Raw genomic sequence first — 144179 nt, forward strand, 5'->3', positions numbered from 1 at the left:
GCCTCCATCCTGGTGGTCTGATAGATGATCAGCTCAGTCTATAGTTCTTACACGGGCCTTGAGGAAATTTGCTCTGGCCTGCAAATACAAGATGCAGCCTTGCTGGGTGCCAAAATGAGATGTCAAGTAGTGCTGCCCTTCCCAGCAAGATGAGAAATATGCCTGGGACATGAACACATTCATCTCAGCCTGCCTGCAGCCCCCTCAGGGTTTTGTACAAGGGAGTGAGCCTGGCATGTGTGCACTGAGGGGGCTCAGCCAGGCCTGAGTGCCCAGCTCCTCTGCACCTGCACTGGGCTTTTATGCACACAGCAGGGAGTTATACAGGGATGATGGCAGCTGCCTCTGCAGGGGTGACATCCTGTCCCTGCCAGGAGCCTGCAGAGCCCACGGCAGCATCTGTGGCACAAGCACATCTTGTCCTCCACCAGGCTCTGCTGCATCCTGTGGCACCCCACAGCATCCTGTAGCATCCTGCTGAATCCCATCACCTCTGTGTACAGCCTGCTGCCCTGTCACTGCAGCAGAATTAATTTCCTTTTTCTGGCTGTGCTGGTGCAGGGAAAGGTGCTGCCTTCCCAACCAGCCCTCCCTGGCTCATGCAGAGATAGCAGCTAAATGTGAGTGGAGTGGTTTATTGTTTATTCAGTTGTGGCCTTTGACTGAAGGTGTGTACTGGGGTAATTTAGTGCAGGGAGATGGCTCACTCCTTGGGCAGTGTATGAATGTGTCTCCTGTTTGGTTACAAAGGACTGCAGAGAGGAATGCTGAGTGCCAAGATTTATGGAGCCACACCTTTATCAAGGAGATGAAAAGAAAGAAAACACCTTACTAAAACTCAGCAGCATTGTGGCATCTTTCTTCTTTTTTAATTATAGGAAAAAAAATCTCCCCACTATTACTCTTTTTCTCCTGGCTTTCGTGTCATTTCTTTATTGGGTCTAAAGCTTGTCTGCTTGCCCTGCACTGCCAAGGATAAGCTCTAGAACAGACCCACCCTGCCTAGGAAACTCTGAGTGCCTGGTGTGGGGCACAGACAAGCTGCTTTTGTGTGCTGGTTTGTTTTGGAGGTTTGTCACAGGCTGACACAGACAGGCCCTGGCTGTGCCCAGGCACCACCCAGTCCCTGGCTGTGCCCCTGCAGAGCCCAGGGACCCTCGGGCCCCTCGGGCTGGGGACAGCTCTCCCAGAAAGCCACACCCTTAAAAACGGGGCGAGGAGAGGGTGGTACCAAAGTAGTAATTAGATGTAGGGTGAGTTAGCAGTGTGTGTGCTATTTTGGGAAGCTCAATTTTCAATGTAGTATGGTCTTTTTCCAGATTAACAGTGGTGTAAAAATATCCCGACCGTTTAAATAGTCTTCACAAACCTGTCTCAAACAAGTTCCTTAAGGATAAGTCTCCCTTAAATCTGAAGCAAATATAATTGATAATATTCCAGATTTTATTTAACACTTTCTTTTTTGACTTTTTAAGGAGCAAAATGTGGTTTTCCTGCTTGGAGACCCTTGAAGCTGAGCTTTTGTCTCAAGACACCTAGTTACAGGTTTAAAATCTCCACATTGCTTTCAAATAAATATACAGGGATTTTTTTGTGAACTTTTTTTCCTCCCTCTATGCAGAAGCACTTTCTCTTTGAAGATAACAAGTGGCTGGAAATGAAAGGCAGGAGTGGGAATAGAAGGATGCAAGGGCTTTTTGGACTTCAAGCAGGTGTTTAAAAAGAAAAGGCCACAGTGTGGTAATACAGCCACTTATAGTTCTTGGGTTTTTTCCCCGCTCCAAACAAACACCAAACAAAGAAAATGTAAATTGCTTCTCTCTTCAGACAAGACTGAATTACATCTAAGTAGTGTTCAAAAGTCTATTATTTCAACATGATGAAGCCTGCATGTTTCCTTCTGCTTTATTTGAAAAATGAAAGTGTTCTCCTCTTCAAAACACAGCAGTGGGCAGTGACAGCTCCTGAGCACAGAGTTACCCCTGGCCTGGCCCAGCCAGAGACCTCCAGACTGTGCTGGAGGTGCTGGCTGAGGACCCATCCTTGAGAATGGACAAGGATGATGAGCAGAAGAGCTGTCCCTGGCACAGGGCTGCCAGGCAGGAGAAATTCCACACTCAGAGCAGCCTTGGAGAAGAGAACGAGATGGAATGAATTCTATTAATTTTTTTAAGTAGGTTTTCTCTGCACATTCCACAGAATGGAAAATACTGGTGGAGCACCTGTACCTGTAAAATTGTTCACTGGTAAAGCACCTCCTGGTGCACACAGATTTAAGCTTTGTGTCCCAGAGCTGTCCCTTGTCAGTCGCCCTTCCCGAAAATAGGATATTTTTTATTTTATTTTTCTAAAGGGCCCTCAGGACAAAGAGCAAACCCTGGCAGGGTTACATGGGATGAAATGGTGGTAATGCTGTGTGGAGAAGTAGAATTGGCTGAAGCATGATCCCAGTGAATGTTTATATCAGATTAGGATGAGAGCAGGGAGCTGTGGGGAGGAGAATGGTCCATGGGTGTTAATTTGGAAATGTGTTTGGACATGACTTTCCTCTGCTTGTGCTGCTGCCTCTGGAGGGGAATGTGTGGGGTGCTCCTTGTAGTGGAGAAGGTGCAGATTTGCCAGGGGCTGGGACAGTCCCCCACTCCCACTGTGACCTCTTCCTGAGGACAGATAGGGGCAGAGGTATCCACTGAGACCTCTCAGCATTTGCTGTGTCCCCAAATCCTCATGACAGGAGTCACCACTCCACTTCAGTCCGGATGAGCAGGAGCCATCTGGCAAGAGGGCGGTGGCTGGTGGGCTACAACAGCAGCCAACTGAAGGCACTGAAACCACATGGGGTATTTTTGGAAAAGCTGACATCTTTCTTTCTCTCTTTAGCACTGAATAATCCAAGAGCCTGGCTTCCTTGCACTGTGGGCCTTGCTGAAAGCAGCACTCAATGGACAGGAAATGCTGCCACCTGTTTTTGATGGTTGCAGCGACCACCAGTGCATTTGGATCTAATGAATTGATTCACTCTTAATCTTCAACACTCAGAAAACTTCAGATGAACTGCAGGTCTTGGTGCCTAATACTGACAGGTAATTTCCACGGGAGAAGAATCTTTGCCTGTAATGTCTCCCATGATGTCATCATTTGCCCTCAGTTTCCAGATGATGCCAGCTCAAACTTTCTATTTCCCTCATCTTACCAAGAGCTTTGAGCTATAATGGTTTTTATTGAGTTCTTGAGTGTTAAGCAAAACAATCCAGTTATGAAGTTAATTGTGTCTGCAAAATGACAGGGATCTTACAAACTGCAAACACCCAGCCCACTCAGGATAAAAATGGTTCATGCAGCTCTAACAGTACACACGGTTGATTGAGAGTTTGTTGGTAATTTGGGTTTTTTGTAAATATAACCCCCACATTTTCATCAGCAATTTGATTTAAAAAAAAAAAAAGGAAGAGCTTTGCATTTTCAGGTTTTTAAAGTGAAAAGCTCAATATCTCTCTTCTTGCTCTCTCGTTTTCCATCATTTGCACATAAAGAATGGGATAAGAAGCAGCATCAGGTCCTTCAGTGGGCAGTTGTAGGTGTGTGAAGGACATGTCAGCCAAAATACTACTTAAACAAGAGGCATCTCTGCTGTTTTCATTAGCACATTTCTGCTTTGTTTCTAGGCATGCTAATGGTGAGCAATCTCTCTGTTGTGGTTTGGGTTTCTGAAAGTCCAACTAGATTTTTGTGGGCATTGTGTTTTGGGAAGGAAAGTGAGGAAGGGTGAAAAAGTAGGAATTGTATTCAAGCAAGTCTGGCTGCAGGGACAATTCAGTGCCTTCATGCATGTAAAATGGGTGGTCCAGGAATAAACTGGAGACTTAAAAATGTGCAGCTTTTGGGAAATGTGATGAACAAGCACCAGCAATATACCGCGGGGAATTTTGGGCCAGGAAATGCTAACTTTAGCTACAGTAGTGCTGTGTTTAGGAGTCGTGGGGCCAAAGTGAGAGGCCCCTTGGTCCAGCAATGAATCAACACTGCCTCTGGAATCCTGCACCCTGTCCTGGCTAGGGGAACTGCCCAGATAATGAAGAGGAATTTAAGTTCCAGCATGTCCCCCTAGGGAGGGAATGGGCACTCCACCGGGTTTGAGCAGCTTTTATTCACCTTGGCCAGCTCTTCACTGACACTTTTCCAAGTCTCTCAGAAGGCTCTTTCAAGAATTTTGTGTTCACTAGCAGACTATTTCCATGTGTTGTGTGTTTCCATGCTGCAAAAGCCATGAGCAAGCTAAATGCTGATGCCTTTAACGTGCTTTTCAGAAGGTTCTTGTTTAGTTGTACCTTGCACAGGGCCACATCACAGACAGTGCTATGCAAGATGAGCTGATGAAGCAGGACTCTGAGAGCTGACCCAACTAAAGTCCTTTGAGCAGCAGAGCTGGCTGCAGGACCTGGCTGTCTTTGCCCACCCTGGCGAGGATATGCTAAATCTCATCTTGGAAGGATTTATGTAGCACTGCACTTCATGTATCAAGGGAGACATTACTGCAAAGAGCAAATATCTGTACTTAAAGCCACATGGAAGCTGCTGCTCAAAATAGAGATAATTCCTTATGCAGCTATATAGAAAAACCTTCCTTAAAAGTTAGTATTTTCTTTCAACTGCTCTTCTTCCATGTAAATAAAGCATAGTCCTCATGGCACTGTTGCCATTTTCAACAGCGGCTTCTAATTCTAGATTTTGAGATTTAGGGGTGGCCAGGCTCCCAGGAAACCACAGGAGATTTTAAAGCACACAAAGCACCATGATTCCCTTGAGTGTGTGATACACTGCAGGGTTTCACAGCCCAGGACAGCTGGAAAACCCTTGTCTGGATATGGGTGTCCAGACCCAGAGACATTTGTAAATCTTTACCTGTTGAATACCTCTTAAACCAGGGCAAAACATTTTGCTGTTGCATCTGTCAGCTGAAGATACCACACAGAGTCTCCTTCCACAGAAAGGAGCCTCAGTGAGAGGCACGTGGGGTGAGCAGTGGAGGCAAAGGTGCCTCTCACCCCTGGGGCAGTGGCCTCAGTGCAGGTGCTTCAGGGGCCCCTTCAGGAGGAGACTCCCCATAGCATCTTCCATTGCAGGAAGTGCAACCATCCCAGGGGCTTTGCCATGGGCAGGATTCCTACTGGAGAGCGTGGGAGAGAAACATGGAGCCTTTTATGCAATGGGACATGGTCCTTTTATGCAAGGACAAGATTCCTTGTGGAGCAGGAAGTTTCTCTGCCATGTTATCTGTTGATTCCCTTCCTGGTGACTACAGGAAGGGAATCAGATAAATCTGTGGTCTCAGTCTAGTGAGAAATGGAGGGCTGCTTGCCCTGGGATGGCACCGGGGTCCCTTTGCTGTGGCTCCTGCCCTGGTTTTCAACACAGGGAGGAAATGTGGGATCAGCAGGGGGACCTGGCCTGGTCCCTGGCTTGGGAGAGCTCCTGACCAGGGCACAGCCAGCACATTCCTGTTTGCAAAGCAAGTGCTGACCTACCTGCATCTGAGTCAGCATTAGTTCAGTTCCAACCCCTTATCCATTCTTAGCTGCAAGTAACAAACCAAATTCGCTTGTGGTACAGCTCCAGTAAAATTTAAGCTAAATGGAGTCAAGTCCACCAGCAGGCAGAACCTTTGCAAAGGCAAAGAAAGGCTGTTGGGATGCTCTGAAGATCTCCTTATCTCTCCACCAGCCATGGGACTTCTGAATAGCATCCAGCAGTGCCTTTCCTTCCCCACTTTGCTACACCTGTATGCTCCTGCTTCTCATGGTTTCTGCAGTGCCTTTGACACATACCTGTTACTGTGCCATCACACTACATTGCTTTATCAGCATAATTTACAGAACCTCGATGTGTGCTCCCTTACAAAAGTATATGGCTGCATTTAATGCTGGGCTGAAAAATGCCCATGGCATAGATCAGTCTGGATCAAGAACCAGCTGCTGCAAAAACATGAGACTACAAAAAATATATTTATTTAGTTCAAGTTTTGATGCAGATTTATGTTTATGTTTCATAAATTGTCACTCCCAGATGATTCAAGCACACACAGTTCTGACAGTTTATTTTAAGCTGAACATCTCCATTTACTGAAACCAGTATTCATGCAGAACCCTTTTATGTGGCAACTTGAACGAGTAAACCTTCTCAAATCCTCCATATCTTGTGTGTGTGTGCCATCAGGCAGTCAGTGATGTTTAGGATGTATAAGCCTGGAGTGGAGCAAAAAGTGAGCATGACACTACAAAGGTGGCTCAAGGCACAGCAAAGCAGTGCTTGTTGATTAAGTGGGTAGAGCCTTCAGGAGATGTGCTGGGAGCAAGCACAGACTGCTGCCCTGAGCAGTGAATTGGGTGTGAATTAAATGATAAGACAAAGTTCAATGCAAGGTCATTGAGGAATCATGTAATAGAAGCAAGAGCAGTCTCTGAGTAATCTGAAAAGGTCTGAGGAAATTTTATTCAGGGTGTATGGTGTGTGGTTTCACAGCCAGAACAGGAAGGTGGCAAGCAGATTCATGACTGAGCACACAGAACAGTGATGTATAGCTGGAAAAGCCTGGAAAAAACACTGGAAGGTTGTTTTGTTCCTGTTTTGACAGTTATATGCCCAGTTCCAGTGCCCTGGCATATGTGTGAGGTATAATTTCTGAGATTAGAGAGCCATGCTGATAGAGCACTCCTGTCTGTTTCTAAAAGATCTTTATACATCCAGAAGGAATTTTGGAAATGGATAAACCACTGAGAAGTTGGTTCACATAAATAAGACTAAGAAGTATGGAACTCTGTGATGCTTAATTCACAACTCTCTTCCTCTCAGTCATTAATTTCATCTGGACTACTTCAGCCAGCAACATCAAGCAGACACAGAAGTGCTTGCAGAATTCAGTGCAAATATTTCAAACAGTGTACTGGGGGCTGTTGTTGGTAAAAGACCAAACATGGGTACTGTTTTAATTGCCTTGTGGAATCTTTTCATAAATAGTTGCATGCTTTTTGTGGATTAGCCTCACACATTTAAAGCTTTGTTTTGCCTGATACAACAAGTGCTCAACTGCACCAACAGGAATAACTTTACAAGTTTTTTCTATTTTATTAAAATCCATGTATGCAGCTTCAAAAAGCAATTAGTGTTTATTTAGCTAAAATGTTTCAAATATTAATAGCAGCTTCAAAATGTTGACAAGTCCTAAAACCCAGCAAGTAACATGCTTTGATGTGTTTGTCTTCTGGCTGCTGAAGGGAGAACTGATTTAAAATGTAAATAATTAGTTTGCTTAATATTTTCTTTCCAAATGTGGAATGTTTGGGCTTTTTCCCCCCCTCCAAACTGTGGTTTAAATTACATTTTATTGATATTATTTTACAATGTATCTCAAAAAAAAATGGAGACAACTTGCTTGCTAACATCCAACTGACCTTGTTCTTGCCTTCAGGTAACTCTCTGTGCAGGTTTGGCCTCAGTGTGGCACATCTTCCTACCCATCTCTAGGCACACCAGCAACCCTGCTGAGGCCACTGCTCCATTCAGGTCAGCAGGATCATTTGGTTTATTTCAGATTAAAGTAATACATTTTTGAAGTATTGCTGCCACAATTTTTATCTTTTAGTACGAAGGGATTAATTTACACCTTAGGTATTTCAAAATAAATCTCTAAAGATTTTTTAAAAATTTTTATTTTGCAACAAAATAGAGCAGTTCAGAGGCCTGATTCCCAGCTGGGGTAAGTCAGCTTGCAGATACTGGAGATGCTATGATGTTACAGCAGCTGAGGATTGAGATCTACAGTTTCCCTAAATATATGATGCAGATGTACAACTCACACCCACAGTGGCAACTTAACACATCTATCTGGCAGTGCATGAGCACCTCTCAGTCCCAAAGGAATCCTTCCATGCCTTACCTACAAAAATAATCTTTGAAACACTGAAAGCACAACAACTAAACCAAATCCTGTACTGCAAAGGCATGGCCAGGGAGGAATTTAGGTTCTTTCTGAAAAGAGTATAATGAAATATAGCCTTGAGCCAAACCCCAGTGATGCTCCAGCCCTTTCTGCTGCCAGCAAATCCCACGAAGGCCCATGGGACACCAATCCTGCTGTGAAAAGGAGGTGACTGCTGATGCAGAGGAGTCAAGAAGCTCAGGAGATACTTACCTGGCTGTTAGGGCTGCTACTGAGAGTAACTGAGAGAGGGCACACACCTGCAACATCTCTAGCAAGCTCCTGCTATGACCCTGTGACACTCTTAGACTGCATTTAACATCCTGCAAACCTATGAACTCTGCCCACCCGGTATCTGACACTGTGTCCTTCTGTGAGATCCTGTTTTACAAGCAGATGAAGGTTTCTAACCAGATGGCAACATTTACACATTTCAAAGTGTCATTTGACTTCTCCTCTGACATTAAAAGACACTGCATCTCCACACAGATGAGTTATTTACAATGGCAATCTCTGCACAGGACGTGTTCAATAGAGCCAGCTAACCTTGCAAAAAGATTACCTGCAAAGTCATCCCAGCAGTTACTGTCCAGACTGAGCAGGCTGGGAGAGCAAGCAGAGACACCTGAACAGTATCTCCCTCAGCTAGAGACCTTAGCAAAGGAGCTTTCTGCAGCTGAGCCAAGTCCTGCAGGCTCCTCACCAGTGAGTGGAGAGTGCTGTGACAGCACAGCACCTGCCCTGCTTCAGAGGGGTGTGCCAAGACCCACACTCCTGGCTCCTGGTGGCACTGACAGGGCAGATGCCCACCTGCCTTTGTGGAAACTGAGTGGCCACTTGAACTGCCCCATTTCTGTCACAATTTGTGTAGCACAGGAGTGCCAGCACCTTTTCAGCCAGTAATAAATGAGTCAATAGGTGTGCTTTCCTCCTAAACCCAAACATATAAACCAATGTTCCTCTTCATCTCAAGGGTAAAAGGAAGAAGTTCAGCTTCATTTTTTTCAAATCAATCATGCTAAAAGCTGTTCACAGGAGGCTGAAATAGTGAGTCCCTTAGTGCCTTTCCCCTGTCCCTAGTCAATTCTAATCCCAAAATGCAGTTTAGTTACATGTGGATGTGTCATGTTTCATGAGGGTAACATATTTACAGGCTGACTGCTCTTATTTACATTGCTTTCATCTCTTCCTTTCATTGGCACTTTACAGTATCATATTATCAATTCAGCCTTTGGGAAAGAGGCCAGTGTATATAAATCTTTGAGAAAAAAAAAAAGATCCTGAGTGAATTAGCAAGTGACAGATGGTAGGTACTGAGTCTTACCACGCTGAGGCAATCCACGTGGCAGGCAGGTTGCCAGGCACAGAGCATGGCACGAACAAGTTGTGGCCTTAGAAAAACTGATGGCAAGCAATAAAAAGGCCATGAAAGCCTGCAATGAGGAAAAGAAGTGCAGCAGATAGTTCACATGCAGCAGATAGTTCACCTGGTCATGGTGACCAGGTGTGAAAGAACCAAGCAGCATTCCAGGCTAAAGCCCCTGGGATCCATCAGGCTGGCAGAGGGCAGCTGCACACCCCTGTACCCCTGGCAGTCTGGGGTTTACAACCACATGAACTGGGCTCAGAGGTAGCCTCAGAAAGCAGTGCAGCTTCCTGCTTTTGGGACTGGACATCGCCTGCTTTGCACCAGGCTCAAATAGCTCTGCTTAGCACGTACCCTCACAGCTGGTCATTCGGCTTCACCACCCACAAGGACTCCATTTAAGCTGACTGAAACCACAGCAAAGGTGTCTCACAAAATTCCACTCTGCCAGTCCTTCACCCCACCAACAAGCAGAACAGACCTCTTCAGTAGCAGTGGCTGTGGTAGTGCTCCAACACCCAAGATCACAGGCTTCCCAGCTCAAACTCTAAAGCAGACATGAGGCACCAGCTCTCTGCACCAAATCCTTCCTTACAAACAAGCAGCAAGCTTTTTGTACAGCATGATGTAAGGCCATGCCCAGCCAACCACCAGCTACTCCAAGGGAAGGGCTGAGTTACAATTAATGCCAGACTGGGAAGTCACTTTGCAATATGGATGTTCATTTATTTATTGTTTTATCATGGCACATCAAATGCTATGGCTGCAATATCAGAACATGGTGTCATTTATAAAATATCAGTATTATTAATGCGGTGGTAAGATATTGTTAACATTTACAGAGAGGTGTATAATAATTCCATAGCTTTGCCTCAGTGACAAAATACACTGGCAAGCAGATGATGGATGGAATACAGTGACTCTTTATTATCATGGTTTTTCCTCCTTGATTACTGAATGGCCTATAATGATATCAATAATTGTTGCTGAATCTAATCCTTTCAAATATGGAAGATAGATCCTTTGCTTTTACAGTATGTGTCAGAATAAAAGAGAAGCATCTGAAAAATAAAGAAAAGGCATTTCTTTACAAAATGAGATGAAAAAATAAAACAATATAAATGGAACTTTCAAGTGTTTCTTTTTATATTTAAAGCTCTTAATAAACTGTATTTAAACATTCTTAAATAATCATTCTGTACCTTTGATTTTCTGTTTCACCTTTGGAAACAAATAGAGTAATCTCACTATAAATGTGTGCAAATAGAAAATATATAAATATATTTAAGGCCCACGTCATAAAAAGGTGGTCTCAGAATTGTCATTTTTACAATGATCAGTTGGGGTTCCTTTCATTTTGTTCTGCAAGTTATTTGAGCTCTCTTCTTTTAAGCCTTTGAAGTCCACATGCAAAGAAGAGCCAAGCACACACATACTGTCCTGTGCTTCATTTTGTAAACTGCTTGATGACACCTGTAAAACAGTCCCAATGTGACTGAACAGTGGGGTTGATGTGATCCACTTCAACAAACTGAAGTCTTGGTCTACTGCTGAGCTCCATGGGAATGTTGTTCCCACAGGCAACGACTCCACCTCTGAAGGGCCACACTGAACTTCATGAAACCCCATGGACCTTTCCAAAGCACTTGCTGATGAGGGGAGCTTGTTTTCCTCATACAACACAGCACCCTGGGGAGAGGCAGCTGCAGTCGGATCTGTTTTATGGTCTGCCTTTGTGTCCTCTCGGAGAAGTGACTCCCTTGTTTGAGGAGAGGCTGGCAGAGGAGTGCTTTGGTTATCAGCCTTGTAACAATCACTAGCATTTGAGGCAAGGCTCGGGGAGAAGCTGTCTGCAAAGAGTCGTGTCTGACACATTGTCTCCTTTACATTCAACTCGGTGAGAAGCTGGGCACGAGTCTCTGGGGACAGTTTACTCAACTGGCGTCCAAGCTGAAGCTGGGTTGGGAATAGTGTTCCCTGAAGGGTTCTGTACAGGAACCTGCAAGATGACAACAGGTATGTGAGAAGAAATGAAAGAGGGAAATACCCAATACATTATTAAGGGAAACCATCCAAGACAAAAGTACAACACAGAAAAATAAGACAGTTCTATGTGCTGTCCCTATGCTCCACACAAGAAAGCTTGCAGATGGACAGCTCTGGATGCTGTGCTAATATTTTGATGAATAACTTAATAGGCAGTGTAATAAATCTGTATCTTTAGCCATTGATCCACCTTGTGATTACACACAGTCTGTCATCTTCCCTGATGAGGAAAGGCAATAAGGGTAAGTCTGCAGAGCAAGCTTCCTAGATCTACAAATAAGCAAGTATCTTCACAACATACTATCAGAATTTGGGTACTGTGCATTTTATGTGAGGATGGACTGAATCCAGAAGTATCACAGAAAACCTCACAGGGTAGCAAACCTCTGCATGGCAGGAGGTTTGACCAACAGTCTACAATTATCCCATTCCTGTGGTCTTTGGCCAGGAGCTGTGGTCTGTTCCTGTGGTCAGGAGCACAGAACAGGTTAGACAACCTGACTTCAAATAATCAGCTGCTGAAAGAAACTCAGTTGGCTGTTAGACAAAACAAAAGATGGGGAGTGGAAAATGTTCTTGCTCTCCCAATCATATGCATGGAGTGCCTTTCCATACAAAAAAAGACACGAGAGAAGATACAATACCTGGGCAGCAATGCAACAACTGGTGATATAATGCAAGTGAAATAGAACATAGGGTCTCCCATCAGCCTTTCCATGGTCCAGTAGGGATTGGATGGAGGATGGCAGACTGGGCAAGAAGCATTGTAAACCAGAGCCACAAAGAAAAATAAAATTATACTGAAGATGCAAGATGACCAGTGGAGAAAAGTCTAGAACAAAAACCAAAAAAATCAACAACGTAAGTATAATGATTCTTTATTTATTCTGAGAAGTTTGCTGTGACTTATATTAAAACTCCTTAATTTCTGGAGTCAAATCTATGCACAGCAAAGAGTTTAGAGCCTTGTATATTTAAAAATTCTTATAAATACAACACTACAAAGCTGTTTGCAGATCATATTTTAAAACCCCTTCCATGCTTTTTTAAAATGCCTGCTAAAAACAAAATGTGCTGAGGGAAAGGAGCAACCATCTTATGTTTTTGAAAGGTGGCACTAAGAGAAGAATTATGTCTATGCCAGTGGCTGGTATACATCTATGTAGGCTGTGGGTACCTTACCCAAGTTTTGGTTTCAATAGCCAAATGCAGGATGATGGTGAAAAGAGCTATTGTGGTGATGGGAGTTCCCCAGGAGAAGATATCCACCTCTGAATCATAGAAAGTCTGTAAGAAAGAAGACAGAATTTAGCCCAAGCTGTGTTGCCAGTTCTCCTCCAAATGCTCGAAATAGAATGGCTTAAACCAAACACTTACAAAATAGGGGATGAAGAAGCAAACCAGGCTTTGATACATAGCATCAATCATGTTCATCCAAAACATGTGTGGTTGGTACTCCTGTGTTGTTAAAAAAACATTAAGAAGATCAGATCATAATGAACATCCTCTCTGCCAGGATAGGTATTTTGAGGGGGATATTTTAAGGGCAGTTTTAAGGGCTTGGGAAAATAGCTTCATAACTTTGCCAATCATTTAGCTACCCAGGGGGATGAAGCATGAGCAGCCTACCTACAAGTCACTCTGTTCTGGGATGAAAGTATTTTGCCTCTTTTTTCTTTTTTTTTTCTTTTTTTTTTCCCCTGGCAGAGGATGTAATTTTAATCTGATTCTCAGGACAGGTAACATTTATGAAGGTGCCCTTTTTCATGCACTACAGTCAGACCACTAATGAACATGAATAAATGGGTTCTACATCACATAAGCACAAGCACAAGCACAGGGTATTGGTATTTATTGGCAGAAGAGAAAACAGAAAATGCACATGTACTTAGAGAACATCCACAATAAAGGTCTTTAGTGGCAATTCATGCAGCAATGTATGCTACAAATATTTATATAAAACATATATATATATACACATATCTCTAATTATGTGCATAAAATTGCTTGCTAAAAAACAATATTAAACTAACATTTTGGTTTACAGAAATATACAATTGCAGGGATATGGATGGTCATATAACGGACCTAGATATAAAGAAAAATAGTTTATAAATGGAAAAATGGTTGTATAATTTTGATATATATTCTACATCTCCAACAACTGGGTTGATCAGGTCTTCTTCCTTTTATGGAAAATATCATTGCAGACTAAAAATGGGAATGGAAAGATGCTTAGAAAGAAGGATGGTGTTACTTGGCCTCGTGAACTAACATGGTTAATTACTGCATCAGGTTGCTCAGAGGGATTGTGCAATCTCCAGTGCTGGAGACATTCAGAACTGGACTAGTTAAAGACCTGAGAAACCTCATCGTGGTTGGAAGCTGTTTTGACCAGGGGTCCGGATCAGATGGCCTCCAGAGCCATCCAAACTATTCTATAATACTATAGGCCCTTTTGAAAGAGATCCCACCCCAAACATGATTTTTAAGTTTTTAAAATCCCTTTTTAGGTAATATAAAGGGAATACGATCTATAGATTAAAAAAAAACCAAAAAAGAAACAAACAAACAAATAAAAAAAAACCAAAGAAAGAAAAAACCAAACAAACTTAGAATGATTTCTGGGCTTCTCTATGAGAAATATCTGTAATGTGAACCTGGGAGACTTCTCAGTTTGCCAGCTGAAGACAGGCAGGCATAACTTCCCAACAAGCCTTAAGGCATTACAAGATTTCTATCATCCTAAAAATGTGCAAGAGAGGAAGGTATTAATAGTACAGATCTTTCAAGTGTGATGCACTGAAACAGAAGAAATGTAGAAAACAGAAAACAATAGATGAAAAGGACAGAGTTTGGACTAATGGGCTAAAATACGTTATACTCAAATTCTCCTTTCATCTTTCCAGGAGAGTATCTAGCAACGCCACATGTGTGGGGTACCAAATACACGTGTACACTTGGAGGCAAAAACCACTTACTGTGTCCTCCAAGAGGACAGCTTTGTAAGACATTTTTAAGAAGGCTTTTGCCTTCAAAACAAGGTCCCCATATAGATAGTTTTGCCAAACAGCAAGGTTTTCCCACGGTACACTGTACCTGTAATTACCAGGAATGGTTTGGCTCAAATTCCTCCTGCAATTCCTTTTGTTTTCATTGTGCAATTCAAGCAGATGGGGACAAGGTGTTTTCAATAGATATTTCAGCTGAATCTGTCATCTGTGACTACCTCCCTCAGAGGCTAAGTTTAAGTGCTTACTACCAAGGCCATCTTTCTCTTCTTTTTGTAAAGGGCTGGAAGCTGAAGTTTTGAGTAACAACTGTGAGTTTATTCTGTAAAAGCCTGCACTAGCTACAAAGTGCAATCTGTTTTATTTTTTTGGTTATTTGTGAGCCTGGACCATGAAGGAGGTTTTCAGTTTAGGTTGAATTAAATCATCCAGCCTTCTCTCCTGACACATATTAAAAATATGGCTGGTTGGGGCTTTTTTGTTAGCGTGGCTTTTGTTTAGGTGTACTTTTGGCATTTTGACTCAGATAAGAAGTATCACAGAGTAATAACACTGACTTCTCAGACTGTATTTACCACTCCTCTACTCTTTGGGAGCAGGGCTGGTTTTCAGTCAAAACTAAAGATGTTCAGGAAAGAAATTGCAGCAATCAAGAAGTTATTACCTCCATATTCTGTCCACTTTTATAAAGCTGAGGTACAGCAATTAACACTTCAGCTGGCACATCCTTATCCAGCACACCAGTAACCAGTTGTGGAAGAGAAGAGAAGAATAAATTAAAGAAGATCAGATACCACTGATCAATCATTGATGAGCCAGAGAATCCGCAGTAGAACTGGTACCAGAAGAGAAGGGCCACAAACATCTGAAACAGAACAAGCAATGCTGTAAATATATCAAGATAAGGATGATTATCATCTCACTGTGTTCTGAAACCATTCTGATTCCAGCTCTGCAAGAACTCATCTATGAATGCCGAACACGTGAGCAATCCTTGTGAGGATACCTGCTCTTTAACTCACTTCCTGATGGACCACTTGGATAAGCTGCAAACATCTGGCACACCTACAACTCTTGGCGCTGCTGCAACCTTAGATCTTGGGCATCACACAAAATTAACTTTCAGTTCAAGTGAAACATTGAGGTGCAATGTAACTAACTGTAAAAAGCTCTCCCAACCACCACTGACCTCTAGGTAAATGAGTACTGATGTCACAGCACTTACACAGCTACTGTAAGAACAAGAATTGACACAATAATGTCCTCTGCTGGCTGCAGATATTTTGGGAGACTTCTGCAGTCTACAACAGACAAATGCAGAGCTTTTTCTCAAGATCAACATGAGACCAGTAGCAGTAAGGAAGGTGAAACGGTAAGGTCTAGAAAAGTCATCTTAACTATTCAATCTTTGTGCTTTGACACTCAGCAAATTAGCAGTGCTGGAAAGATTCCTCAACCTCCCTTCTTCTTCAGCTCGAGGAAGAAATCAGCTGCATACACAGATGCAGAGGGGTTGTTCATCTACTTGGGTTGGAATCACCCAAAAAGAAACAAACCACACAACTCGTTTTTTCTACAATGTCTTCAGCATGGAGAATCCAGAGGGTTCAATAAAGGTGCTGATTTCAGATGCTGATAAAGGATTTGAGGCCTAGAAAAAGATAGCCAGCTTCCTAGAGAAGGAAATAAATTCCTGGGCTTGGTTCTCCTAAAACTAAAATTTTTATTATTCTTTGTAATGTGATTAAAACCAGAAAACTGTTGGAATGTTGAGGGTTTTTCCTGCTTTTAATGATGAAGATGGGAAATGACATGACCTCTCACTTCCTCTTCTTTTTGTATTCTGTTCTCAAAAAGCTTTCAGTCAGATGGAGAATGTTAATCCTTCATGAATTTTAGATATACAGAGGAAAACACAGATCTGTTGTATCTGTGTGCCCAAATGTGATTGAAAATTAAACATAGAAGGAAAAAAGAGGCTATGGTGTGCTTAGTCAGTGAAAGCTGCTTTAAGGAGAGTAAACCTGTCTTGTAATGGGGAATTGCCACAGAATAAGAGGAAAGTCCTGCAGCACTCAAATGTACATATGTGTATGTGTGTGTGTGTGTGTGTGTGTGTGTATATGTGTGTGTGTGTGTGTGTGTATATATACACACACATATATACATAAAGTAGATAAATGCTCAGGGAAAGTTCACATACTACATTGAAGTGGCTTGTATATGAGCAGCAAATACACATCACTCTTAGTGAACCCATTCTATAAATTACCCTAAGGAAAGTAAAATGGTAGTATTTTTCTAAACACAACCTCTAGAAATGTTTCTGTAAGTGTATTTCAAGAAAAATATCTTCCTATGGCCCAAACAAGACTGAGTTACCAAAGCTTACCCTCTTCAGTACAGTTGTCTGGGACATGGCAGTTTCATTCCAAAATTGAACATATTTTGAAAATTATTTCTTCTCCACACCAAAACAAAAAAAAAATTTCTTGAGTAATTTCTCAAAAAGAAATTACAATAAATATGTGAATTTATGTACTTTTTTCTTGTTGTTTTAAAACAAAATGCAGCTAATCCTGGACATGGTGAATTTTCTCTCTTGAGCCTTACTAACCTGCCTTGGAAAAAATTTGGTTCTGGCAAAAATAGGTAGTTTGATGAAAATACATTCAGCTGAAAATCGTTCTACCACCTCTACTATGGGTCTTAATTGTGCTACTGAAGAAAGCTTTACAAATAAATGAAGCTTAAATCAGATCTTTTTCTCCTGAAATTTTATTTTGTATTAAACAAGTTTTTTATTTTATTTCAAAAGTTCTGTCTTGCCTCTGTGTATTACCTCTCTGAAAAGACAAAACAAATTTACATAAAGATTTTAAGTAAAAAAGGTTTCCCTTCTTCCCCTGCCAGATGAGACTGTTTAATGAATGTGGTCCCAGAGAGAATTTCTCAGTGAATGAAGTACATGTTAAAAAATTTTCAGTGCTGCCTTGCAGAGACAATGTATAAACAGGAAGATGTGCAGGTAAAATTTTGTTTATGTGAAATCTCTTTTCATCAAGCTCAGATATTGCCAGTCATGCTATGTTTTAGTTTATATTTTACTTGTATTTTTATCATCTCCATGAAGCTAAACATCTTCTTGGATAAGTCATCTAAGTTTTGAAATGACTTTTGCAGCAATGTGAAGATTAAATTGTAAATTAGCTAGGTTCTAGTGGAGAATGGAAAATTTCATAGTATGAACAAATGGGGGAAAGAAACCACTTAAGCAAACAGAAAACTTGCAGAACATCTGCAGTGTAGCTATCTTGACTTTCTGTGGAGAACCATCCAGAATAGTCTCCTTGCAGAAGGTTCAGGTGCTCCTATCTTTCCATTTCTGACAATCTTTCCTTAAGGGCAGGCACTGTGTCAGACAAATTCATGTCTATATGCTGGATATCCAGCTACAGTTTTGAGTCAGAAGCAACAAGTATTTCTCAGGAAGCTTCGAAGGCTGCCAAAACACAGCCAACACAAAGAGATCTCTTCAGTTATTTTCTAGCCTTGAGGCAGTAGCTTCTGAAAATGTCTTATTAAAAATGGCATGAGAAATAATACTTGTAATCAAGGGCAGTTGTACCACAGAAAATGGAAGATTTTACCCAAGCTGAACAAAAGCATTGATGTATAAGCAGCATCTCTGGCTGCTGATTGCTGGAGTGTCTTATGTGCATTACTTCTGGGTTTATTTTTTTAATTTTTAGTATAAGATAGTTATGCATACAGCTCTTGGAAGTTCAGATTTGAGAGTGTCAATGGGTACCTTGGAAACATCCAGCACTAAGGGTGGGACTACAGATGTTCAGCATCACTCAGGATTAAGTCTTAAAACTGATGCATCTGGACACCACCACGTTTCACTGCTGTACTTCAACAGGTGGCTCTCCACTCAGTGCAGCATTACTTAAATCTGCTTGCTATCTCTGACTCAAGCAGCAGCTCAGATTACAAAGTCCCTTCATTCTTCTGTGTCTGAAAGGGCACTTGCATGCAGTCCCTGCTCTGACCACAGAATGTATTTAAACATGCTTGTTTTAACAAAAAGACACTTCATTAATCCTTTAGCACCCTTTGGTATTCTGGTGATGTTCAAAATTTTGAGCAAATAATTGTTTTCCTCTGATAAAAATTGAGGATTAGATTAAAATTGGAAAGCAACTTTTACAAAACTGAAAGCCACTTTTCTTCTGATACTGAGGACAAAATCCAGTCTCCTGCACACAATTCATGCATTGCCCTTTGGAGCAAACAGAGATATGAGAGCTCTATCTCTCCTCTTTTTCTCGCTTCTTCAAATGCCTTGCTCCCAAAGTGATTTGTAGCTGTTACAAGTGAACAAATATATGTGCCTGCCAGTGACTCCCACCCAGCTGGTGGTATTCTTGGTTTCCTTGTTAGGCTGTTTTCAATCAATCATCTTTGTATTCCAAGATCAATGCAAAGGGCCTTTGTTGAGGCCAAGGAGTTGAGCTGCTTCTGGCTCACTGCCCAGTACTGGATTGAGTCCTGTTTCATACACCAGGGAGAAACACAGTCCCGTCATCTGTTCTTTACCACCGTGTGCTTCCTTTCTAATGAACTCTTTTGATTAGTTGGAAATAAGATAAATCAAGGAAAAAAACCTTCCCAGTTTCTGCATCTGAGACACAGAGAGGACTCAAATTATCTCAAGGCACTAGGAAATATGTACAGTGATTCATAAACAATGATGAGATACAGTCAGGAAGAGAAAACACACTCAACTGCTACTTGGGACCAATGTTGGATGACTTTGGCATTGAAGACTCCCATATCCAGCCAGCTAAATTCTGCAAAACTGCTCAGTAAAGAAACTTTTCTTCAGCAGTGCTTGTTATTTGTGTTACCTAATTTGCACATTCAGCAGCACACTGTAGCTGTTATGGAGTGGGTCCCGTATTTCTGCAAATGGCAGCCAGCTGTCTTTCAGCTCTGCAAATTTCTTTGCAGCTTATTTATAAACCATTTGAAGGCTGACCTAATGCTCACTTAGCACAAAATAAACCCTGGAAACATGTGGTGCCATAAAGCTGCCAAGTCAAACACTTACTGCATTTTTGTAGAAGAAATACAGCACCATGTTGGCGAGTCGGGAATAACACCAGTGGCCATGAACAAGCAAAAGCTTCTCCAAATGCCTGAACCTCGGGATTGCAAAGTCGCTCGCCATCACCGCCTTTAATGAAACAAAGGTTGGAATCATTATTGTGAAGCACCACCTTCAACACTAACAATGAATCTAGTCATCTTCTCAACTTCTGCAGGCAGTGGAAGTTGTACTCATGAAGAATGAAACTCATGACTCTGCTTATGAAGTGCAGCTATTGCTGCATGGATCTGAAATACCCATGAGCTAATGTGGCAGGACACACAAGGCAACTCAGTCCTCACCCAGAGGAGATTACAACCTACATTGCAGATGGTGATAAGCAACAACAAAAAGCAGGAGGTGGGAGAATGGCTGGCAATTGCAGTTGCACGAGCATGAAGGCCCAGGGTTCATGTGTGAAGACCTTGGCGGCTGTATCTTTGTAAAAACTACAGTGTACTTACAGGCCAAAATGAATTTCCAGAGAATAAGATAAGAACAGCACAATTAAGTGGTTGCATCATAATGATTTGACTTTAAAAGAAGAAAAACAATAAAAATATTAGTTTTAATTTAATTTGCAGACCTGGTTTATACAGTTTACTTGGCTGTCCTGAGATATCAGTATTTTGAGGGATTTTTAAAATCACACATTTTCTGTAACTGTGTATGAGAAAAAATCACACTAGATGAGAGTCCTCTGGGACTGTGCAGATTGTCAGATGACATTGACAAAATGAATCACAGTTTCTCTCTAATTCTGACTAAATTTCAGGGTACTGTATATCTAGATGAGACCTACTTGTGCTATCAGGTGTGTTTCATGATTTTCCTTATCCCTAAGATCACACTAAGATTTAATTTAGTATTATTTTACATTTCTTTTTCTGTTTTGGTATCACCTTTCTTCTCACAATTCAGTTCAGCAAAAACAGGAGGAAAGGTGAAAACCTCCAAAGGAGCAGTGTCTTCCTTACACTCTGCTGGATATATTTTGGCTGTATTTTTAAATGAGAAACATATTTCCTTTTAAGTTTTCGTAATTCTCTTTCTTGGTAAAACATCAAAAGGGCTTAGTTTTCCCAAGTAGGTGCTTGTAGAAGCTAATAAAATAAACTCTAAAACAGTATGCAAGAGAAGGTGTAAAAATGCATTGCAATTTAAGCAGTGGATATATATGAGGACTGAGAAACTTTTTAATATGTTGACACATCCTAGGATTTCTCAGGTACTGAGACACACTTGTTATAACCTCCCTGCACTGAAGTCTGATTTGTCTTGCAGACACACAGCTATCTTGCAGTTTGAGGAGAAAACAGCTATGCTATGTCTGCTTCCTTGTCCTCCACCCCATCTCAGCCTATTCCAATGTCAAAACAAACCCGTTAGCTTCATTTGTGCTTCTAACATAGTACTTCTCAGCAGGCTCTGAGAAGTGTCACGATTTTTTTCTTTTTTTATTCCATTTTTATTATGGTGAGGAACATAGAGAGAAAGATATGTTATCCAGTTACATTTGCATGTTTACTTAAGCTCAAAATACCCACTTGATTTTCACATTTATTTTTTTTTCTTCCAACTCCACATGCTTCCACAGAATGTGGAAAGAAAATAAATCAGACAGTATTGCTGTCTTAGGCATCTAAATGCTCAACACCTTCTGAGTACCTACATGTGTGCAATTCTGACAGTTGTTCCTAGTAAAGAGGTCTGTGTGGGTCCTTAGGACTTGCAGTAAGGGAAGAATCTATAAACATTTTCCACTCTGCTGAACTCTCATTTAGAAATAAAACCAGGTACTTTAATGAGTTAATGAGAAAACAGCTTTCAGACCTGGATACACAGCAAAAGCCAGAGGATTTGAGAACCAGTTATGTTATAAGTGTATGAGCTGAACTGAAAGTGGCATAAAGGGGCAAGGAGTCAAAAAATGCTATGAACAGTTTATGTCTGCATTAGGAAAAAAAGCATCTGAATTAATACATATATGATGGAGCTTATTGGTAAGTTCATAAGAGGTGGTAAGACCCAAGAAAAATGTTTGCAGCATATTTTTTTGAATTTATAGGTTTGGAGGGGAGCCCACAAAACCAACCTTCTCTGAGCTCTCTGGAGCTTGGACTGCCTGCAGGATTTGAAGATGCATACGCATTGAAAAGTGCATGATAAATAAGAAAAATATCCACTGACTTTTCTCCAGTGACCTGTCCTAGCTTCTGCTGATCAGGAGTCAGAAAATGCATAAAGTTGATACCCAAGTTCATAGCTCAATTACATTTTTGTTTTATAAGCTTTTTTGTGTCGACCCAAATAAATTACAGCGTTCATGAAATCCCATTAAATAAAACTCTACAGCCAACTTGTGCACTGTGTGAGGGAGGCCTCTCTTCCCTTTTGAGCAAAACATCCAGCCAATGTTGCAAAAAATGCAATTTGGGTCAGAGAACCACCCACTGGTAACTAAGTTAAGGAGCATGCTCATCTGCTCAGGTCCTCAGGATGGAAACACTTCCCACTTTCCTGGTAGAGCTATTTGACATACACTCAGCTACTCTGTTTTCTCTTGCAATCAGCCTGCCCAAATACAAGGCAGGTTGTGGAAATAAGGTATCCTTCTCATTCTCTGTGTCTTACTGCCACGTCTGGTCCTAACACTGCAACTGATCTGCACTAGCAGTAGAGGAGGCTGATATAATACATACATCCTATACAAATACATCCTCTCTTCTGGGGCTGAGAGAAGTACCTCTTACACAGGGGTAAATGCAGTAATCACAGGTGGAACACATCCACGAGACTACAAGGCAAGCACCTGCTATTCCCTGTGACTGGAAATGTGGCCAAACCAAGACTTGCTATGAGGTGTAAGGAGCAGTGGTTCTGCAAAGGGCCACAATTTCTACTTTATTTACTGTTTTGCTGTCTGAATAAGCTGAGTGAGTGAGATGTGTGGGTGGCTGGGCACCACACAACTAGCTACAGCAGTTGTACTGGTTTGTGCAGCCACTCCATAGAAGAAGTATACCCAAGCAATACAGGAGAGAGGGGAATAACATGAACCTTTATTTCTTAAATAATGCATGGTTGAGTTTTTTCTTTCTCCTTTAAACAATTATTTAGCAAATTATTTCTTTAATCATATTGCTTAGAGAGATCTGGTAAGTTCAATCTTCTGAGAAGGCAGAGTGCTTCTAAACTTATCATAGATCTCAGAACAAGTGTGAGCTCAAACTCAAGCTGCGAGAGCCCTTATAAGACAAAACTGGCACTCCTCAGCACAAATGCTGCTTTTCCTTTACTTGTGCTGACTACCAGAGGCAGTCTGAACAATCTGACCTATAGGAAGTGGCTGTTTCATGCCCTCATGGGAGTGCTTTCCACTGGATGAGCAACATTACCTGCATGCCTTCTTGACCAGAAATCCCCACACCAACATCTGCCACTTGGATCATGCTGACATCATTAGCACCATCACCTAAAGATGACAAAATGCAGTTTTGCTGTCACTAGCAGACTAACAACAGCTGGCAGCAACAAAACAAAGGAAAAACAGTTGTTATTGAGTGTTGGTTGAGTATAGTGAGAGAGACATTTACTAAGTGTTGGTTGTTTATAGTAAGGGAGATGTGCAGTAGGAGAGGATACACCTTTAGAATATAAGGTTCAAAGCTTGCAAAGTTTCCAAGACATTCTGATCTTTTTAGACATTTTTATCACAGGAAAATAACAATAAAACAAATCCATCTCTTTTTAATAATACCTAAAATTTAGGTATCAGGCCTGAACTACCCCAATAGTAAACAGTAGAATGATGAGAATAAGCATCCCCAATACTTCTTCTTCCTGATTAAGAGTCAGCCTGCAATCAGGTATGACTAAGAATTAAATGTGCAAGAAGGCCTAAAGCCAATGAAAATGTCTACACTGTAAAAAATACTAAAAAAGTTAAAATGATGAATGAAAGAAAAAGTCAAGAGAGTAGGGTTGACCAGTCCAAGATCTTCAGTACATGCAAGACTGGTAGATTTAATTGGAATGGTTGCAAAGCCACCACCCCCTACTCTGCTCCTAATTATGATCTCACAAGTGATAGGTGCTGTAGACAGGATACCAGAATGAGATATGTATCTAGTTCTTAACATCTTACATTTACAGCCAGGGTACTAATGGAAAATGATGTGTTAGGTTATGACAAGACACTTGGTTTTAAACTTCAGTGGCTGAGGTTCTCACCACATGTTACCAGTCTCCTTGCTGTTGGCACGTGTAAGAGTGGGATCCACTCACCAAAGCTGATGTTTTTGTGACTGTGTGATACAGAATCAGAGAATCACAAGGTTGGAAGAGACCTTCAAGATAATCAAGTCCAACCCATGCCCTTAACACCTCAACTAAACCATGGCACTGAGTGCCATACCCAGTCTTTTTTTAAACACATCCAGGGATGGGGACTCCACCACCTCCCTGGGCAGACTATTCCAGTACTGTATCACTCTTTGTGTAAAAACTTTTTCCTAACATCCAACCTATATTTCCTTTTGTGCAGCTTAAGACTGTGTCCTCTCATTCTGTCAGCCGCTGCCCGGAGAGAGAGACCAACCTCCACCTGACTACAAGGAAGTAGTCCTTCCTTTCAGGGAGTTGTAGAGAGTGATAAGGTCACCCCTGAGTCTCCTTTTCTCCAGGCTACAACCTGTTAGCTCATGTTGGTTAAAAGGGAGGATGCATACAGCTAGGCTTTAAGCCAGAGCAGGAGCTTAAGCTCAACTTGCAGGCTCAAGATGCTCAGAAAGAATGAACATACAAGCTGCCCAGTCTCCACTACTGTTTTTAAGCATTCTGGATAATTCAAGTTAATGAGCCAGATGTTTTTTTTACAACATATGCAAATTATTATGTCCACAGTCAGTTAGCCAAAGATATAAATTCAGTGGGAGGGAGGCATATTTGAGCAAGATATAATACATTCAGCATGAAGATTGTAATAATCAGCACATATTTGGTGATGTTGATGTCACACAAGTCTGGCAATTTTTTATGTACTTAGGGTTTCTCACGGGCAGGTCCCACCCATGTGTGTTCCAGACATAATTAACCAACACAGATAGATGAAAACAAGGGTATTTCTGACAGTATATGCTGAAATCATATCTTCAAATGAAACATGAACCTAAACTTGAGATAGGGTAAGAAGAGCTGATTGACTTGTGTAAAAATCATAGAAACATGGAAGATCCTGTCAAACTTAAGAGAGATAGACTGCCAAAATCTCCCCTTTGCCAGTTGAGTGATTAGGTGGGAAGTATAAGTGTTGTTATGACACCAGTTGTAAATCCACTCTCTATAATGACAAGGCCAAGTCATAGCCTGTGCTGTATGGGTGACTCGTGATGATAAACACAAAACCTTGAGTTTAGGCATGATTGGATGAAACAGCACTGAGCACAGTATTTTTGGGTGTAATACAGTGATTGCAAAATGGTGTTTTGCACAGCATAAGATAACCCAGTTCTTCACAGCTGTGTTTAGACATGTCAAAACCTCTTAGCATAACTAGGTCCTGATTATCTAACTTCTGAAGGAAGAAATCCCAAATACTACTCCAGAGCTTTATCCTGGTTTTGAGTAAGTATGTTAGAATAAATATATTAGAATTGTTCAACATGTTTTCTGACAAAACTGGAAGGCTGCTTCACTTGTGAGGCAGCTGGGAGGGTCCTGTTGCATGTCAAAAAAAATCAAAATTTTCAAGACACAGTATACATCAAGGCAGACTAGTATGAACTGAGGTATTTACCTATTGCCAAGGTCATTGCTTTGAGTTTGTCTCTGACTAGTTTCACTACCATGCTCTTTTGGAGTGGGGTTGAGCGACAGCACAGGACTGAACGGCATTGCTTGGCTAGTGCAAGAAATTTATCTTCTAGTGTGGGTTCCAGGGCATAAGCTAGAGTCCTTCCATCAATGACTAGGCCCAAGCTGGAAAGCACAGGGGAAGAAGGTGGATAGAGAGGGGTGAACCCAACAGTCATGTTTCCAGTAGCTCCGTCTATTGTGTTGTTTGAAAACTTAGACTCTACGCATTGCAGACACTGTTCCAGCAAGACAGCACATGTCTCCTGAAAAGAAATTCAAAATAAAAATGCTTGAGAAAAAAGAACATGTATTCAAAGGCTTCTGTTTGCTGTATGTTTAGGCATAACTAATATGGGGAATGTATTATTTGCTATGCTGTTAAAGTTTTAATTTCTAATCATCTTCTACTTGTTCTGAACACACTTAACTCTTGCAGAAGGTATGACAACAGTAAAGAGTAGAAAGGCTTAAAATCTAATTCTTCTTTAACATGTACTTTTGTATGCTAAATTTCTTTTAGCTCCTTCTCAGAATAACAGTGCTGAGAAATGATATATAATTGGTACCAAGTTAAGTATGGTGATGAACACCATTATGGTGATGAACACCATGTATACGCCCACAACTCAGATCAAAGAGTTATGCATTGTTAAAGGCCAATTAAAGGTTATTTAAGCTGAAATCTCTCTCCTAGCCATACTCAACTAGAAGATGTTATTGAGAATATAAGAACATTTAAAAGAAATGCTATTGGTCTTACAGAAAAGTATGACTAAAAAGAAAAACCATGGAAAATTAATTTACCAGTTCAGTTGATACACCCAAGAATGGAAATTGCTGTTATCTTTTCTTCCTTTTTGAAAGAAATTGGAGCTGAATACTGATGGCCTACCTCTCCTCTGCTGATCTGAAGTCCAATTTTATCACCCCATAAAAAGACTACAGCACTATCAGTCTGGTTCCTTGTATGTTAGACCATATCAGTAAACTCTTTGCGACTGCTTGCAACAAACTGAGCACAGGAAAGATCAGTAATTCAGAAGGATTAGAAAAGGTCTGTTAGGAAGCAAGGCTTTATTGTAGATGTGGTTTTCTGCCTCTCAGTGTTAGTGTCAAAATTTAAATATTGCTTCTATCTCCAGAGAAAAAGCCACCTGAGAAAACATGAATGACTGAGTTATCTAAATACTACATTTCAGTGCATAAAGCAAAGCACAATTTCTCAACAGGTTATTAATTGCCTTCTTTCTCAACATGTACTTAATAACAGGTTGCTTTTAGACCCATTAGTGCCAATACACAGAAATAGGGATGTTTTGAGAATGCATACCAAAGAAAGTGATTTATGCTGCTATGGCATATTTTCATTCATGGTGGAGTTCACTGCACACAGTTATATATTTTCAGTAAGGTAATGATACATGAGGCTATGGTTTAGAAGCATGATTCACTGAAAAGTATTCAAAGCCATGTCCTACCTGAAAATTATAGCTGAAGCAGAAAAAGAAGCAAAAAAAAAAAAAAAAGGAAAAGGAAAAAAGCCATCAAACTTTTAATTGTACAAGTTGAAAATAAAGCAAAACTAGTTAATTAGTCAACTTGTATATTGGATCTGCTTACTGGTGATTCAGCATTCAAAGTGATAATTTCTTCATCATGATCTAGTAGCTTGCAGGCATATGCAATATTAACAGCTGTTTCTTGCTTGTCTCCAGTAAGAACCCAGATCTGCAACCCAGCTTTGCGCAAACTCGCGATGGTTTCTGGAACACCATCCTGCAAACGGTCCTCTATGCCAGTTGCACCTAAGCACATAAAAAAAGCAAAATATTCCATATTAAATGAACATGTAAATTCCATATTAAATGAAAATGTACTTGAATTTTAAGCTTAGATTACAAAAAAACCCAAAAAACCACCCACAAAACCAGACCAGCAGCCACTTTTACTAGGAGACAGCTGAACTACCAATAGTTGCAAGATTTGGGCAGCTTTTGGGGGTATTGAGGAGGAAGAAAGGAAAGTAGCTGTGGTAAACAGTTGTAAATAACAAATCCAGAATTCAAAATGTCAAAAGCCACCAGATGCCACTCCTAGTTCCAGAGGTTCACAAGGCTTATTGTCTCTATGCTCTATATCTATATTATTTCTGCTGAATGTTGCTAGAGAAGTATTGGTTCTTGGAGATAATTTCAGTTCCTAAAGGTCTTAACTGCCTTTTCTCAGCAAGAAGAGAGTGGGTCACTAGAAATTTCTCTTTTGAAGGGGACTAATAGCAGGACTGCAGATTGGCAACAGATTAGACTGCAAACATAAACCTTTTAGTGCCTTGTTGCTGCTCTTGGCTCTTGCAGAAAGATGCTGGTGCCCAAATGAGATATAGCAGAGAATAAATCATAAATCTGTTGACCATGATGTGACAGTAAAATGTGCATTTTCATGCTTTCAATGCATCTTTCTACCTGTTACAAGACACTGGGTATCTGTTTTAAGCTTACATAAATCAATTGACTGAGACAAGATTTTCATATATATGAGAAGTGGCAAAAAGGCACTCAGGACCAAGCTCAATGTCACCACTGGTACATCAGTATTCCACTGAGTGTCAGAGAGACTTCAATGTGAGGAAATGCAAACCCTGCCACTAGCAAATGAGGAAGTGACAGACATACAAGTTACCTGGAACAACAGGAAAAATAAAATAAACTTTTCTCAGCTAATTATTTCTTCTATGGTTCTTCCTTGAAAAAAAAGAATTAACAATAGAAGTTCCCTTAACTCTGAGCACCAGTCATGAATACACATTCTTAGGGAAATGTTGGGAAAGCTATTGCTATCCAAATAAAGAAAAATATATTCCATACTGAATTTTTACTCCCACAACCTAATGATGACTGATCATTGCAGGTTACAAACCACAGTACGAGGTTCGTGCAGCCAGAGCCAACAGGTAAACCCATGGTGGGATCTTGATTACTCTGGTCTGAATTAGGCAACTCATGCCCCCCTTTAAGTCAGGGAAGAGAACCAGACACTTTGAGGGCATGATTCATCTAATCCTAAAGCAGATATCTAAGTCAGACCAAATGAACAACACTTTTTTGTCTTCTCATTTTGTCTTCTCATCTATATGTCGAGCCTTAGAGATCTGTAGTAGACACATTAGAAGTTGGGTGAGGTGGATCTGTCTCCCAGATCCATGCTGGCAATTAGTGAACATCTATCAACATATCAGCTTAAAAGAGTATGATTTACCTCTTGCAATACTTTTTTACATACACTGGTTTTAACTGCACCCCCCTGCCATAGCATACACAGGCCCTGAGTGCATGTGCTGAACCTGATGTATATGAAAGTTGATGCCTCTCACAGATGCAGTTTGTGAGCTATGCTTTGTGTGTCTCTGGTGCCCCTGGAGTCAGGGAAGCCTCTGACACCTTGAAGCAGTACTGAACTAATGAAATTCTGTAGACAGCTTGGGCCAAGTCTTCCTCTTCTTTAAAGCAGCAGTTCCCATTTAGGATATTATGTCAAATTCATCCCTGCTATTACTCCACTTACTTCACTAGTGATAAAATGAGGAGGAGCAGGAAAACAGGGTATGTCTTTTATGTTAATTATATCCTATTCCTTTGTGGTGCTGCACATGACAGCCATGATAAAGTCCCACAAAAGCCAATTTCTATACTGTCAGAAACAATTTAAGGGAAAGAACGGATTTCATAGCCAAGCTTTCAGAATTTTTATCACATTTTAATTTCATGTCCAGCTCTCATTTCATTACCTAGCAGATGCAGATTCTTCTCTAACCGCAGTGCTGACTGAAACAGAAGTTCTTCACGATTTTCAATAGAGGATTCTGCTTCTAAATGAGTTTTTAACCAACAGCCATATTCTTCCTTGCTGAGAACCTGTTACAAAGAGTATGTGAGGGCACAGTCAATATGATGCAAAGGCATCCATACTTTACTGAATAAAATGAAAAAGAAGTTAGGAATCAAGAACAATAAAATAATAAATATCTTCAGTAATCTTTGTAAAGACTCTCCTTAAAAGCTAAGTAAAAGCCTGCATTTACTTACTCTTTTTGCAATACAGAGAGTCCGCAGCCCATCTACAGCATAAAGATTAAGGTAATTCTGGGTTTTGCTTCGTATTTTTTTTTGATGTTTGCCCCGAGGGTCATCTAGATAAGAATAAAACCATAAATTACTTGTTGAAAAATAACAGCAGCTGAATTGCCTCAGAGAATAAAAACTTGTATACAGTGCTTACTGTACCAGCACTTTATAACTGATACTTTTAAAGATGTGTTGATATTTCCTGGGAAACTCAAGTTGTTTTTTTGTAAAAAAAATATCTTTTTGTTTCTTTTCTGTTTTTCTTCTTCAAAAAAGTCACTGTGAAATTGAGAAAGACCTATTGTTTTTACTCAAGTATTTCTTTCACCTGAGTATTTTAAGAAATCACTATAAACTTCACAGCAAACAATACTGCCAGAAATAGAAGTATGATTTCAAGTACGCTACTAGCAAATGTTTTTTCTGCTTCTCCACAGCTCATCATGTGCAGAAAAACAACACTTAAAAATAGCACTCAGTCTTCCACCAAGGCTAATATCTGGAAAGAAGTGGAAACAGTGCTCTGTATTGAATATCAAAGTGCATGAAGGTCCTTTTGTCTGTTACTGCTGTATTGATACTTCCTATCAGACCGAATCAACACAAGAAATTCTGGGTGTGACTGTGATTTCATTTAGAGCAGAATTTGCACTTGCAGACCTCACAGCTAACTTCTACCTTGGATGTATCAGCAAGACTTCCACTTAGTTTTACCCTTCACTTAAAGCCATGTGTAACTACTCAAAATGAGGACTGAGCATCTGTTTCTTTTCTCTCTTTAGCTGGGACTAGTGCACTGTGCTCACTCTGTGATCAACATAGAGTACTAAATATGATGGCAGCACATTTTGTTCCATCTTATTACATGAAATAATGTCTCCAAAAATTAAAAACAAGAGGTAATGCATCTTTTTTATCATCTAGGATTGAGACAAGTTCATGAAAAATGTACTGTAGTAGTAATCTTTAATAATATGAATTTTAGGTGAAGGTTAGGACTTAAGTAAACGTACAAGGGGGGAAATTTTTACATTGGAGCCATTGAGTAAGAATGACTGGTACCTCCTGGTAGGTATTCTACTCCCTGATGTGATACATTTTTTTTAACTAAAGTCTGAATATTTTGGGGCAATGTAGAATCATTTCAGGATATAATTCTGCAACTAGAGCTGTTCCTAAGTGCAATATTTGAATTACTGGTACCTGAACAATAACCAGTCACTGAGTCAGGTGACCACTCCTCACCCAAAGTCTGGGCACCTCAAGAGACCTACTACACACAGCACTGAATGTGCTCATCTCTCATACTGAGAGCCTGTGGGCACTATGCCATTATACTAAGCACTTAATACAGGTATACAAATTTGATGGCATAAGTATCTTACTGTTTATACTTTTCAGTGCCCATTAACCAGTGTGCACTCATACTGAATTTGATCTTGCTATGTGTTGACTGCATACCTATATCTGTCTATAAAGTTACATAGCATTCAGCACTTTCATATTTATACAGCAGCAGAATGCGTAATTGGGCCTCCAGATGCTCCAGGATAAACTCATACAAGTATTGATTTTGTAGAAATAAGGGAACTGTGAGTTTGGAATCCAAATATTTGGTTTTTGTTCCATTTATCTCAACCATGTATGAGAACATTTAACTCACTGTACAGCTACTGTCTCACCTTTAAAGACTTTTCTGTCCTCTCTAGGTCTGCAAAGCTGACAGTATACGTACACAGTTGTTCCTAAGGGACTCTGTGAAGATAGTGGTATTTCCTGCATATGTTCATTTCAGCTCCATCTGATTAAAGTCATGTGGTGAACACTGACTGGTAGGAATATTCTCATGGGCCTGTCCATCTACCTGTTAATACTACCTATGCTATCAGCATTGATTGTCTCAAAGGGACAATACAGATATATTACTCCAGAAGGACATCCCTACAAGTATTACTTGCAATTGGAAAGCCCTTTCTTACATTATATATGGAAATAAGCATATAAGAACCAGCAGCCTAACACAGTTTCATTTTGCTATTTTTCTACCAGTACATTATAACCTTTTTGGCACATGTGACTTTGCTGTGTAACATAGGAATTTTATTTTCTGGGAGAAGTACTGCAGCAAACCTTCTTCGGGGCTTCTTGTATTAGTGAGGTTTTTTTTTTTAACTTTACAACAATAAAGCAGGCAAGCATTCTTCCCAATTTATTGTGAAACATTAACATTCTGGAGAAAAACGGCATATTTTTTGCATATCCCACAAGAAATTATGTTATGGGAGTGGCTATTTCAGTGGCTCACTGACTTCAAATGATGCAAACTTCAATAGGTGCTTAAACACATCAAAAGCTGTTTCTATCCCTTTAAGGTTAAGTGGTGTTAATAATTTCAGATCTGTCTAAATACCACAGGTGCTAATGCAGTGATCATAATGTTAAATGCTCATACCTCCTTCAATGAACAAAGACAACTCTCTACAACTAGAGATGTGTATACTATTTTCTGTGCAAGTTCTCATTTCTGGCATACCAATGACAGCTAAAGCCCCTTACAGCTGTTCATATGCCTTATCAGTCCTACCCTGAGATTTATCTTGTGCTCAGAAGTTAGAAGGAGGGAAGGGATCTCATGCAGACAAAACACAGTTGCAGAGATGGTTTTTTTTAGCTGGGATGCAGTGTCTGCTCTGAGCAGTGTGACCACATGCCCCATGTCAGTGAAAAACAGCAAGGAAGTCCCCTCCAGAAGAATGATAGAGAGCTAGTGGCCTTCTGCTTCTTCATTTCCTTCCAATAATCTCGAGCTGCAATGACTGCAGCAAGGCAGTGCAGTCACTGTGTTCTCAATGATTAATGTTCACAGCTCCTGTGCGAGCTGGGTATTGACTCAAACAGTAACTTTCTTATTTATGAACATGGTGACTGGTGAGATAAAGTAAAAACAATACACTCTTGGGAATCATTTCAAGGCTTTTGGAAATATCTGTTTGCTATCAGAATACACTAGGTTCCTCAGTCTTAACTAGATATACAGGCAGAGCAAATGGAGTCAATTCATAATCTTTTTAAATTTTGAGGCTGATGACACTTTATACTTTTCTATAAGACATAAGGAAGCAAAAACATAATACTTCTGCTTCTGATTTCAAGCTGTTTCTCTCATCATATTCCAAAATACTTATCCTTCCAAACAGGAATCTTTGTTTCCTGCCATGTGGTATTTGAGCTGCGAGATTGCAGACATGGTGCTGCCTTGGTCCTTCAGTCTAAGGAGAGAAGTCTCAAGACACATGCTTAACTAGTGTACAGTTCACATGTCCCTGAAGCACTAAGAGAGCAAAGACCGAGTTGTGGGATTAGCTGTCGTGTCCATTCACATTTTAGTCATTTCCTTAAAATGATAAATGACTGAATTCTTGTAGCACTACATCTCCCCATACACACATGTTCCACCATCACCAGTGAACTGGATAAAACCAACGACAGATCCCACAGTACAGATAACAGCCATAGCATAAATCTTTTTAGGCTCCCTCTACATCCATTGACACTAAGATACTTCAGGCAGAGACAGCAAATTCAGTTCCAGGCATGAAAGATACTCAAGAGAAATGTCAAATGCTTTACAGACAGATCTGCTGAAACATACAGAATTACTGAAGCCAGCAGGGGCTTAAGAGGACTAGAAAAAACAAGGGGAACTGCTTATGGTGTTCTAGTGGCTGCACTTTACATTGCTTGCAAAAGATTACAAAAAAAAGCAAAGCACACCAGAACTCATAGTTCAATTTGGGCTAAAGAAATCCCAAACAAACAAAAAACCCAAATCAAAACAAAAAACTTCCCTCACAATTTCAGAACCACTTTCAATTTGCTTGCCTGTAATGATGGTGGAATCTGTATTTGCCCAGCTACAGACACTGCTCATTTCCACAGTGGCCTTCAGGAACTCTGCTTCTTCTCCGGCATATATCACCTTTGATAATGTCACCATTTTTTAATTTTCTAACTGGCCTTACTGTTTTTACCTAGGTGGGTCCTAGAGCTGCCGGAAATTTCCCTGAAAATTCCTTAATCCATTGAGTCTACTGTGAATGGACATTGCAACTTTGAACACAGTCTGTTATATGGTGGCAAAAAATTTAAGACCTGGCATAAAATATTTTTTCTTTTCTAAATGTTCAGTTCTCATTCTCAGAAACTCATTTCCAATCATTATTTTCTTGGTATTAGAAATTTTCAGTGCTAAAGATTCTCCATTAGTAGTTTGGAAGGAAAGAAGTTTCTATACATGATCTACATGCCTTCTGTAATATCAGATCTTTAATAGAAAATTATTCATGAATACTTTGTTGTTAGTTAAGGACAAGTTGTTCTTAATTTTTTTGGCTCAGCTTTGATTTATATGGCTGAAACCAGAAAACTAATGCCAACATTTTTTCTGTGTTTCGTTAAACTAAAATTACACAGTGTAAGCCTTTCACAATTGTTTACTCCAACTAATGTCAAAATAACCACAAAGTCAATGCTTTAGTGAAACATGGGAAGTACCTTTAGCACTTTGGGGCTCTGTCCATTCATACTGGGGTAATCTTTAAACACTGCATGAAATTCAGTGTTGAAAATACAGTAAATTAGATGCAAACTGATTAATGCAAACTGAAACCCATGAGTTTCCTCTAACTTATGAAAACTTACAGGATTCTTTTTGAAACCAACTGATTACAATTAGCTATTTAAAGTTATCCCTGCTTCCCAGGACATTTGGTTGCTGAAGAATTCTCCATGCTTTAGGGAAATTCCATGTTCACAGCTACATGTCTGTTTCTTGCTAGTCAATTATGTATTTGAAGCCAAGATTTCTTGTCTGAACAGCATCTCTCCGTCTTTTGCCACAACCTTTCTGTTTTGATGGCTGATTGATTCACACTGCCCTTTAGCAGCATAGTTAAACATGAAAAAATGTGCTGCTTAATGCAACATATTTCAGCAAATGGATATAAGGACTTACAAATGAAACAGAGGAAAATAGGAATAAAAAGTACTTCAGTTTCATGTAAAATATTCAACTGTCCAAGCATTGCCAGGCAGGTTTTTCTAAAGAAATGTAAATTGCTTTGTCTCAGTTGTAAGAAATTCCTTTAAAATAAAGCTTACAAGTAGAAGATCTTCTACAGAAATTATCTTCATTCTTGTGAAGTAAGGAACCAGTAATTTGTTACAGAAAACTTGCAATAATTACAAAGTATTATAAAAGAAGAGTAATGGTTGCCATTCTACAAAATTAAAAGCATGCAAATCTACTTGCTAGACAAGGCATTAAGATATTATGAGATCTTCAGCAATTGACTGGCCCCCAACCCTCCCAAAGGTAAGTAAGAGGTGTACCTGAAGAGCAGGGGAGAAGAAGATCCATAACAACTGAATCTGCTCCTTTAGTGTAAACATTTATTTCATCTGTGAGAGGATGCCTGACCACTACTGACATCCTCTTCCTGACGGAATCAAAGCCCAATGTATGTAATACTTCAAAGTTTAAGGTTCCCAGGTGAGGTAGCTCCACTGATACCTGGTCAGACAGCCTTCCAACCAGAGAACAGTTATATGCCCTTGCTGCATAGACGAGAGCAGCTTCATCTGGACTCTCTGCTTCATAACGGAGTTCTCCTTCCTCAGGTGCACCCCCCAAAGCTGTCCTGCCTTGCTGGGAGCTGTAGCCATTGTTATTCATCTGTGCAGAGTATGCCAGCTTCTCTTCCAGTTTTAATAAAGTGCTATCTGTAGATGTAGATGAAAGCGTGCTCAGACCAAACCTGTGCATTGATTTGCTCGTAGCTAGACTAGAGGAACTGCTGCTGTTAGATCCGGAGGTCAAGCGACTTGGAGTGAATCTTCGTATGAAGTCTTCAATGGTTTTTACTGGAGATTTTAGTTCAAATCGGTCTCTAACCTTGAGATGAAGAAAACCCACCAATGAACGAATGCCAAAGAAAAGTTGAACAAGAATTCTGACACTGATAGTCAGTCTAAGCATCTCCAACTAAAGAGTACAATTTCTTTGAGGACAAAAAGTAATGGTATTTGTATTTTGAGAAATGAAAGTAAATGGACAACACTGATATAACAACAACAAAAAACTCACTAGAACTTCAGAATTATACCTGTGTACGAAAGCACATATGTTTGTATAAAAACAGTTTTTTCTTCTTTCACCTCTTCAGCTATGACAAATAGATAGTCTATCAATGTTGCACCATCACCATCAGCAGTGCATACTAGAAGCTACCATTAGTATGAACTTGTCATCCTTCATGCATATTCAGAGAAGGTAGTGAAAAAAAAGTTAATGCAATATTTTTCTATTGAGCAGGGTGGTATCTTGCAGAAGTAAAGTTTAATGAGAATATGCCAACGTTGAAAATATTCTCAAAAGACACATGTTGCGACAAGTAATTTCCCCCGTCGCTTTCAGCATTGAAGCATTTTGCTTCAGACTTACCATTCATCTCAGTTCACACAAATCTGTTCTAAAGACACAGTAGCAACACTAGTAATAGCATATTCATAGTAATATATATTATATTATTGTATAACAGTGTAGCATTCCTGAAACAGCCGAACTGAGCATTCTTCCAAATGTTTCCTTGGCACAAAACCACATCATTTTGCAGACTAGTTCACTTTTTATTCCAATCTGGAACAGAAACAAAGCGCAGAATTTTCTCCAGAATGGAAATTCCAGCTGCTGGCGAGCTTTAATATTACATTCCATTATAGTTTTGTCTTACAGATCATCTTGGGAATGCATTCTTGAAAGTCTCATTCATCAATTACACTAGTTAAAGGCCAATTTAAGCCCTAACGATCATTATTTCTCATAATGAGCTTAAGATGCATCTTTTACATAATTTGAAAGTTTTAAGTGATGTTTTTCAGGTATATTTCTCTTTTTAAACTTTTTAAAAATGTCTCATCATTTTCTTAATTTAATCCATATATATGAAATATTTATTCACTGACAGCTTATATCCCTTTCTGGTAAGTTTTGCACATTTACAAATGAGTTTCCACACATGCTTACATATTTATGCTTATTAAATGAATAAATTACAAGAAATCCGGAGAGTTTCAGAGGTATCTTAAAATTGTCAATGAAAGAATATCTTGTCATGGAGGCAAGTGAAATAGCTGACACACTCCATTCAGCTAATGCATTATTAAACTCACTCAGTTCTACAAGTCATCAGCGCCCTAGCTGTTTCTCAGTAGAACAGGAGGTTTTCATTTCCCTAGCTTACCAGGGATAATTTAGTAATTGGCAATAATGAATTTGATAATTTAGTATCAAGGCAAATAAAATAATTTGATAATTTAGTATCAAGGCAAAAGAAGCCTGAACTCTCTTCTCCTTTTTCTTTAACTTACCTTCTGTCGGGGCTGATTAGGTGCAGTAACCACGACTGTGTTACAAATAGTCAAAGCTATGAAGAAGTCGAAAACGTCACACAGTTCTGGACTCAGATGGGATAATGGCTGTTCGTGGCTCCTCATGACCTCCAGATGCTTTGCACATTCATTCACCTTTTCTAACAACCTGGGGTCAGGTGTGATGTCCTTCTCCTAGTAAGAAATACCAGTGATTAATATCTGTGCTTCTACATTTCCAAAGCAGCAACATGCAATTAAAGCATCCACAGCAGTGTCAATAACAAGAGTTTTGGGGTGGCCTTACACCACAGAGTAGAGGTGGAAAGAACTGTAACACACCCATTCTAGACAATAAACAGTTAACAATGAGCCTACTGGTAGAAATGATGTGAAATATTTATAGCAGCAATATTTATCTACTTTGGAGGTAGTGGAAAGGAGGAGAGTTACATTCTAATTTTCCTCCCTCTTTCCTGTTTAATTCAAGACATTTATTATCTAATACTAAAGTATGGTACACTGCAGACCAGAGGTGTGGAAAAAATAGACGGCAATGACATTTAAAGTTTGGCTTTACATCAGCACTGTAGAAAATAAAACCATCTTCAATTGTTTCTTAGAGAACAACAACCACCCACACATTTGAAGTTAATTCATGAGGGTTTTTTACACTGAAACATTGAGCCCTTTCAAGTCTATTTCATCAGTATTTTCCACTTATTTAATATAATTCTTGTCAGAGCAAACTCCAGTATTTTGTAACACAGAGGGAGGCAAGGATACAAAAGATTAAAAGATAAACTGATCTAAGCCTCTTTTCTCAGTAGAATATTATCTCTTGATGCTCAGCAGCTGATGAATATGAGCAACCAAAGAACTCCATGTATAAAATCTGCAGCTTGGAATTTTATCAAAAAAAGCTTACTCTTCTTGAATGAAATCAAGAAATTCACCAGTGCAAAAAGCATCTTTCTTTGTCTATATTTGTAATTTGCTTTAAGGGTGAATTATTGTCAACAGTGCAACAATGCAAAATCCCTGAATAGACACAACTTGGCTCCTCTCTCCTCTTATTACCTTTTAGCTGATGTAAAACTTACACAGAGTCACAGCAGTATAAAATAAACCAAAAGAAGTTGTAAGGACATAAAGTCAGCAACATTTTGAAATTTAAAGATGTTTAGTTTTCAAAATACAACACATGCAGTCAACTGATAACTACTGAAACACACTGAAACATATGCTATGGTATATGTCAACAGTGTCTAAGAATTGTAATACATGGTGTCCACCCCAGCACTTGATAGTTTTAAAATTCTCTGACAAAATAGAAAATAATTTGCATATGCAAACAATTCAAGTCCTTGACCTCAATGCTATTCTGAGCTTCTGTAGATAAAAGGAAGACATACATTTTCTTTCCAAACTCAAATTATAACTCAAACCAACGTTTCGGATTGTCTTTACCTTCAGCTTGTTTGCGCAGACAAGGCATTTTGATAAGATCTATGCCAACACTTCATTGTTTTTGTACAAACAGCTGTGACTACAGAAGGAAAACACCAAAATGAAATCTATAAAGAGTCACACAATGTGCTATGGATTTCTTTGCCTTTTTCTTTCCAAGACATGGTTCTATTACAAGATACAGGACACTGTGCATTTAGTTCTCATGACTTACCATTGGGCTACTGAATGCAGTGTGCTTCGAGAGTATGCTGGCTCTTTTTGCTTCAGCTCTGCTCCCCGTGCGCCGGTGGGTTTTGGTGCTCTGGCTCCTGTGAATCACTTTGATGCTCTGATGGCTGCAGATACTGTCCCGCTGGGACAGAGTTCCTCCTTTTGGGGCTGCCTCTTCTTCTTCTGAATCAGGTTCTTGGTACATTGCTAAGCGTTTGGCTACCAGTAAAAAAAAAAGAGGGACAAATGTTGCATATGTTCAAAGTGGCTTAGAAAGAGAGAGAGGGGCATGGTGACTTTTTCAGGTGATCTGATTTTAATATTATGCTGTGCTTTCTCAGTAATAATCTCCATTACCAGGAGATATAGTGTAGTCTTAATTGAATGGTAGTATCTAATGGAGGATGCAGATAACATAATTAGAAATGTAACACAATGCACTGTCTCCCTTGTCATCACATTCTCTCTGAAAGGCAGTTAGACGCTACAGTAATTCAGTGCATCCCTGAAGACTATTCTCCAGCTCTGCCTGATGAAATCAACCAAATAATTTGGTCTTCACTTGAAATCTGAGTAGGAAATAAACAATCCAGAAATTTTTCATGTCATTTCCAACACAAATTTCAAATTAAGTATTTTCCAGCCAACACGTCACATCTACGAGTACCAGTTACTGAAACCTGAAATGTACCCAGAACACCACACCTACAGAGCACTACTGGTTTTGTTTTACACACAGAGATGAGGTACAGACAGCATTAAAGCCTTGCTTAAGCTCAGGGCCATTTGCTGCAGAGTGGAGACATGAACCCAAATTCTAGCCTAGTGTTAAAACCACTGTGGAGCCTGTGCCTTCTTCTCTGCATGACAGGACAATGCAACATGCACTATGAAAAGCAGGGGACCCTCACCTACTGCAACACTTGTTCCTATCACCATCTGCTGCAGTGACCAATTCCTGGTTTACACAGAATGAGTTATTCCAAACGATATATTTTAGATGAATACTTCCTCAGTGAAGAATCCAACCAAGCCAATTAATGCTAGAAAACAATCCTGGCAGTTGGATATAGAGAAATCAAAAAGGAAACAGAAAGCAGAGGTGTGAAACAGCTGTGGAATCCCACCCTTCTAATGACAGGCTGTACAAAAGCCTGTTGTACAGCCTATATACAAAAATATGTACAACATATTTTTTCATTCCTAAAGACCATGGACATTTAGTATCTGGGTGATTCATTAGGCGGGCAAATGCCACTCTAACAGGTATCTATTTATTCCTTCATTATGTATTCATTGAAAAGTTTTTCATTATGCTTTCAAAATAATCCACACCATACAGTACAAGTTACATACTTGTGGCTGTTTGCTTCGGTTCTCCAGTGTAACAAATTAGATTTTCGTAATAGCAAATGATAAATCACTAGCATGTAAGTTAATTATTCAGGCCTTTAACAAACAAAGAAATTATTTCAAAATACTTCCTGAGAATAATCTTGCATTTTATAGGGTGAGTTTGGCACCCGATCGCTTTTAATGTAGCTAGCTTTACAAACAAAGAAAAACCCATCCTCACTATCCACTGCAATTTCCAAACACGTTTTAGCTGTCAAAAAGCAGCTGGAGGAGTTGAAAGCAGACCACACACAGTACATGGTGATAGCTCTATCACTACAGTATCATGCATCAGAGGTTTTTTCAACTCCATTTGAAACATGTATAGGCTTTGTCTGAAATCCAGGAAACGGGAGTTTCTCAGTCCTGGCTGTGACTGCTCACCTGGTCACTGCTCTAACTCTGTGCCCAAGTATGCAATTCCTCCACTGCACTCTGGCTCCTCCTGGCAAAAAATTCAGACCATGGATGAAGAATGGACCATAGCACATTTGGAGACAGAAAGGACACACTGCAGTTCACTTCTGCCCCACAGCTTGAATAGAGCCCTGCAGCCCAGGTCCTGAGGCTGATGGTGAATGACTGGGGAGTTTTCTTCATTAGCATTATTTGGTGGGATACATGTTCCTCTGTGTCATGTGGCAGGAAAGAGGCTGAGCAACATCACATTCACTGCTGTGTAGGCAGCTGCTCCTTGAGCCACACAGCTTCCAAGAGAATACCACAGCACTGCTGCCTTTTCCTTTCAGGACCTGTCTAGTTCTATGATTTGTATTACAGAACCTACAGGACAGCTCAAAGAATTAGGGAGGCCACTGGTCTCCTTGGCCCTTTTGTTGCATGGTAACGAGCTACAAGTAAATGAAGTTCATTTCACCTCCAAAGGCTGCTTCCTGCAATTTCATGCATGTGCTTTTGGCCGGTGCAGTTCTAACCTCTCCCATCACTTCTGCCCACTAGTTCCCACTTTCTTCTGCTCTGTAAGCTTCTGTGTATTTTCCCAGTGGAAATGCAGATCCCTATAGTGTGAATTTAATTCAACTGATTATAGGTTTGTCTCTCTCAGAAGCAGTCTACACTGAGGGCCCAAACTGAACTGCAGCACCTACTAAGCAGAGATCCAGGCCCTGGATCAAGAGGAGACCCAGACTGTGCCAGACTGCTCACTGCTCAGGAAGGGAGGAAGGAGCCATGTGGATATCACAGTATGTTAATTTAAGATGATGCCTCAAGAACCAGAATGGACCATCACACTGAAGAGCTTTTGTCCTTCTCTCTACTGGGGAGGTATGATGGAGTGCACACCCCAGGATGAGACCCATGCAAGGGCAGTGCCCAGTCAGACAGTGCAACCTCTGCCTTCATCATCTTCTGCAGGCTCCTTGCTACACATGGCTAACCCCAGGCTGAAAAAACATTGCTCAAGATGACACAGCAGTAAGATTTTCCACACTTTACCAACATTTAAGATTTAAATCAAGTGTAAGAAAAACATTTCTGTGGCTCATTTTCTCTAGAAGCAAAACCAGCCTCAAGCAGAACTAGTGCTGCATATGGACATGGCCACTTTCAGGACAAGTGTAAGAAAAGTTTGGATTTGCCACAGGGATAATATTTTCACTATAGATGCTGGACATTTGAATGCTAGACAGAAATCTGAGCTGCTTCTTCTCATAACAGGTAACATGCCTTGACAGGGAAAGAGATGTTACAATTACTTCAGCTTTGCAAAATGTGCCACTTAGTTGGTCCAACTCCCTTACAAGCAGAGGTTTTTTTTAAAAGGATACATTTTCTTTAATAATCACACCTACTTTAGGTTTCTGCTCTGAAAATACGTCTTGAGATATAAGACCTCAAAGATCCTGAACTGAATATAATTTTATTCCCTGTATAAAAACCCTATGGTTAAGCAGAGAATGCATTTCATGTACAATACAGTTATGGCTGCATACCATATCTCTGGATTCCTCATTGCTCTTTCTTCTATTACATCTAAACATATTTTGTTTATTCAACATAGCAAAAGCTGTTTCCTAATGCAGCAGTTTATTTATTAGCATTACACTGATAGTGTGGTTCTTTTTAGTCTCTATAATAATAGCTATCTCTTGCTCCCTATACAGGTTTTATTGTAACACATCCATTTAATTGTCCTTGCCCCTGAGAAAAAGGAGGAAAAAGGAAAGTAGGAACAAGACTAGAATCTCATTTAACCAAATAAAATGCAATTCTTTTGATACAAATGGTGTTATTTCAGTTTATACCAAGGAAAACCTGACAGCAACAACAAAAAACAAGCCTCAGCACCTTTCAGCATTTTCTCAAGTGCAGTCTTACACATAATGCAGCAAGAATTGAAGAGTTTAAAGAAATAATGAAGCGCGGTTCAATCGTTATGCTCTGGCTAAGGTTCACACTGCTTCAGCTGTGCAGTGCGTGCCTCTCTGGGAACATGCTGTTCTCTCCACCCACTCAGCTCCCTCCAATTGAGAACCTTTTCCTGTGAACATTATAACCTGAGAGACATTGTTGTGGGATACTTTTCAGTGTCAGCACTAAAAATTGATGGCCTTGATCTTTTTTTCTATCCAGTTTCTTATTAAGGGCAAAGACACAAACAACTTTGGTAACACAGCAATGCAATTTATGAAAGTCAGATTGCACTATCCTGTACTCCACTTTATATTTATGACACAAAGAAGAAACAACAGTTAATACTTATTCCATTAACCTTCTTTTATTTTTCATAAGACTGCAGAAGCTATAAATAAAACTCCTGTAATATCTGCCAAGTACTGAGAAAATAAATTCTTTATCTTCTTGAAGATAAATTCTTTTTATTTTAAAAATCCTTTTCTTTAATTTCATTTCGATTTTGGTTTTTTTTTTCTGTTTTACCTTCCATGCCATATATGCTCCATGACAAGGAGTCAATTTCTCAGGCTGACAGAGACTGTTGCCACACAGCCAGATGTTCCACGAACTTGAAATGTGAGATTGGGAACCTGTAAAGAATTTCCCTTCAAGCAGCATGAAACTGCAGACCCCTCAAGCCAGAATACTTAAGCTGTCTCATTGTGTGGGCACTATTTCACCATGGAAAAATTCCATTTTGCCACAAACCAGTCAATAAGGCTGCTACTGAACTGTCACTAAGTAAATCTGTATGTGCAGCACTTACACCATCACACCACTTTTTTTCTTTATTATTTTATAAGTGCAAGTTTATTTCACTCTAAAGTGCACTCTAGTGTCTACATAAAGATTGAGACAAGCAGCTAGAATGCTATAAATTTGTACAAGTTGGCTAACATAATCTTAATTTATTTTGCTAGAACTTGCCCATAAGAGCAAGCCTTGAGATAAGAAAGCACCAGAGATTTCCCTTCCTCTAACCTTTTGACATCCCCAGGGGCTTAATAACATTAAGTCCTCTGTTAAGAACCCTTTACTCAGAAACTGAGATGATTCCTTTTTTTCTTGAGATTTTTCAGAGAAAATGTTAGTGTAGGTATATGGTTAGAGAGAAGTAGAGTAGTACTTGTCTCTAGGGATGAGTTATTCTGTCTTTTATAGGATTTAAAATGGGGCACTCACTCCCTATGTACTGAGTTTTACATCTCCTCATACTGGCTCTCTCCTTAGTTACCAATTAGAAATTTTCAAAAAAGCAGTAAGAAAGGTAAAGAGAAAGTACAAAAAAGCTACACAGAATGCCTGAAGCACCCAGTTCTGCTAAAGATTTTCAGCTTTCCAGGAAAGGCTAGATGGACTATCCTGGTTTCTGAAGCTCGTCAAATGTTAAAGGTGGCAGATGAGAAATCCCTTTGGAAGCAACCACTGCATTTATGGAAAAGGTTTTTCAATTTCTATATCCTAAAGAAAAAATAATTCTCTAATATGGCTGGACGATGCAAGCTATGTTCTCATGACTGCACACAAAAAGAGTGAGAAAATTCCACTACAAAACAGCCCCCTGAAGTAGGAAAGATTTTTTTTAACATAATGTATTTTCCTGTAAAAATTAGTTGCTAGCCAACCTTCATCAAGAAAAACTGGACAGCAGTAAGAAACCCATTCACTCAGATTTAGTGATTGAGAAACTTTGTTAAACAAGAGAAAATCACTGAGGTTTTTATCATCTACCTTCACTTCCATAAACTTCTCTTATTGTCATGTTGTCTATAGTTTTTTCAGTCATTGGAAGGAAAGGGGAGGAATTCAAAGAATGAAAAATTCAGATTTTTCAGATTTGTGTGGTTGTACTCATGGAGATTCAATTTGTGTTTTGTCAACAGCTTCATACAATGGTAGCTAAAACTAGAAAAACAGATCACATCCCATAGGCAAGAGGGTGATTAATGCAGCATTTGGAAAACAACTACAACAAATGTCAGGCCAAGACCATCTGGTTGTAGCTAAATCATGTAAGGACTTCCAGAAGCACAGTGGGCTTTTGGGCACCTACTGTCTCTGGGATTAGCAGGCAAACTTGGGGCATGGCCAGTTCTAAGAATTGTTAGGAGCTGCCTCCTAGCCTGAAAGAAGAGTGCTGGTATGGCCATGCAATTTGACATATAGGGAAACAACACATTTTCTCTTTTTTTTTTTAATGCTAACATTCTTTTGGACTAGAAGGTACTACTGATTGGAAGAGTAATTCTGGCATTTAAGCAGAGTATAGTGCCAATGGGTATTCTGTAAATACCCAAGACACTTATGAATGGGAAAATCATTCTTCTACATGGAATGGTCCATGGCATACCCTGCTCCTAAATTAACACTCTGCCAGCCAAGAAGAACCTTTGGAGAAAATAATAGTCATACAGACATGAGGTGGGAATTCTCTTTGTTTGTACAGAGAATTCTACACGACAGAGAAATAGGTACGATGGTACTAGACAACCGTCATAGATGACTAAAAAAAATCTGATAAATTACATCCCTGAAGTGTTTAATTTTCTCCAGTAACTGTAAACTTATCGGATTACTATCCTCCATGCAAATATCAGCAATTAGGTAACTAGTATCCCATCCTTGTCAATACAGTCTCCACAGGAACTAAATGTGCAGTGCAAATTCCCATAGTTTGATCCAAATCAGTGCATAATCCACCACCAAAATACTGTAAATGACCTCAACAGTGATGGGTATTTCATAGTGCTTCCATCATGGAAGTATTATTACGTATGCTACATTCCTGGATTCCTCTTCAGTGCTAAGGTTTTGCATAGCAGAACCTATGAGTAATACTTTGTACTACCTCCAGCTCATTCTGTCTCACACTAGTGCAATTTATTGCCCTCTATTATTTATGCTTTTGTCACCTCTTGTCTAGACTATAACAATGCAATACTCTTAGGCAAAGCGCCATCCACCAGTCATAAGAAACTTGGAGCTTATAGAGAATTCTGGAGGAAAATGTTTTCTCCAGAACATTCATGAAAACTTGCTTCCCATGCCTAAAAATGAATTAAGTCTCACTCAGGGTTTCTGTTTTTATGTTAAAGCATGTAATAATTGCTTCAACCCTGCACAAGGTCTGCATAAACCTCTGTGATGAAAATCATAATTAACACGTCCATGTCTGATGCAAAACAGAACTCTCCCTCATAATCATAAAGCTCACCTTTCACATGGGGAATTTATACAGCTTTGTGGTATGAATTTACAAGGAAAAAAAAGGATAGTCCCACCACTCAAGAAAAAGACATGCTGCCTCAAGTATGCCAAACTGAACACAGCATAGAATACACCTTTAGCTCCCAACCCCCCAGAATTGTGTAATGCATTTGTAGGGAGAGGAGGAAGGGGAAAGATCAATCTCCATGTCAGGGAACTCACGTGCATTGCTTAATGCACTCCCTGGGTGCAAGAAAGTGAGATATGACAATGTCAAATGCAGTATAGTAAAAAGTAGAACAGAAAAAAATGGGATAATTTCTCATAACTCTGAATAAATTTTAGGGAGAAGAGCTTATAAAACAGCATAGAGGAAATTTATGATGGCTATTCACAATCTGTTGGTTGAGTAATTAACAGATATGCAGTAGTCCTAGATTATGCAGAAAAAAAATGCTTTAAAAGAGAATAAGAGTTCAAAAGTTCGGAAATTTCAGACCTCAATTTGCCAGTGTAGACATAACTCTCCTGCTCTGTGTGTGTGCATGGCTTAGCCCAAGAACATAGGGCCTCCAACTGACTTCAGTGGAAAACTTGCCAGAAAATCTTGCCATGGGAAAAAAAGTCTGCTACATCTTAACCTTGTTCTTGGATATGGCTGAATGGTGCTGTTATAACTGAAATTTCTCTCCTAAAATTTATGCCTGAGGCAAACATCTGGCATGACAAATTTGAAAGAATAGTTAAAAGTTTTGTCCAGCTATCCAAAACTGAAAACAGGATCTTATCATGAGCAGAGTCAAGCAACTGAAATGACAGGCACTGCTACCCCACCATAGCAGAGCGAGATTATTTCCATCCTTAGACATCTACTTTTACAGTGCAAAATGACCTGTTATTGGCAGCTTTTGCATCCTGACCCATGTGCACTTATTTTAAATTAACTTCTTCATATAAAGTGCTACTCAAAGTTTGATTCCAAGAAATAAACCACTGTGCATGAAAAAAATACTTGGATATGTGAAGATGTAGTGTCATTTCTGAAACAGATCAAAAAAGGCAAATGCATTTTACTTGACTTTCTAGCATATATGGCAGACTCAGATCACCCCCTAAGTGAAAGATTTTAGAATTTTCTATTTCACTAAACCTGAGGTGCAGAGCAGGATGGCATCAGTTATAATGTATGCAGGAAATTCAGATACTCTGGTACAAGACACAGAAAAGTGGCTGACAAATAATTTGCAAGTAAGCACACAGCAATGAAATGTTGTTGATGCACACCCTAAAACCAGAAAGAACTGTGATAGACATTTTATCATATCTAAACAAGAAGGCTGCAGAAAAGATAACAGATGGTTATAAAACCAAACTGCAGAACAGAGTTAACAAAATACTTGAATGAAGAATAGTATTTATTGTGGTATTTATACTGATTATAGAGTACAAAATAAATAGAAATTATCACAATTTATATAAAGAATTATAGAGAAAGACCTATTTTCCTTACAGGGAAAACAACAAAAGAATAAAATGCTGTGTAAATATTCTATGTCAATTTAAAAATTATATTTGACAGAAATGTTATACTGACTGGAGTTACAATGAAGCCCAAACAAAGCCATAGGTGAAAAGAAGGACTGAAAAAATCAATACGTTTATGTATCTGACACTTTTGTTTGTAGTGACATTCACTCTGTTTTCTTTAACTTTTATATTGTAATATGAAATCATAAGAGGAAAGCGTGCACAAACATAGATTTCTGTTAAATTCACTACATCTGAAGAAAAAAGATCTGAACATTCAACACTCAAGGGCCTGAGTTCAGCTGACATATCATCAGATGATACCAAGCTCATAAAAATGCCTTTTCTGAACTGTTTTAATTGGCAATAATATCATTCTTGAGAGGAACAGAATACACTCTGAAATTAGTATAAACAAGCAAACAATCAGTGGAAGAGAAGAAGCAAAAGGGAATGAATTATCAAGAGTGTCATAAGCAGATTTAGTAATCCAGTAACATCCTCTAATTATTTTCTCTTTCTTACCTACTGTACAGAGGTAGAAAGTCACAGGTTGTCCCTCAGTCCTTTCCATAACACTCATAACACTACCCAAAGGTCTAGCTTCTTGAAAAACAAAAAAGTGCCTTAAATGTAAGGTCTCAGTACTGCTTTAAAGTAGGAGAAAAAAACCAGAACAATCCACTACCCAAAAATATTTTTTTCTGTTTAAGATCGTGTCATCTTTCTAAAGCATGTTTTAGAGTTCCCAGTCTATTTTGATTCTTTCTCTTATTCTGTATCTTATTTGTAAGCTGAAATTCTGTAGTGTTCTTTGAGAAAACTTCCTAATCAGACATCTTTATGTGTTGTGTAGAATAAGAAACTTATTTTTTGCAAACAAGAATATTGTAGTTGTCAATATTTTCCTGCATACAGAATCTGATTTGAAGAGTTAAGATCATTCTTTCAAAAATGATAATGATTGTATGTTAGAGAAAAATAACACAAACTACAAACATTGTAAAATAGGAAATCATAATTTTAAAAGGATGAAGAAATAACACAGGGATGATAGTTCTCACATTGCCTTGTGAAAAATAGTAATCTTTTACTGTTTTAAGAGGCTGATACTTGAATGTGGATATTCTCTCCACTGCAGTGTTCATAGAGCAAGCATACCTAACACAGACACTTTTCACACAGGAACACTGAAAAGAATCTGACAAAAGTAAATAAAATATGCAATTCTATCCAATTATGTTTCTTGTTATTATGAAAACTGCTATCTTTGCATTTATTTCTCAGTACAAAAGGATAATCTCATTGCAGGTATTCAATCAGACACTAATCTGCACTAATCTGGCTGTATGCTTAAAATCATTGTTTTATACTGTATACTTCAAATACACCAAAGAACTAGAATACCAGCAGCACCATTCGATTTTCTTACATCAGCCATGCACTCAAGTGCTTTATTACATCAGGAGCTAAAGCCAGAAGCTTTAAATGCCTTGAGAACATACTGTAGATATTACAGAACACCCTGGTAAGATTGTCATTGCTAGCTAAACATAGCCATCGAATTACACTGATCTGACAATAGCTGCTAAATTTCTTTTGTTTTCCTTTTTGATTTAAGATTACAGCAACTTTTATGACTAATTCAGGTTGCTCAAAGTACAACTGTTAGATAGAAAACGTGACCATGAGCTCACCGTTATCATCATGGGAATACTCTATTCCAGAAACAGTACATCTTCGGAAAACCATCTTGTTTTCTGTCAGTGTCCCAGTCTTGTCTGAAAAGATAAACTGCACCTGACCCAAGTCTTCTGTGATATTTAAAGCTCGGCACTGCAGCTGAGAGTCTGTTTCTTCATCATATAAATCTTTATCTTGATGAATAAAGTATACTTGGCAGATTTTAACTATTTCAATAGATACATACAAAGAAATTGGAATCAGAACCTAGAGTACACAAAAGGAAAGAATTAGGAGAAAACAGAAGCAAGAACACAATTATTAAAGCTAATTAATTTGGTACTAGACTGGAACATAAAGAGGCTATGTACTTTAAACATTTATTCTAAAGTTATTATCATGTTTAAAGAGTTTATTTACTGTGTTAGATGAGGAAAACCTATGGTGAATTGTAGAGCTGGAATGCATTATTATGTCTAGAAAACTGATTATCAAAACATGGACAGAAGCAAATATTTCTTAGGCTAATAAACTGAGCTTTAAACTAGGTGGGAAAGGAAAAGAAAAAAAAAAACCAACCCAAATCAGACCATGCAATCAGAATACTGTAGATGTGAAAGGACTGAATAAAATTGTTCTGCATAAATAGACTGTTTACAAATTCACTTTGCAGGAATACAAGAAACAAAATGAGAAATGTTAATCTCTCCATAGGAACAATATCTTTGGCCTTGACTTTTGTACTGCAAGTTATTTGAATGAAGATCACATTTTATAAGTGCTGAAGAAGGAGAGATGAAAAGATTTTCAACTGTTTCTGGAGGATTGTCAAAACTACAAAAAATATCTAATTTGTCCATGAGTTTTTCTCTGCAGATTTATTTTCAGGATAGAAATTCCTGACTGCATACATTGTTTAGTTTTCTGAATTAGATACGTGGGAGAAATTATAGCATGGCTGTGGGTGGTGAATGTGGTCATTTAAATAAAAACTACAGTGAAATGTAGGTGTTTAAAGAAATCAGCGGTGAATTTTCTTAACCAGTATCATAACCCAATCCCTCAGGGTAAAAATTATTTTTACAGCCTTTTTCATTCCCTTTTATAAACAAGTTGCTGCCTCCAGTAAAGCAACCTCCTCCAGTGTCTCACTTGGCAAACTTCCATATATCTCAGTGACATGAGGTTCTTTTACTTCACTGAAATTAACCACCTCTCCATTCAAGATGTTTCTCCTCAGGACCAAGAAACTTTTAACATAGTTTGTTACCTGGCTGACATACGATTTTGCTAAGAGAAATATATCTGAAAACCTGTTAAAAAGTATAAAATATATTTTCATAGCAGAACACTGTACCCAAAGTGGCATCCTCAGTCTTTGAGGTGCTGTTCTACAGTAGGTAGATAGGAAGAGCAAAGCTTGTTTTCTGGTTCATGGGGTTGTTCCTCTCCAGGTGCAGAACCCTGCACTTGCCTTTGTTGAATTTCAGGCAGTGCTCCTCTGAGCATCTCTCCAACCTGCCAAGGTCCTTCTGAAGGGCTGCACAGCCCTCTGGGGTACTGGCCACTCCTCCCAGCTTGGTGACAGTGAACTTGCTGAGGAGGCATCTGCCCTTCATACAAGTTATTAGTGAGTAAGTTAAACAACACTGGTCCCAGTATTGAACCTTGGGGGACATCAATAGTGACAGGCCTCCAAATAGACCCTGGACTGATTACAACCCTCTGGGATCTTTTTAGTGCTTGATTAGCTTCTTACATGCCTTAGTGGTGAAATAAGTACTACATATATTGCACATATGTAACTTTATTGCAGCCAACTAGGAAGAGAGGTGACAGCATGTACAACTTGATTACCTGGAACACTATGATCATTGTCAGAAATAAATACACTGAAGCTAAAACAGGTGACAAATATTTGCCATCGGGCCCTGGAACATCAAAAATTGGTTTCTTCTTCTCACCATATTGCCATACCCATAGTCCATGACCTGCAGAAAAATTGGAAGAGAGAAAAAAGAAAATCAACTCCAAGAAAAAAAGCTTCTGGTATGACTTTGTTCTTAAGAGTTATGTGGGAAATTGTTCTTTGTTTTCAAATATTCTGCATGACTTCTGAAAAATGCCCCAAACCCATGGGTTTTTCTGCCTTGGGATTTGGGATTTGAGAAAGGGCTTTGGCTGTCCTTAAGCCATGCAAGACTAATTTCTCATAACTTTATCTAAATAAAGTGAGCTGGCTAGTCTAAATTAGTAGTTTAGACTGTTTCTGTCATCACCAAAGAAAACTACACTTCTTCAGAAAATGATCTATTTCATTGCTATGCTGTGTGTTAAAATGAAAGAACTGACTGGACTAGATATATGTACCAGTCAGCTATCAGTAAACTAGATTTAGAAGAAACTTTAATTTTACTGTGTAAATTATATCCACCACATGCACAGAACTAATGAAATAACAGTATCAACATAGTCAATAGCATGGAAGCTGAGGAATGAAGAGCAAAAGAAATTATAGGTCTTGCTCAAAATGTTTTTTTTTTAATTGACTGTGCTGATAGCTAAATAAATATAAAATATTTATTGTTTTGGGAAAATTACATTCTTGCTAGAGACAGAACGTTGCCTTTTTAAGTATAGCACTAAGATTTAAAATCTTAAAATCCCTAAAATGGTATGCCTGATGTTTTTTAGGCGTAAAAAACAAAGAAGAATTCTTCTGCAACAAAAAGCATTCAAACTATCACTATAGTGAAAATTTTTCTGATTCTGAAAATCAGAAATAAAGGACAAATGTCTACTTTAACAGTAATCTTCTGTAAATCATCCTTTGACAAGATCCTTTACATATTGATGGATAAACCCAGTACTGAGTGCTTGAAAAATAAAAACACATAAGTGAGCACATTATTTTGTCCCTGTACTACCAATATGAGACCACACACATGATGTCTTTATCGATGTATATATTTTTATTCTCGAGAGCAAAAATAGAAAGGTCCACACTGAGAATGACCTACATTAAGGTTTGTTTTATAAATGTCCTTATATTTTCAAAAGAATTAAGTGTCATATCTCCAGTTATACTTTATTGACAGAAGGTGCTCAAATGGCCTCATTTCTACAAAGCACGAGGCAGCTCAAAGGGCCCGAGCAAATTTCTTTCCAGCTGTTTGTGGCTGTCAGCACCTGGAGCAGTTTGCTCTGGCCCTCTGCTGGCGGCTTCCAGGCTTGGAGCAGAAGGGAAGGCGCACTTGTCACCTACTGAGTGCCACCTCTGGGGGAGGCTGAAGCCACTCAGAGGGAGCAGCCGCTGCTGCTGCTCTGGGGACACCGCACAGAGGGCACTGGCAGGGGGACAGCTGCAGGCAGTAGCGCCCTGCCATGAAGCCTCACCACGACACTGCAGCCCTGAGGACTGGGCTCCCCAACACTGAAACACTACCAAAGTGTGTCATGAACTCAGTGGAAACAAATAAGCTGGCTGGTTCACAACTGGAAATACTCATCTTTAAGCACTTAACAATACCTGGAAAAAGGCACAAAGAGATATATTAAAGTGGCATAAGATTGTTATTAAACTACACCATGGTTGTTAAGAAACATTCTGGTGTTTATGCCATATGACTCACATGCAAACATTACAGAACACACAAATATTAAGGAAATGGAATTCACATGCCGTATATAATTTTTTTTTTTTTTTGTGCCAAATGTAAAACTCAATTCTTTCTCACAAATGAACAGAAAAAAGGCCTGAGGAGACATAACCCGAACTGCAGCATTTCCTTAAACACTGCCAGAAGTTTAGAGAGTATTCTGCTTGGATTTATGCAGACTTTTGCTTATTTCTTCTACATTATGACTGCAGCCTTAGGGACAGTGAGTCCATGTTGTGCACTGTGCTCTCAATTTAATAAGTAGTACTGGGGAATACCACCATGCTGATTTTGTTTACTCTCTGCTCATAAATTACTCTACTGCCTGATTAATGACAAGTTACACTCTACCACCTGTAATTTTGAGGGGACTACATATAAACTGGGGGCTTTTTTGGGCTTGACATTTTTGGATGCTATCAAGGGTAGTATAATCTAAGCCTTCAGATCTCTGGTACTAATAGCATATATTTTATTGAGATTAAGAAGGTATTCTTAATCTCAGGTTGTGTATCAAGACATTTTAATTTTTGACAAAAATAAGTATGGAGACAGCTTTATGGATTTTATGTGTTGGCAGATATATATTTTTTGATAAAGCTGCGTGCATGAATCCCAAGACAGTGTAATATTTAACTTAAATAGCAGTGTTTCTACTAGTGAAGAGCACTTACCAATGGCATAATAGCATATATTTTATTGAGATTAAGAAGGTATTCTTAATCTCAGGTTGTGTATCAAGACATTTTAATTTTTGACAAAAATAAGTATGGAGACAGCTTTATGGATTTTATGTGTTGGCAGATATATATTTTTTGATAAAGCTGCGTGCATGAATCCCAAGACAGTGTAATATTTAACTTAAATAGCAGTGTTTCTACTAGTGAAGAGCACTTACCAATGGCAGAAAACAGACACATGATTAAAAGTATGAGGACACACCAAAGGACATCGGCATTCATCTGCCTTTCCAACTTACTGCGCTTGTAACGTGGTCCATTATTATTTAACAAGGCTTTGGTCTCATGCCCTGCAGAAAGAATTGCACCAAACATGTCATATGGAACTTGGCTATTATTTTATAGCTATAAACAGGTGGTATGCCCTGTAAGACAGAAAAGCAGCTCTTACCTGCATAGATTACTATTCCTGCAACTTCTTCTGTGTTTCTAACGGTACATCCACGTAACAAAAGATTCTCTTTGAACAGTCCATCCTTTTTTCCACTTTTATGAATACTAAAGAAAATTTAAAAACAGAACAAAATACAGCATGTCAAAACATTAAGCTTGTTACATCCTACTTGTAATATAACAAGCCCAAGATCTTCAGTGTTTAAGAAGTTTTTCAATTTGATGGCAAAATATTTCATTGGATCCTCCTCCTGGGAAGGCTCTCTGTTGGATTTTGAAAACTGAGATTACTTACCCAAGAATCCCTGACATGCATCAGCCCAGCTGGAGCAGCACCAGTTGCTGTTGGATATACAAATGTCCCGGACAAATGCTCACTAGAGATACGTAGGCCAAATCGACAGCATGTGTGCAGCCTAGCTAATGCTTGGAAAAGGCACTGGACTTCCTGTGCATGTGTAAACTGACTGAGCAATCACAGTTAATCCAGTCCACCTCAAAGCAGCTGTGTACTGGATAGAATTAACCCACTATTCACATGTGCTTACTAAAGAAATCCTAGAAAGTAATATGGTGAAATTGGGAAATGACTTGTGCTTCACAAGTAGTGATACTAAGGAAGATGTGCCAGGGATAAGACACATCAATTCAGTGAAAAGAAAAGGAGAAGTATTCTGTGTTTTTATTCCATGTATTAGTGAGAACAAGAGAAATTATTTTCAGAACTGTCTCACCAACTATCTAAGAATGACCTGCACCGTGAGGATTCTTGTTGACTAACACCAAAACACAGGAGAAAAATGGAAAGAAGTACATTTCTACTACAACTTATTATCTGCTGGGCAGGGACTGCCTGGAATTTCAGCTGACAGAGAAATACAGAAAATAGCCTTATGAGAATTAACAGGGAAAGGCTAAAAAAATAATAGTAATTAAAATTTAGAATTTTTACTATGTAAAAAAGACATTTCAAATAATAATTTAAAACTAATTTCAAATGAATAAAATTTCACTTTATCAACTGAAGTACCTTAATGCCTCAGAGAAGACTAAAGCAAGTTTGGATTGTTTAAATGTTGCACTCACTTTCAGACCATCAAAACCATCACACTTTCAATATGCTACACTAAAATTAGCATTGTGCTGCTGGAACACCAAATCTTATGTCTACCTGGATTTGAGCACTTAAAATCCTCTGTCCCCAGAAATCTGCAAACTGGCTTAAAATTGTCCTTTTAATGTCAGGTGGAGTTCTTTTCATTTGCTTCCTATTTTCTAAGCCTTCACATCTGGGTTATATATACATGCTTTTCCCTGTTAGGTTCATCTCTTTTCCTAAATGAGGACCAAAATTGTAATTGAAGTATATACTTCTAGGATCTCAGGCCTAGGAACTACACCAAATATACTGAGATTTGTAAGAAGAAAAGCTTCACATTGGTGAGTTTTCTGTACTTGTCCCAGCCTAGTAGGACTACATGCAGAATATTCTGTAATGCTGGTTATGCTACGTAACCTCAACAGTCAATGCTTTTAGTGAGCAGAATGCACCTGTGTGTATATACACACACATATACAGCCTTTTTTAGTTCAGCACAATGTATTATACCCAGCCTTTGCTCAAAATATATACATATATATTGAAAGTTTTGGTGCTTCAACAAGTATGCTTAGCCTTTCTCTGCAGGGATGGAGAAGGAGCATTGGGTTTGACTACTGAGGTAGCAGCCGCACTGATAACATTTGACTAGAGGCCAGAAACAGAGAAAGAAAGAAGTGGATAACACCAAATTTGCAATTCTGACACGAAAGTCAAAGGTGGTTTTTTAGTCAGGAGACAACTTCCCCTGCTCAGCCCATCCTCCCTGCCAGTCTCAGACAGAAGAACAGAGCTTTTACTTCCTTTCTTTCCAGCAAACCTCCTTAACCCACTGTCTCACCTTTTGCCAAAGCAGCATCAGCTGGGGGGCTGCCCAACATCCCTCTGGCAGAATGTCAGTAGGTGTCAATTTGTCTGTGCTTGAACTATGGGAAATAATTTCTTAATGATTCCATACTGTCAAAATTACACTGCTACCAGGATTCTGTCATTCCTCTGATTTTTAAGGCTAAATTCTGCATTAGGCTTTCTTATAAATCGTGAAAATGTTTGAATTTCCAATAAAATCTCCAAATGACAGTTATGATTCCTGTTAATAAATGAGACTTTGTAGAGATAAACCTTCTTAACTGGTACTTGCTCTAGCTTATAGTTTTATAAGCTTTGTTAGTTTTTTTACCCTTCACAGTAACAGTGGACTGTGCAAGGTATATTGCACATGGCAAACTTCATATACAATTACTTGTATATTTGTTCCTTAAAATGATATATTTGTTCTTACTATCTTAGCTTACAAAACAACTCCAAAACAATTCTGCAACATCTGATGTTAACCTGTAGGTGTTAAAACCACAATCTACTGCCCTCACCCACAGGCTGAGCCTTCTTAGCACATCTCATCCTTACATGCATTTGGTACTGCTTTTTACTTTTCCATATCCAAATGAAGTCAGAGAACTCAACTGTTGCTCACCAGACCTTTAGAAAATATGGATGAAATCAAAAGCTGGAAGAAAGAAGCCAGCAGAGGCTGGAGGAAACTCATCATTTGCCTCTTGTCTACAATCACTCCCAGTGACTCAGTATCACAACATACACATAAAACAGTTGGGCACTGATGATAAAAGGAAGGAAAAATTGCAGACATGAAGGTCTGGATTAAAAAATAATGAAAACTAGAGTTAGATAAAACTGCTCACTTTGATAACAAACCTGCCAATTGTAAACTTTGGTTTGAGAGACAGCATAGTTCCTATTTCTAGCCCTGCAGAGTTATAAACCTCAAGCCCGCTAAAAAGGCTGAAGAGTCTGTTTTCCCCTTTCTGGATTCTGGCCAGTTACAGGCAAAGAAGGAAAATTTTCTCTGTCATTCTTTAGAACAGTGTCTGGCTGAAGCCACTCAGATGCTTGGAATGCAAAGGCTAAGCCGTGAGGAAATGCACTGGCAAGTGTGGGTGCAATGCTCTTTTTCTCTGCAATTTCTCACATGGATGACACTGCAAAAATGTGGTATCTTCACATCTAAAATACAAATGCACCACAAATTAGGAGAAGTGGGCAGATAATTTGCAGTTAACTACTATTATGTTACAGTACTCTGAAAGTCTTTAGACAGAAGTAAGCCTCTGGTTTAATACAGCAATGCAAAAATTAGCTCACTTCAGCTTTCTGTTGTTTCTATTCAGCTTTCTAACAGTTTCAACTTGTTACTTATGTGTCTTGTTAACTTACTTGTTAACTTATGTGTCTACCAGCATTAAATAACAAGGTAACCAATGACAACTGTATTCAAAAGAGAGTATTTTCTTTCAAATTTTGGTTTAGCAAGTGTCTTACAAAGGAAATGGTACAGCTGGCATTACTTTCCAAGGCTTGACACTCCCAAAGAAAATATTCAACAATCTTAAACATGATATCAGTTAACATTAACAGTCAGAAACTTCCTGACTCTCAATTGATGCAAATTAGTCTAGGTTGCTTTGGGCTTTTATTCCAGGATTGGATCTGTTACTATAGCACATTAAAGAGACATCACTATAGATTTATATTTGTTTTTTCTTAAAAAAGTTGTAACATGGTTTTCTATTAATTTGGTTTTGTTACATTATGACAACCTTTGAAATAGAAATACACACATGTATTCATAGCCTTCTTCTTCTTCTTACAATTCCAAGCTATACTTATTTTGGTATGATCAGATAAAATTTTACATTCTTGTCTAAGAATAAAATTATTATTTTCAAAAAGCTGAAAAGTCAGATTCCCAATTACAAGTTCTCTTTTTCCCTTGCCCATATATACACAAAAAGGTACAAACAAGATTTTAAAGCAAATATTTCTATTTTTGGAACCTGGAATTGGATTTTTGAATGTTTGCCATGCATACTGTACATAATCTGGCTAGACACATATGGGCAGGGGGCATGTTAGGTTTTGTTCTATTCCTCTTACAGAGAATATGTTTATAAGGGACATAAAAGTGAGTGGATGTGCTTGGGTTATCTGGGGGTGCAGAAACTGTAACAGAGAATTAAAGCAAGCACCTGAATAGAACTGGTAGTCTGCCTGTGCATCTGCACACCCCAAGTGTGTTCAATGCAGATTGTGCCAACGCGTCTGAAGAATTCAGCTGCAGTGATGGGCATGTACACTTTTTCAGATACAGGATAGGGCTAGGCCCATCTCAATGCATTTTGCAGGTTTTTTTTTCTTCATTATAATTTCTCCTTTTATCCTGGCCTGCCTCTGCTACATTGGCTACCTATAGTGATTTTGTTTCAGGAAAACTGTGGGGAACAGAATTTTTTACATGTTTACAGCATACACACACAAAAATATTTCTATTTCCTGAAAGATTTGTCAGCACAGACATCAAAACCAAAGACCACATTGCATACAGTAAAAAAAAAATCTGAATCAAAACTAGAAACCTACTAAGTAGTCAAAATGTCTAGGAAAATTTGGTAGTAATGTTTCAGCACAGCTTTTACATACGGATCGGTTGAAAGTCGATTATTTCACGGGATTCCTATTTAATATTTTGGTATCATTTCAGTTGAGCTATTATTGGCTGGTAGCTATTTGATCCATTATTTCAAGCAGCAGTAAAATTTTGAACAAGAATTAAGATCTGAGTTTGACATGACAATGCCATGTTTCAATTCAGATATGTTAATTGCTATTCATCTTGTTAATGTATTATTTGAAATAGACTCCTGATTCCATTATACTAATGAAGGAACTCTAAAAAGTGGGGGGGGGGAAGCCTTCTTCTGTGATAAATTAAGGGACTGAGAATTTATTTGTTGAGGGATTGCTCCCCACTCTCTAATTCTAATGACCCATGGGCCTTTAGCTGTAAATCTCTTGGAACATAGCTGATGAAAGCTGGAAATCACCTGATGCTTTCTGCCAGATTCAAAATTTGTGTCAAAACATATTCACATCATTTGTGAAACTACAAAATACAAAGATTAAATATAATCAATACTAAACAATAGTCATCAACAGGTAATACTATGTTTTCTGCTATGTAATTCAAATGGTTCTGTAACTTACATGCCACAGCCCTTTCCACATGGAGTAAATAAGTAAATATATAATGGAAGAAAAATTTATGCATATTTTCTACAGTATTCTGCTCAATATTTTGGGGACTAAGATTCACACATAAAGTGCGCTAGAAAAGCTGCCAAACTTTCCATTTCCATATCTGGAAATGGCATGTCTACAGTAGAGCAGGCTCTCTATTACACACCCTCATGCAGTAATGTCTAATACTAAACTTTTTTTCTTCACATGAACTGTAGAGCTTTGTGCTGCTAAATAAAGGAACACATTTTCCCACACTACAACTTGATGTAGTTTAAAGAAACTGTCCTGATTTACACCAGTTGACAGTACATCCTACACAATCTGTGACATCTGAGAGTAGTAACTATGGTGGTAAATGGCATCACTATAAAAAAAACTCCCCAAGCTCCAGCAATTTACCTTGTGACATTTACACAATTTAATACTGCTTATCACTCCTAATCAACATGGGTGGTAAATCATTGTATTTGAAATGGAATTAGTGTCAGTTTAACACTCATCATTAAAATTTGGGCAGAAATTATGTATCCTGGGCTCTCACTCTCCCTGAGGTTAACAGACTGTAGAAAAATAAGTCATGCAAGAGTGCATTTCCTAAGCCACCACAATCAACATACCTTCACACTACAGACCAGGCTACATAAGAAGCAAATCCTAAAACTTTTGCACATCCTAAACCATTTGTTCTTGCACATCCTAAAACATTTGTTTCTGAGCAGGACTGATTGGCCAGAGATGAGCACCCTGTTAATCTAGTTCTGTTTATTTAGAATTAAGTCAAATGAGCATAGGTGATGTGGTAATGTGCAGGCATACCCATTGTGTGAGCCAATCATTTCATTTTATCTGAATGAGAAGAAACAAACAGTGCCATGGCTAGAGAAATATCAGTTCTGCCTTCTGATTTTCCTCAATGACACATGTATTAAAAGAAACATCCAACAGACCCATCTTCATGAAAGTGTACAACAGATTCTGCTTGTTTGTTGCCTCTCTTGACTTGTTTTCTATTTCTTCCCAATTGCAGATGGGCTTTTTTGATCCATGGAGGAAAAGGAGAAGAGTGCCTGTAAATGCAGCGCTTCATACATTCATTTCTGTAGTGTAAGCTGATTGCAGGTAGCAAATAAATCCATCCTAAGGAATGGAAATATGAGATTCCCATCTCACCTTGAAGAGAGGATCCTCTAAAAGATCCTTAAATATGCAGCCCTATTTAGATGTGATGATGATGCAACTTATAGAAGACAGCCCAAAGCAAACAAGCATTTATTTTATTCCATATTACAGAAAAGGAGTGTATACTGAAGGATACTATATGAAATACTCACATGTAACCTCGAAACCTACTTAAGTCATTGTTTGGCTTCTCACATTCAATCACACTGGTGAACTTCAAGGGGTCAAATTCTGAGTCCTAGAATAATAAGAGAGTTTATTATTTAGAGCAAAGACATGAAAATTATATCCAAAATCACTTTCTTTTCTAATTTTTGTAATATGATAAAGTCAAATTTTTTTTCCAAAGGCAATGAAAGCAAAGATGCAGACCACTGGCACTGAACATCAAAGGGACCTGGGGAAAAAAAAATTCCAAAGATGCCTCCCAACATATCCCTTAAAAGGATCACTTCTGTTCTGCAACTGGAATATGCCAAATGATTTTGATCTGCAGTGGAAAAATGAAATTTACCTGAAAAATCTCAAAATCTTAAACATTATCATTATCCTTCATATTCAGTGAAGCCAGTGAAAATTTAGAACAATGTAAGTCAATACACTGCCAATTATCAAAAAGCTAACAGGAGCTTTTGAAATATTAGCAAGCCTACTTAATTGCTTTATGCCAACTGAGATGAATTAGTCTACTATAGTAAATTACACATTTGGCAGAATAACTTTTTCTTAATTATCACTTAAAAACCTTCTTGATTGTCTAACTCATTACTCTGAAACTGGTATTGTTGCTGACTATTTAAGTTTACCTGTAGTTAGCACCTTGTTGTGTTTGAGGAAAAACATCTTATCACAGCAGAATTACCTTGTTAAATAAAAATCAAGGTTCTCCTTTTTTTGCTAGCTCAAACTACACATTGAAAGCAGACATATCTGATCCTGGTGCTGCAGAGAAGGCTGTTTATCTCCATCAGTGAAGACGACTTCTATAAAACTGCTTTGCATAGCATTTGAAGCAAAGAACTAATCGTGAATTATATTATTAAGTTTTCAATAGTGACAGCACTTCATATGTTATATTTTATAATGGTTTTGCTGAGCTGCTGGATACTCCAACCACTACTTTTTAGAGTAAACTTGTGAGAATGGTTGACAGAACCAGTAATCACAGGACAGACACAATCTTATTGCCAGTTTCTCTGAAACACACAGGTGTCTCCAGGGTTTTTTGATGTTAACTCTATTCAGGTGAAAGAAACCAGATTTTGAGTAAGAGATAAAAGAAACTAGAGGATATGTCAGGATCAAAACCAACACCCTCCATTTTTCTGCTGGTTACACCTGGAAGAAAGACAGACTTACACTATATATGTGACAATTCAAACCACCCACACCTGAGACTTTTGAAAACCTTTTCTATATTTTCAAGAAACACGAGATGATAAAGAGAACTGTGAAAATGGGCTGTCACTTAGAGACAGCTACAGCCCACTGGAGGAATGAAAAATTCTGACGTGCAGAATTCAGCTTGTAAACAAGGAGAAAAAAAAGTAGTAAAAACAAAGGACAGCTCTGAGTTGAGACTGCTTTGCTGAGAATCAGACTCCTCAAATTACACCAAGCTTGGCAATCAAGAACCTGAGCCTTAGTAAGAAATAACACCTGCCTGTTGTCCCAGATGATCTTTTCCTTCCTTGCCCCAGTATGTTCCTTGGCAGAAGAAAAAAAATAAAAGGTAAAGGAAAAATAATCTACAAATATTCACCACTGTAGCTTAAACTGCATTTATAAATTGGATGGAATGGGAAACATTTCTTTTCTCCTTATTATAACATAATATATATCTAATACATTTAATTTAGCACAAATTTTTATTCAATGGTCTTAAAAAAGAAAAGAAATAAATCCTAACATCTTTGATGAATGTCTGTGAGGGAATCCTAGATAGACCTAATCATAAACCCCAATGTAATCAAATGCAGGTTTTGTATGGCTGCTGAACTCAGGAGAGAGTGTGGTTGGACACATTACCTTCTAAGACAACTGAGCTCCCTTTCTGCTAAGAAAACCTGCCACTAAGGTTTATATTTCACAAATAAAGATTAAAAAGAAGTACTTAAATCTAGAGCCTCCTAAAGTCTTCACAAAAAAAGATAGATCTTGTCAAGATCAGAGAGGACTACATGTACCCAACCTCCCCATCAGTACCATGCAATATTGTCTTTCTCCTTCCTTTGTTTGTTGATCTCTTCATTTATGACTCAGTTTTGGAACTAAAAGTCCTTTATCATTAAATCTGTCTGTATATTTGTGTTCTGTTACAATTAACTTGAAATATGTGATTATGGTCTTTACCAAGATAATATCTGGGAGTGAAAATCCAATTAGAATAGTAGTTTATGTAAGGAAAAAAAGCTGATGAATTCTGATTTATGGCAAAAGCTCTTTGGTTTATTAATAAATCAAACTGCTCCACCTCTTCTCTGTGAAGTGCAAGGGCAAATATACACTGTATATTCCAGCTGATGACACTGTTTTGATGTGAAAATACCTTCTGGTAAATGAAAGAACAAATATGTTAAACACAGCCTGTGTGTGACTGCTTTCAGTGGTTACAAAGAAGCACAAATTTAATGTAAGATTTCACAATGATCAAAGTACCGCTCCTTTTAATGCTGATACTCACACTTCGGCAGCAATTGAAACACAAACTGTGATGATATTCTCATGTATTAGCAGCTAAGAGAAGCTGCAGTTTGACAGAAGATAAAGCCAAAACTGTTGTTTTTAGAGCACACATATTTGCTCTATTTTTTTCTTGGTAAAAGTCCATGAAAAAAAAAATTCTCCACCACTACCTTTATTTTTCTCTTACACTGAATTTCTGCATCACTGTTAAGACACAAGAAATAAGATCAAAATATGGTCAAACACTGAACTGGCCCAGAGCTTTGTGCAGTAGTTACCTGATGTGCCTGATTTTGTGTATCTTCCCACTTGGAGAACTGCTGGGCATTAAAGCTGTCCCAGTACCAAGAGGGATGAAAAGCTCCATGCCTATACAGACTGCAGTCTGAGATGAGGCTTTCCAGTGCCTCATCTCCCTGAAATCTTGACTTCTGGGGTGTTCTCATCATCCCCCTGTGCACATCAACAAGGCTGGGTAATACACAAAAAGCAGCTGGGGGCATTTTTTAATTTTCTAAAGACATGTATCATTTTTTTATCTGGTGCCTCGGCATCTTTCTCAAACTTTTGCCTTGTGCACCACCGGCCTGAACAACTGACTCTGGCTGATAAGAACTGGGGAGAGATTCACTGATTGTACCTAAGTTCCCCAGAGTATTTTACAAAACTGTGGGGTAGCAAAGGCAAGGGCTAAATTCCGTTCATGTCTGTCACATTATTTCTGTTAAACAACCAGTTCTACTTTTGCTGCAATGTACATTTTACTTGCTATGACTATTTCTAAGGATAAGCCCCCATAAAATAAAGTAAAGCAAAACTTACTGCTTTCACTCAAGGCAGATGTTTTGCTACTAGGTAGAGCTTAAGAGCACTACCCATTAGGGCCCAGACCCACGCTCTAATAATCTACTATGCTTCAGAAGAGTATTAAATTATGCTTGAGATATATTGGAGGAGTAAAATTCACTTCTTGCTCAACTTTTCTGCCATATTATGTCATATCAAAATGAAAAAAAAAACAGGAAAAAAAAAATAAGGGCTTTGATTGAATAAGAAACTGACTTCCATCAAATCCCTGACTTCACTTTTTGATTTTGCCGAGATAGCTTTAGTCCATTGCTTTTCATGGAAAAAAAAAATGCTGACTTCTTAGGAAGTCAGAATACCTTCATAGGTATTTCTGAAAGTTTGAAATTTGTCAAGAGAACACATGGTGATACTTACATTGGGTATTTTATATACTTAGGGATTCCATGGAATGTATTTCATTTCTTCAGGACTCTCTTGCTAGAAAAATGTTTAACATCCTATACATATATCCTGTTTCTTCCACTTTCTTAAAGCCTTGGGAAATTCATTCTTAGTCTAAATGCAGCAGTGGAAAAGCTTAATTTCCTTACATAAGCAGATCTAGTCAAACTGCAAAAACCTACTAAATATTGATTCCTTCAAAGTTGAATCTCAAATTAAAGTTAAATTGCAGATGCAAAGGGTTTTGTGACTAGCCTTTTAACAATGCACTAGCTAGTAAATCTGACAAAAAGTTAAATTTAAAACAATTATCTTAGGTCTGCAGTAATTGGGCTGTGTCTTATACCCTAAAAAGATGAAGCATTGAGGGAAAGAAAATGTTACAATGTCTTTATAGAGTGGGAAACCAACAGGTAGACAGATGAAGACAGTATAAAGATTTGTCACAAAAAAAGCAGACTGAATTTAGCTGTCTCCAATACAACTTTGTAGCTTCAGCTGTAAGATGATTCTGAATCTCCACAGTGAAATGCCAACCTTTTCAGTTCTGCTGGCAACCTCACGAAACTGTCATAGCTCAAGAAGCAAAGCATGCCAGATGAGTCAGTTTGACAATTACACAATGTTCAAACAACATATTTCCCTTCATTAAATGCCTGTTGTATGGGTGATTTAATAGCCTGCTAGTGATATTAATAATACATAGTTATTAAAATGTTTTCCTGTATTCATCTGCCCTACTTCACTGCTGCAGAAACCTGACTTTGATGTTCAGTCCTTCCCCCCAATAGGACAGCAGTGGGCACCCAGGATGCCCTTGGGTGACAGAGACAGCTACTTGCTTATCACATTGTGTTTACTGCCTAGGATGGGGATCTTATCCAGACTTCTCCCTGCAGTGCAGGGCTGATGAGGGCTCTGGGATTTGTTTTGGCGTGTATGTCTGGAGGAAACAAAAAAAGGAGAAATGGAGTCATGGGGACAACTCAAAGAAAATATTTAATAGACAAAAATCTGCCTGAGCCGGAAAAATAGCTTTTCCAGTTTAAAAGCTTTTAAGTGCACTAAGAACTCAGCCTGTTAATGCACTGGTCAATCCTGTAACTGCTTTATATAGCAGTACCCTGCCTTTATCATATATAATTAATCTGACCTTTTATTAGTGTGCAACTGGAATTGCATACTGATGTATCCAAAGCATTTGAACTGTTTATATACTGGAAGAGTGAAATGTTTTCATGTCTGAACTGTATTAGCCTCTATGGTACAATTTATCTGTGTCACTAATTCACAAGAAAAGGAAGAAACAGTTGGATCTATGCTGTTTAGGAACTAAGAAGATCCAGCTGTACATCAGAATTTAACTATTCTGTTTTTCACACTTAAAATTACTACTATAATTGGACTTTTTTTCAGTATTGTTTGTTTAAAAGTAACACATGTTCATTACTCAGAAACACTGGAACAACTGAGCAAGTCAAATACATTTTTTGGAAGCTGATCTTCCTCTGGCTGACCAAAGTTTTCCTCTTTGTAGAAAATAATATGAGGGAACAGTGCAATATCCAGGTTGCAGGAAAGAAAATGTATTGCTTGCAAGGTCTAGGAAGATCTCAATAATTCTATAACAGGCAGCTGAAGAAACTGGTGTTAGTCAATCACAGAACAAAAGTACCAAAAAAAATGTCAACAACACTGAAAATACAAACATGCAAGTTTTAATGTCCCTCAGGCTGATGGCCACCCTTAGCAATGCACTGAAAATTATGGTGGTGTGAATGAATTCATTTATGGACCACAGTAGTGCTGGAGAGTGGTAAGGGAACAGTGTATGTCAAGGCTGAAATACAGACCTCGATCTGGACATATTAGAAAGTGGTATCTGCCTGTTCCAAAAGCCAGTCACTAAAATAAATGAATGGGTGCATAGTCTTTAAGAGCCAGCCTTAGTATTAGCTCAGTGCTTCAACTAAACCACAAACCAAGATTCTCAAGGACTCCCAAAACTCTGTGTACAACCCACGGTGCTACTGCAGAGGCCTCTCGCTTCACATTCACAGACAGATGTAACTCTCCCCACCCTCCAGTGCTTTCTCCTTTCTGGAAAGATTTCTAGCAGTCTTTCTGCTCCATTTCTTATGTGCTGGAAGAAAACTGCCGTTGATTAGTGGCAAAAACATTGCACAGTTATTTTAAAGTACTAGCACAACAGCTCAGGTCAGCTTTTGAATATACCTTGTCCTGCTCCTGCTCTAGTCCAGACTGTGGGACAGTCTGCCTTCTTGTGGGATGAAGTTCTGCCAGAAGAAATGGCTATGGGAAGGACTAAGATCCTTCACCCAGAAGAGAGAAATGCCAAGCACTGCTCTTACATCATTCCACAAATAAAACCCAAAGCACTGGAGTCCTGACGGGAAAGAGAGTGGTTAGTAATGCAAGAATTTTCTCGTGAACAGTAAAACCTAACAGTAGCAGCTGCAGTGTCGGGATGCAGTTAAACATACCAAAGCCTGATGACCCTACCACAGCCTGGAGACAGGGAATCTGGATAAAAGCAGCTTCACCTTACAAAGTATCATGTCTAAGAAACATCTCTAGGATGTGAGGGAAACCTGTAACATACAGCAATCGCCTAAGGAACTGAGAGACTCCAGCTCCTGGCAGCTGCAGGGCGGGCACAGAGTGAAAGAAGCAGTCCTAATGAAAAGACACCTTTTATTCCAAATACTACAGGGCAGCATTTATATCAGCACTATCACAGTTTTGTCAGTCTTTCCATGAGCATCTCCAGGATGAGAAGGCGTTACAATCAAGAGAAAACTCCCCAAGCTGGACACTGGCACGCTGTCTTCTCTTGGATTCATATTTTTTATCAACATTTACCATCACATGCCTGTCCTACTGCAAACATGGCATTCAGAGTGAACCTTCTCCACTTAATCCCAGCTGTTTCTGGTTTTGTCTCTTAGCTCTGTGGAGAGGGTGGAGGTGCAGCTGTGAAGATTAACAGTCAGTCTGAGGCCAGCAGGCTGTGGTTGGCATACACAGAACAGGGGGGAAGTTGGGATGGCTGCAGAACACTTTGGTTAGCAGCTTCCCCTCTGGTCTATTTTCATCTGCTATCTATTCTACTGAAGAAGCTGCTTTGCAATTAACATGTTAAAGTTACCACTAGCAAAATGAAGAACACCTTCTCAAGGAATTCAAAGGCGTTTTATTTTTCAGACACCAGCTGATTTCATGAATCTTATGAAAGGAAACTCACAATAGTCTTGTCAGTTCCAAAACTAGCAAATAAGCTGAGGGGAATGAAAATGTATTGTTATGGCAGGGACTGAGGTTTGCTTCCCTTTTTAGCTCTCTAGACAGCCTCAATCTTCAGGCAAGCACAAAGACTACAAAGTTCCTGCACAGTCTTGTCTTCAGTAGTTTGTATGCTTTGTTCAGATAAGTGTGGAAATCAAACATACATGAATATATATATATATATATATATATATGAATATGACCTGTTGAATTAGATCATAGCAGCACAGCAGAGTCTATTACTCCTGTGCAGGCTTTCCTCACCACCTGTCTTACCCTCTGTGTAGAAATCAACTACTTGGACTTCTGCTTTGATACGGTCTTCTGTCTTGATTTGGCCTGTTAGATGGGTAAGGAATTGGCTGGATGGCCACATCCAAAGAGTTATAGTCAATGGTTTGGTGTCCAGATGGAAGCCAGCAAATGGTGATCCTCAAGGGTTTGTACTGGGGACCAGTACCATTCATCAGTGACACAGACAGTGGGATTGAATGCACTCTCAGAAGTTTGCAGATGACACCAAGCTGTGTGGTGTGTTTGGCATGCTGGAGGCAAGGGTCTATACAAACCTCATGACTAAGGCCATGTGCATGTGGGTTGGGGCAATTAGCAATATCAATACAGACTGGGGGATGAATGGATTGACAGTGGCCCTGGGGAGTAGTGCTAGAAATACCAATGGATGAAAAATTGGATATGAGCTGGAATTCTGTGTGGCAACCCAGAAAGCCAGCTGTATCCTGGGCTGCATCAAAAAAGTGTGGCCAGCAAGTTGAGAGAGGTGATTCTTCCCTTCTACTCCCTACTACTCTCATAAGGCCCCACCTGGAGTGCTGTGTCCAGCTCTGGTATAAGTAAGACATGTAACAGGTAAGTCTGGTTTCAGAAAAGAGCCACAAAAAGGATCCAAGGGCTGGAACACTTCTCATATGAAGAAAGGTTGAGGGAGTTGTGGTTGAGCCTGGAGGAGGCTCCAGAGAGACCTCACTGAGACCTTTCAATAAAAAGCAGCTTTTAAGAAAGACCAAGAGAGACTTTTACCAAGACTTGCAGTGACAGGACAAGGGGCAACATTTTTAAACTGACAGTAGATTTAGATTAGACAAAAAATACATTTTTTACTAAAAGGATGGTAAAATACTGAAACAGTTTGCCTAGAGAAGCTGTGGATATCCCATTACTGAGGTTTCAAATTCAAGTTAAACACGGCTTTGAGAACACTGATCTAATGAAAGATGTCCCTGCCTTTGACAGGAGTGTTGGATTAAATGGTCTTTAAAAGTTCCCTTAGAACCCAAATTACTCCATGATTATATGATTCTTATGCATATATTCATTATTATAAGCATTCAAAAAATGTGAGATGTTGAAGGGCAACCAATGAGAACAAATGTCACACAAAAGACCAACAGGGAGAACATCAATTGAAAAAACAGTTTGTTTCATTTTTCTTCCATGTCATTATTAGTTATCTAACCTACAGATCACAAACTTCCTATGAAGTACCTGGAGACAGCTTTTTGTTTCTTAGTAGCTGACATGACCCCCCACCATGCAGCTACTATCAAGACAGTCCTTTTTAGCCTTTCCTATTACACTGCAGCAGCCTGTAAGTCAGATCCCCGTGATCTCAGCCATGCAGGTCACGTTGCTGTACAGGTATACGAGACCATTTTGGGTATAGCTTTCAATCTGTTTTTAAATCAAATCATACAAAAAATACAGTATGTAGAGAAGCTTGGAAAAGTTAATGAGAGGAGGGGAAAATGCTTAAGACAACTAATATGCATTTTTGAACCATGTTGCATCTTAATCAAATTCTCTTTCTCTTGGAAGCCAAAAGGCTGTGTTCCCTGCTTTGATGTAAACCAGTCTATTTTCTGTACCATTAAGAAAGTTGAATTAGGGTATTAGCACTGCTGTCTATAAATCTCCATGCACTACTGATATTTTTAATTCAACACCAAGTAGAAGCGTAAGCATTATAGCGCTGTGTGGAGAAGAGTATCTTGTCCAGTCACATACCTGCAGGACAACCACAGCTCTCTCTCTCTCATGAGCACACATATGTAATGGAAAGTATCTGACCATCACAGAGTCATAGCAGAGCTTGAAAGTATGAACCCAAGTATAACCAATGAACAGAAATGTTCATGGTTTCATTGAAATATCAGTTTTGAGACATACAGCCAGCCACTTCCCATGTAGGCAACATTTCAATGCAAATTTCTAATGACCACCATAGGTTATCACCACTAAACTGCGTAAAAGACTTGGAGATTAGCAGCAGGTGGAGAAAAGAGAAGTGGGATGAGAGTTCACATCCTTGATGCTGAAATAAATACAGGAGTTCCTCATACTGTTCCTCTCCCTTTTCTGGCAGAAAAGCAGACCCCTTCTCCACCTCAGTACTCTCAAAGGAAAGTGAGACCATACCAATGTAACTGGGGTTATATATGGCTCAATACTGAGAACCCTTCTGCTCTGGAAAAGAAGGTCTTTCCATCCCTTCCTAACCACCGATACTGCCATCTGGGGTTGTGGTTTCAGAGACCAGTGTAACATGACATGTTTCCAGCTCAAAAATCCTGGCCCTAAAATCATGAGTTCTCAGTGCTACATTGCAAAAACTCGTTTCCAAGAACATATATTCCAGGTATTTCCTGTTCTCAGGCCAATGAATGGCTAAGGAATAAACAGTTCTAGAAATAAACATTTATTCAGTAAAATTGAATTAGGCTATATCAGAAAAGTAAAAAAAAAAAAAGGAAAATCTCTTCTTAACTTGCTTTAAATGTAAATGTTAACTTTTATAACAGGAAAGCAGTACAGCATTTTATTTTTTCTATGGACCTGAAATGCTCTTTTGTTTTCTAATACTTTTACAGGGAAACAGCAAAATGGAGAAATCCTGGGTTATTGATACAGAGAATGAAATTTCCTGCCTCTACAGAGCTTTAATACATTTCCTTACATGGATTCACCACTCTTCCACCAGTGCTGGAAGGATTACCCGAGGGATGAGAAGTCCTTCACAGCCATGACACTCAAACTTAGATTCATCAATTTAGCCCCTTTAACCTACATTTAAACACAAAACCAAACATCTAATGCTAATGATAAAAGTCAACTACTCAGCACTCTTCAAATTCTCATGACTCTTCATTTACTCTCCCCCTCCCAGCTATAGCTTAGATTACTATAGCCTAAATTTCCTCTTACAGTTATTCAAATTATTTATCTCTCTAATGATGCTCTCTCAAAATGCAAACTTGTGGCCTGGACACCTGTGCAATGGAAACTAGAAGGAGGTGACAGCAGTGCCCAAAGCTGACCAAGGAGGAAGTGAACCATCATTCTTAAGTTTTTTTTATTTCCCCATGCCTCCCAGTGTGGGACTGCTGACTTAAGTGCCATGGTTAGGTGTGGAGTGAAAAATTGTTCTCAGCCTTCCTTTAGCACGTTTGGCTCAGACAGAGTTTGCCACAGCACCGACTTGGGTCATTTTCTGCACCAGGTCGTTCTGCACGCATCTGTTATATGTTTGTTTCTCTGTTAGAGAGACAGCAGTTGCTTCCTCTTCAACTAGACATGTCCACAGTTTCCATACAAGTCATCTCTGAACAAGATACTATCCAAAAAGAGATACAACAATATAGGTGTAGAGATTTTCGTAACAATTCACTCCTATCAAAGAAATCTACTGAATGCTCAAGGCATTACCTCCGAAAAAAGTCTTTCTCAGGGTGTGACATGTTTGAATCTTGCACAGATGAACACAAGTCTTTTTACAGGACTTTTTTCTCTAAAATCTTAAGCTAAAATGTAAAACTAAAAACCAGTAGGTTTTAATTTAATATTCTGGTAGTGCATTGCAAAAACCATTGTTTACTTTCGCTTGTTTGGTTCATTTTTTAAACTTTCTTTTCCCTTGGGAAAATTAATTTTGGCAACACCTATGGGATGGAGCACTAATCTGATGTTTTGACATGTGCATGTCTGGAATTTTCAAGCCAATTTTCATCACTTTCTGAACCTTTTCAAAATACTGCAAAAAAAGAACTGCACAGGGGATAACTTCCAAAAGATGCAAGAGAGGTAGTTGCTGTTATTGTGGCCTGATTCTAGCTTATTAAAATACTCACAGTCAAAACAACTCTGAGTCAAACAACAGTGAGTATGCTGATTAATTCCTATCTACTAGATTATAATAGTGTACAATTCCCACTAATTGCAGGTGGATGGTTGCCTGAGGGTACTAGTCAGACAAGAATTAATAGGGTGAATATAGCAATACCTCTCTTGTCTTGCTTTAGAAGTCTCATTCAGACTCTTTGAGATAAGAAGCTCATATCAACAGGTAAGTTGAAAACTATTCTGCCTAGAAGTTGAGATGGTTTAGCTTCAACTGTTCTCTCAAACTGGGCTAGTTTAGACAATGCAGATTGATGCACAAGAAATCTTAGCTCAGTTTAGGCTAAACTAACATTTGAAAATTGCTTTATTTTCTCTTTTTTTAAAAAAATTTTCTTTGAGTGTGTAAAAAAACTGAATGCAAAAGCAACATCTACACTGAGATACCAAGGCTGCCCTGTGAGCTGTTTACACACAATCAGCATGAGTTGCTCTTGCCAAAGTACCTCATACACAGAGCAGCCTGGATTCACTAAGTCAGGCTTATAGTGAAGCCCTTCTAGAAACCAATCTTCTCTTCGGGGCTAGCTTCTGCCTGGGACTCACAGGGAAAAAAAGAAATTATATAAATGGCTTAATGATTCAAACAGGGAGCTGTGGGACTGTTTCTCTAAATCCAGCTGTAGCCAATGTATTTCCAGCACAGTGCAGGACCAGGAAAGGCTGGAATAAAAGCTGGATCTGTCAATTTAGCCCAACTTCCAGTCTGGGACTGATGAAAAAACATGCTGGCAGTAAGCATAGGCTCTGCATTTATACATATTCCAGAAGTGTTCACAAACTGACTTGTGAGGAAATCAGATTCATCAGTTATTTTGGTGCTAGTCTGCATGCAAATGAACCTCCCAAACAGGCAGACACCAAATTCAGATGTGCTTTTCAGACAAAGTAAATAAGCAGTCACAAAGTAATTTGCAAGGCTTATCTAAACCTGTTTAATCATGCTAGTAATAAGTTTGTTTTGAACGAAGTTCTACTCTTAGGAGAAAATGAGAAGGAAAAAAATGCATCTCCTACCCCCCACCAGCCCCACAGGGATACATGCACCTTCTCACAGGGGATGGCAGCTGCTACATTTAGCTTAGCTTTCAGCTGAACTGAAGCTTTCCACATAAACATCCAGGACAGGGGCAGTGGTTAATAAACCATAAGCTGCTCCAGAATCCACAGTGAGTCTTTGTGGATTTTGTTAAAAGGCATACTGAGTAAAAACAGTGGAGCACGGAAATGTAAATGTTTTTCATGAGTCTAGATTCATACTATCAAAATATCCTAAATCAAGTTTATGAAATCTGAAAGGGAGTTTTGAGCTCTCGCAGCCCGAGCTGTATCTGCTTATCCACTCTCTGAAGAGCAGCTGACATGACGTCTCAGATGGATGGAAAACATTCCATAAGCAACTGCAGAGGGTGTGGTGGCACGGCAGCTTGCAGAGTAGCACAGAAAACACATTGATTCCTCCTGCCTACTGTGTCTCCTGTTAGGTCCAGTGCACCAGAAATGGCTGCTGTGACTTGGCAGCAGTGAGGGGGGGTTTGAAATTAGGAGGAAATGGGCAGAATACCCAGAATACCAATACAAAGAGTTGGTTTGGGTTTTGTTTGTTTGGTTTTTTTTTCCAAGAGATGTTTACTGGTCATGGCTAACATTGTTAGACCACAAACAGGGGGTTTAGCACAGTGCTTTCTCCTAGCTGCACTTGCCAGTGAGTCACGCTACACACATGAACCTGATCTGTATTTCAGGGTGAAGACAGTCCACTATCCTGTTCATTTTAAAAACATAGCATGCAGAAGTATGGCTATGGCTATTTTAAACATTTCTAACACATCCTGTTGCTGTAGTAGCAGAATAACAAGAACACAGTATTTAAAGTCTTGGAGAAAAAAATGTCAAGGCCTTTGTAAAATCTCCTGTTTTCTTTTTTTCTTTTTTTAATCTACTCACTGAGTGATTTTCTTTTCTCTTGTCTATTTTGAGACTACAACAACAAGGTATAATTCAAACTGGTGTCTTCAGACATGTAAGCCAGAGGAATGTATCAGTGACTCTTCTCACAGCTTGTGCATTGATAAGGTGTAGAATCACATACACAAAGTACAGGTTTATGTCTGACAGACTGCATTCGTTAACAAACATGCAAAGCTAACAAGCAGTATGTTCCCAGTCTACTATAAATTACTCAGACAACTCAAAGCAGCACTAAAATAAGCAGTATTTATGGTCACTTGCACTATAAAGGAAAATAGTTTCCTGGAATTCACAAGTGGGGAGATGCAATCCAAGCCCACAAATGCTGATCCTGGACCTTCTGAACATATGTTTAGAGTAAAATAATGCCGGCAAAGCACCAGAGATAAGGATAGAGAAAAGCTTCTATAATTTCTTACTGCTTCTGTGAGAATCAGGCTAAAAAGGTTTCAGAATGCTACTTTTCTGAACAAAGGTTTGGAAGAGGGAAACAGTAAGGCCTTTTCCTTTCTGAGACTATGGACCTTATATGCTGTTACTGCTGAAAAGAAATACACAAAGATCCTTCAGAGGATGCTGGAGGAACAGTGGCCTTTCCAGAGGACAGTTGTACCCAACGTAACAGTGCTGCCTTGCTGGCCTTTGGAGAAAATGTAGTGGCTGCAAGAGGACTGCCCAGTGCAGACGCCACTTCAGCGACCCCAAATTGGCAACCAGGCTGTCTGAGAGCTCAGCACAGACCTGCGGGGCTGTAAATTGTGTGGGTGCACACAAGGCAGGAACAGAGTCAAGAAAGCACAGCATTAGCTTAAAACAACAGTTCCTGCTGCCACCCCCACTCCATTCCCATGCCCAGCTGAATGACAGGTATAGAAATAGCTATCCTTCATTGACCTGCTTCACAGGCATGTGCTCCAAAGTTATCAGTTAGCTCATATATGAAGCACAGACAAGTCAACCTTTGTAAAAGTTTCTTTTAAAAACTTGAGATACTGATACAGAGACATTATTCAAAGACAGCTGTTAACAGCTGATACTTTGAAAAGAAGCTTCCCAAAAATCTGGTTTTTGTCCTGTGATAAGCCACATGACAAGGCATGTCATTCTGTAAGGGAGGTGGGGAAAGTGTTTAGCAGTGTGGGAAAGAGAGGGTCATGACTACATAATTTATTTGTTTGTTTTCCTGCTTGAACAACAGGGCTGCAGAATGACACAGAACCAGCTATAAACATAAGTGAGAGTTGTTCTTCTGAGCAGAGTGTTAATACAAAAATAAAAAAAATTCTCAGCCAATGCATGAACAGGTTGGGATGCAGGTCTTGTAAGAGACTTGGGAATAAGCTTCTCTGAGGCTTGGCAAAAGGATGGGTTAGCATTAGGTGCAAGAAAATTTTGGTCATCCGAAGTATTTTATGAGACCTAGCACTAAGTTCTCTCCAGTTGTGACAACTTAAGACATATCCAGAGAGGAAGTGAACTTCAGCCCAACAGACAGGCATCACCTTCTTATTCCACGCTACTTGGCTGTCCTCCTACTATTCATCCAACATTTTCCAAGCACCTCCCTCCATCCCACTGCTGAGTGTCTTTCAGCAAGGCAATACCTTCAAGAATCAGTAAGAGCCTATCCTTACTAGTATGGAGTGTGAAAGCTAATGCTGCTGCATGAATTAAATTAACAGTATGCTTAGAGAGGTTTTGGCCAGGATTTTAATGAGGATGGCAAGTATTCTGCTGGATAATGTATGGAGTGCTGTTACAGAGAGATTCTGTGATGCTGCAGCTGCTGAAGACTTCTTACTTGCAACTGTGCACTTTGCCTACAACTTAGTTGATGTAGGAACCCAGGCTTGGATATTTCCTGCTTTCTCAGCTATTTTAAGAGAGGGGAGGTAATCACATGTGGTTTTCTTACAAGTTCTCTTTCAATACTTGCCTCCTTGAGGACCAGTCCTGTTTTCATTGGAATGAATGAGCTTTTTGTCACTGACCTCAGTTTAACCCCTGACAATTTACTATGGACCTCACAGCTACTGTAGCTTGGCACCTTGTGATCTAAAATTTATTTTTAAAAAATATTTATCCACATTTTTCTGAGCCCACTTCTGAAATAGAAAAGTTCCATAATCATCTTATGATACAAAGAACTAAGATATGGAAGGAGGATGGGTTGGAGATCCAAGGTGTGCTAGGTGTCTACAAAGCTGACTGCAAGTATCTACAAGGCAAATAACTTCCTCAGTAAAGCAGGGTATGCTGAGTTAGCCATGCCACATACACTGTGATGTGCTTGGCACATAGAGCTAGCTATGCTTCCCTAGGCAGGAACTGTTTCCTCAGCCTTCTTCCTCAATGAGGCCCAATTCAGTCTTTGATAATCTTTAACCTGTTTGAGGAGGAAATGGCCACTCACTTCCACACAACAGCCTAAAGGCTGCAGGTCTTGCCAAACTGTACAAACTTCAGAGCTGAAGTCTTTAGCTGCCTGGTTTTGATCAGCAATTTAAACCTCATTGAGCATGCCAAAGATAATGCTGCTGGGGTACTCCCCCCTGGTTTACCTGCTGTGTTAATGCATGCATGGGATCTCTGGTTGAAGACACAGAATTAACTCCACAACTGATGGGTTCAGGCACACATCTAGGTGCCACAGCTCACAGGAGCAGGGCAGTCTGTAGGGCTGGCAGGTGTCCTCTCAGCCTGACAGCTTCCAGGAATACTGAATCAATACTCTGCTGCCATGGAGCTGGGGATCCCAAGACAGTATAAGGAACTCCTTTGGGCAGCAAGGGTCTTCAAAGCCAGTTTTCTGATAATTTGTAGTTGGACATATTGATTCCTTTCACCATGTTTACCATCACCTATTGATGTGTGTCCAGTGGTCTCAGGTCGCAGAAACCCAACCATCTGCTGTAGATGAGTGGAGGAGCTGGTGCCTTCCCTTTGAGACAGAGCTGGAATGTGGCCTTAGCTTATAATTGTATCCACAAATGCAAAAATACACCTGTGTTCAGGTACCTAAATGAAATCTACAGTTTTTGTCCCACAAAATGTACCTGAAGTAACGTAAGAAGTCTGCATTAGCAGAAAACTGATACCTCATCTGAGCACCTCCCTGAAGCTCTATCCAATGGGAGAGATTTCCTCTCAGCAGGAACAGGATGGGAGGTTTGAGCAGCAATTCAATTAACTTTGAAACAATAAGAGTCTTTGAAACATTTGGCCTGTAGCTGATTGAGCTTGTTGCCACAGTGGTAGGTGCCGTGTCATGTCTAAATTTTGTGTGGAAATCACTGATCATTAAACAAGTCCTTATCTCACATTTCTACAAGCTATTTAGAGAAAAGGTCTACCTACCATAAACAATTATTTGGAGGGCACATTGACTTTCATCCTGTTTGTTGGATAATAACTTCATTAATGTTGATCTTTCTTAATACAACCACAGGCTTCTGTAGTTACCTTTGATGACAGTGGTAAGGGCAACAGCTCCCATTGTTTGCAAAATCCCTCAAATTAGAAGTGCTACTAGGAGAATCAATGTAGCTGAGTTCTAAAAAATATTTTTTTTTCCTGACAAATACAGGAAGCTGGACTTAGTTCGCAAGAGGGATGGGAGAGGAGGGCATACAAATAAATACTATTTCAATACGATCATTAAAGCAAGTAAAACTTCAGGTAATTTCCTCTAATTCTGCTGTCAGTAACTGATCTGGATTATGTTTTGTTTCAAAATAGTGCTGTTGGGGAGAGATAAGCACAGTGAGAGAGCAGTAAAACAGCTTTTGAGCACAGATACCTCCAGAACGAATGCCTGCTGTCCCTTTAAATCTTACAAGCTTTAATGCTCCGAGTGCTGGAGGGATATTCTCCAACACAGAGTTTGAGGCAAATTCCTAATTGAAACTGATCTGGTTTGCAGGCAGGAAAAATACATGTTTATATTTAAGTATCTTCTCCTTGGGCAGTTAAAATGTGTTTTCAAGAATCAAGCTACAATAGGAGCCATTAAAATCCTCCAACATTTTCCAACCACGCACAATTGCCCCAAATAATTCCCATTCAGATTCAGGGAAAAATGATGGTAAAACTTCTGATACTATGATGAGGTCAGTTGTTGGCAAGTGCTAGCATTTTAATGACAACCATAACAGTAGCTCATCAGCGCTATAAGATCAAGCAGATTTAGCTGGTGTGGAGCATATTGGTAACCAGCTACTTTCTTGAAAGAAATTGTTACCTTAAATGTGAGTTAGGAATGGAGACTTACCAGCTCTAAGAACCTCCTCACCACCTGTCTTTGTTTTAAGTTAGTTTCACCATCCAGGTTGGCTGTTTCTATGTGGCACAGCCCATCAGGATCACTTGAGGAGAGCAGCAATATGTCGGCAGGTATAATTTCATTACAGCGAAGCTGCACAAAGTCTCCAACTTTCACTTCTTTCCAGTATCTGCTTATATATTTCTTCTCAGTTCTGAAAAAAAATATATACAAGCCTTTTAGTGAAAAAAAAAATGCACAGATTGAGATGCTTCTGATAAATCTGGTTTGATTTGAAACAGGAATATGTTACAGGAGTGCCTTTGGAAGGTGCTCAGGAACTCTCAAGTTACCCTGGGAATAGTCAATGCAGAGTGCCAAGAGGCCATTTCCCAGTGACTCAAAAACAGGTCTGAGTTACCAAGACCCTCTTTTAAGATCCAGAGGAAAACATGTTGATGTCAGACTTGACTAAGCAGGGTAAACATGAGCTTCACACATTCTCCTTTCTCTCCCTGCATACTCTGAGTCACCTGTATGACCCCAAGAAGGAGAGGCGTGCCCATACTGCATGAAAAGGAGTCACTTTTAGGAGACACAAGAACAGGTCTGGGCTCAAGACACCTGCTTGGAATGGCTCATGAATGTTCTCCCTTCATGTGCCACCCTCTGATGCACCCTCACATAGCTTCCCCTTGTTCCCTTTTTCCAACAGGGAGAAATTCTGTATACTGCTGCACATCATAGCTGGACAAAGATCCCTAAATGAGAGGAATTTCATCACTAAATCTAGAACTAAAAGGACATGTTGTGTGGTAAAATGCAATCCTAACTACTCTACTGGGAAAGGACACTCTAATTTCTTTTAAGTATTTCTACACTATTCCCATTCTAGCCAGAGTGCTGTCTGTTACATAGCTGATTCTTGCTTAGTTACCCTGAACCTTTCATTTTGGAGTACAAACACTAAATCTCTCTAGTTTTAAAGGCCATGCTAGTTTGCTACATTTTTAGTTTTTAACTTTTTCTTGAGAGCAAGAGGAAAAAAGAACAGGTGACTGCTCAATTCATTTTAGCTAAAATATCAGGTTTTAGTTTTACAGTAGGCACAGACTCATGTGCTTTCCTGGCATTTGCAGAAAGTGATTTATTCTGTTGTGATTTTGAAAGAAATCAATTTCAAAACAGCCCCAATATTGACTTGTTAAAATACTTCCTGAAAATGGGAAGCTAATATACTGACACTTTTCTAAGCCATTAGAAGGCTTTCTGCTGTGTGAAGACCAAGATAATTGTCAGTGCTAGCACAGTCACCAGAGACTGTCTCCTGGGACAGCACTTTAACTGGCAGAATGGGATTCTGATGAGGGGTGGGGAGAGGTGGCAGCAGCTGTTTTATCTTGTTTAAATTATATTATTTTTAAAAACATCACTTTCAGCAGTAATGTGAATAGATTTGTAACAAAGTGAAACAGGGAAATCCTGGCAGTGTTGTTACTGTGGAGTTACTGATAGTTATGCTTTCACTAGTGTTAGAGGAATTAGTAACTAAATTGGCATTTATTCATGTATTTAGCCAAAATCCTAAACAATAAAGGATCAGGTATCAGATCAGGTTATATCCCCCAGAATTTCTTCCCTTTAACATCCAGTTTATAAGGGGGAGAATGAAAATTATAATTGTGATTTCTATTTTGATAAAACCTGAAAAGGATTAGTATGTACCAAGTGTAAAACAGGATAGTCTCTAACAAAGGCAAGTAATACACCTACTAGGTGCTGAAATTACACATTTTCTTCATAATCAGGCTGAAACAAACATTTAACTTTCTCTGCTAATGAGTATGAATTGCTTTGAAACCCAGTGTGCCATAATACAGTACAAATTACCGCACTGCAGATCTGAAGGGTTTGTTAGCTCTGCAATCTGTAACTCCAAATCCCTTTAAATGTGTCTGTTGTTCTTCATCCTTTTTAATTTAACTGTGAAACTGGGTGATGTACAAATGCATGTACAAGGAGCAGCAGCACAAAAGCATGATCAGGATAAAAATAGCAAGTAGTCCCATACTATGCTATAAGCACTACTATTTTTTATTTAATTTCTATTGTTTGAAATGGCATTGCTATTTTAGCATTTCCTCATCCCTCACATGCTTAGCAACTGCCACAACTATATACACGGTGGCAGGAAGGGTGGATATTAAGCAACACAAGGCCAAATGGCTCTACTGGAATAAATGAAGCTGTTCAGCCTGGAAAACAGAAGGCTGCAGGGTGAGAGACTACCTTATTGTGGTCTTTCAATATACAAAGGGGACTTGTGAAAAAGACAATTATTACCAGTGCCAGTAGCCACAAGACAAGGGGTAATGATTTTAAACTGAAAAAGGAGAGGTTTAGATGAGGGAGAAATAAGGGAGAAATTTCTTATGGTGAGGCTGCTGGGACCCTAGAACAGGTTGCCCAGTGAAGCTGTGGATGCCCCATCCTCGAAGTGTTCAAAATGGGGCTTTGAGCAAACTGATATATTGAAGAGTGTCCCTGCTCCTGGCAGGAGTATTGGACTAAGCGATCTTTAAAGGTCCTTACCAAGACAAACCATTCTATGATTCAATAAATCTATGAATCTAAGACCTCTCGGATATGCACCAGGGCCCAGGGCACAGCCCCCTTCATTAGGCACACGGGAACAATTTGGCCCCATATTCCACTTGATCAGCTCTTTGCTAACAAGGGTCAGTAGTGGATGGAAAATTACTGTCTTCATGGAAAATTACTTCCTAATCCTCTTTACACAGGGTTGCTCTGTGTCCTCTAGCAGAGCTCTGAACTGAGACTTGTCTCACTGCAGCCAGTGAATGGTCACTGTGAGCCTTATCTGCAGAGTATGGCATGACACAGTCTTCACATGAGGTGGTTCAGAAACTATCTGGACCATGACTACATCAGGCCTGATGAAGCTTTCCTTTAACATTCTCAGCCTAGTCCTCTGAACATGCAGGTTAGCTCACCTTGAGACAGCCATCATATTCTGCAGACAGTACAAACACACCAAGTGACCCCATTGATAAGGTTAAGCTTTTTCCATTGATTCTGCAGAGACAGGACTTTGTTGTCCAAGTTTTATATTACCTACTAAATGTTTATTCTTGCTGTTATATTGTGCCAGTAAGATTATATAATATAGAGAGTTAGAAAAGCCAGACTTTCTACAAGAAAAGGAGCCCAAAAGGATGGCAGTCCTCTGCAGTCTCAGTACAGGGCTTCTGTGGTGGTGAATTCCCTACCCCCTGGGATCTGCTCTACCTCCTCAAGCCTGTCCTACAGTTTCAATAATTGTCATTAGGCCTTGGCTTTTGTGTAATGAGTTGGGCAGAGAAATGTCTCTTGACCATACCAGGAACCTCTGCGCAGCTAAGGTGGAGTGGCACTGCTTATATCAGGGACACGTTCTATCTGACCAAGGAGGGCAATGAGAAATAATCAGTCACTCCCTAATACCCTTGGAACATTACCCACCTGAATCATAACTCCAGTGAATCTGGGCTTTTGAATAATTTCAGTAATTATCAGCTTGGGTTACAGTCAGGATGGAAATGGACTAATGAAAAAAATGCCAGCCCTTACAGACCTTGATGACCTTACAGACAGTGGTCCTGTCTGAGGCCCTTTGAGTTCTACCAGACCACAGGAGACTGTACCAGCATGTCCCTCAAAATGGGATGCCACTCAGAGCTTGCAAACTATCAAGACTCAGAGGACTGTCACCAAAAGCTGATGAATTGGCCTGGGCCAACACCCCCAGTCCTTGACACTCAAGCCTCTCCCATTGAGAAATGCCAAGATGTGAGTAATTCAATGTGAGTAATTCACTGACACTGCAGTGAAACAAAGTGGAACTTTTAACAAGTACCTCTGTGCCTATATATAAATATATACACACACGTGCACACACATCTTTGTGTCTGTGTGAGTGTATGTATGAACTGATTTAAACACCCTACAGATAACTGAGTTACTATTTTGATTAAGATTAGTCCTATTTAATCACTCTGTAAATATTAAATTAGTCAGTTACTGAGTGCTGCTAAATCCTTCAGACATAAAGCATTTCCCAGGTCTGATGCTAAGACTGGACTCAGCCACACCCAGGCTGCATCTGAAGTTTAGAAAGCAAGGGAGTCCATTCTAAATCTTGTGACCCGACAGCAGGATTTCCCCATTAAATCCTTTAGATATCCAATGGATGAAGACTGAAATGAAGTTTGGATTGAGCTGCACTTAGGCTCCTCAGAAGTTTAGAAAGCAAGGGGGCCCACTCCATAACTCATGACTCAATGGGGATATCTCCCTTACCCCATGTACTCTTACCCCTTGCATAAAATATGCAAAATTCATTATAATTCTACTTTCCCTGTATGCTTCCTCTCTGTAATAATAGAGTGAACCTTGCCATCAAACTCTTTTCATCAAACTGCACATTTTAAAAATGTGCATCCTCCTGCACACAACCTAATCTTTATCAATATACTTGCATGCAAAGAATGTATCTGTGAGCTGTGGTTTAAACCCACAGTCACGTCAATCTTCATGCTCGTCTCTGCCACAATTGGAAGAAGAACTTTCCAGTGCTTTCACATTTCTGAGCATGTTGTTACAGGTAAACATTGACAGAAATCTAAAGATGAATAGCTGAAAAGTCAGCTGATACAGCTGCATTTACATCAACACTTTTGCTAGCCAACAACAAATGTGGCCCTGACAGGAGTCAAATTGTAATGATAACGTGCCATTATCCTAGTGTATCTGCTCTTGAATATACACACAAAAAGTCTGAAACATCCTTTCAAGTGTATGAACACAGAGAAAAATACTTTCTTTGCTATCAAAAATTTGTATTAGTCTACTATTAGTCTATTGCATATATTTGGCCAATGCTCTGTTTTGAAGCAGAACAGCCTGCAGGCGAGTGCCAAATTTGAAACTTTGGTTAGCAGCAAAACTGCTACTTTGTTCAGCAAAAATTGAACGAACCAAAAATATTGGTTTTAAAAATGACAGTTTCTAATTTAGAAACACAGAAACTCATAAATGACATTTTCTTTTCATATTAGTTATGCTTTTTCTTCTTCTAGTCTCTTTTGCAATATGAGCTGATAAAGATCATGCTCATAATTTTGCTTTCTGGACATGCAGACTGTCCAGAAGACAGTCAAGTGGTGACTTGGTATCTACAAAAGGCTGAAGATTTTCAAACTGTCTCAATTCAGAGATCACAAAAATAATTGTTTACTTCTTTTGAAAGTATTTTAACTTTTTTGGCACAATAAGGATTTTTAAAGAATTACTTAAGTTAATATATATATAAGAATAGCTTAAGATAAAATGTGTCTTGCTTTTTCTCTAGAATTTCTTTTTTAAGTTTGGGAAAATAAACATAAGCAATACTTGGCAAAGAAATATGAAGGCCATGCAGCTGTAATCTGTTCCACTTGTGTAAGGTCTGCATGCCAGAAATTTTATACATTAAATTGAGAGGATGGGGACTACTAGATAATCATTTCTTACTTCATGTACTTCTCCACTGACAGAAAGTACAGTTAATGAGTGAGAATGGCTGATGCAGATTTGCTCCATCAGATCAGTGGCTGGGGCACCCGTGCTTCTAAGTAGTGCTGCCCTAGCTTAGTCCCAGCACAGTCTCCGACATTTACCTGAGCAGGGCTTGTAAAACACATGTACCAGAATTTTGGAAGATGTTCTCTTGTACTTTTTGGGGTGTTCAACCTGTTTGACCTGGCTTATAGAGCATACCCCTTCCTGCATGCATTCCAGCTGCAACCCAGAGGTTTCCAAGCCTCTCAAAACATTCAGATAAAATGCCATTTCCCAGTCCAAGCCCATCCGCTGACCTGCTTTTGAAGTAACAACCTTCTTTACTTCAAAAGAAATCTGACTCCTTTGCCTTCCCTGCCAGCTGAGGTTGGCCAGTAGGATTTTAAAGAAACAGCAAGAAATTAAGTCTGTGGAAGAGGAAAAGCCCTCCATAAAAGACAGTCAAAGATCTGTTGTGCATGTACAAAGCATACTTTGTGTCTGTTCTTGATGTCAGCCTGGTCCTTTCTTTTCATCTCAGGAGGTAGAAATAGATTGGGGTAGCACAAAAGAATGATTCAGGTACATCTCTGCTCCCAGTGATTTAAAATATGTTCCAATCAATTGCCTACAAGTGCTGTGACAAATCTTCTGGTTAGGTACGAGCTAACTAAAAAAAACTTGGGAGCTAATTAGCAGGGCCCAAATAGAGCAGCAACTTCTGATGAAGAACCTCAAACTAATGCAAACAGAAGTGTCACAGCAGACCAAACTATCTTTAAGGAGGCTCCAGCACCTAGCTATTTCTCCATAGGTCCTTTATCCTCATACAGTTTCCCCAAATCATCAGTTCTTTCTCTTTCTTGCCTGGTCTGGAGCCTTCACCTTCAGTCCCTAGACCTGCTCATGTGGAGAGGGTTCCCACAAAGGGAGCCCATAGCACTCTATCAACACTTCAGTGGCAAGCAGAGATGTTGCAAAATTCATCACAAGCTAAAAAATAAGAGCTGGTGGACAGCACTGAAATATATGAACAAAACTGCTGTGTTATAACCAGTATCAATTATGATTTGAAAACTCTGGGTGTAGCAGATCTCAGAGTTTAAAAAAAAGTGCTATCTGTGAGACCAAGGCATACACTGCACAAAGTCTGAACATGTCAAGTATCTATGGAAACATGTTGAGAACCATTTGGGTACAATTACTATGTTATGGCAAATGAAGGAAAAACATGTAGCATAAGTTAATGCCAAAGGAGATTACATAATGCCCAGAATATGTCTCCATTCCACCACAAATGATAACATCTGTTTCTATGAAAATAAATCACTAAGAGACTCTGAATCTGATACTAATCAGACAAAACAGATTAGTAGAGTGTGTTTTTGAGAAACACTGAAGAGAATGAAATCTCTCCATAACTGAAGTTTCTAAATAGACTCGATAATCTTCATGTTATTTTAGGGGCATTATTTTCATGCACTTCAAATATCCTTTTTTTCTTTTTAGGAGTATGAGCATGTGCAAATGTATGTTACTAGTTGCTAGAAGCAAATATGCATGTATAGTGGTGATGAGATATAAAGGTGCCTTTATCAAATTCATACTTTCTGGAAACTGCTATTTTTTTTTTGCTACTAATGAAACTTTCTATGAAAAGGTACCCAGGGAACCTCAATGATTCAGGCTTATAACATGGAAGTAGTAATTTAACTTCTCTTGGCAGTGTTATCTCCATTACACCTCATGTTGAAAGAAACCTCACTATTGTTAACTATAATGAAACATTTACTACCCGGAATAAATTTTTCAGCCAAGAAACTTGTTGTGATAACAACATGAAACATAAAAGCAGAACATGTAATGAGACTTTACACAAACTGAAGAAAGCAAAGCTGTCTTCTAGAACTTGATTTTAAAACAAGACTGTTCCAGAGAGACATTTAGTATTAGGGTTTCTGTAAGTGGCATGATTCTCAACCTCAAGCATTTTTGCTGCCAAAAATGCTAAAAAAGTTCTATCACTCTTCCAGTAAACAAATATATTGGGAGAGAAGAATATCAGTTGCTTTATATATAGCAGGACAGACAGATCACAGTTAGTATTGAGGCTTTCTAAATGGTATCACACAAGGAGGTGGAAATGGAAGAACAGCCTGGATGTGACCTGGCTCACATCCAGGTAAGATTCTCATCCTGATTTTCAGAGCTATCACAGATATTAACATTGAATATTTCTGTTAAAGTGCTGCTCCAAGCCACTGCAAAAAGATTCAGCAGAGCTTGATGTTCTGAAAACATAGAAGAAGAAATAACACCCTGCTGAAGGGAACTCACTGAAATAGTAGATGACCAATGACACAACCTCCTGAATCTGTGCCTGCTGTCTAAACAATTAAAGAAAGGGTAAGAACTCTTCCTAGGGAGAACTTAGGTGCCAAATTTTGATAAGACTTGAGCTCCGTGAAGGAGCTTTCCAGAGTCTTTGTTCTCTAAACGAATAATTAATGGCTTGAGAAGACTTCGGAATACTGTCTGAGTGCTTAAAATTCAGGTGCAAGATAGATGAACAAATCTGGTGGACTACACCCTCCTTTTGGTGCATCCCCACTACATTTAAGGCAGTGCAATCAGATGACCATTCCAAGGGAGCTCTTCATATCTTAAAGGTACATTTTAAAAGGTAAATTAAGCATGGTTCTGCCCAGTTACTGAGGAAAATGCCATTCTTTAAAAGTTTCAGACACTTCAGTGGAAATTTTATTCCTTATCATTCCTCTTGTTCTGCACAATCTGCCTCATTTGATCTCAGGACAGCTTGACCCAGGACATAAAAAAATCATTAATATATTCATTAAGTATACACAAAAAGACATTTACAAAGACCTTCTAAAGACAAGTACTTAAGAAGTGCAGCTGGTTTAATTTGAAAAAAATATTCCAGTTCTTTTAAATAAACATGTAAAAACTGAAAGAATTTTTATCAGGAAAGGTATACACTACTAATTACATTCACAGTCCTGATGGAGTTGTTCAGTTACACTCAGCTTGGGAGACTATTTTTCTGTATGTACCTGTGTCATACATCTCCTTTAAAACTCTGAAGGCCACATTTTACCCAATCACTGCAGTAAAGCACTCTAGAAGTTAATACAGTTTGGCTATTTAATGTTAACCAGAACATTAATAATTTATCACTTTTATATTTAACAGGAAAAACCAACATCTCAGACCAAATATAAGCATTCAAGCTTCTCCAGATCCTCCTAAAACTATTAAGTTCTACATTTTCCTTCTGGTTCTGTTCTTGTCTGGGCAACATCCATCCATGACATCCATCTCATTTGGATGTTCTCATCTGTGTTCATCTGAACAATCTAAAGTGCAGGTTGCGGGTAGTAAAAATACTGAGTACCAGCTAAGATCTCAGTGGGTTCCAGAGTGCAATGATTACATTCAGAACAACTGAGATTCTATTGTTGTCTCAGAGTTTCCTCTGGCAGCAGTTCCAGGAAGCAGCTTTAGCCCATACACCAGACTTTGCTATTACAGTGCCAGACAAAATTAAACTGCTTAAAGAACTGGTATTGATTAAAAAAAAAAATAAAAAAAGAGAGAGGAAGGAAGGAAGTGGCAGAAGGAAGCGGTGGAAGGAAGGAAGCAGCAGAAGGAAGGAAGCGGCGGAAGGAAGGAAGCGCGGAAGGAAGGAAGGAAGCGCGGAAGGAAGCGCGGAAGGAAGCGCGGAAGGAAGGAAGCGCGGAAGGAAGGAAGGAAGGAAGGAAGGAAGGAAAGAAAGAAAGAAAGAAAGAAAGAAAAAGAAAGAAAGAAAGAAAGAAAGAAAGAAAGAAAGAAAGAAAGAAAGAAAGAAAGAAAGAAAGAAAGAAAGAAAGAAAGAAAGAAAGAAAGAAAGAAAGAAAGAAAGAAAGAAAGAAAGAAAGAAAGAAAGAAAGAAAGAAAGAAAGAAAGAAAGAAAGAAAGAAAGAGAAAGAAAGAAAGAAAGAGAGAAAGAGAGAAAGAAAAGAAAAGAAGGAAAAGAAGGAAAAGCTCTTGGCTGTAATATTATTGGAAGAATCTTGCAGAAGAAAAATCTGGATGCTACTATATATTTGCAGAACAGTTTTTTCTGCTATGAGGTAGCAGAAAGGTGTAATATGTGGGTTACTGACTTTCAAGGATATTGGAAGCATGTATTGGTGTACATATTTCTCAATTCGTATGAATTATATTTAACTGCAGAGTTACTAAGGAATTCCTTTCCTCTGTCCAATGAGGATGTGCATTCAATGGAGACTGAATAAACAGGAAAACCTTGAACTCAGACACACTTATGTTGGCACCAAGGTGTACAAAGGGAGACTTAAGGTGCTATCCTGGATAAAATTGTGGTCTATCTCCACATCCATTCAGTTAGAGGCCTGCACCAAACACCCCCAGGCAGGTACAACAAAAGAAGCAGCTTAACCTGGCCATTGTGCACGTCTTGGCTATCAGGCAAAGAAAACTGGGACACTTCTGTGTTCTTCTAACAGTGATGGCGGAAAGGTTTGGCAGGATTTGTAGGCAAACATTGACCTTACCTTGAATGCCAACTTGCAAATGGAAGAGGCCCCAGAGTAGTCAGAAGTCAGCCAAAATGTGTATCACAATAGCATTTGGCAAACTTTTGTTGATCAGATGCTGCATGCCGCTTTTAGAACTCAGCCACTGGTATGACTGGCTGTCCTATGCCCTGAGATGAATTCCCAGTGGGGTGAGATAAAACTTCACTTGTGAGCCACTGCTCTTGCCCCATCATGTCCTCCTAACTGGCTGCGGCTCAGCAGAAAGGAGGGCAACAAGTCTGTGGTAACCAAGTTCTCAGAATCTCTTCCTAATCTGGAGGAACGGAACAGATGGCTAAGGACCTGAAGAACGAACATGAAGATCTTTCTTTGAAAGCTTTATTTTTTTATTATTTACTATTACTGTCTCTTCTTTGCTGCTATTTTCCATGCAGTTTCTTACACACAAGAGCTATGTGTGTAAGATGTCTCTTCCCAGAAGAGACATCCCTATCATGCTGACTGAACCAAACACGGAAGAGCAGCAGGTTCCTGCAGTGCTCCCACCAGTGCTCGCACTGGTAGCCAGAGAGCTGCCTGACATTTAGCTCTATGAAGTCACTGTGTGAGAAGAAAGACACTGAAGTTCTGGAGTGTCTCCAGATAACTGTAGTGGAGCTGGTGAGGGCTCTGGAGCACAGGTAGCATGAGATGAGGCTGAGAGAGCTGGGGTTGTTGAGTCTCAAGAAAACAAGGCTCAGAGGGAATTAATTGCTCTCTATAACCCCCTGAAAGGAGGCTGCAGCCAGGTGGGGGTTATCCTCCCAGGCAGCCAGAGACAAGACAAGAGGAAATGGCCTCAAGCTGTGCCAGGGAAGTCTTAGGTTGGCTGTTCAGTAAGATTGGTTCAGTGAAAGGGTGGTTAGGCATTGGAACAGGCTGCTCAGGGATGTGTGGAGTCACCATCCCTGGAGGTATTTAAGACATGCAGATGTGGCACTTGGGGATATGGTGTAGTGATAGACTTGGCAGCGCTACACTTGGACTCAACAATCTTGTTCAATCTTGGACAAAGTTGGACTTAATGATTCTATGACCAATCCCTGATGTGATGCACAAACACTGTGACCCCCTGATCTGAAGCAGAAATATCTCCAGCATCAGTACATTTGCAAGAAGGAAGGAATAAAAGGGTAAAAGGCACTACAACTCAGAAGAATCCTAATTTGTCCATGTAGCTGGTAGAGAATAAGCCTTAACTTGTACTTCAGGCTGATCTGAGAAGCACAGTTGAAGTTTTAAATGTAGTGACTTATCTTAGCCTGTATCTGGCCAATTTTTCTGTGTTCAGCTGCTCTCATAGATTATACAGCCTGTCTTTACATTTCTGGATCACTGCTTGCCCCAACAAGACAAGAATACAAATGCAAGGAAAAGCAAACAGCCTCAGGCTCTATCTTAGTACTAAGACATGTTTAAATTAGCATATTGTTCTCAAAACAAAATTTAAAAATATTAAAATCTATAAAATTCTGGTATAAAATAATAATGACGTATTTCCCAAAAATGACTTCTTAATGATGACTATTAAAGTCCCATCTAAACTGGGTCCTGGGAGCACTTCCCAACAGTCCTACCTGAGTGCACAGACTGGGTTGGATCATACCTTAGATTGAAATCTGGGTGTGTGTAAGCCTCAATTTGCTATGCTCTAAGTCCTAATGCAATTTGAATACAGCCTTATATAAGGCTATCTTACAGAAATTCACAGAATATAAAATGTTCCTCACTTCCATCAAAGAAGAATTAGAAGACCAAACTCCATGCAAATCATATGCAGTGATATGAATCTTTGAAGGTTTGAGTCAAAACAAGTATGCCTAGAGATGCAAATTTTATATTCAAAAGTCTTGGTGAAAGTAAATAATAGAGATATTGAAGAAGTGAGAACCAGGAAATGTAAAATCCTACTATTTAAAGGAAATGTAGGTTGCCTTTAGTAACATTTTAGTAGTTCAGATTGAAAACTAGACTGATACTGCAGGTATCTATATTAAAAAAAATCAGGATAAAAACTCATTTAAAGCTTTTAATGTCAACTTGACTGTTTTCACACTACCTGCTGTTTCCTCTGAATTAAGGATGAGAGTCTTCATCTCATTAATATTCCAAACATAGCCAGTCAATGAGTATAGTTGAATATGAAATACTAAGCTAGAATAATACTTTTCACAATAATGTGTTCACAGAGAGAAATGTAGTCCTTTCCTGTCCTGCTGATTTACAATCAAAATGACTATGAATTATGTAGCTCATAGTTCCAATGGCATTATGAGATACAGTCAGCTCACACAGACAGTACATCTCAACCTGTTAACAGAGTTCTTCAGAGACCTTGTAATTATAGAGTTCTGCAGGGAAGCACGTCATCTTTTCCACTTGTCCACAACTACTGAACTATCATAAATAAAAAAGCTAATTTATAAAGAACAATACACCATCAGTACAAATTTTGATAGCCTGTTCCCATCACTTTACCAGACAATACATTTTCAAAATGAAGTGTATGTTACCATAATAATTCCCACAGCAATTATCCACACTTCTAAAAAATCATTGTCAGCTATAACCCAGATATTTTCAAGAGCTTGTTAGCTGACAGATTTGTACATAGTTAAACAAAAAGCTTGTAAATATACTCTTCTTCACTATTGCCCTATTACAAAGAAATAGTGTCATCTGTGAACCCTGTTTCACAGGAACTCTTTTTTAATTAATTTTGAAGAATTTAAAATCTAAGCAGGCCAACTATTAGGAGTGGATACTGTCCTTTGTTTCTTTTTACATGAAAGGTTACTTCATCAAGCTCAGTCTTTCTTGGAAATGACTGAATTAATTTGTTGGCAAATATTGTTCTCACATTTAAAAAAACATTTAAAAAAACAATTTCCATGCATGATTTTCACTTATTGTTCACTGAACTCCAAAACCAGGCTACAAATCTTGGCTCAAATTCAGAAACATATCTAAACAGATGTCTAAACTCAGGCAGAAAAGCACTCTTTCTGGCCAAACTCCATAATGACAACTTCTCTGCAGTTCACATTCATACCTTCCTTGCGGGAAAAATGATAAAACACTGAAATTCAATATCCTAGGAAAAAAAAATAAAATTCAAGGTCTTTTTTGTATCCAGAAGAAGAAAGTGACTAGTTTTTGAAACATCCAGAAACTGAGCTTAGAGCAAGCAATTTCAAAGAGAATATTTATTCAAAGGGTTTGAATCATGGAAGGGGAGCAAGCAGCCTAAAAGAGGTGCTAAAAGAGCTCCAGAGATCTGAAGCACCTCAGCAAGTGGCAGCCACCCTGTTCATAGACAGAAAAAAACCAGTATTAAGCAGCCTGGCAGACACAAACCAAAACGTTTGTGTCACAACCTCTAATCAGAAGCTAGTTTAAAGGTGAGAGTTTTAAAACTGAACTTCAATCTGATCTCACAATAGGATATTCCAAATTAAAGCAGTCTAGTCCTGCAGATAAAAGTTGTGGATCTAATGAAAGCAATTTTTACCCAGAACCCTTCCCCACAAGTCTGAAAGAAATTCAAAAGAAATGAAAATATTTGAATCTCAGCTTTTTAGAGCTGGCACATGACCATTTTCAACTCTGTTACGCAAAGCTGTAACTGAGGGTTATTTTTCACTCCTAACCCCAACCTAAAAAAACCACACCTTAAATGTGTGCCCTTCTTTCTCTCCCTTAAGCAAACCTCTTATCAAGACATTCACTTCCAGTCTTTTCTCCGTCCTTTTTCCATAATTGTTTTGCTACATGTTCCTTCTTCATCTGCAGCAATTAATGGCTTTGAACACTCTGGTTCCTCATTGCTACATCGAGTTGAGTGCTAAATCCTCTCCAAAACACCTTCCTCCTCCTTATCTAGTGATTGCTATATCTCTGTAGACAGCGATCTTTCTTGCTAGTACCTCCTGATTGATTATGTACCTTTTTTTAGGACTCCTCTAGTGGATAAAACATTTTTCCAGACATTAAGTGGATTGCACTTAGCTCCATATCTGTGAGGTTAACTAAGGAGAAGCCTTTGTAAAGAAGACACCCCAGCTTGTAAAATTCCTAAAATTGAAAGTCATGGTTACAATTCCCTTGTGATGTGGATCTTACTCATCAGAGGAAAGTAATTTTTCATCTGTAAGCATGAATTCAGACCAAGCTGCTTTGTAAACACACAGCACAAATTCTGTAAATGCTTTTCTGACTACCCTTGATACAATCCATTTCTTTTGTAAACATATGTCAAGAGTTACTTTTGCCACCACGACAGAAATCCAGTCTAGACATGTTCCAAAATACATCAGGTCACTCTGTCAGCATGCTACTGGCTTGTGTGCTGCCTGCAGCTTGGTCTGTCTATGGAGACAAAAGCCATACACCACTGGCACTTTCAGAAACCCGACTTACATATAAGCTATGACATCAGAGCAAGAGTGTGGTATGAGAAAGATGTATAAATTCTTCAGGGTTAAGCTATCTAAATTTTTTTAATGTAATCAAAACAAGCATTTTTCCTAGACATTTTTAGACTTAATAGTAATTTATTCTGCATAAAAATAAGTAGAATGTTTTACAAAGCATTCAAAAGAATCTTTAGTCATTTTTTGTTTAAGATGAGTAAAAAAAAATTGCTGTTGGCTCAAAACCTTGTTTGAGAACTCTACATACAGAGCATCATTTTCCTTCATCTTTTCAAACAAGACACAGCAGAAATAGTGACATGATCTTAATCTGGGTGGAAAATGCTGTGGGCATCTCCAAATACCTCCTGTGACTACAGAGAATGCCTTCTAAAAATCCAACCTGATAAATTCTAAAAACAAAAGCAAACCACCGAGTTCTGAAAAGTGGTTGTTGCATACATATTAATTTCTAACAAACACTGAGTTCTGAAAAATGGTTGTTGCATACATATTAATTTCTAACACACAGTTTTTGTTAGACCATATTAATGACAGGAATATTTAGATTCTGGACACTATCAAATGGACCACCAGAAAAGGAGGCATTCTCTAGCAAACAGGTTTTACAGCCTGTGCTACTGGCCATAAACTGCTCCACTGCAGCTGGCAACCCACTGCAGACCAGACCATTGTTTGTAATACAGAGTTAGTCTGAAGCAGCACCAAATGAGAGACCCGCAAGAAACTCCATTTGATACTTTGTGCAATGAAGGCACATTTGGGAAAGGTACCTGTGGAATCAAACTAGCAGTTAAAATGCAACTACTTTACAATTCAGACTAAAAGAGGGCTTCTAATCCTTCTAATCCTTAGCCCTTGACTAGGAAGAATGAAGAATTTCTCTCCTTTCTTACCATCTTTGCATCAATAAGCAGATCCCTCCTAGGATAGCTCGATATCTTTCTAGGAGAACTCTGATTTTACACATATGTCAGACACCGATGAAGAGACAGACACTGGAAGAGTCTGCTAGAAGGGAACAGAGAAATGAGAAGTGTATGAGAATTGAGAAGAGGTACATGAGATACACACAGAAGAGAAAAGTGTGAGATATACATGGAGGAAAGTGTAAAGAAGGTTAAAAACAGAGAAAGGGAACTACTGGCCACTTGAAAACATAGAGGAAGGAACATTAAGGAAATAATTTAACTCAAGCGAGATCACAGAAATTTCGCTTTAGGAAAAATTCAGTCCAGTTTGAAAGTGGGGAGAAACTAAGGCTGGTTAGTATTACAAATTATCTCTGTGACTTTACTTTTGCTGGGGACTTCTGAGCTTAATTGCTTAACCTGCAATTAAGGGCAGTACTGTGCAGCTCTGTCTTCTGGATCTGCTGCTAGTTTTTGAGACCCTAGCAGTTTGTGGGCTGCAATGGTCTTTGGAGATGTAGACTGTGAATTAAACTTACATGCTGAATATGTAGAGAGGGCTGCACTTCTGGAGTGACTTTCATCCAAGCCAACAGGAGACATTAAAGATAATCTCAATGGACTATTGCCATTCAGTTTCATATAGATGGCATATTAGTTTTCAGAGAGGGGCTAAAGCAAAACGTACCTTACTAAATGTGCAAAGATCCACCTCGGAGCAGAGAGACTTGTTTAGTTACTCCCAAGAAAAACAAGAAGATAGAAGAGATTTCTCTATTTGTGTCTTTCACAGCCAGCCTGAGTTCACTTGGTAAAGCTAAAAATCTTTAGTTCTGTACGTTTAATGATATATAAAAGTAAAGGAAACAGGAATAATTGTATGCCCAATATATACAATAAATCCTATTAGACTTAGTTATCAATCACACTTTACTTCCACATCAGTTCAATTGGGAAACATTACAGAAAATTTATAGATACATTTTTCCTGCTTTGATTTAGAATGAATTTGAATGTATTTTTAATCAATCTGGAAACTGAGGCTGATGAGACTAAGAAGTCTTACCAAAGGATAGAGGTAAAATTATATAACCCACAGTTTGGGATTTTAAAATAATATTGTTTATCAGTAGACTCTTTCTTATTAGAGTGAATTTTATGTAAAGAAATCCAGCAATCAAAACCAAGATGAGGCTTTATCATTCTAGCTGGTCAGCCCAGATACAGTAGTCTCTGGGTTTCCTTCAGTCCTAACAGAGACACAAGTAAATCATGGCAGCATATGGGAAAGCAGGAATCCAGCAGGATCCCATTTTTCTGTGAAAATACTTTGTCTTTTCACATGCGCATATTGATAGCTATCTTTGAGTAAGAAAGCCTCAAATTATTTAACCTTGCAATGTTAATAATGTTCTTTACTCACCTTAACCACCTCAAACTTCAGTGCTGAGCTCAGCAGAGCTCTATCAGCTGACCCAGAAAGTTACCCAGTATTTAGCTGGACTCAGGTACCTGGCACTCAGGCTGGACTCAGTAATTCCCCAGCAAACCATTACAAGACATTTCAGGCCATACAAGCCCAGACTGGACTGCAAAACCTATTTGTATTTTGATAATTTATTTGAGCTGGCATGCGCTTCAACTGCTTAAAAATGAAAGGTTTTAAATATGGGTGTGGGACTCTGGCAGTCTTATGTTTATCACAGACTATGAATCTGTCCAGTAAAGCACTAAAACTGAGAGAGCTTTAGCCAAACTCCAGCATCTACCAGCTACAGAAGTGTCAGAGTAGTGACAGGCTGTGCTTAGAACTGACTGCTTAGCCTAAACCAAAATAAGTTATGTTTGGCACAAGGCTAAAATCATCATCATCTGAAATACAGAGAAAATGAACAAAGATGACACCTTGTTTTCTAAAACCAAGAAACATATGAAATAGTAGAAAACAATCTTGCCAGATCATAAAGCTGCCAGATCATAAAACACTGGAACAAAGTATTTTAAAATCACGTGATCTCACTTTAAACAAATCTGCATAAGTAGGTTTGTATATTCTCCTCAGGTGGCAGATCTCCCTATCCAAAAAAACCTAGGACATTTTAATGATCTTGCTGTCATTTTGCTTTCAATGGAAACTTGTCTTAAAGGGTCCCTGATAGACAGAATGTCTGTATCTCAATAGAGGATGGAACACCATCTCTAAGCATCACTAGATTTATTATTCCTAGTCTAACAAAACCTATTGCCTATAGCTCAGAAAATACAGGAAGGTGTTCCTCTGAGGTTAATCAATTATTTTGACCAAATCTAAGAAATTATCCAAAGTTCAATATTAATGCCTACAATCTATGGAGGTAAATATAAATTCTCTGATTTCTTTACACTAAAAACCTATGGCTCCTATTTATACAAAGATATTCAATCCTTTCTTCAAGCAGAATCATATGCTATTTTTTTAAAAATAGCTTAGTGGAAAAATGAGAACAGATATAATTGTCTACAGACTGTTTACAGACTATTTAACTGTTAACGCATCTCATTCAACTCTGTGCCTAAAGTAGATGACTCAGCAAAGTTATCATGTATGTCCTTGGCTATACTAATAAATCCCTGTGAATAAAACTACTGATTGTATTGTAATGATTATTATTTTATAGTGTCTGGCCAATTTTTAACTAAAAAAATTTTTTTTTGCAGTCTCTGAGAAACTGGAGTTTATGTAAAGATGTGAACTATTATGGTGGTCAAAATGACATCTGTTAACTGAAGTGTCATTATGAGAGATGTGAGTCTAGATTTTGTTACCAGTAATAGAGTATACAGATACACTCAAAAATCTTCTTGGGTTTGGTTGGGGTTTTTTTTAGTTTAAAAAAAGACTATGAGTTTCAAAACTTGCAATCATATTTTTAGGGTGATGGTATAACACATGAAATACATTAAATGTCAGAATGAATAACAGCATCAAAAGAATCACAGACTTCTCAAAGAGTTTCATGTCAAAATTCTCACTGATGACAACTGCAGATTTTTGGCTGACCTTTCTGGCATTAAAAAACTGCAGAAAAACACCTAAAAGGGTGTAATTCTAAATGTGATTGCATTTCCAAAAGCTTTAATGTACAAAAAGAAAAGACAAGACATAAAAGTCTGACTAAGTGCTGTCATCAATATAGTATTTCACAAAAGCTTTCTGAAAATGTTACTTTTAATAGCATCAGGTGTAAAGAGGGGTGTAATATGGCTTATAAATTACCAGAAGGGCTGTTGATACAGGTTAATAATAAATGACAGCATATGCAGTAGAGAGTCAGAGAGGAATGCTTGCTAACTCCAGTTTTAGTCACCATTAAAGCTAATGATCTGTAGACAGTGCATGCATCATGGTAAACTAGACCTATCAAATACAAAGTACAGGACCTACTGAGGTAAGTTATCTTCTATCTGCTTTATTACACAGGCATAGCCATGTTAAATTAAACTGATGGTTTTATTAGCACTAGGCTGTATTGAGCACTAGGTTTTAAGACAGCTCCTTCATTTCAACTCTCTCATTTCAGAAAGGGGTTCTTAATTCAGTGCTTGCAGAAAGATGCAACTGCTCTCCTGAAAACCCTCTGAAAATCAGGCTCATGAAGAAGAAATTAAATAAGCTCCTAAATACAACACCTAAGCATGGACTTGCAGACTGTGTGGGGAAGAGGGCTGTGATAGTCGCGGTTATGTCACACGTGTAGGTGACACAGGGGTTAGACACGAGAACAGACCAAAGCACGAGTACCACTCACACAGCATGAGGGTGTGGATGGCAATGCTACCTTTCAACACAGCAGTTGAAGGTCAGCAAAATTTGTAGCTAAACACAGAGATTATTCCATCATAGCAGGGATTTCTATTCCTCTGACTGCTCTGCAATTTGAAATATTGCCAGGAACCTCAGCAGTCCCTGGAATGAAAGGGATGAGAATCTGGGCAGAGTTCAGAGAACACAAACACGGCAAGATCTTTATTAGGAAATATAAAAATAACTCAGTATGTCGCACAGTGCATTCAAATCATTTGCAGAGGTGTGATAACCTTACAAATACTGGAGCTGTCAAGTGAAAGAGGGAAGGCATTTTAAGTGTGGTAAAAGAGGAAAAGACAGAGCAAAAGAATGAAAATCCATCAGAGGACCATCTGCTGCATTTGGGCAGCAAATACACAAATATTAACCATTAGACTGGGGCTACAAGACCAGGACTGCTACAGTGCCCAAGCAGCACAATACCCACACATGTTGATAGAAACTTTTTGTTACTTCATGTTTGTCCCTGTGCTGCTTTAGAAGGGCTTTGCCTGCTCTGAGTACAGCTGGGGCAAGTTCACTGGTTACCCTCTGCAGCTCACCACAGACAGCTCACCACTGCCTTCCTGTAAGATGTGACTGATCATCACTTCAATTTCTGGAACAACTGCTGCTTCTTAGGTCAGGTCAGTTAGAAACAAAAAATAATTCCACTATTAGAAGTGCTGGAGTTCTTCTGGATCATTTTGACTGAGCTATGCTAGGAAGAAACCTTAAGAGCAGCTAAACTGAGCAGCTGAGGAAGTGGAAGGGGATCCTGGGGGCAACCAGACCTGCAGCACTCAGCTGAAACTGGAACAGGATGAGTAACCACACTGCTGTCCTCTGCTTTCTGTCACAGAGGATGTTTCTGCTGGAGGCAAGCAATTCTTTCTTCCAGCCTGTGCAAGCCCTTTTGGCTGAGAAAGCATCACAGTTTCCAGTAATTATGGTGGCCTGTCCACTGCTCACTAAGCTAGGACCACAAACTATCCAACACCTCAATTACTACCAGCAAATAAGGAATGCTCCTTATTGTTACCAGTCTGCACAGGATTAAAAAAGAACCCTACAAACAAAACCAGACAATCGGCCTCAAATAAGAAACTCTACCATGTTTATGATACCCTGCCCCATCTATTATTTTACCTTAACTAAGTATGACATGAGGAAAACAAAAACAACCTCCCTGACCCCTCCACATTCTCCAAAAGTTATTTTTCTGGAGGTTTACTTGACACGTAGCTCAGAAATGAGGTGTTGAACAGAACAGCTAAAGGAAGATGTCTGTCATGGACAAGCATCTCTAAAACTGTTAGTACAAACCCAACCCTGACCACAGTGACTTCCACTACACCTACTGGCTTTGAGAGCTGTGACCTTTCAGTGATCCAGCTTTGTCCCTAATGCACTATAACATGCTCAGAATGCTCTGTTAGGAGGATAAATGAGTTTAATGAGTAGTTCCATTCTGGGAGACTGCCCCTGCCAGTATATTCTGGGCTGTGTGGCTCATTTCTTAAACTAAAATATTCCCTAGAGAAAAAAAAGAAAAAAAGGACAATTCTTGGCTGCAGGGTGGATACAGAAAGGTGGTTTTCCTAAATAATAAATTAGGTCAGTCTTTAAATAAGTCATCTCCTTCTGCCTGGATAAATATTTACTCCTTCCAAACTAATATTAGGCTTATGTGTCTCCCAAAAACTTCTTTCTTTTCTGGTTTTCATTAGGAGTTCTGGAGTCAGTCACAACAGAAATTAACTAGATGGCTTCAGGGTATTAAAAAAAAGGAACACCAAAATAACAAAAAAACCCACTTGGGCTTTTAGTTTTCAGTAAAACCAGCCACTGTTCATTCAGCACACAGATAAGTTATTTCCCCAACAAAAATGACAGCTGGATCAAATTAAACCCAAAATTTTCTAAATGGAACTTAAACACTGAAAAGCAGGAGTTTGCATTTTCAAAACCAGCCGATAATTTACTACAAATTGTATATTAGAGAGGCCTTATTCTTCCAAAGCCCAGGGCTCCAAAAGCTGTTGTGTCAAAGACAGGTAGAGAAGAAATATTTTGAGGATACAAGGCCCCGCTGTATATACACAGGGCCCAGGGAGTAGGGGGAGAAAGAAGGCCAGCAAAAAATTAGCATTAGACAGTCCAGAGGAGAGGCATGAAATTATTAGAGAAGAAAAACAATGATTACCTTAGAATGAAAAATTCAAGAGAAGGCTATTTCACAGCACACTGTGAATCTTAAAGATCCCTGATGGCAGACAAATTGTCATTTTCACAAGTTGGATGCTTTTCTGGTTTACAATAATTTTTGTTTCAAATTGCTGTTCCCTAATGATTATAGTTCCTCATAGAATCACAGAATGATTGGGGTTGGAAGGGACCTTAAAGATCATCTTGTTCCAAGCCCCCTGCCATGGGCAGGGATGCCATTCATTAAATCAGGTTGCTCAGGGCCCCATCCAACCTGGCCTTGAATGAACCTGACCTTCATCCAGAGTGAGGAACAACTTCAAGTTTTTTAGTGATCCTTTTGTGTTCATTAGAAAGCTTCTGGTTTCATTTTAACTTTTTAAAATTATCTAAAAGTAAACCAAAGAAACATTTCTTTTCCACTATGTTCGGTTGTCTTGGGGAAGAAAACAAAGCCAAGTGAGTTGCTCCATTACTCCCATCAGAGTAAGTTTGAGAGGAAGCAAATGGGTGTTTAACTGCAAGGGGTTAAATCCTTGGATAAGACCAAGTATAGAAGTGTCCATGAAAAAACTAAGTCTGGAAAGAATGGGATTTCTGAGGACTGGGGGATGGTACAGGAGGGCAGTGGGTGCACAGGCACTTCAAGGCAGAGTGTGGTGCACTCATGAAGGAGGTTGTTTGACAGGTAGCATGGACAGGGTGCCATGTCATCTCAGTCACACAGTAACAGTTTCTGAAAATTAAGACCCTGACATTACAGGGAACCCTAGATAGCCCTGGGCTTCTACTGGCAGGCAAGTTTCTGTCCTTACTGAGCTCAGGTAAGGCATTGACACCCATGTCTTTACAGTACTTTGTTTTCCGATATGCTGAGCATCAGCAATTTTAAAATGCTCAGCTAAAAGGAACTTATCATCAGGCATTGCTGCAATTCACAGCTCCTCCCTCTACAGAAAAAAGCCTAACAAAAAACTGAGGAATGTAAATTTGATCACTTACCCTTGAATTTTAGGATAACAAAACAAGAGAATTTACTAATCTCTATATATTCTTCCTTAAAACTTGGAATTATAAGAGCAAATAGACCTGGTATGAGAAAGCCTTACATGCCCGAAAAGCCAAGCAAGAGCAACCTAAGACAGGTTAAGTTCTCAGTGGCTTTTATGAAAACAGTTATGAATGTAGGTTTTCTAGTTCTGGAACAAGTACAAAGCTGTACTTGTTTATCCCTTCTGCTATAGAGTGTGTGCATAGCTGAAGCAGAACAATCAGCTTGAGGAAACATTCCTAAAAAAAAAAAAGGTCTGATTTTTTTATTATTCAAAAGAGGGGAGAAAAACAAACATGTAATTTCAGTATACGCCCAAGAGCTTTTTTTCCAAAAACATTTTTATTTGTTATTAGATCAGTAAGTATGCTTTGCTGGCCACATCAAAGCTCTTTAATTTATCTGTGATCAATCAGGAGTAAGCTTGTAAGATAATTTTTGTTTTCCCATCAACTAAAAAGAGTAAGCAGGAAAAAAAAATATCCTAGACATCAAACTAATCAAATTATACATGTTATTGGTCTCTAACAGCTTCTTAGAAGTGATTTTGGAGAACAAAGTGGTCTGCTTTAAAATTACTTACAATTGGAAATATTTGCCATTTATTTTCCTTTCAGGAAATTCCAGTGCTTTATCCCAAACTCACTGATGTCACTGAGGTTTTTCACAATGATTTCTGTGTGTTTTGGAGCAGATCTCTGCTGCATTCGGACTTCTGTCAAGCAAAAATCTCTGAATTAACCCCTACGCTAGGATAGGTGGGATTGTGCTCAGAATATCTTGCACAATGTCTGACACTGCAAATTTTCCCCTACATTAATAGATGACTGGCTATTAGGCAAAATATAGTAGTGAAAAACAGAACATGTGCAAAGTAATGTGTAATCTGTGGTCTTAAAAAATGACAAATAGAGTAATTTACCTTAACTGTTTGCATTTCTCCTGATGCTTATGGTTTTATAATGCAAAAAGAGGAAACTAATCCTGCATTCATTAGGACTACTGAGACTTGTGCTATTCTGTCCTAGAAGGACAAGCCTCTAGATTCTTTTGGAATTATTCATAATTTGGGTTGTCAAGAATTGATTAACAGTTAAGTGAAGAACTTTGCTTTGTAATCTCAACAGATAAAATGCAGCTATGTAGGAGGAAAACCTAACTACACCTTGACCTTGTGCATAATGGAGATAATGCCAAGTTTCTATACCATGGGTCAATTAAATTAATTAATTAGTTAAGGACAAGAATTGACCTAATCAAAACTTGTTAAGAGCTATTCAACGCAGGGATTTCTGAGGGAAGTGATGAGGCAAGAAAAGAACAAGGTGCACTGGTTAAGACCTAAATCTAAAGGAAGTTCAGACAGAAAACAATGTGCAAGTTTTTCATTATACCAACAGGATAACTTCAAAAGGATCTGCATTCAGTTGTAATCTTTAAAATAAAATTTTCCGCATCAAACAGCAAATTATGCAGAAATCTTTTTTAAAAGTCGCATCCCATGTCTTGAAGACAATATAATTATCAGACAACAATTATCTTGATATCACTAACTGTAATCTTTTTTCCATGGTGCACTGCCTTTATATTTTTTTGACTTTGATCAAAACATAGGTTTTTGTACCTGGTGTGCCCATCAATGCTAGCAACATGCTATGCTCCAGCATGGAGGTCTTGAAACTACATGTAAATGACTATTTCTAGTGACAGATCAGAAATAGGAAACTCTTAATTTGTAGGAGAATGTCTTTAAAATTCAGGTTCCTTACACCATTTTCCCTCTTAATTAGGAAAACAGTAGTGAAATTAGGCATTTGTTGATTGTGATTCTTAGAATTACTGGGATGCCTCTGCAATCTGAAAGGTTAAAGCAGCTTTCTTTCAAAACACCTGCTGTGTTATTACTGGAAATAGTGCTTTTCTACAGCAATTCGCACTCTAATCACTTCCCATCCGAGGAATGTCTGACTACCAATATTACCCCTCAAAAATTGTAATGAGATTGAAGCACAGTGTGAAAATGAAACTTATACAGATAGTTGGAACCCTTCCATTTTCTGTTTATTTGGCTTTTTTTTTTTCCCCAAGAGAAAGCAATTAAGTACTCTCTGGAGTAAAGAGGCTTTACCCATCACCCTTACCTGTTGAGTAAAGATCTCTCTACTTGAGGCATGCCACACAGCCCTCCTTAAATAAAATGTGCAAGTCAGCGTAGGTTGTATTTATAGAATAAACTTACAGCTTCTCACCCTGAAGAAACACCAAGAACCCCTTTTGTTCAACACTGCCCTATCTGGAAATAAACAATGGCATAACAGCAGTAGGTGTGATAACAGAAATAATTGAGTACAGGGTTTTTTTTTCCCAGTAAATGAGATTCTATCCACTTGTTATAGTTGCAATGTTCCAAAATTGCGCAAAAGGGTGCTGGGGCAGCAACTTAGCTGAGATGAATCAAAATAGCTGAACTGGATAGGATCAAATAAGGTGACTGTCTCATAGTCTTTGCAGTGTTCAGCCCCCAAACTGGAAGCAGTTGCAGTCCCAAATGGAAGACAGCAGGAAATCTACTTTCTTACTTGGCATAAGTAACAGCAGAGGTTTTTGTGATTTCTCTTATTTTTTACGTGCAAGCATTTTTCTCGTGAAGTACAGATCCAGCACTTCAAGCCTTCTGATAACAAGCTTGTTTTTATCTTTCACAGAACCTGTGTGTAATGCCTCCCGCATCTCCTGGGATTTGTGTAGATGCAGGTGGAAAATTACTGCTGGGTGCATTTCAGGAGATGTCCCAGAGAACACAGGCCGACTGTCAGAGCTGGGAAAAGGAACAGACTCTAACAATGCTGAGCCCCAGCATTTGAGTGCACTGCTACAGTCCAAAGCCCTTCTATAGGAGTGGCAGGACTCAGATATGCTCACAGCTTTTGAAAGCCTCTGTTTCTTCAATGAGAATGGTGGCAGAGGTACACAAGAAGAAAGGCTCCATCCACTAGTAACATGAGGCTGTCATTGGAGGGCTCCCTTGGCACCATGCTGATCCAGGCTGGGTCTGCACTTGCTGCTTGGTTTGCTAGCGTCAATCACACTTGATAAGAAAAGTGAGGTCAATCCAGAGAAAAATGAAGCATGACAACTGCTAGAAAAACAGCAGGTACACTAAAAAAAACACAGGAGTTCTGACAAAATTTGGCCTCTAATGGAGCACAGGATTTAGTATTACAAAGCATCTTAGTGATACTTGCAGCTACTTGAGAAGACCTGTACATCCCAGCTTGTATAAAGAGATAGAGCAGCACTAATTAGGCCTAATATTTAGGTTAAAACTGGTAACAAAGTTTGATATTTACAAGAAACAGGGCATGGGTCTGTTAGTATGATTCAATATTCTAATCATCAGTATAAAAGTAAAATACTATCCTGTTAACACCATCTTTATGCACATCCACATCTACCCCCCTATTTCATTCCACCTTATTCAAGCTGTCCAGATGTGAGGGAGCTCATCTGTCCTACTTGCATAGATGTCTCTATGTCAGATGGCAAGAGGAGGGAGGACAGCTTTGGTGGGTGGTTCTTCTTAGCAGAAGATGGATAGGACCAACAGCTCTCTGGAGATGCCCATATTTTTGCCCAGGACAGTGTGAAGGACTACAAGTTTAGTGGGACTGGATGCCTAATATCCAAATGGCTTAAGACTTGCTAGAGAAATCTCAGGTTGATCTAGGTGGTTTCAGAGAACACCAAGCAACTTCAATATAAACCAAGTTTGGCTGGTGGATATAGAGGCTAATTTATGCTTTAATCTCACCCTTTCTGAGAATCCCAGCTGAGCAGATATTCATGTTCAAGTCATTTATTTTGCTGCATATAACTAGAGAATGGTTCAGACTGGAAGGGATCTTCAAAGACGATGTAGTCCAACCTAGACTGTGGGCAGGGATGCCTTCAACTGAACCAGGTTGCTTAAAGCCCCATCCAACCTGTCTTTGAACACTTCTAGGGATGGGGCACCCACACCTTCTCTGGGCAACCTGTTCCAGTGACTCACCACCCTTAAAGAATCTCTTCTTAATGTCCAATCTAATCTTGGAGTTTAAAACTGTTGCATAGTCCAACCCTAGGGAAGGTAAGTGAACACTGAATTTGGCTTAGCATTTCCCTCACTTATCAGCACCCTCTTCAAACAAGTTTTCCAAAACCACTCCACCTTGTTTTCAGGCTTATGGCATAAGTGATCCTCATGCCTGGGTGTCTGCAGAACTCCTCATTACCTAGAGTTAAAACCTGTAAGACTATTGCATGAGAAAAGTTTCTCAACTCCTGAAATATTTTCAGAATAAACATTCTAGAGACAGTTTCAGTATTACCCTTTTTGCTTTGAAGTCTTTTTTTATTTGACCTTTGGAACAAATATTTCACAGGATTATTTGTAGCTAAGGAACATGATGGAGAACTTGAAATATTCTCTCTTTCTGCCTGTAATTTGTTACTGTACATACGCTTTATTCTGAATTGCACCTCCACTTCCAAAGTGTTCCATCTCTACCAGCTGGCAACTGTTATTGTGCAGTAACATTTCTTCAGTAAAGAGGCATTTCTAAAGTGATTATTTCTGCACATGGCACCTCCAAATGTTTTGCTTTGTCTGAACTAAATGCCCACCTTTTTTTTCTGGGGTGCCTGACAATGACCTTTTAATTTTTTTTTTATTTCAGAGTTTCCCTGAGGATTGTGGGAGAAGTACAATAATGATAATCCATTTACCACAGTAGTGTTGGTACTCATCTGGCCCTTACAGATGGTAGATACAGGTTTCTTTATAAATGAAACTGTAATTTTCCCATAACCTATTTGCTACTCCATTTGAAACAGTTGTGAAATCAAATCACAACCCAAAAATAAAAAAAAACCAAACAAACCAGACATTTTCACGTAAGATAGCAGATTTGAATATTGCTGAAATGAGAAAGTCAAAACTCTGAACTCTTATTCAGCTTTAAGAGGAATCAAATCACAACAAAGACCTCTTTTAGAAGTCCTGCCTCAAACTGCAAAAACTCTATTAAATAAATCACAGTTTTCCCATTTTGAGGACTATGACTTTGACACACAGGAACACACAGGAAGGGTCATGCAACTTGCCTTTTGAAGACCCAAGTGGAGACCTGGTAACTCCCTTTAAGTGTCTTCAAGATTCAACACTGTCCCCTTTCCAAAAATGATTGCCAAATCCTTTCAGCAATTCAGCAAGACAATAGACCAAACAAGAAAAGGAAAAAATGGTGAGGAGGGAACACATTTCTTGCACAAATGGGTTACTTAAAAGTGTTCTTGGTAACAGGAAGGAAACAGTAAGTGCATCTTCATTCACTGATGCCCTCAAAGCTCTGACTTGGGGGGAGGATATAGGTTGCCTTGGGACCTCTGATTTTTGCATACAGGTGATGTTCCCACCTTGCTGCAAGGCGAGTTAATGTGCTTGTGAGGTGAAAGTAATTTGTCATGATGTAGAAAAGTGTCCATCAAAAAAGAAATCAAGGGTTGGATGTAAATCAAAACCCCAGAGCCCTAGTTTACTCCCAGGGCTCATTTCAAGACCCAGATATAAAGCTTTAAGAATTATTTTTACTGATATTAGAGGCTGGAACCACATTTGTCTTTTCCTTGGCTTTTAGTTTATCTTAATATCGGTCTTAAGGGGCCTTGTAATAATCAAATTTTGCATATTTTTCTTCAACTTCCATAGCTGATCTCTACAGTACTAACTAAAAAGCCACTGGTTTTTCAATCTTGCAGATACAATGTCTTGTTCTTCCCACAGCAGCTGGGAAGAAGCATTCTGTTTGTGAAAACATGTAAGCAGAAAATAAACTCAAGAATTCGGATGCAAAAAATAACTTGTTTTGGCAAGTTAAAGTATTTTGCGTGTGTGTATCTGCAAGGTGTTGGTAGGAAAGCTAATTTCTAGTTCATCCAAAATATTGTAGAAGAATAACCAAAACAAAATACAAAACCCCCTAAATACCAGTGCTTGCCAAGTGGTAGAAAAACAAAACAAAACAAAACAAAACAAACCTACCAGTAGCAAAAAAAGATTTACTACCCAGCATCTAAAGTTGTTATGGGCATTACAGAGCATTTAGGAAAATGCCTTTTAAAAAAATCACTGAAGTGTTATTTTAATAACTTGAAACAGGAGACAGAGTCAATGCTACTGATGCATGAAGTTTGGCTGCTCTGTTCTTCCCTCTCCTAGCAGGTTGAATTTAGGACTGCCAGTACCACCCTTGCAGACTGATCTCTTTGTTAGCCATCAGCCCTCTCTGTGCCAAGAGAGTTCAAAACACAACTTCAGAAGTAAACTGCCTCTCTTGGAAATGTAAAACCAGGACCAAATGTTTGAGCTGGCCAAAGAATAATCCCAGGATATGACAAAAATATTTGATTTCCAATTTCTTGGCTGTTGTGTGTTGCCTATCTTCAATACCATGAAAACACTGGTTATTTCAGCCATCAGTTTCTGGACACTGAAGGCCTGTGGAAAAAGACCTACCTCTGCTATTTTATCATGGCTCCCCAACAGGGGCTGTCTGCGGTCTATTGCGCAGCTATACACAAAGACAGCTGTCCCAGCATACAAACTGCTAACTTGCTATGTGTGAGGCCACACTTTCTCTTGACAAGACAGCAAAACTGTCACCCTGGCCATTTTCTCTTGTACCTACCGTGTTGTAACGCACGTGATTGATGTTTAAAAAACACCCTCTGCTTCCTTATAGAAAAAAAAAATATGACTACACTTATATCCATTTAAAGACTTATTAAACTCCCAATCGTATTTTTAATATTTTCTCAGTCCAAAGACTGTTGATTTCACGGTGCTATGTACAGCTGTAAACATTGTAACCTCAATACTCTTACTTGATTGGTGTATGTAAACCAGACTCAGAAAGACTTCTGAGGTGCAAAATAATCCTGAAACTCCAGTTGGAGACTTTTGAACCAAGGGCTGTGCAACGAGCTTTCCTCTCCAAGCAGTGTGACTGTGCCAAGGCATTCCGTGCCTCACGCTGGCTGTCAGTGCTTACTGAGCAGCTCAGAGATCTCATCACAGGCCTTCTGTGCACACCAACACAGCAGCCTGCTGCAGCACCCATGCAGACCTGCAGGGTGGAATGAATGTGCCTCTGAGTTCCCCACACAAACCACCAGGGACTGCCCCTACAATTAGAGACAGATGCACACAGACACCAAGCATAAAAGCCAGTGATGTTTAAGGCTATGGGAGGTGATCCTGTAAATCATAAGGAAAGCCTGACTTGCAAAAAGTGTCTTATTTCTGAAAGCCAGGTAAACTCATGGCTCAAATAGAGTTCTCCTGCAGACTTCTTGCAGGGTAAACATTATCTGGAACATGAGCTGCCTACGCTGCTGTGACATGAACAGGCGACTTTTTTGAAACTTCATAAAACTCCTAAGAATGTTGTGCTGCATTCCTAAGAATTTAACAGCAGCTTTTCCACTTAAGTTCTCAGTAAAAATGAATTAAGATGGCAGAAATATGATATAAGGATAACAACTTGCAGTAGCACTTGCTTACATCTGCTTCACTTGAATATCTTAAGCTTATAGCCAGCTTGTTTCATTTGCTTTTCAATCCTTAATCATCAGTCTCCTGGTAATTTGGTATGTGCTGATGTAGCAAATCACACTTATTATCTGTGTGTGTCTTAAAAGGAAAAGGACTGTTTGACAGGATTTTTTTTCATAAAATTTACTTTCTGATCCAAAGTTATTAGGGAAATAGTGCTGCATTAACTGCCAGATATATGGTTTGCTATCCATTTGGTCACAGTTAAATTGAAATAACCCTCTCTAAATTAAGCAGAGTCATCTAATGTGTATATGCATTTATATGAATGCAATTTTTTCTTACTGGGTTTTATCAGTCTAAGGACAATAAATTAGAGGAGGGTGCAGGGCTGTCCCCACCAGCTGTGCCCCATCCACACACAGAAAGTGTTAGACATGTGAACTTGGCTGTGTTTGAGCTGACAAACCCTGCTAAGAGACAGGACTGCAGTAATGACCCAAATTGCTTCCAGAGCAGCAAGCACCTCTGCATGGGGCTCTGAGGGTATTGAGATACACCAGCTGGGACAGCTGTGATTCGTGCTCAATGTGTGCTGCATAAACACACCTTTCACAGCTGACAGTTTTAAGAACTAGCACTCATGTAACCAGCTGTGTAAGAAGTCACACTTAAAAGAACTTGACAAACCTCTTCTGGGTTTTGCCTCTTATTTGAGTTAGACTTGGGCAAAGAGAGGCAAAGACTAAGCTGTCTAAATACCTGGTGCATATTGCACATTGCCTTAGAGCTCCCATTAACCATGCACAGGTGTAAATTAATTACAGCACAGTAATAAAACTTACAGAAAACACTGACTGGGAACCTCTCCTACACAGACTTTGTTTTCCTATTGTCTATGCTCTTGGCGGATGAACTGCTGTGGAATCTAACTGGAGCTCATGAGTTACAAGTACAGGTCAGAAAGGAGTTAGACATCAATGAGGACATATCCCAAATATGTCTTGGGCTTATGGGATGTATGCTCAGTAACTGGAAAAATGAAAACTGTACTCCCAAGTGCTCATCAATCAGGTTTGCATCTAACATGAATACTGCTCAACTAGCAGGGACAGTGGATCACAGGTCTTGACCACTTCTGTGTCTACATTTGGCTGTCTTTCCATACTTCCTACCAGTGGTAAAGAGTATGCCTTGTAGTTTTCTTGCTTGAAACTTTTTGCTAGGGTGCAGCACTGCCAACTCAGGCATGCTTTCTGCAAATGCAAATAGTGGTTAAAAAACCAAACCAAGACAAAAAAACACCCAAACTTGAAAATCTTTCTAGAAGTTGCCAGATAGGAGAGCTGAAGGGAATGTTATTATGACTAAGAGGCTGAATTCCATGCACAAAACAGCTATTTCTAGTGATAAAGCATAAAGGTTAAACAACTAAGGACAAGACTGCCAGATGTAAAATGGAAAGTTTCCAATTTAGGAGCAGCAGAGGAAGAACATGAATTAATATGGAAAGACCAAATTAGCATTATAAAAATCCTCCGAGCCAAACCAAATGCCATTGAAAATAAACTCAGGAACTCTCCCCCTTTTCTGCTCCCTGCATTCCAAGGAGGATTGAATTTAGAACAACCATAGGGAATTTTAGGGAAATCTTACACTTAAATGCAGAGCAAAGGCTTTAAAAGTTAAGAGACTGTATGTGCTTCAAAAACACTATTAATCATTCTAGATTCTTCTTCAGTACTGCTGTTTAAAAGGATATAAGTATTTTGGACATAAGTTTTCTCATTAGTTTTATCTTTAGTGAAATTGCTAAAGATCAGGCTGATTCTTCAATAGTTTTGAAACTGGGATATTAAATGATAATTTCTACTTTTTATTAACTGGAAGAAAAAACAAATACACACACACACACACAAAACCAACAAAATAAAAACCACATTAACAACCAAACACTTTGCAAATACAAAAAAATCCACAGGTCGTTGAGTTTCCAACCTAGACTACATTTCAGTGCTAGCTTTGTTAGCTCTACATGCAGAGATACACTGTCAGTCTGGGTGTCCTGCACTGCAATATTCTTTGCAGATGGCTCTTACTGGTCTCACATACACTTTTTAGGCATGAGCTGGCAGATATCAGTTCACTGTGCTATTCCTCAAATTGAAGATATGTCATGGATTGTTCAGTCCCTAGAAGTCTATCACAGACTTTAAACTGGACTCCTGGAACCTGGATGTAGCAGACTGAACATCAGCACTGCTAGGCTGATGGCTGGCTCAGCTGTGGTACACCTATTCTGTTGAGCTTGAATTTAAGAAAGCTCCCACAGGATCTGACAGCAAGAAGAGCTTCCACACAGCCAGGATCCACAAAAAAGAAGACACGCGGGGAACTACTCTGAAAATAAATGAGGGATATATGTAAGAAAAACCTGACAGGATTCAAGATATTTAAGCCTAAAAGGATCAGGAAGAGCAGAGAGTCAAATGTTGCAATTAGATGAACAGACTTCAGGACTCTGAAGACAGCAAATAGCGGCATGATGTCTTATGCCACTGCACCTCTTATATGGCTCCATGGTGTATCTGCAAGAGCCCGTGCTCCTATATAGATGGACAGTGAAATTCCAGCGTAGAAATTGGTCACCACAGGTAAGTCAGCAGTACTCAAAATTAGCAGAATAATTTTGCCATTGATCCCTCTGATTCAACCCCTGATCACCTAGCAACATCACCTGCAAGTCTGAACATCTGAACCTACAGGGCAAAACCCAGAAGCCTTATCTGATATTTATGAGACACCTGACAATGAAGCCCCACTTTCATTCTTGTAGCATCCATGATTATGTCAAACACACAACTGCCCTCTGCATTTTAGAAGTTAAAGAAAAAGTAAGATCCCCAAAATACCAAGATTCCCTACATTATGAGGACAGTCTGAAAAACTCCAAACATTGCAGAAATGCAAATATAATCAATCATTCAAAGAAGAAAATTATTCATTGACAACATCTAATCTTATATTGTTTCTCAACACTGTGATACATTTTATGGGTCTGAACAATAAGGTAATTGCTATTGCTGAAGGCAGAACGTGGCAGGAGATGAAACAGTGGATATTTGGTTAGCCTCTTCACCTGACAGGTGAACTTACCCATACCTGTGACTCTCAAATAATAGTTCTTAAATAAATCATTAAGTATATTGAGTAGGATAAGCTACTTACTCTTCTACAGTCAAAAAATAGTATGGAGTGTTAATTGAGAGGAAGTAAAATCTATTCCCTCTAAGTTTACTAATGGGGTTCATCTCACCTAAACTTAGCTGTGTAAGTGACCATCTAGTTCAGCTTCACCTGTATCACCACTGGAGTGTGGTAAGAACCTCTGGATTCAAACTTACCTAAGGTAAGTGTCTCAAATAAGCTGGAAAGATTTCCCCTTCCTCCCTGAAACCATTCAATGCTCTCCATGGATTTTGGCACAAGTGTAGGTGATTTGGTCAGATGGGACACGTACCTTTTAGCTAAAAGACACGTGACATAAATCTCACCTCATGTTCCAGAAAGAATATTACAAATTCCTTTAGGAAAGACCCTTGTCAGGTAAGAGAGAACCTCATTAGCACTTAAGAGGGCTTCTTGCAAGGGAGCTACAATCATTTGCAGAAGAGTCAAGATGCAAATCAGTGGCTCTGTTGGGATATAGGTATGCCAGTCCATGCTTCTCTGATAAAACTGGAACCCAGGACTGTGAAGGAAGAAAGATCTACATGCTCTCTAACATGCAGATAAAACCAATGTATGTCTTTATTCTGGTAAAGGGTGTAAGATCAGGCTTTAGCTTCACAGCTCTACAGTTATACAGCAGAGGGAAGTACAGCAAGGAGAAGCTGACAATGAGAACATGGGAATCCTAAAAAGGGAGGAAAAGAAAATACAAGAATCATCCAAACCTCCAAATATAAGTGTAAGCCAATGCAAAAATGATGCACTACAACTGCGGGATCAGACTTAGGAGGATTATACTTGATTACTTATAATCTACTTTCACCCAAAATAGGTTACATCTTTCTAACATAGTTAATGAACTTTCTGCATATCTAAGGGTTTGGCTGATAGTCTGCCTGCTAAAATTTCAAAATTTGTTCACTGGCAAATTTTCTGAGGCATCTTATTCCATGTCTAGATATTGAGAACATACAGATGTATTAAGGTGACTGCTGTTCTCACCTTCCTGTGTTGGCATCAATATTTTGATAGATTTCACAACAACCTTCCAAGTGACTTGCTAGTGAACACACAAAATCAGCTAACATGGCCCAAACAGGCATATTCAGGTTGCTACTGGAAGGTGGGAAGGTGAACAGACAGGAGCTGAGGATATAGGTATATGGCTGTGAGACGCAGAAAAAGCCCAGGAAGCAAAAGGTAATACACAAAGATAAAAGACCTCTGCTTACAAAAACTGTCACTTCAGAGAGGACTTTCTCTTTTTAGTCAAAAAGTCAAAACTAAAACCTCCGTGGAAAATAGAGAAATACCAAATATTCTGCAATAGTGTTCACACACTCAGTGTTGATGTGACAGCACAAACATGTAAGAACTGAAGTCAGTTATCAGTCAAGGAGTTAAACTCTTCCTTGAAGTAGATCACTATTTCCAGACAACCAGAACATAAAAAAAAAAACAAGTGACCTCCATGCCTGTTAAAATAAATCTCCAGCAGAGTCTGGGTTTATAAAATGACTGGGCATGATGCAAATATTGGCCACTGAACTGAAGACTGAACTGAAGAGTGGCCTACTTGTCACTCTTGAGAAATTGTGGTCAGACAAAATAGCACTGGAGATGGAAGATGTTTCCTACCCTTGAAAACACATGCCTTGCCAGTTCAGGACTGTCCTTTAACCAGCCCAGGATGTGGGCTAACCATGGCAGAGATGTTCACCTGCAACTGTTCCGAAACAGAGTTAAAATACTGCTCCTGTTGGAGCAAAGAACTGGATGGTAGTTTGACAGCTCCAAAGGGGTAGATTATCCCCAGCAGCCCACAGGACAGACCACCCTATCAGCTGGGGTGGCTAGCCCAGCCTGTTATGGACAGGCTGTGTATCTGCATCCTTGAAAGAGTAAAAAAGAGAAAGATGTTCCTCTCAGCTCACATCCGACAGGCACTGCAAGCTCTTTGAAGCCCCCTCACTCCCACTTCCTGTACAGACAGCAAAGATAAAACCAATTCACTCAGAAACATGCAGGTCATTTCCAGCTAAATCTGAGGTTTGCTTTATCTGATTTTTCAGAATCAAAGATATACTTGGAAATGCACATTTTCTCAGTTGATCTCAATGTTAGGGCTATTCATGGTCCTCCTTTGCATTTCTTCTCCCCTGCACACCACCACTAGCACCTGCTTAGGAGAAGCTAAAAGCTAGCATCTTTCACAAGTATGCTTTCATTGTGGCTGAATTTTGGCAGTGAGTCAACTTTTGTGCTTGATGTGCAACAGAGGAAGCTGCTGCCCACAACTACCAAATTTACCCATGAGAGGCAACTGTCCTGGTTTTTAGCAGGCTCCTCAATTTATGCCATTCACTGAAATGCACTCTCCCTAGTCCACTGCATGGAGAATCTGTCTTGCTTCCACATTCTGGTGAGACAAAGTGAGGCAGTGCTGGTGGGTACAAATCAAGTTCCTGCTGTGGATCTCTTCCGGGTGCAAACATGACTGGCTGCTACCACAGCCACATTAGTGACAACTCTCAAAGTAAGAACACTAAGGCTGAAGGTAAGCCATGGAAACTGGTTCACCTCCACAGCTAAGTGAAGTGAAAGAAATTGTTCTGCTTTTCATGTACTTAATTGCTTTCAATATATGCAATTGCTAAAACCAAGCCTGCACAGCATAAGTCCTGCACACTGGATGTAGTCCTGAAGCTGTGCACTTGGCTTCTCAGTTGCATTGACCTTAATGGGTCCATACACAAAAGCACCACATTCCCAAAAGGCCTGGTGCTGTGGGGAAACAGGAGAGATACCCCTGAGACTGCTCTTGCATAGAGTAACTACCCCACAAATTGGAAGCATGCTGGATTACACAGCAGGGAGATGCAGCGCTTGGACTTCTCCTGGTGCTGTGTCAAGGTAAGCAACCTGCCCATGAGGGTTGTGTAAGCCTGGAGCAGGTACCTGTAAAAGTCCTGCCCAGTGACAGGGACCTTTCTTTCTCTAATTATTACTTCTGGAGGACTGATCTGCTTGTGAGAGGAATGTCCTGGCTAAGTTATGCCATGCTAGCTAGTAAGCAGTTCCATAAATATTAATTTTTGCATGGCTGTCAAGGGTTTCAATTCTGATTTTCAGTTCTGCTGACTACATGACACATGGAAGGTGAAATCACAATACTAGGCAGAGTTTAACAGTACATGCAATTCTTTTCTCTTGTGTATTCTCTTTGGAAATGCACTCTGACAGAATCAAATAGAGCTGTTATTCTTTGGCCACCTCTAACAATAATCATGCTCTCAAGTTAATAAAGACAAACAACAGCAAGGAGATCTGCACACAAGGTGGCCACCTATAATTCGGAGCTGTGGTCTGCTTAGCACAAGAGATTATGGTGTCTCTCCGGAGGGGCAGCATGTAACAACAAAAATTTATTTGGGGACATCACCAGGTCTTTCAGTGGAGATTAACAGCATCTTCTTTGGCAGTCAGCCAGAGGCATGTGAAACAGCCTACAACAGCTTTCATGACATCCAATACAAATGAAAGAGCTTAGCAACAAGAGTCAAGCATTTTTCTTTTCCAATAAGGAAGCTCAGGCACTTAGAAAATTTACCCTACACTGAACAGCAAATAAACCGCATACATACAGTTGGACAGAGAGATAGGTTCTCTTGTGCATTCCAGCTGGCTACATCTCTGAAGATTAGCACAGACATCCCTTGCTACTTGGATAAACTCTACTGCAGAATAAAACTGCTCCCTATCAGTCTAACAGAGGAGCCTCTACTACATCGCTCACTGAGTTTATTCACTGCCATCCTGGCTCAAATTGAAGTGAAGCACAAAGACACAGTAAGATGAACAGAGATGCATCTTTCTGAAACTCAAGGAAGGAACACTGACTTCAACAGATTCAGGCCACTACTTCCTGCTTTCAGCTCTTTGTACATCAAATTCACTTACAAAGGAAACTGAGTAATCCCAGGTAGTTTCCTTTTGAATCACATCTAGTGACATTTGTGTTTTTGAAGGGGGACAAACTTGCTTCCTCTACTGAGAAATGTCTTATCTGCCAGCACGTTTTGAGACAAGAAGCTGCTCTTGACTATGGTAGTAGTGGGAGATACAACCTAATTTGACTGGTGTTGCTAACAAAATAAGGCACCTAAGAGTGAAGTGGTTGCAAGCAAGTCATCATCCGGCTATTTTTGAGGCCATGAGTGGGATCTACTGTGCATTCGTCAGGATTTGGTAATATTACTGTATCTTTTTCCTCCAAGGCTGGAATGGCTTTCACAGCTGGGTTGGCAAAGGGAAGAAGGGACTGTATTTTTGAAATTATAGGAAATGTTGCTCACATCAAACTCTCTGCTCTCCGCCCCTTAAGGTTTGCAGAAAGAAATTAACATTTAATGTAAAACAGCCTGCTTTGATAGCTGTCTGAATGCCCCATTCAACTTTTTCCACACCTCAGGGGTGACAAGTATCCAGCCATAAATTGCAATTTTTCATGGATTTTCTAAGTTACAGGTTGATATAAGAAGCAGTTATCACTCTCTGATCAGTATGTAGAGATATTCCACTCTTTAGCAGTACTCTTTGATAGACAGAGCAAGAGTTAAAGAATAGATTTAAAAAGCAAAGCCCTTTGGTTTTGAACATATGGCTTGTAGAAAAATGTTAGCAGAGATTATTTCACCAGCACAGCCCTGAGACAGCAATAAAATGTAATTCCATGATGGACAAGTGCCATTATTTGTTGTGATTGTAGTTATCACTATTCTCTTCTATTTACATGTCATGTAAACATATACCATATTTTGTAACTGCACACTGAAATCAAAGCCTCTGCCCCAGTGACAAATTCAGTTCTATCAAATATTTAACAGCAGACATTTACATGTGCCATCCACAACTCCAATGAGAGCCGGTGAGCACTGGAGGACATAACTGCAAAGAAAACATCACCCTTCCATCCTCCCAAGTCCAAGATAGTAACACAGATTCCACTGTTAGGATTGCAAATTTATAATCTCCAGTCTTCAACCTCGATCCATGGGTGATATAAATGAGGAAGAGGAACAAAGAGAGGAGACTAAGGTAATCACAGGTTTGCAAAAACAATTTTCTGCAAGCAAGGCCCTAATGCCTTTGTAACTTCCCTCCATTTAAATCAACTAAGTGTTCTGGCTGTCATCCAGCATTCCTAGCTTAAGCACCTGTACAGAATTGAAATTCTAGGTGACCTGTGAAGCCATCCTCCTAAAGTAAGTGCCTCATTTCCTCTGTATTGCCAGATGAGAGAGGTGCCCTAAAGGCCTCTGGAAAGAGGCCTTATTAGCTCCTCCTGGCTAAGAAATCTTCCTCAAAACTCTGCCTGCTCTTATAGACAGACCTGCAAAGTCCATCACAGAGCAACACAAGTCTGCAATTCTCCTGTATGTTTCACTCCTCGACATAAGCTGCCAATTCAAACTCAATAGCTTCTTTCAATTTATTCAAAGAATCGGGTCTTTTCCCTTTCCATCTGACTCTAGAAAGCAACAATCTTCTGAGCTATTTTCCACTCTCCACAACATCCAGGACTCCTAATTGAAAACTGTCTTCTTTCTGTCAAAACAAGCTGCATTGCTCTTCAACTTCTTACTTTAGGTTGCATCATCTTTTGCTGTTTTGTTGTCTCATAAGTGTTGCGAACTCTGAGCCACGGAGTCATTGATTCTGCAGTGGCTGTATGAGAACGGGTCATCTGAGTCCACTGGGCAGGCAGGAGGAAGAAGGCCAGCTGTCAAGCAGTCAGCAGAGCAGAGAACAGTATTTTCCAACAGACCAGCTCTTGACATGATCTGCCTGTGCAGGCTGTGCCAGAGCACCAGGCAGTGGACACTGCTGGAGTCATGTAGAACCTCCTCCTGATGAGCTGCCCTAGGCTCTGCCTATCCCTTCATTCTCTCTGTCCTGTAGCTTTTCCATCACTAAAAGCTGCCTGTATCTAACAGAGGACATGTACTTCAGCAGCCAGGAAAACATGTATGGATTATACACCAAAAGGATACACGGCAGAACACATGGTATCCAACCTGAATCTGTACTTGGTGACTAAACAACATGGAACATGAAACAGAGGGCTTTTCTCTACTGCTGAAGCCAAAGTCCCTGTCTCCATTTGCTGACTTAATTCAATGCTATTTTGCTGCAGTGTGTTTGAATGCTGTAGTCTGTATTTGAGGCAGCTCTAGCAGCCGTATGGAAGGCCGGCAGGAAAGGGAGCCCAAAACAGCACAGAGTCCTGGTACTCAGACACATCCCATCTTGCAGAAGGCCTCTTTCCAAGCTATGAACAACTGACCAGCAAGAGTTACTGCTCCCTGACAGTGCTAGGGCAACACAGGACTGCAGCAATGTTCATTAACCTACAACAGCATTTCTATCGAGGACAGCATTTGCATCAAAGTCTGCCCTACCACAAGGAAGTGGCAAGTAGGGGGAGGGAGAGACAGTCTGGTAGTAAAACTGATAAGGGATCAGCATTAAATCCATCGGAGGAGAAAGCTGTCATTTATTACTTCCTTAGGACACGCTTCAACATTCTTCCAGAAACAAAGAGACTAAGGAAACAAAGTAAATATCAGGATCAATCCCTTGTGTTTCTCCTGGCATGACACCTCTCTAAGAAAACAGCTTTTCTGAACTCACGCCCAGCAACTTCAATGACCTTGATACAAATCTCTCAATCTTGGTACCCCGTCACACAAGTTTGCAAGAATCTTAGCTCTTATCTGCAGAAGTAGCAAGTTTCTAGTCTCATCTCGCTCACTGGAGCTGGAGGGTGTTTAAAAAGGTGACTTGGTGAAGTTTATAAAAAGCTACAAAAGAATAAGAAGTGGGCAGATTAAAAACATGTGAGCAAATTACTTTAACCACATGTTTTGATTGCATTTTTTAATTGTGGGAGGGAAGCCTTCCCTAGGGACTGCTGGAAGGTGAAAATGGGTGAGCTGCTGCTGGGGACCATGGTTCTCTTGCAGGCTGTAAGTGCACACCATTCAGCTCTGCACCCAGCCAGAAAGCTGTGTCTGAATAGGTGACAGAGCTCTCACACTTCCATGTTTGCTGCCCCACAGGGATTTGGCCGATGTGGGCCTTTGATGCCAATGCAAAGGAAAACCACTCCCAAATTTATCTGTGTAAGTGTCACTCAGCAGCAATCTGAACTCTGCAGTAATAGGAACAATTCTGACTTACTCTGTAAAAGCACAAGCATGACAAAGGGTAGTGCACTTAGCTGGGACTCACAAAAGACCTCAAGTGATGTTAACATCAAAGGTACATCTTTTCTCATAGTCACATCTACTTATTGGCAGCAGAGAGGGACTGGAAAATTGCTGGGGGAAAAGCATTCCAGAATTAATATCCCAGTACTGGTATTTGTTATATTTTAAACATCTTCTGCACCGGGCACTTAGTGCTTTTCAACCTAGGAGACACAAGAGCTTATTTCTAAGCTGATTTTGTTTGGAAAAGGTTAGATTAACCATCCTTATTATCACTGTTTTACTTTCTGCATGAATAGCCCCTTACAAGACCTTCTGCAATCAATCTTCCTCAACACCAGAAGTGTTCAGAGTTCTACAGACAAGCAAGGCACTAGACACAGGCACAGGTTGGCAGTAACTACGTGTGTGACTTGATTGGGTTGTTTTTGGTTTAGTTTACAGAAATAAGGCCATTTTACTTATGTTTTCATGCATGCATATCTACTGGTGGAGGGATATTGCTGGGTGAGATTTCTTACATGATACCAGTACCAGTTTGTTAAATAACAAGCTGAGTCTGCTGATGTTGGAAAAGCAGCCTTTTCTGAGTTCTTTTTCAGTGATTTTTTTTTCTCATGCCTTTCTTGCAATAGGAGAGTTGCTCTCTGTCTCATGCTTACGTCAGCCCAGAAGACCCTCCCAGACAGTCTGTGGAATCCGAGTGTAAGTTTCTTGGCACGTGTTTAATTTCTTTTAGACTCAGAAGCATCAGAAATGAAACTGAATCTGCTTTCTCAGAAAATATATTCTTCTCTCATTCCCCAGGAAACCTTAGCCTTAGACTACTAAGAGATGACTGGCACTTGGAGGAAAGCAAAACAAAAATTTTGTAAAGCTGGCTTCTAAGCACATAAATGTTGATGCAAAAGCAATTTCAGTCTGATTTACAAACAGTAAGGCAGTGCTCTAAATGTATTGCCCAGATCATTAGAAAAACTAATTCTGAGAGACATAAATGACCTAATCCTCCATCACAAGCACTGGGAAATAGCAGTCACAGGGAATGATGACACTTGATATATAAAAAACATTCCCTTAAAAGTAAATGTTCAATGGAAAGACTGGCTCATTCTTTAGAAAGGCAAAGTTTGGGTTCACTAATTTCATGTCATGAAATCTCACACACCTTATCGAAAATTAAGAAGCCTCCGGCCTCCATCCTTCCTTCGCTCATTGAAGATTTTATAGCAGACTGCGTGAGTTCTCATGTTATTATAATGAAATTAATGCCTGAAACTATACACGAGTGTAATTTACTGCACACACTGGGAAGTGTTCACGTAAAGTGATTTACTGCCAGACCCCACCAGTCAGAGCGGATTCACTTCCACCTGTAGGTACAGGACTGTATGAACTCCCGCAGTTCTGAGTTAAGAGCTGGGAGACACCAGTTCCACGAGAACTGGAATTTTCTTTGCACTTCAAGTGGAAACGAAAGCCCTCCACAATGGACCTGCTCAGTACCTTCTGAGAGCTGGTGCCAGGCGGGACCCCAGCGCTGTGTGCCCACCAGGGCGCTGCCGTCCCCTGCCCTCACCCTCTGTGCCTCACCTGCTGTACACCAGGCACTCCATGTGGTTGATCTCCTTGTCGGAGCGGTAGCGGCTGTAATCCTCCCACAGGTCCTTGATGGCGGTGACCGCCAAGATGAAGAGCACGGGGGCCAAGGCCAGCTCCGGCTGGAAGGCATTGACGGCCGGCACGAAGTTGAGGAGGGCGATGAACACAAAGTAGACGTTGGCCAGGCGGTGGAACTGCTCGAAGAGGTTCTTGGGCAGGAAGGACAATGCCGTGTACTTGGTGGTCTTGAGCCGGTTGCAGGCCAGGACCGTCCCCTTGGACTTCTCCGGCTCGGCCTCAGGTAACAGCAGGCTGGAGCGCACCAGCCGCGTCTTACTCTCCTTCTTCTTCCTCCGCCTCCTCTTCCTCTGCCTCTCCTTCCCCTCCGGCAGCACCTGGGGCGCTCCCTCTCCTCCTGCCGTGCCCTGGGACATCGCTGCCGCCCCGGTGTCCTACCCGGCCAGGGCGGGCAGCTCCCACGGGCAGGCACGGCCCTAAGTTATCATCGTCCGCCGCCCGCCACGGCTCTCCTTTCCTCTTCCCCTCCGGGGGCGGGCGGGGGGAGGAGGGCTCTCTCGAACCCGCTCCTAGCCGCTCTGTCGGGACCTCTCTCGCTTTCTCCTCCTCCTCCTGGCCGGGGAGGGGACGTGGGCAGGCGGGGAGCCGAGCCCTCCTCCCGCGGGCCTCTCCCGTCCCGGGCCCGGGGGATGCGGGGGCCGCCGTCCCGCGGACAGGGCCGGGGCAGCGGGAAACGGGAGCGGCCCTTCCGCGCTCAGCCTGCCCCGAGCGCCGGCCCGGCCCGCCGTGCACACCCGGCAGCGCACTTCAGCGGCGTCTTTTGACTTTGAGTTGCGTGTGGGACGGGGAAAGAGGTTCGAGCGGGGAAAGAGAAAATTCCCGCTGAAGCGTCGGCGCTGCGCGCGGGCCTTTATCCACGGTGCCCCAGCAGCAGCAGCTGGTGGGAGTTTGTACCGGCTGACTCAGGGCGAAACTCCACTTTCTGCCTGAATCCGTGTGCCACGTTGATACCCATCCCCGTGCTGAGCCTGGAAGCTACAGCACATCATCTCCCGGCTCTTCACGTCTCTCTGGTACGCCGGCGCTGCTGGTGGCGGCCGTGGTGCCTGGGACAGCCCCACAGGTGGGAACCAGAAAAATGAGGTTTCAGATGGAAAACATTCGGCACTGCCACCTCCGCACACGCCCTGGCAGCGGTGTGCTGTAACGCACGTTCGCCTCTGTGGATTTTCCTATTCCCTCGTGGTAGGGTAGGTCTTACCAGCAAGGACTGGAAAATGCCAATCTCTTGCTCTGTGGTTTACGCTCTGCGCTTTCTGGAGAAAGATACAGTTATGGGTCATGATGGATAGACAAGAAATACAGAAGGGAAGATAATTTAGATTGGAAGATTTAGTATAAAATCTTAAGTGAACAAATGTAGTGAATCAATGCAGAGATTTAATAAACACATAATAAAAAAAAAAAAAAATTTTGCTGCTAGGTGTGACATGAGTCTTTACTGCATGGTTTTAGGTTGGGATTTAAGAGCAGACCCTTTGGATTCCACAGGTCACTCCAGGCTGTGTCTAACCTGTAGCACAGAGGCATTTTATGCGGGGACCCGTGTCCTGATCCTATGATATCCCAAGGTGGGATCATACTGAGTACAAAAGCAAGCCCTTCATACCTGTCAGCATGTTTCTTGTTGTTGCAGAAAATGGGCATGGAGTGTAAACATCTAGTACTTGATATCAGGTCATATCAAGTACGGGGGCATTTTTTGGGAAAGTACCTAGTCCCACAACTCAGACGCTGCCATGGCGAATTCCATGAAGACCACGAAGTGAAAGCCATTTTACCCGAACAGCACTGCAGCACTGTATGTGCTGCTATGTTTTCATCCTTCCTTCTCCCATTTGCAGCATGTTTGCAATTGCTCTTTGAAGTGTCCGGTTAATTGGGAGTCCTTTTCAGCCCCTGAGGCACTATTGTGAGTGCTAGTTCAGCCCATGACCTGGTACTGGCACTGTGTGAAGCCACAAACCCTTTACTAATCCTGCCGTCTACTCTTCTGATGCTACTTCAAACTTAGCAGGGATTTCCTGGGTTTCTCAGCTCTTGGAATATAGACACAACAAGGTTTTGGTGCACAGGGAAAAGGGAAAATTGGCCTGTTTTGGTTTTTGTTTGGTTTTTTTTTGTTTGTTTTTTGTTTTTTTTTGCAAAGTCTGCTCCTTTGTTGATAAGGGAAAAGGACAAAATGTTAAGAGAAAAAAAACAAGACAAATTTAAAAATCCCTCCTAATTTCAATTTTCAGTGGGAATTTTTTGTTTGTTTGTTTGTTTCTGTTTGCTTACACTTGGGTTAACTTAAAGGCGAAGCTGGAATGAACAAACATCCTTTTTCTGTGCTTTGGAAATGCTGAAATGGGATGAGGAGGACATTTTATCATTGTGCAATATTCCCATAAACTGAGCTTCATCCATCCAAGGGCTCCTTGCAGGCAGCAGTGGATGCTCCAAAAAGTGAATTGCGGGGCTTTTTGCCACTGGCCTGCTAGCCACTGCAACCTCTATTTTGTAGGTCTCTGGTTCATCCCAGGCCTCCAGGAGCTGAAACACTGTTCAGGCTTCATTTTTCCTCTAGATGGCCCTCCAACTTGTTTACACAGATTAGAGGAGAAGCAACAGTAATATTTGTTCCTTTCTCTTGCCAAAGCACATCGCCTCTTAGAATAAACTGTTCATATCTTTATCAATGCCAGATGACTCACCTGGCATTCCAGGTATACTCAAATGTCTTGAGTATAGCACATCTGAGTGGAAAGATGGTGCACACACAAGTGTTGTGGAGTTGTGAGAGCCTGTGCTGGCAGGAGAAGTAAGCCAGGTGCTCAGTCACTGAGTCCATCACATAAAAATGATGTGTAAATCATCAAAAAATGGTGTCTAGATCAGGTTTAGCAGTGCATATTCAGCAAACTTTCAGTAACTGTAAGTAAATTAAGGGTTAGATGTGTAGCAACATTAAACAACAAACAGAGTGCTCAAGGCAAGGTAAGAAAGACAATTCTCACATTCCCCTTAAGCTACTTGTTTAAGGCAAACACCTGTGCAAGTTTGGAGAGCCTAACCTGGGATACTATTTAAGGATACCACTTACACCTTCTGGTATCCAAACCTGTGACACCAGATATCCCAAAATTGTCAGTTACAATCCCACAATTATAAGAAATGGTCTATGAGTCAGTGGGCTAGACTTTAAAACCTGTTTTACTTGCATAGTTTTGGAGTGCTCAGGATTCACATTAGCAAGATTTCTTTTGGAACAGAATAACAGGAGAGAAACTTAAAGATTTTGAGAACCTGAAAGTTTTTATGTAATTCCCATGAGCTGAGTTTTACAAACAGATATAGCAGCAGAAAGAAAATAAACAGTTGGGTGGGAGCCTCTGAAAAATTATGCATTTGTTTACTAAATTGTTTATTTAAAAGCAATTTAAAGCCTTTGTATTTGAGTATGTATTGGCAGAGTTAAGTGCCACCCTTGGAAAGTTTCACTATAAAAAAAAAAGTAGAAAGTATGCCACACCCCACTGGTCAAGAGCTAAAAAGCTCTTTTCATATCATTGACCAGGACTTTCTTTGTTGCTAGTAAATTGCTTTTTTACTGATACAGGCAAGCTAAAGTATTTCAAGGCAGTGCCACGTGGAAAGGATGTGGCACCCCTCTGCTTTCTGTGTTGTCACATGAGGAGTCAAAAATTCTGGATATTTGTGCTAAAACCTGACAAAATGTAATCCATGATAAATAAAAACAAGAGTTACCCTTACTTCAAAAAGCCTTTAAAAACTAATGTTTGTTAGGCTTTTCTAGCCAAAAAATTTGTCAATTTAGACACTCCCAAGAATTTAGTCCTTCCTTTCCATTTGCAAATAAAACTGTGCAGAAAGGGTTTGCTAAAGCATGAATATTTGCATCTAAACTCACATCTGACCTCTCCCTGCCCACACAGTTCAAGTATGTGAGGTTGGAAATAAGAGGCAGGCAGCAAATTCAGCTTTCAACTGGTACAAAATACACATGCACAAGTCTGGCTTTAGCTTTTGAGTACAAAAGGACAAGTGTGTTGCTTTTGTTGTTAACTGCAGTACACCTGCATCTTCTTTTTATGGAGTCTTCTGGAGGAAAGGAGGTGCAAAGAAATTGGCTTTAAATCATTCTCGATGATTCATGGATCCTACATAGTATCACCCTCAAGAAACAGAAGCAAAATGTTGTGAAAAGCTGGAGGAGCCAAGAGCCAAAGACTAGATTTACCAGATAACCTGAACTAAAATGTGGACTCTACTAAACTAAAATGTGGACTCTGTTGTTTTTCAGGGTCATTGGAGTGAAGCACTAAACCCAGGTGATGTCTTCAGATTGCTCTGTGCTTTAATTGCTCCCTGCACCCATTGATGTCTCCTTCCCATCCAGAGCTCTTCCTTTGTTGTCACATGGCTTTTTCTCAGTGTCCTTCATCTCACTGCATTTTGCTTGGTATCTGATCTCTAATTTCTCCTGCCATTTACCTGAATCCAGCCTCTGATGCCCAATATCTCTTGAAATTCAAGCTCTCTCCAGAGCCTTTCCCAGTGCCTGACTCCTTTTTTCAACTGTGCACATTTTCTTCAGATCAAAGACTAAAATTGAAAAAGGAAAGATGTTCTAAGCATCACTTATGCTGATAATATACCTAGTGAACTCTTTGATAGCCTGGGCCACTAAAAGCTGAGCCTTAAGGTATGGCACTGCCTTTAAGGCTAGGAGGAACTACAGGATTTTCTGGCCCAAGATACTGTACTAACTTGGCCTTTTGGATGCCACATGTGCTAGAGCTTGCAATCATTATTGAACTGTTATGTGAACAGGCTGGTTGCACAGAGACCAGATAACCAGTTTTATTACTCTTCTCAGGGTCCTCAGCCCTGATTACATTTGAACTATTTTAAATGGCATGAGATTTTGTCAAGAATCATTACATCATTACATCAACCAAAAAATGCCTTTAGCCTGATGGTTGTGTGAAACAGCTGGAAATTGGCATCCACCTGAATGCTAAGGATGAAAACACCATAGACATAGAGATAAGATCACATATACATTACTGATATAATAACTCCTGATTTGACTTGTCATGGTTTTTGAAAGCTTGGAGTTACCATTATTCCATTTTAACAATTGGCTTCTTCCTATCATAAGAAAGTGAAGCAAACCTAATTTTAACATAGTCTAATTTACTAGGCCACTTTTGTAATATTTATATGATCCTAAAATAAAAATTTCCCATGTTGGATATTGCCAGAAACATCTGTCAAATTACTCGTGATTCTCCTTTGGTCCAGAGAAGTTATTTTAATATTAACATGCTTAATATTATGGAACCACCCAGAGGCCTTAGTTGGAATCTAGGACTTTAAGAACTATAAAAATAACTGTAAAGACATGGTACCACACATCAGACAAAATCTGTTCTGCCCTTTGCAGATGAGGCGTATCCCATCTGGCTTCCTGTAAAGGGGACAGGCATACATGTTTTGAACAAGCAGAAAAAAGGCAAGAGGCTTTCAGTGTGAACAGCCTGCTGAAAATGCCAGAATTTGATGAGGCGAGACAGCAGCCAAAATGGCATTATTCCTCATTTCCTTCTAGTCTGCAGGAGATACATAGACACACACTCATGCACATACAGAAGGTGTATGTGTGTGTGTATTTATGTATATATACACCACAAGCAGTCTCATAGAATGGCTTGGGCTGGAAGGGATCTTAAAGATCATCTAGTTCTAATCTCACTGTTATGGGCAGGGATGCCACCCACAAGAAAATGTTGCTCAGGGCTCCATTCAAATTGATCTTGAGCATCCTGCCAGGGATGGGGCATCAACAGCTTCTCTGGGCAACCTGTCCCAGTGCCTCTGTAAAGAATTTCTTCCTAACACTAAATCTCTTGTTTTTAGTTTAAACCATTACCCCGTGTTCTTTCAATATTTGACCGTGTAAAAAGTTACTGTCCCTCTTTTTTATAAACCCCCTTTAAGTACTGGAAGAATCCAATGAGGTCTCTGTGGGGGGATGGAATGTAAGAGAATAGAGATAGTGCAGAAAGCAATCTCATGCCTGAGGAGTTGCAGCTGTACTAATTACAAAGGATTAGGAACAGGCTTGCCTTTAATAGGCCACAGCTATGTCCAATAAGGATGAGTGCTATAAAAAAGCAGGTCAGCTGGTTGAGAGGAGAGTTTGAGCTTGGCTGTGCTATGGTGGGCAGCTCATGAGAAATCACTGAAAAGGTATGGAAGTTTTGTGATAGGATAACAACAGGTCTTCCCAGAGCATTCTCTTCTCCAGACTGATCAACCTCAACTGTCTCATCTGACTTTTTAGAAAAGGTGCTCCAGCCCTCTGATAATCTTCATGCCCCTCCTTCAAACAGGTCCTTGTCTTTCTTGTGCTGAGGACTCACTCCAGAACTGGAGAAAATCCTCCAGGTGGAGTCTCACAATAGTGGAGCAGAGGGGCAGAATCGCCTCCCTTGACCTGCTGGCCACACCTCCTTTGGTTCAGCCCAGAATGTGGTTGACTTGTGGCTGCAGGTGCATGTTGACGGGTCATGTCCAGTTTTTCCTCCACCAGAACCTCTTAGTCATTCTCTGCAGGGCTGCTTTCAATAAGTTCTCCCAGTCTGTACTCATCTCTGGGATTGCTCTAGCCCTGATGCAGCACCTTTCACTTGGTCTTGTTGAACCTCATGAGGTTCTTGTGGGCTGACTTTTCAAGATTTTCTAGGTCTCTCAGGATTGCATGCCCTCCTTCAGTCGTGTCAACTGTACCGTGCAACTTTGTCAACTCAACCCTTGTCAACTCAATCTCACTATCCATGTAATTGATGAAGATGTTGAAGAACACTGGTCCCAAGACAGAGCCCTGGAGGACGCCACCCATCACTGACCTCCACCTGGACGTAGATCCATTGAGCACAACTCTGTCTACATCCAGAGAAATCCCACTCATTTGTTTCTCAATGGGCAGAGAGGGGAGATTTGTCCCAGGGTGAGCAGGAGCCGTGTGACAAGGAGGCATGTTCAGTGTTGCAGCACTAAGGGAAGTCAGTCTTGTTCAGGGCCTGAGCAGCCCTGCTGGGCCTTTTCAGTGCAATGGTAAGACATCATTGAGGAACAGACTCTACCTTTTGGAAGCCAGAGCAGTGCTACCTAGCAGGCCTCTCACATTCTGCATACATTTCACTGAAATGTTTCTCCGACCTACCATACCCCAAGGGCACCTGCATCTTGCATTCTGCCAGGTACATGTTGCAGGATCTGCTCACCAGCTGTTTCTGATGAGGGATTCACAGAGGCTGTCTGGTGTACAAGGGGCTGGAGGGGGAAGGAGGCTACAACACTGTGGAATGCATACCTCTGAGTGGTGTCTTGTGTGGAAAGAAGCCTGTTCAGAGAGTAGAGGGCTGCCATGCCCTTTTCTCTATCACCTGAACAGCCATGTCCATTCTATGACCCTGTTTGCATGCAGACCCCTGGCAAATGAGCCAACTGACCTGTTAAGCCTCAGGAATGGCAGATTTGGAAATTGGTAGTTCTGTATAATAAACTAGATAAAAAACTAGTCAAGGTGTAGGAAGGACAGCTGTAAATCAGAGACACAAAGCATTCAGGTATCTGAAGTTAGCTTGTGTTATAAATGATCAAATTGGGAGCCAAACTTATAAGAAAATTTAGCAATGATTTATTAGATTATCAGCGAAAGAGAATTTTCATCAGAAAAAAAACCCACCACTGCCTAGGGCAGCATCGAGCCCGGGATCGGCGCTGGGTGAACACACGGGTCTGACACCCCAATGTCAGAGTCTCCCCCTGTCCACGCCGGCTGCTTTGCGCAGCGAGTTCTTATACAGTTTATTCCGCCTGAGGCAGAAATGACCGAATGTTCCTTTGTGTCCCTTCACATGCAGGACCGGGGCCATACATGTGCAGGGTTGGACAAAAGTTCAGTCCAGGTGTCCGGATGTTGTCAGAGCACTCCGGAGAAGTCGCCATTCACACGTAACAGGGTGGCGCCCCCCCGGGAATCACTGTAGTAGGGGGATCACTGTAGTAGATGCAATCTTCAAGGTGCGAAATCACTCTTGAGTGGCCTGGACATTCCAGGGAAGTCAGTGATCATCGCTCAGGAAGACTCCGTACTTACGTTAAAATACCTGATATTATCTTAACATAGTCCGGGAAGTTGAATAAGACTCTGCTCCCAGCTGGGGTGGTCAAAAGACATAGCTTGGATCTTACAATATTTTATACATTAATAGCATGAATTATCTATACCCTATACTCCAGCTTGTAAGCATGGTACTAGTGAAAAACTTTGCAAATGCTTAATAACTATTAATATTTGAGATGCAAGGAATAGCCATACAGAGCCATTGATCAGCATTTAGAGCTTTCAGATCTGGAAGTTTCCTCTAGTAATCTCAACTGAAAAAGTGCTGCCATAATTGGTGGAGAAAGACTGCCACTTCTAGGACATCAAGAACATCCCAAAATGTGTCCGTAGGTAAATGGATCAGTGAAGCCCATGCTCAAAAAAGCACTTCATTTCCCACTGACTGCAGAAGTCATAAGTGATTAGTGCAGAGGAAGGTGTTTCCTTGGTGGTATCCAAAGCTAGGCAAAGTAAACTTGCTCCTTTGTATCTTGCCCAAGCCAGTCCACAGCAGAGCAACCAACGCTCCACTGTAAAAGACAAGGCTGAATTGCATGGGACACTCACTATACAAAATGAGTGCAGGAGAACCCCCAGCCATGTGAGAAACCTGTGGTCACTGAGCTGTGCCTGGCACACCAGCCAAAAATTGTAATACACAGTGGCAAGTTGTCCCCTTAAGCAGTGGGAAATCAGAGACAGCTCTTTACCTACTTAACCTCCCCACTCGCAGAAATGCTTTTTTTTAATATCCAAGGCATTTACAGGGGGAAATCCATAAGCATTGCTTCAGTCCATCAACTAACTTACACAGGGACACTGCAGAAGAGGAAATGCAGGAAAACCTATGTAATTAACTGCAGGAGTCAAAGCAGACATGCTATTTATAGAAACTGCAGTTTGTGAGGAAATGAAAGTTAATATCCTTACTGTGGAGCTGCCAACTCTTGCTATTTCATGGTGAGTCTCACAGTATTTGTTGCTGTTCTTAAAGCTGAATATCCTTGCATAATGGGATCTTGCAACAAGCTCAGCTTGCTAAGGCAAAAAAACATGGTTGGAAAAAAGAAGCAGAAAATAAAGAGACTATAAAAAGACTTAATGTTTTTGGAAGCACTGTGATTCTTAAAGCAATTCTGTGACTTTTTAAAATCCTGGTAATTTTTAACACCAAGCACTTGAAGTGATTGTCTTTGTATAGGAGCTGCTGTGGGATTTCCTGTATGTGTGGAGTCAAAACATATTTCACATCTCTCTAGAAAGAAAATACTGACTCAGGATATTGTTCCTGAATGGCAAATTGGGTGTCTCTTCAAATTAAGAGATATTTAATGACTTGTCATGCTTATATTTTTCTGTATCTAGATTTCTTAAAAAACTTTGCCCAAAAAAGCTAATTAAAGATACTTGAATGAGTTTTTACAAGAATTTGTCTGAGGAGAGCTTGCTATGCCTTCGGTGGAGAATTAACAAAGGGAAGCTGGGGCTCTTGCTATTTTGTTAGTCAGGTTTGCTCGAAGAGAAAGTTGTGCAAGCCAATGTTTTCTTGCTGGCTAGTCACTAGAGTCAGATTTGCCTCTGGATTTTGTGATTCTGCACGGCAAAACAAGACTTCCATTCAGCTCAGATGCAAAGTAGCTGCAGGCTCTTACTGCTTCTGGGAAGCCGGGTGCTGCTTTCTGCTGAGGGTCTAGGGCAGCACTGATTGATTGTCTCCTGCCTAGAGCTGACTCAGAATGGCCAGGCTTAGTACAAAATGGTGTAAATGGGCTGTAAACAACCAGATTTGAAAAGAAAAGGAAGAAAAAACTTCAACAGCAGGAGAGTGAAAGGGTGACTTTCCCGCCTTTGGGGAACTCATCTGTAAGTAGAACTGATTGGGAAAAAAATCTGGTTCATTGAGCCTGACTGCTTTGTTGGAATCTAGTAGCCTGGAGAGATTTGCTGAAATTAAGGCAACATTTTCAGCAGTAGCTGCTGGGTGTGTCGAGTCTTGTGATACTGCTTAAGGGGGGGTTTGCCCAGTCTGCTTTTCCACTTGCCCCGGCAGCAAGGGATGCCCTAACGTATGGGATCCCTGACTCTGCAGCACTCGTCTTGGTAGCTGGGGCCATTCTAGCTGGTCTGGAAGCTTGCAGGCTTCTTAATGTGTCTGCTAGTATCACCAAAGAAACTGGCAATTGCAGTATTTTAGTGATTTGCATCCTGAAAAATATTTCAAGTAAAGCAGTACTTTGGGACTAGTTCAGACTATGTATAAAATAATATAGTCCAGAGTAGAGAATTACTTGTCGTAGAGCAACACAAGCTTCTGATTAGTCCTGTTTTTAATCCTTGTGTCCAAATTCATGTCTGAATGCCAAGATCCAAACATACATTTGTTTGCTACATACTTTAGGAACACTGCGGTGTATGTCAAACTTACTGTCTCTGTTTATATTATATGCCACTGACCATAAGAGTAACTCATCCTTTTAGCCTACTAAAACTAAGGAACTTCAGTGGAGACTTGCTTTTAACAACTATTTAACCAGGTGTTCCTGCACTGCTAGAATAGATCTGATCTGACTTCTACTGAAGTGGGTAGAGAGAGCAATCTAACTTACAAATTCCCTATAATTTCCCAACTGGTTAAAAACCTGTAAAGATTCAGAGAGACTCATTATTTGGTTTTTGGTGGTTTGTTTGGGTCTTTTTCCTGGTGTAATCCTCCGTGTGTAGTGACTGTTCTGTAGACCTCTCCATGATGTAGCAGGCAATAGCTATTCAAGGCTGTATGACAGTAGAGTGTATGTAAGCATCAGTTATATCAGGGAATTTATATCACAGAAACAGCTGAAAGATGACTTCTAATTCAGCATTCACTAATGCAGTAAATATTAAGACTGTGTAAGACTTGTATATAAGATGGTATATTAAAATGGGAGGGGAGGCTTTTTATAATCAACTAGCTTTTGCTGTGTTTGGAAAAACAGAGGACTAGTGCTGGCTCTCTTCTGATCTGAAAGTAACTCTCAGACGTGGAAAAAATTGATATTCCTTCCACCCTGTTGTCCAGAAGATGAAAGTTCCAACCACTTCCCCATAACAGTGCTTCCATGGTGCTGTGCTGGTTTATTGACTTGGGAAATTGCTGCTTCTGCTTTGTCAGCTTGTTTCAGTGATCCATGTTTCTTTCCTTTCCCTACTTACTCTTCCCAGCTGGCCTTAATTTAAACAGGTTTTTATTGTCTGTGTTTTTATATTATCAGGTAACACTACTAATCCCTGCCTGAATGAGAGTGACCATAAATAGGCTCTATATATAATGTACAGCACCCACCATATGTGCACAATATGAACACACACACATGCACCCATTGTATGCATACACAGTCTCTGTGGACACACACTGGACTGATCTCTGCAAAACGTACAGGGTGACTTTTGATGTTGTTCAGAGATGTGATAATCTGCTGTGTGTAGTAATGATATTGTAATCTGAGAGATTTCTGTAGGCATTGCTTTCTTCTAGTAATTTAGTTACATTCATTAAGCAAAAGCTATTATTTCATACTGCAACTCAAGCTCTTGTATGCTTTGCTTGCAAGAAAAGCAGTGGACTTGAGGTAACTAATGTTTTAAATAAATAAGATGTGGGAAACCAGAAGGAATGCCAGTGAAAGGGTGGTGTTTCAACAGTAGTTAGAAGAAATCTGAAGAGCAGCCAGCGTAATAAGTTTAAAGGGTGGAGGAGAATTACAATGGCAACACAATGTTTTGATCAAAATAAAGCAATTTTTATGTGTAATGAAGCACTAGCCCACAATTTTTAAAGACCCGTGCATTCAACGGCCACAGGCTGCCTTTCAAGTTTACAGGCTACTATGTTTCATATTAAGAAAGGATATAGTTTATAATTCTCTTTCAACAAAACACCAAATAGTTAGCACAGCAATGAAAAACAGACTTGAAAAAAAAAAAAATCCTGGTGAGTACTGTTTATTCTGTTTATTCTTGATTTGTTGATTTTTTTCTCCACTATTACTCACTCTCTGCTTGGTTACAGTATGAAAATCTCTCTGCTCTTCTGCTTTCTGACCCTCCTTTCCAGCTCCTCTAACTCCCTTTTTCCTAACACAGACCTTGGCCAGCAGCATGACAGACTATTGCAAGGTATGTGCATCAATCAGGGGAGTGCTGAAGTGTGATCTGCAGCCAGCACAGCTGTGCCAGCAGAACCCTCTCGTATGGATTAAGACATATCAGCAAAAGTGCTCTTTTACAGAATGATATATTTTTTCTCAGAAGGTCAGCAACAAGTTCTACCAGCAGAAGTGGAGTTTTCTCACTCTAAAGTGCAACTGGAGTGTGCCCAAATGTAGCCTATCAACACCAAGCTACCTCATACAGCACTTGGCATAAAATTGGCTTTCTGCACTTCACAGGTTAATAAGAATATCTCCTGAACTCATACCATGGCCGTGGCTCTCTGCCCTCTTCACTCACTCTCCTGCTTTGGCCTCTATAATTTATCTCAAATTTATCCATATTTTTGAATTTCACCTCACCACCATTTGTTCTGTGTACTCTGATCTTTTTTGTCACATTCTCCACATACTTTTTGGTACCTCCTACCTGCCCTTAGAAAATTATTTTCCTATTTCCTAGATATGAGCATTTTTGTATCAGACTGGTAATGCAAGGCATATAAAAGTGAATCTTTTTAGTCCCTAAGCTCCCATAATGTACAGAAGAAAAATAGCATATTTGTGTCTTTTTTTTTACTTGTCATCTAGTATTTGGAATGTTGGAACTTATTTTCATGCAATCAGTTCTAAATTCCTGCTTTAGTATCTATATTAAAACTGATATTCTCATATAATAACACAACCTGAGTATTTGGGGCCTTGAGGATTATTAATTTTCATCACCTGTCACTTACAGAACAAACAGGTTCAAATCCTACAGCACTTGTTCTCTGTCTAAAACCAGTGAAAACCACCTAATCCCTCTTCAGATTCCAAAACTATGTCAATGAGGGGAGAGAGTGGCAAGAGGAGGCACCCAGACTTGAGCTGCAGTTCCACTGCTGGTGCCTGTGTATACTGAAATGATCAACAATTTACACAATGCCACTGGAGCTGAAGAGTTACCCTCCAGCTTCAGTGCTAAGAAACCATTCACCACAAGGGAGCTGATTTGGGATGGAAAAGATGTCTCACTCTGTCAGAGGAGCTTCTGGTTCTGTTGTGCATGCAGGGTGAGCCTGAGGGGTTACACTCCTTCTGGTATACTGAGGATTTAACATCTGAGTGAGGAGCTAAGAACCCAGAAAGTAAAGAGGTCTTCATAAAAGGGGCTTAATCTATTGTCATAACACAGTGGTCACTGACTGCCAGGCCCAAAATCCTACCTTTTAGCAGGTATGCATGAAGCCATGAGATTTTTCTGGGAAACTGTGAACTTACATGAGAATGTTATGTAAATATCACATGACTCAGTTTGACTGATGCAATCCTTGGTGCAGAAGTCTGTCTTCCTTGACTCCTCTATGCTTAAAAACAAAGCAGAAATAAACCATGGGCATATGATCTCCTGGAATGGTTAATTTTTAGCTCAGTTTTTGGTCCCAAATATTGGTTTGGTTGATGCCACCTACCAGTCTTTCAGGCTATATTTGGCCAATGGTTTGGACCATAATGTGTACCAGATTTTTGGGAAAGGATTATAAAAGAGACAGTTTAGCTCTTCAAAAGTGAATACTACTGTCCTAATAGCCTGCAGAGATTGGGCCTGGTGTATTTTATTGATTATTATTACAAGTAGCCTCTGAGGCTGAATTTCTGTCCTTTCACACTTCTGTTTAACCCATGAGTTTTATGCCTTTCATTTATATTCTCTTCTCCACCTAATTTTCTTTGTCCACACAGTGAACAAAGAAACAGATTTTTCCTACCTGCAGACACCTTTCACCCTAATTTTCACATCCATGTAACACTCAGCAGAATTAGGTAGTGCACTAACTCCTAGCCTCTCAAAGAATAAAGAAAGCTCAGGAAGCATTTGCTGATTTTTTGTTGGACAAACCAGTCCTTGAATCTCTTTGCAGATAAAATATTCTTTGCAGATCATTGACCATCACACAAAAAAGCCACTGCTGTACTTCATTTTCACATCCTCAACAAATTGTGGCAGAGCTGGGAACTCATCTCTCTGCTCCAGATGTTTCTCTCCACTTTCTTTTCTTCCCACTATATAAAATTCTCTTCTGTTATTTTTTTCCCTCTAGTGGTGGTTTTATTCACCTTACAGAAAACTTTAGGTGAGATTTGTTGTTTGCCCTGCAAATTAAGGAGTCCAAAAGACCCCAGGAGAAGGTCAAAATAAAGCTTTGAGCTGGTATTTAATTAGCATTTATCAACAAACAGATTTTAAAGCAAATATTAGTACAGGCTTACTAATAAAAGGGAAGTGTTTGTGTAGTGTCACTCCCACTCATTTTCACCTTGAGGTATTTTAGGAATTGATGACCTGGAAAAGTGAGCAAGCAGTAAGTACTGTACAGACTGTGGGCAGTAGGAAAAACTGTTTGTCTAAATTCAGTGTTGTGACAACTTTGTGATAGAGACATCAGGCCCCCGGTGTCCTTGGAATGTAGGTGGGTGAGTGAGTCACTTATTGCTGTCCTGACATGCCATAAGTAGGTGGCTGTTCCCCGTTTTCTGAGTACGGTCCTTCAATTTTTATTCAGTGAGAGACATCACCATTTAAAAATGGATTTATTTTGGCTCACACTTGAATAACTGATGTCATTTTTCATTCTGAGCAAGGAGCTTCTTAAAAACAATATACTTTAGACCTGTCTACAGCCATTTACCAGTTCCATAGTCTTGAACCATTTTGTCTGCTTTAAAACAGTGCCAGGTGTCTGAAAGCAGATGATAGGTTTGGAAGTAAAATTGCAGCCAAAAACTACCTTGGACAAATGCTGTGCTATAATTGTCTTTTATCACTGGTCGTGCTTCCTATGACAGAAGCCATGCATAGGAAAAGATGCAGGAAAAATGAGTAAGTAGCACTATGGTTAATGTGGTTATCTTATCCCAGACATCATTTCCTCAAAAGACTAGAAAAATGTGCATATGGAAGAAACCTGGCATTTCTGCTGTCTAAATGGGAGTTTAACACTGGGTTCCCTGAAATGGTTTTAGTTAATTGGGAAAACCAGTCAGAATTATTAGCACATTATATTGAAAGAAACATCAGAATTTGTAGTTGCCTCCAGTGAACTTCTGCAGAGCTTGTAGTCCTTTTGCTAAGGAGCAAATGACTAAATGGTTTCCAGGGGTCCCTTCCAACCCCAAACATTCTGTGACTCTGTGAAATACTGCCCACTAACAAACATATGGCTGAGGAGGGCTGTTGCAGGGCTGTTCCATTAACTGACAGTCTTCTGTTACCTTTATTAAAAATGAAATACTCATCCACACTAACAGATATTTCTGCTAGAAACCCAAATTCTTAATTTTGTGACAGACTGGAAAAAACTGCTGAAAATGTAGGACAAAGTCCTATAAATGTCTGAATCATTAGCATCCAAACCAGCCAGTCACAGTATGACAGATTGAAGGACCTGTAGTCAAGCTGAAAGATACTTGGTCAAAACCATCATTCCTCTTTCTGAGAGTCCTCCTTCATGACTCTGCTCTTAGGAAGGTGGGTGCAGACCCCAAAAGCAGCACCCATTCTGCAGCCCTAGCAAGTTTCAGATTTGGTAACTGGTTATCTGGCTTTGGGGTAGTTTTTCTTCTTAGGGAAGAAGATTATGCTTAATTTATCCTCCCTATTGTGTTCAATACAGAACTTTCCTTGGATATGCCCAGTTGCAGACCCATTTCTGTATTTCAGCCAGCACAGCCTGGGCTAGGAGCTGCTTGGCCTTGTTCCAAAGTGAAAGGACCTTTCCCTGTTCCTTAGATATGCATCTCTGCTGCACTAGCATCCTGGTCCTCAAGGGCTGCAGGCATGGCTACTACCTCTGAACACATTCAGCCTTCCCTAAGCAGTCTTTTTTCTCTTCCATTTCTTCCTTCCAGCTCCCATGTTTTACTTACCGTGTATCAGAATCACTTCACTCACCCTCATCAATTCAACCCTAGCCATGGGCAGTTTGCTTCTCACTGAAGGCTTCAAGCATCTCGCCTCCTTTGCTTTCTCATGGTTCCTGTTTTTCTTGCACTCAAGAGAGTTCACTTTGTTCCTCCTTTTCAAAAGCAAAAACCCCTGACAACTTGTACCTACACACCTATTCTTCCTAATGCTGCTAGCTCAGCTTACAGTCTTAAAAACCATAGCTAAATAATTCTGTCTTTGAAAGATGTGGGCAAATTTGAGTTTGGTACAAGAAGTCAAAACACCCTTAAAGCTAATAGATTTATACCATGGAAAAATTAGTCTAAATTGTCTGTTTCCCATTTAAAATAACCATCCAGAATAGATGTGCACTCTGTCCAGCTACACAGCTCATTCATCCTCATTGCCTGTGTCTCATGTGGCACAATGTTCTTTTTAAAGATTTCAGTAATCGTAAATGTTTCCATTTCTAGTAATACTCTATTGTTTGCAAGTTGGACAATCCAGCATACTTTTGGTAAGCTTCTAAGGATTAGTTTCTACATTCTGCATGCTTATTTTAGTACAAAAAGACATGTGTATTTCCTAAGTTATAGTTGAATTTGCTGTTAGATGTAAATCTCTATAAATACAACATTATTTTGAAAACTAGTAATGTAGAGAATAGTATGTGTAGTGAATATTTAAAGTTTTGCTCCATTTTTTTGCCAAAAACTAAGAGTGAACATAAATGGCATTTGGAATAGAATTAGCAAATGACATTATATTTAGAATTGAAAGTACAGCTTTCTTATCTTTCTAGCATCCGGTGTGGCAAATCTGATAGTAAAACTGCCTCATTTTCTGATACTTCTTTTTGAACATTTCCTTCACTTGAAAAAATGCATGTGAGTTTTAAAAATCAGTTTAGTGACCCAGTGAGTTACATGCATGCACAATTTAAAAAGAGAAATCTTTGTTCAATTTATTGGCTGCCCCAGATATGGGATCAAGCTTTGCAAGCAACCTGCCTGTCCCAAGGACAGCAGGGTATTGCATGGCCTTCACCAAAAAAGGGAGTATTCTGGATCATGGTTGAATCCTTCTGGTCAAGGAAGTTTCCAAGAAGTCTGCTTTTAACCTGTGCCAGCTTTCTAGGTGGTACTCCACTGGTGGTGCTCTGCCTTTCATATTCTGAACCTAATCTACCCACACACCATAGTGGACAAGGTTTTGTAGAACAATTGTAGAAAACTAATATGAGGTTTTTTCCTTGTTTTCGTTATGGATCTCGCTGAAGGTGGATGTCCTTAATCTGTCACTAGTGACAGGGCTGTGTCAGCTTCCTGTCCCACCAGTTCTTGACTTCATCTGTTTTCTAATTAGCTCCTTAGGTGTTACCTGGCATAGGGACCACCTCTCACTGTGGATGAATTTAACAGCATATTGCACAAAGTGTCCTTAATCTTCTTCAGTGTGTATTTGTATTCACCAGTTTGTATTTGAGTACCACCAGCCTGAGAGTTTAAGACAAAAAACACGGTTACTGCTGAAGTCCCTGGGTGCTCGTGCTCGTACATGGCACTCATCTTTGACATTTGTGCTGCTTCTTCCTTCCTTCCCAGCCCCTTGTCCCTGTTCCTTTGCTGTAGGTCACCTGCCCCAAAACTGAGATGGCCGAGCAGTGCATGTGAGCTTCAGCAGAAGCCTGGTCATGTAACTCAGCCCCCCACACAGCAGCTGCCTTTTTCTTCATATATCAGGGAAGGTTTTGGTGCTTTCTTCTGATGACCAGCCTCAGCAGAGAGGTGGGGACAAGCACTGGGGACAAGACGGGGTGGGAACAGCTCAGGAAGCTGCATCTGTCTGCTGCCTGAGCTCCATGAAATAACTTTCATCAGTGTTTGTTCTGCACTCAGTCTGCAGGCAGCACATGGAGTAGCAGAACTTCAGAGCTTCATGCAGCTACAGCAGCAGATCTGCTTCTGGCTCATGCAAACCAGTGGCTTGTCACCTGTAAACATAAGAAGAAAAGTGACAGGAGAGAACAGAGCCAGATGAGAACCCAGAAGAAACCCAGGGAGAATCACAACTTACACAGTAGTCCAGAGAAACCACTACAGATACTTAAGGCAAAATGATTCTTCTTTTTCTCCTATTTTACACCTCTTGGGTGCACATGGATCAGTGGCTTCAAAGTAGTACTGATAGTTGTACAAGCAGTACATTACTGATAGTAATGGACATGGTGATTCAGTGAACAGCAGTGGGAGAACAGAGAAACATACAGCAGCAGTGGTCCAAAGATAGGGGGAAAAAAACATTCAGAAAGCTACATTTATAGAGAAATGCTACCAAGAGATGTGTGTATGAACCTAATCCATTGACAAGAGTGTACAAAGCTAACTATTCCCCCAATACATCACTCAGGATCTGCTTGGTAATGCTGGAATATAGCTGGCTTTGTGCAAGATGTTGGCTGCAATGTGGAAGAATACAAAGGAGAATAAAACATTTAAAATTCAAAGCTGTCCATGTAAGAGACAGTGTAGCATGAATGGCCTCATTTGGAGCAATTCCCATTAATGAGATTTTGGAGGAAAAGCTGTCAGACTTGTGCTGATTTGATTTCCTGTAGATAAACAACAGGGTATTGACCACATTGGTTTTAAGACAGGTCTGACAGGACATTACTAGAATTCTTACTTCATTCAAATATTTAATGTCCACATTTAAGACACTAGAAGGAAAAAGAGCCATTCAAGGAACAAACTATTGCACTTGGGAAGCCCTCAAGCTCTTGTAGTCTTGCAAGGAGTGACTAGGGTGAAGAAATCTCTATTCTGTATCAGTATCTATCTGTCCTTTTTTCTTCCATGCCTGTAATTTCTCCTGCCTGCGCCTTCACTTTTGTCAGATACCTCTACCAAAGTGAATGGACGCTGACGCATGCTGTTTTGTTATCATTGAAGTCCGTATGTGTGTATATATATATATACATACACTTACATACTGCCAGCTTGGCAGTAGCCTGCGATTTAGAACAAGAAGTTGCCCAGTGTGCCTTGATATTTACACCAGGAACAATTTTTCTATGGCTACATTTAATGCCAGATGCTTCTTGTTACCTTCCAGTTTCAGTTCAGGTAATACCTGACTAGCGTATCTTGACTGAAACCCCCTTTTCTCTGTGCCCTTTCTTTTTCCAGCTTAAGTATTTCCTTGCACTGGTCATCTCTTCACAATCCAGAACAATGCAAAACAAATAAATGGGAATGGAGAGACAGAAGGCTTCAATATAAGGAGCATTAATTATATCCAGGGGCCTTTTTTAATGGAAAAGATCCCTACCCTTCTTTTAGTAGCTGTCATCTGCTGGGAGGCAGGCACTCACACCAGTACATTCACAGTCTTATCAAACTTCAAACTGTAGTTTTTTAAACTTTGGAGCATAGTTATAGTGAGCATGTGACCAGAGGTTAAAAGCAGGAGGGTAGGTCAGCTGCTGTGTTCTTCTTGCCCTTCCATGCTTCTTGGTGCATGTTAAGGATTGTAAACAGAGACTACTCAGATAACTTCTGGAAAACAAACAAACCTCAAATCCACCCCTAGAGCAACCAAACAACAAAAAAGCCACAACAGAAATATATACTCTAAGTCAGTGCAAACTAATTATGGCAACTCTGTGCCAAGCTGTCATAAGCCCCAAACTGAGCATGTATGGCTTTGGGGAGAAGGACCTGGGGTGAGTGTTTCTGTCCTGCAGCTATCTCCCTGGCTCTCAGGCCATAGCTGTGTGCTATTGTGATTGAAGCCATGAATAAAAATCTCTTTGCTCCCCAGGTTTTACATTATGTGAAGCTCAGTGGCAACCCAGACCTAACCTTGTGGGCCTCTAGGGAGGTCAGGCTGACAAGGTCAGATAGTGATGGGAATTCATGCTTCCTGTAATTTTGATTTATTTCTTGTGTAAAATTCACTCATCTTAATAAAGATGCATGGCTATTGTTGAACCTACATAAACTGTTTCATGCTCATCAATAAAATGGTTTGAGGGGCATGTGGTGAATGTAGCTTCTCTGGAACTAGTTCAGTATTTAATTCCTGCTAATGTACACCGTGAGATTGTGTCTAATTCAATTTGCAAAAATGTAAAGTGCCATTTAAGGGGAACTCATATATGTTTAGATAAATGTGTAACCCAGATGCCTCTGTAATCCTTTCAATGTCATTAATTTGATATTCTGAATTGTTATTTACAGACTCTAGTTCCATACAAAAGAGAATAAACCTCAGAAAAGTAACCACAGTAAGTGCTTTTAGGAGTTTGGTTTTTTTCAGTGGTAGTGCAGTAGAACTGAGGAATGCTGATGTCTCTTCATATCTTGTCTTCAGCATTGTAGGTTCATAAATATCATTACACAGAAATATCGCACGCTGACAAATAATAAATACACCACACCCAAAAATACCCTGAGAAATTACTGAGATTTATTTTATTTACTTAGTTATCACTGTAGTTCTATGAGTGTCAGAATCAGTAATAGTGAAGTCAAGAGAATATAGGTCTCAATGTATCACAAGTGTAACAGTAACATAGTGTACTGGTATCACAGCTTGGCCTCTGACAGTCCTTTTAAAATTATTTTGTGTGACTTGTTGCATGTGTGATCTTCCCAGTTGCTGCAAGATCAAGCAGACTAAAAAACCCAGCTCAACCTTTTCTTCAGCCAGTCAATTTGATGCAGGGAACAAGGGTGCCATTTTTACATTCCCAAGCCGCAGAACTAACCTCAGTTTTGAAGTCTTTCTCTGTATTTTGCTTTCTATATTTTATTTCCCTGGAGGCAATATAGCTTTAACCCTCCCAGACTGACTGCATCCGATTCAGCTGGATTAAAATCTGACTATTATTAATGAACTTGAACTTGGAGAGTGATGGGCTCAGGAAGCAGCAAACTCACCCTCATGTACAGCAAACAAGGCAAATGAACAGTGAAAATATGCTGAGGGTATACCTGGGTTAGTTATAAACACTCATGTTTGAAAATTACATAAATGCTTCTTGGAAATTCTAGAACAATTTCTCTTGCATCCAGTGGTGTGTACTATCACTGGAAGAGGTTGTGTTAAAATACATTTGTAGAACAAAACAGTTGGTCCTCAAGAAATGACAGACAGGATGCATTGCTGGGAATTTTTACTTTGGACTAGTTCTGCCTTTGTCCCACAGTCTGGATGCCCATTGGAGGCCATAGTGGTATGACAGGAAAAGCATGGATGGAGGAGATAGCCAGGATATCAGCACCAAAAGCACAATTTGGATCTGAACTGCCAGTGTAGGCAGGAGCTGCCCAGAAATTAAATCTTTGCATGGGAAGCTCAGCTGTGTCACTGGAGTTTCCCAGGAATTAAGAGTGGGACAGACTGCTTGTTTTGAAGTCAAAATGTAAGTAACAGGCATGAAAAGCAGCCAAAGAATGTGCAAGAGAATAGAAGATAGTAACAAAACAAGTCTTAGGTAAGGTACTCAGAAATAATGAAAAATATATGGGAGAAAGCTAAAGGCAAAGAAAATACTTTCCTTAACATTTAATTATGTTATTATCCTCACAAAGGCATGCTCATTTAGAAAAATCCTGTAAAAAATCCAAACCATTAAATGGGAAGGGCTCCACCTACCCATAAAAAACATATAACACTTTTTCTTTACACAGGATATCTGAGTGCAGAACTTGTGAACATAGGTTCTGTTGAATATTTTTTTCTGGTTCGTCCCTCATTAAGTGGTAAGTGCTGGGGAAAGAAATGAGCCTTATCTAGTTTGCTACCCGCCTAACCATTATCAGCTGGCATCAGGTAAAGAAATGAGCCTGAAAGAGTGAAGGATAGGTGCAGATGCTGGAATTCAGTGAGGTCAAATGGATGGATGAAAGGAGTGAGAAATTTTCTTAATGCTTGTTTTCAAATGAGCAGCTCTAGCAGCAGGAGCAGCAGCAAAATGTGCTTTGCCAGAGGACTTGTGTGTCATGGCTGGATTCTCAGGTGTCTAATAAAGTAGAAGCAGTAATCTGAGGTTTTTTCTCTGAAATGGGGTATTCATAATATTTATCAGGTGCAATTTCCTGTGATTGATGGGTTGAGCTAATGCCAGGGGCCTCTCTTTAGTTAGTGTGTTTTTAACAATCTCTCCCTTTACTTGTTAGGCTAGTCCCATAAAAACTGGTTGGGTCTTAGTATTACTGTGGTTTTGATCTTCATATCAAATTTGATTGAAACAACTAAATGATTTAAGATTTAGTGTGTTGGAGGGTGGTATAGTGCAGGTGAGGAACAAGGGGATACACAGGACCAAACAGTGTAATAAAATAAAATTGCAGAATTCTTTTTTCCTTTAGAAACCAGGCCTAAAAAAATAGATAGTAGCAACCTCTGAAAGAACATGCTTTCTAGATTCTTGGCATTTTTGATTTTGATTAGAGACACTGAATGAAAAATTAAGACTACCACCCAAAAAATGTGCAGCTGCTGCATGTCATTATTTGAGTGTTTTGCATTAAGTTTTTTTCTGGAGTTTGGTAAAGGAGATGAGTTTAACTGCCTCCTCCTTTGGATTCCTCATAGAAATCTGAAAGTGCATCTTTAAATGGTATGTTTTGAACAAGGGAAGGAGGCTGCTGCCATGGCACTGGGATCTGAAGAAGAAAATACCTGCTTGACTGAGCTGCCCTTTTCATCCAGAATAGTGTGAGACAAACTCACTGAATCAAAGCCTGAGCTCCAGATGCCTTGTGCAGTTGGAGATGGCTTCCTGCCAACGAGTTTCCAAAGCAAACAAGGAAGAGCAAATTTGCGTAGCATGAAGTGCAGCCACACAGGGAGGCAGTGAACAGGGTGGTTCCCTTCAGTGTGGAAGGGAATGTTAAGTGCTTTAATACAATGTTGTTTTAGAACAAACCAGACCCTGAAAGAAAAAATATAATTTTCAACTGTGATCTTAAGTTTTCTGAATTTAACCAAGTTAGTCAATGACATTTCGACTAGGGGTGGTGTCATAGAGTGTCTGTGGTTTGCTTTAAAGCATGTCTCCATGACTGAGTGGTTTCTGATATAATAGAATCAGAGACTTGTAGAACGGTTTGGGTTGAAAGGGACTCTAAAGATCATTTAGTTCCAACGCCTCTGCCATGGGCAGGGATGCCTTTCACTTCAGAACCCCATCCAAATGGCCTTGAACACTTCCAGGAGAGGGGCATTCAGAACTTCTCTAAGCAACCTGTTCCAGTGCTCATCACCTTCACAGTAAATAATGTTTTCTTCATATTTAATCTAAACCTACTCTCAGTTTAAAAACATTTCCCCTTCTCCTCTCACTATGCACTCTTGTAAATAGGCTGTCATCAATAACCAACCTAGCACTGAAGTAGATTGGAAGTAAACTCTAGGTCAGACTTGCTGGGGCCAAACAGACTCTTTGTTAATAAACCTTGATTGGCAAGATCTGCAGATCCATGCAGTTGGCCATATCAGCTAATAAGATAACTTCTAATCTCCAACTAAGTGTACAGAGATTCCATGTAAGCAAATCCTGGATATACCCATTGGTGTTAAGATGCTTTCCATGTCTAGTATAGTGAAGGAATAATAGTGTTGAAAATAAGCATGATCTAACAGAAGATTTTTGTGTTATTCTACCTTCTTGCCATATGTGCTTATTGACTTCAGGAGTGGTCTTTTCTAAATGCTGAAAACAGTTCCTACTTTGTAGCCTTCTTTGATGATACTGTTGGATTCC

General features: G+C 39.8%; 1 protein-coding gene across 1 annotated transcript; it reads right to left on the minus strand.

Moving 5' to 3' along the window:
- Positions 1-10248: 10248 nt before the first annotated feature.
- On the minus strand, positions 10249-121078 carry ATP10A (ATPase phospholipid transporting 10A (putative)). The gene is made up of 21 exons (XM_054654992.2): positions 120022-121078; positions 77714-77918; positions 60189-60274; positions 53662-53768; positions 53429-53560; positions 50729-50862; positions 48886-49138; positions 38643-38860; positions 36959-37153; positions 34922-35483; positions 29492-29595; positions 29194-29320; positions 27030-27214; positions 25351-25672; positions 22952-23028; positions 19515-19640; positions 15063-15263; positions 12765-12845; positions 12570-12674; positions 12032-12219; positions 10249-11340 (listed from the first exon to the last, which is right to left on the minus strand). Exons 1-21 carry the CDS (start codon positions 120462-120464, stop codon positions 10638-10640), a joined length of 4554 nt encoding a protein of 1517 aa, XP_054510967.2. The 5' UTR covers positions 120465-121078; the 3' UTR covers positions 10249-10637.
- Between the last annotated feature and the right edge of the window lie 23101 nt (positions 121079-144179).

Source organism: Agelaius phoeniceus, chromosome 2 (genome assembly GCF_051311805.1).
Source record: "Agelaius phoeniceus isolate bAgePho1 chromosome 2, bAgePho1.hap1, whole genome shotgun sequence".
NCBI classification, from domain to species: Eukaryota; Metazoa; Chordata; class Aves; order Passeriformes; family Icteridae; genus Agelaius; species Agelaius phoeniceus.

What these genes read in the sequence shown, in the direction of transcription:
- ATP10A (XM_054654992.2), bottom strand. Translation starts at nt 120,464, where the DNA reads ATGTCCCAGGGCACGGCAGGAGGAGAGGGAGCGCCCCAGGTGCTGCCG. An exon ending in CAATGATCATAGTGTTCCAG is followed by an intron (nt 49,139 to 50,728) that starts GTAATCAAGTTG and finishes TGTGTACTCTAG; the next exon opens with GTTCTGATTCCAATTTCTTT. An exon ending in CTATTGAAACCAAAACTTGG is followed by an intron (nt 12,220 to 12,569) that starts GTAAGGTACCCA and finishes TTTTTGTTCTAG; the next exon opens with ACTTTTCTCCACTGGTCATC.